At 44.5% G+C, this 144,179-nt stretch overlaps 1 protein-coding gene across 2 annotated transcripts; it reads left to right on the forward strand.

Annotated features, from left to right (window-relative positions):
• The first annotated feature begins 22,908 nt into the window (after positions 1 to 22,908).
• Positions 22,909 to 91,607, forward strand: ACLY (ATP citrate lyase). 2 transcript variants are annotated; one of them, XM_088442473.1, is made up of 29 exons: positions 22,909 to 23,070; positions 34,900 to 35,086; positions 45,511 to 45,633; positions 48,013 to 48,075; positions 50,081 to 50,271; positions 53,294 to 53,373; positions 53,482 to 53,612; positions 58,259 to 58,377; positions 62,605 to 62,741; positions 63,580 to 63,641; positions 63,720 to 63,837; positions 64,582 to 64,736; positions 65,678 to 65,768; positions 67,502 to 67,531; positions 70,072 to 70,213; positions 73,960 to 74,128; positions 74,218 to 74,322; positions 75,857 to 76,053; positions 77,327 to 77,408; positions 77,919 to 78,029; positions 78,824 to 78,951; positions 86,823 to 86,916; positions 87,124 to 87,278; positions 87,367 to 87,517; positions 87,632 to 87,775; positions 88,131 to 88,244; positions 89,174 to 89,256; positions 90,757 to 90,833; positions 91,184 to 91,607. In XM_088442473.1, exons 2-29 carry the CDS (start codon positions 34,928 to 34,930, stop codon positions 91,276 to 91,278), a joined length of 3,306 nt encoding a protein of 1,101 aa, XP_088298599.1. In that variant the 5' UTR covers positions 22,909 to 23,070; positions 34,900 to 34,927; the 3' UTR covers positions 91,279 to 91,607. The 2 variants fall into 2 exon arrangements, with proteins under 2 accessions (XP_088298599.1, XP_088298600.1); XM_088442474.1 differs by lacking the exon at positions 67,502 to 67,531.
• The last annotated feature ends 52,572 nt before the right edge of the window (positions 91,608 to 144,179 follow it).

Here is a 144,179-nt window from a genome sequence, read left to right on the forward strand (position 1 = left end):
AAGATTAAGACACCTAACACTTCAGTCATTTGTCCCGAAGAAAGTAAAGGGGACAAAGACACAAAAATCTTCAATTTGAGCAAACATTCCTTAACGAAAGATGAGGATTCAGTACTGAAAAAGGGACTGAAGTTTGCCCCGAGTAATAGGCTCAATAAGTTTGAAACCTATTTAGATCTACAAAAATTTGTTAGAAAAGTATCTTTAAAAAAATACTTTCTGAGTAACAAATGGAAGGGGCTAGCAATAGAGAAGTATTTAAACCTAAATCCCTGTTCAAACCTACATACAATCGTGGATGTTTTATTGAGAGTTTCTTAAAAGCAGTAAATGCAGATTTAGAACAAGTGGACACAAAAAAAAACCTCTTATAAAAACAACCTGTCATTCAAAGAGAATATAGCACTTAGGGAACTAGGAGAAAATTCCGAGATCGTAATTAAGCCAGCGGACAAAGGAGGGGGGATAGTCATAATGGATAGTATAAATTATGACAAAGAAATATTAAGGCAGCTGAATGATGTAGATACTTATAAAATTTTAAAGGCGAATCCTAGTGAACGGATTGAAAAGGATCTAATCAATCTCTTAACCAATTATAAAGTCCTAGGTGTCATATCAGAAAATGAAATGAAATATATGCTGAATCCGTCACCTGTAACTCCTGTCTTCTATGTCCTTCCCAAGATCCATAAAGATATAAATAATCCCCCCGGAAAACCGATTGTGGCAGGAACAGATTCTATCATGGCCAATCTCTCCCATTTTTTAGATTGTTACCTACAACCGGAGGTCCTAAAACTAAAATCCTATATTAAAGATACTACAGACATTTTGAAAAACACTAATGGTTTAATTTGGGATGACAATTATATTTTAGTTACAGCAGACGTTAAAAGCCTTTACACCATTATCGACCATAATAAAGGGATAGAGGCAGCACAATATTTTTTAAGGGAAGGAGAGATACAGGAAGAAAAAATAAATTTCCTAACGGAAGGTGTTACATTTATTCAGAATAATAATTTCTTCTGGTACTTCGGCAAATATTATAAACAGATTAGAGGAACAGCCATGGGAACCCGATTTGCACCGTCATACGCCAACCTGTTTATGGGTTATTGGGAAATGACCACTATTTGGAATAACAATCCATATAGCCAGAATATCGCGTATTGGTATCGATATATAGACGACATCTGGTTTATTTGGAAAGGTGCTGAATCTCTTTTAGACGATTTTAAAGCATTTTTACAGGTTAATGATTTTAATATAGAATTAACGTATAATTCGAGCAAGGTAGAAGTGAATTTTTAGATGTTACTTTTTATGTTGATGAAAATCTTTTAAAGACAAAGAATTTTAGTAAACAGACGGATTGTAATGCGTATATAGACACAAATAGTAACCACCATTTGAACTGGCTTAAGAACATTCCAAAAGGGCAAGTCAGACGTGTTCGCAGAAATTGCTCCGATGTTAAAGTATTCGAAGAACAAGTTAAGATTTACAAGGAGAGATTTATCTCAAAGGGATATAAAGAGAATACAATCAATGAACATATACAGGAAATGATTGCTGTTAATAGAGAGGACCTGTTGAAATCCTCCGCCCACAAAGATGAGGACAAAAAAGAATTTTCATTTCCGTTTATCACTTCATTTAATACACAACACAAAGAGGTTGAAAAAATTGTTAGGAAGCATTGGAACTTACTTACTAGAGATCCTATTTTAAAACCTTTCATTCCCATGAAATCTAAATTTATATATAGGAGAGCACCTAACATCAAGAACAAGATTGTAAAGAGCGCGGTCCCACCAAAAAGAACAGGTAGAATTACAACTAAGGGTTTCCACTGCTGCGGCACCTGTATAGTATGTAGGACTTTTAGTAAACAAGCTTCAAAAATAGAAGATTTTAAATCAACAAAAACAGGACATACTAATAAGATAACTGATTTTATATCCTGTAATAGTAAAAATTGTATTTACCTAATAGAATGCATATGCCATCTCCAATATATTGGACGAACAACTAGGTCTCTAAAAGATAGATGGACGGAACATCTCAGAAACATCAAAAGAGGTTTTGAGAATCATTCTTTATCTTTCCATTTTAAAGAATACCACAATAAATCCATTAATGGTATTAAGTACATAATAGGTATAAAATCAGAAAGGGGGCATTGGAGAAAGAATAAAGATTATGAGAATTGTCTGGCAAAAACTGAGATGAAATGCATCTATCGATCTCAAGACCCTTCAACCGAATGGTTTAAATTCGGACTTTGAACTAAAATGGTTTTTATAAAAACAAGGGATATGTTTTTTAGTCTTCTTTGTGTTTTCTATTATAGTTTATGCCTTCTTTTAATTATTTATTGAGAATTAGTAGGGTCAATGGTTGAGAAGGAAGGAATAGGCCTTTTTATTGAAGAATGGTATTTATTTATTTATTTATTTATTGCAGATTTCGATAGAAGTTTGCTACTGTCCGGCATGTATACTGTCACCGGAAGTGACGATTCAGAAGAATTTCTGTGGGTCAAACCTTTTTTGTGCGTTCCACATATTTGGGAACAGTCTTTTGTGAGTAGCCGGCTGTGGGGACTTTGATCGGCACAGACCGGAAGTGACAACGGCGGTCACGTGCAGAGTCCGCTTCCGGCCAAAGGAGCGCAGCTTGTACATGCGGGCAGCTTATAGCTGACCTGGAAGTGATTCAGTTGCGTTCCACAACCGAGGACCTTTCTCAGGGGCGGGGAAGGTATGGTTCTGCATGATGGAACGAAGGTGATGCCGGAAGTTATGCATGCGGGTCACCTCCGGACCGGAAGTACGGCCGAATGCATTCCACAGCAAAAGTGGATTATTTTTAGGGATTAACTCTGCCATATGGTTTTTGTAAATATTTCTTATAATGGCTAGTGCTATTAAGATCACTTTTATTGTTATGCATATTAGAATAAGTTTGTCAAATGTTTTTATGAAGATTTGTAGTTGACCAATTGAGTACAGGGGGAGGGTACTTAAAGGACTTCAGAACATTAAGAAAATCACACCTTGAAAAAGACTCAATTCTTAGAGTTGAAACGCGTTGGTGATATTTCATAAGGCGGCACGAGCAGCGGGTGACTGAGGACAACTGTATGCAGATTCTGGAGGATTGCAGATTCCTGTGCCCAGGAGGTGTTTATTTCCATTACGTGCATTTAGGTGTTACGACAGTACACCAACTCCATCCGGTACGCCTTGATTTTTATTATCCATCCAGGATTTTTATTGCATTAAGATTGTGAACATGTTGCTTTGAATTTTAAAAACTGTAATACACTATGGTGGGTTTTTTCTCTTGTCTCTTTTTATATACATGAATTTATGCCGTAAGAGACTTTGAAAATCCACCGGATCACAGTGTGTTTGGAGTTCCATAGAAGATTCTTCAGTTTCAATTCTCCTCCCCTATTACAAAGGAATTGGAACTATTGAACATTTGACTTATTTTTCCACAACTGTCTCATTTTTCCTTTAATATATGGGTCAGAATTTTTGTCTTATATAACTGTTTAGGACAATTTATAATAGCATTTGCGCGTGGGTGTTTCCCTATTGTATTGTCTTACACAGCCCAGTGGCTGCATCTTCTACCAGCCCTCAAAGCTGCTACTCAGCCCAGTGGCTGCATCTTCTACCAGCTCTCAAGGCTGATACACAGCCCAGTGGCTGCATCTTCCACCAGCCCTCAAGGCTGCTACACAGCCCAGTGGCCGCATCTTTCACCAGCCCTCAAGGCTGCTACACAGCCCAGGGGCTGCATCTGCTACCAGTCCTCAAGACTGCTACACAGCCCATAGGCTGCATCAGTTATCTTGATGCAAGTGGTACCCCAACCATCATCTTTGATAATCCTTGGCTCTATACTACTCAGTGTTGATTCCGCTTAGGACCAGTGACACCTCCCCCGCATACTGGTACTTGGAAAATCACAAGTACCAGCAAGCGGGGCAATTAGGGCCCACAGGTACCTGTAGTACACCTGTAAAAGAAATATTAAAATGAACAGACCACCGATTTTTTAAATATAATTTATTTTGTCTGCACCTTCACCTGGGGGGCAGCTGCCTTTAAGCTCTTTTTCATGGCCACCGCCACCCCAGGACTTCGTCATCTTTGCCTGGCAGGCACCAACCTGCCAGGGCTTTGGCATCTTCGCTTGGCAGGCGCCAACCTACTAGGGCTTTGGCATCTTCAAGTGGCAGGCGCTAACCTGCCAGGGCTTCGGCGTCTTCACACAGTGGGCGTCAGCCTGTGTTAGCTCTTTTTCATGCCCGCCGCCCACTAGGACTTCCAGCGTCTTCCCCTGGTGGGCGCCAACCCACCAGGGATTTGGTGTCTTCGCCTGGCGGGTGTCAACCTGCCAGGGCTTCTGGCGTTTTTGCCTGGGGGGTGGCAGCCAATTAGCTCTTTTGCACGACTGCCACCTCCCCAAGGCTTCTGTTGTCCTCTTCACCTAGTGGGCGGCAGCCTATGTCAGCTCTTTTACATGGCCACCGCCCACTAGGACTTCCAGCATCTTCCTTCTTCAGGAGCTCTTCTTTGCTCCCTCCCGGCCATTGGACTCCCATGCCGCCTCCTCGCGCTGACTGATATAAGTCAGCCGAGGGGGCAGGGCGATGATGTTGCAAGCCGTGATTGGCTTGCGGCGACCATCTTTGAATTTAAAAAATGGTGCTGAGGAGCCATTTTTTAAATGGGCTCCGCTGCTGAACTCTGCAGAATGGCAGGCAAGGGCTGGATCCTCTCGGATCCAAGCCCGCCACCAATGTCCCCACCACCACTGGGTCCCGCTGACATCCGCACCGCCACCGCTGACACCAGTGCTGCTGCTGACACCCACACCGCCTCCGCCACTGACACCCGCACCGCCACCATTGATGGCCTACTCACCGCCGCCGCTGATGGCCACACTGCCGCCATCAGGCAGAGGCATTCAAGGGCTTGTGTGCGATTGAGCAGGATCCATTCGCAGAATGGGTCCTGCGCACATGCAGATTCCTGATAATGTGCACTACTGAATCAAGTCCCCAATTCCTAATTAGGCATCAGTTGTGTGTTATTTTGGATACTGGACACCATTAGAACTCCTGGATTATTGACTCCTGTACTCCCATATTGGCTAACTGAGAATGAAAAAAAATGTAAATTGGAGGTGTAAATTCATAAGTGCCACTTTTTGCGTAGTTGTGGCGGCGTTAATATGCAAATGCTAGTTTTAGCCTTACCCTTGTACACTGGTGTGCACCTGAATGGGCAGGCCCTTAAACGGCCACTTTCAGCATATCTGTACACGCTGTAACACTGCCAGTGATTCTTGACATGCCAACCATCGGTGCACCATCACCTGTACCATAGACACTTGCACCAGCCCTATAGCAGGTGCAATGTCTTTGTCTGTGGAAACAGCTTTGTGTCTGAGAATGCAACAGATTTCACTGACACGTCAGCGACATTCCCATAACACTACCATGCATTCACAAAACACAACCCAGGAAGGGCCATCACTTTGCCACCCCATTTCTGATACAGTCTCTCCTAAGTGCAATAGACTCGTTCTGCATACACTTCGTGTAACCCATAGGGGCTTTCAGGACTTTTTGCGCATGCGCAGTAGCAAATAATACTCAACTATGTGAACATCTGCCATGGATTCTGTGTGGGACTGGAGGGATCCACCCACACAGGGAACAAAAAGGAGGTGTGACCACACATAAAGGCTGCCTTGTGTACAGAACCCAAGTGAGGCTAATGAGGCAGACTAATCAGGCTGCACGTCCAGTTAGTCTAAGGAGGACTGAGGCAGCCATGGAGCCTAGTTGCCAAGCCTGGCCAGTGGAAGGCCAAGAGGCCACATCTAGACCTGCGAGGCAGGAAGGACCACAAATCTGACTGTTTATGTGAAGTTGTGACAGCCAAGCCAGGCCAGTGAGCGTTGAAGCTACAGGCCATAATGCTGGTGTCCATACTTGCAAGGAGGACCACAAGAGAGACTTTATGTGACTATACTTGTGACAGACAAGATTGAGACTGTGTTAGGTTTGCAGACTAGCTGCCCATTATAGTCAGAGTTCAAGAACTGAGGTTGTGCCCTGCATGAGGGGCTAGGTTGTTTATTATTTTGTTCCTGAAATGCTGACAGTAAAGCTCCATTTATTTAATTTTAACCTGCAAAGCTGTGTGTGGACCTTTATTATACACCTAGACTCTACACCACTGACCCCTCTACCGAGCTAATTACCCCAGATATATCACAGTACTTTTTTGTCTTTATTTACTATTTTTGTTTTAATAAAGTGATGAATTTTACCAATCTTTTCTGTGGTTTTAATCAGCCATATTTGTTCATAGTAGTTTATTCAATACTGTTTTATGAGATATGTGGTTCTTGGTAAATGAAAAAAATCAGTCTAGATGCAACAGTATATTAGGAGAAAAAAATTAATTTGAGTTAATGAAAAAAGTAGCTGTAACTTTTTTTTTAATTAACATTTTAAATCCTGTCTGAAAAATCGCAGCAAATCAGACCCACAATATGGTGGTCTTTAGGTTATGCAAAGTGCTAGATAAAGATAGACCCATGAAAATAAAGGTGAGGCTGCATGGATCCAATCATGTTACTTAGCACTTACCTAATTAACTTTTTTTGTGACTCAGATTGTTCTTACAGTATGCTGGAAAACAGTTGGCCTACATGTCATTTTGCAAGTGTCGTGATAAAAGCTGTGAATATAAAGTTGTATTACATGCAAGCTTAGCCTGCAAATAAGATGTTAATGGCCTGGTGTATTGTATTAAACACACAAGAATTGCCCTGAGGCACAACATAACATTATGAAAGGATTGTTACATTTTGAACAAGTCTTGTTGACAATCTTGGTGCCAGAAGCAAAAGTCAAAGGACAGGATAAGGAACCAGTGCTGATAAAGCTTCAGCAGAAAACAGGAATTGCAAGAAAATGTAGGGTGGGGGGTAAAAGAACCATGAAATGTAGGAAGTTACAGAAAATGTCATGTAGTTTGATAGTCAATGCAGAGAAGAAGAAAGGCAAGTAATCTGTCAGAGTAAGCATTTGGTATAGAAGATGGGAATAGAAAAAAAAGATCAAGGTAAGATTATTGTTTTTACACTATAGCGATATATCTGCAGATTGAGTGATCCATTCTGCAGATATATCTGCAGATGATGGTCGTTCTTACACACTGAACGACTATCATCTGTATGCTGCAGCAGGTCGAGCCGGGCTGGGGGCGGGTGGGGACGTGGCCTAACCACGGAAGGTGTGGCCACGCCCCCTTCGGAAATAAAACACAAAAAAACATGTGCGACACGGCGCTGCGTGCCCCTCAGCCCTGCGCACAGCCAATGGAGGGCACGATCAGCGTGATCGCTTCCCCCCTATGGCATAGGAGACTGCTCAGGCTGCTGCTTTAGCAGCCTCGGAGAGTCTTTCAGTGCAGCCCAGCACACAGTAGCGTGTGCTGGGCTGCTGTGGATGGGGAGCTGTGCTGGACTCGGGTAAGTAGTACCTGCTCACGGCTCCCCCCCCCTCTCGGCCCCCCTGTGTACGGGCGATTGACTGACCGCCCGTTCACACTAGCCGATGGCCAGATATGCCTGCAGACATATCTGTTCATTGGCTGTGCTGCACAGCCAATGCGATATGTCTGTGAACGACGTTGTTCACAGACATATCGTCTGTACACACTGGTCGACGGGGGCACGATATACTGTATTGGCCGATCAACTGATCGGCCAATATATCGGCCAGTGTGTACCCAGCATTAGACTCTAAAAAATGGGATACTGGGATGGAAGGGATAGAAACATTAGTCTAGATAGAAGATGGAGGGAATGGAGTGGAGATAGGGTATAGGGAAAGGTCAGATGAGGTATATAATCCATTGAAGGTGAGAAAAGAGATTCAAGTAAGCAAAATGTAAAACTTAATAAGAAAAATGCCTTGGTAAGGGTCAGAAGGAATGGAGGAGGAGCAGGAAGAACAGTCTATTTGACTTTAGTAGTGTGCATTCTACAGTAAAGGAGAATATACTAAGAAGATAAAAAGGCAATAAAAATAGAAAATAATGTATTTCAGCCCTTAGAAATCTTCAAATGACAGTAACAAAGGAAGTTTTCACAGATCTGGGTACAGAGATACATGCAAAGAAATGCATCAAGTACTGATCAAAAGGGGAGTTCAAACAATGGACTTGTTTGGAGAGGGTAGTACTTTGTGGTTGGAATAGGAGTGTATTTTTTAGGTGGATTCTTGAAAGAACAAAGATTTTGGTGTTGTTTGATGGTTAGTTTTATTAGAATACTGTACTAGTTAATTTTTTTCTTTTTATCTTTGTTTTAATGTTTTTATAACTAATAACAAACCTTTAAAATACAGACACCAGAGCATGAAGCTCTCTCCTCCCCTATTGCACATAATTATCTTCCTTTTTTAGATTTGTGTACTTATTTAGTCCCATTTTCTGCAGGTACTATCTTTGGCATCCTGTCAAACTTGTTCTTTAACAAAGATACTATTCCAGTTTTTCCTGTATTTCATGCTTACTGTGAAGCAGGTACACTGTTACGTATATTGACTATTCATCAATTAAAATACAAAATAACCAGCTGCATCCCTACCTCTTTTTACATGCACCGGCTAAAAAGGGGATGTGGCCTCCTGGGTGGGGCATGACCTCGTGAGTGGCCACTCGAACCCCTGCTTTTTTCACTCCGGGGGGCCTGGAGATGCTTACTACCCCCGTGGACTAGTATGTTTGTAGTGCCGGCTCCCTCACTGTGTCAGGAGCCGAGTGCTGCACGTAATGCTACAGTGCAGCACCCAGCTCCTGTCACCTAGGAGGAGTCGGCACTTTGGTGTCACCTCTCGGCGGTGACGCCGGCTCCCTCACTGTGTCAGGAGCTGAGTGCTGCACGTAATTGTAAGAGGGGTGCGGTGCAGTGCCTGCTGCCGTGCAGGTGTACTTCCATTCCTTACCTTGCGTCGCACCATCTCACCTTCAGGCCGTGTGTTGAACAAATGGTCCTGGAACTCCCAAATAGAACACGGACACACAATGACCTAGGAGGAAGGAGACGTCCTTCCTCACGTCGACCGACACGCCCTACGGAACCGAGGGATAAAGTCAGGTTTTAAGTGAAGATCATCACTGGCAATTTTGCCCTCAAATCCCGAGTTTTCACCTATCGGTACTCACGCACCAGGTGAAGACCCGTCTTTGCACCGGAATGCAAGGTTCACTGTGCGCCCAGAAGGAAGGAAGTATAGGTAGTGACAAACAAACAGGGAGAGACAATACACACAGATATTTCTCACCGTGTCCACTCTTGCTCTTCGTCCACTCACTCGCCTACAGGTCCCTGTAAGGAGATACACACCACAGCCGTGCAGGGCCTAAACCTATGTCACGCACTTACACATACTAAGACAACATAGCCCTCAACCTACAGTGTGTGTGTGCGACATGTATAACAACAACTAAACTTTTACCCTGCACGGAACACCAGTCACAGACTATAAGTACACAAGAGCAAAACATGGTGCTGTCCCTTTAAATGCCTGCTACCTACCTATGCAGAGCTCCTCTTCTTAGTGACTGGGGAAACACTACCTTATTGGTGGGAGCCTGACAGCTCTCCACAACTGTTCACACCTCTAATCATTTACACAGAGGCTGCCTTTCTATATCAGTTGTACACTCTTAATGGGCTCAGGGCCTTGGGCCTAATGCCCAAGGTCTTACCAGCGGCTCAGGTGTTTAAGCCTGCCTAATACAGGGCATAGGATGGACTTGGGCCTACTGCCCAGAGTCCCCTTTCTATATTGTGGCACAGGCCTCTTCTTGTAGCGATGCTGGGATCAGCCACTTGATCCCAGCACGGCTCTCCACATAATGCTACAGTGCAGCACCCAGCTCCTGTCACCTAGGAGGAGTAGGCCCCTTTCTGTCACCCCCCCTTGTGACGCCACTGCAAATAACGTCTTTGTGAGATTCTGGTTTTGTTGTGAGCCCGGGGTGGTAAAAGGAGCAGACACTGAAGCAGATTTAAAAATAAACGTGGAGTTTTTAATAAGTGGCTTAACAGACATGAATGTGGAAAAATAAAAAGTCCGGGTATAGCACTAAAGTGCACTTGGGAATCTGTAGTGAAAAAGTCCATCTAGTGATAACAGAAGGTAGTCCAGTATTCCAGGGTTTGTGAGGCTGAAAAGAATTGCAGGCTGAAATGAGTTGCAGACTGAAGTGAATGGCAGGCTGAAGTGAATGGCAGACTGAAGTGAATGGCAGGCTGAAGTGAATGGCAGGCTGAAGTGAAATGCAGGCTGAAATGAATTGCAGGCTGAGAAATAAAGTCCAGGGAAACTGCAAGTGGGGGCAAGGTGCAGGGTAACAGCTGACACAGGTACTCAGGCAAGGGAGAGGCAAAGGAGGAGGCAGGAGCCAGTGGGGCTGGAACAGGCAGGGTGAAGCAGGCTAGGTAATGATCCCAACAGACAGGTGAATGAACACAGGAACTCTCTCTCAGCTCTCGCTGAGAAACACGTTGCACTGGTAATGAGAAGAAGCTCAGCACTCCCTTAAATACCCAGTGCTACACTGTGACAGGCCAGAGAGAGCATGTGACACACCAGGATAGGGCGACTAGGTCACATGACCAGAGGCAAGATGGCGGCGCACATGCCAGAGCGGAACGGAAGCACCACCAGGCCTAACCAGACCAGAGTGCCAGTATGCCTGCACAGGACTACGGTCAGCCAATGCACCCCGCCAGATACCAGCGCCACTGCCAGACACCCCTCACCATAGCGTCCTCACAGGTAATACCTGCCGGCCGGCATGCCAAGAAACCCTGGTCATGACAGTAGCCCCCCCTTATGGGTAGCCTCAGGACACTCACCAGGTTTTTCAGGATGGACAGCATGGAATTTCCTGACAAATGCGGGAGCATGGATATCCCGGGCATCTGTCCAACAGCGTTCTTCCGGGCCGTAACCCTTCCAATCCAGAAGGTACTGTAATCGACCCCTGCAGACACGAGAATACAGAACCTGGGAGACCTCGAACTCCACACCTCGAACTCCACACCTCTAGCAGTCTGGATACGAGGGGGAACAGGGAGAGCTTTGAGGAACTTGTTTAGGATTAATGGCTTAAGGAAATATGGAAGGAGTTTTGAATTCTTAAGTAAGAGGGAAGCTGAAGGCGATAAGCCACAGGATTGATGATTTCTGTGATGGAGAAGGGTCCAATGTAACGTGGGGCAAACTTCATGGAAGGACTCTGAGGTGTAGGTTCCAGGTGGACAACCAAAACTGGTCTCCAACTTTCATGCAAGGTACATTCCTTCGCCTCCTGTCTGCTTGCAGTTTGTAGCGAGAGGATGTCTTCTCCAAATCAGTGTGCACTCGAGCCCATATGGATGCAAATCTCTGTACAGTATCCTCTACGGTTGGAACATCAAAAGCCGGCAGGCTCTGGAATTCAGGTACTCGAGGATGAAGACCGTAAACCACCTGGAATGGAGTTTGATTCGTAGAGGAATGATATGAGGCATTGTGCGCGAATTCGGCCCAGGGCAGTAACTCAGACCAATTAGAAAAGTCTCAAGGTCCTGGTTGACTCTTTCTGTGGATCCATTACTCTGTGGGTGGTAGGCTGTGGAAAAATTGAGTTTTACTTGCAGAATGGAACATACGGCTCTCCAAAACTTTGCCACAAATTGAACGCCACAATCTGAGACTATTTACGCAGGGAGTCCATGTAGGTGGAATATGTGCTTGACAAACAAGTGAGCCAAATCAGAAGCTGTGGGTAATTTCTTTAGAGGGACGTAATGGACCATCTTCGAAAATCGATCCACCATGGTGGTGTATCCCTCTGAACTTGGTAAGTCCGTTACAAAGTCCATGGAGAGGTGCGTCCATGTACGTGATGGAATGAGTAGAGGCAACAACTCACCCGCTGGGGTTTGATGGGAGGATTTGTGCTGGGCACATGGGGTACATGAAGAGACAAACTCCAATATGTCAGTCTTCATCGAGGACCACCAGGAGGACCTTTTCAAAAATTACAAGATCTTCAGAGTACCAGAATGACCTGCGAAGCATGAGGAGTGAGCCCATGTGAGCAGCTGCTTCCTTCACTCCGGGGCCACAAAGGTTTTCCCAGTAGGAGGCTGTAGCTGTGTGGCAGCAAGCACCCTTGATTCCAGCACGGGGGTACTGCACGAGGTTTCAGTATTGTTGTCACAGGGAAATGATCTAGACAGAGCATCTGCTTTCTGATTGAGAGCTCCAGAGCAAAAGGTCAGAGTAAAATGGAATCGAGCAAAGAATATTGCCCATCGGGCCAGATGCGGACTTACACACTGGATATTTTTGAGGAAGAGAAGGTTCATATGGTCGGTGAAGACAGTAAAAGGGAATTTAGCTCCTTCCAACAGGTATCGCCACTCTTTAAGTGCCAGCTTAACTGCCAAAAGTTCTTGTTCACCAGTAGCGTAATTGTTTTCAGCAGGAGAAAACTTCTTGGAGAAGAAGCCACAAGGGTGAACTCGGTTATCCTCATACCATTGAGATAGTACTGCTCCCACTGCCTCCGAAGATGCATCTACCTCCAACAGAAAAGGTCTATCCACGTCTGGTTGTCTTAACACTGGAGCAGTGATAAAAGCTTGTTTCAAAAGCTGGAAGGCTGTCTCAGCTTCAGGAGTCCATAGAGTAGGATTAGCGCCTTTACGAGTCAACGCTGTGATGGGAGCTAACAGGGAAGAAAATCCTTTAATAAAGCGTCTATAGTAATTGGCGAATCCGAGCAGTCTCTGGATGGCTTTCAATGTCTGGGGTCGGGACCAATCTAGAACTGCCTGAACCTTTTTGGGGTCCATTTCAAGACTGTAACCGGAGATGACATAACCAAGGAATGGCACACTGGGTACACTGAAGACACATTTCTCTAGTTTACAATAGAGATGTTTTTTTCTTAAATGAGAGAGCACTTCCTTCACATGTTTATGGTGCTCCTCTAGAGAGAAGGAAAAAAATCAGTATATCGTCCAGATAAACGACTACGGAGACATACAACAAATCCCAGAAAATCTCATTGACGAAGCCTTGAAAGACAGCAGGAGCATTGCATAAGCCGAAGGGCATCACGAGATATTCAAAGTGTCCATCTCTGGTATTAAAGGCAGTTTTCAACTCATCTCCCGCACGGATACGAATAAGGTTATAGGCCACTCGTAGGTCTAATTTAGAAAAAACGATGGATCCCTTGACTTTGTCGAATAGCTCTGTAATCAACAGAAGAGGGTATCGATTCTTGACTGTTATGTCATTAAGGCCTCAATAATCTATACATGGTCTTAACCCACCATCTTTCTTCCCAACAAAAAAGAATCCAGCACCAGCAGGAGACGTAGAGGGATGAATGAACCCTTTCTCTAAATTCTCCCGGAGACTCTCCCATGCAAAGCGGCCGGAGGAGCTGTTACCGGCGGGACCAGGAGCGGGGGTTTCAGGTTGTGGGCGGAAGAGAGGATCACATGAACTCTGGAGGGTACCGGGCGGAAGTGACCCCTTTGTTACACGCACAGACAATACTTGTAGCAGATGATAACCGGCAGTGGAACCTTATAGAAAAATGGAAGTGACGCTTGTGAACTGGCATCGTCCGCAAACCGGAAGTGACACTCCGCCGCCGGGCGGACGTGACGTATACTGAAGGACCCGGGCGGAAGTGACGTCACCGGAAGCTACCGCACGGCAAACCGGCGGAACTGAGGGGGAGGACCCACAGTCAGTGGGTACTTAAGGAGGAACAGAGGGACGTTCTCACCATCCTGACGAAGCCCGAGGTGCGGGCGAATGCGTAGATCAAGTGAGGTAAGGGACATCTAGAGATGTGGTTCACACGTTCTCCACCCTTACAAGTTTGCCGGCAAACGACCTCTACCTCTACAGACACCCCTGACATACAAGGCATTGGGCTGTTTAGCCCCTGATTAAGGTACCGCTATTATTGACTTTCTTTTACAATAAGACATTGAAGCAATACACCCCGGAGGGTGTTACACACTATCTGAGAGACCAAGAACTTAGCGCTATAGGTGCACTTCCTCATTACCGACCCACTGAGGGCTGCAACTCATAATTTTTGTTTTATGTGGTTTGTCTTTATATGTTGTCTACTAGTAGTAGCTGTTTTATATATTTACTTATAATTTTGAATGCCCTTTTATCTAATTGTGTAATAAATTTCATATACATTTTTATTTACGGTTACTGATTCTTTTTTTACGATCCTCATACTGAAGCGCCAGGGATAATTCTATTTTCCAACTGAAGTGAGTGCAGGCTGAAGTGAGTTGCAGGCTGAAGTGAATGGTAGGCTGAAGTAAATTGCAGGCTGAAATGAATTGCAGGCTGAAATGAATTGCAGGCTGAGAAATAATGTCCAGGGAAACTGCAAGTGGAGGCAAGGTGCAGGGTAACAGCTGACACAGGTACTCAGGCAAGGGAGAGGCAAAGGAGGAGGCAGGAGCCAGCAGGGCTGGAACAGGCAGGGTGAAGCAGGCTAGGTAATGATCCCAACAGACAGGTGAATGAGCACAGGAACTCTCTCAGCTCTCGCTGAGAAACACGTTGCACTGGCAATGAGAGGAAGCTCAGCACTCCCTTAAATACCCAGTGCTACACTGTGACAGGCCACAGAGAGAGCATGTGACACACCAGGATGGGGCGACTAGGTCACATGACTGGAGGCAAGATAGCGGCGCTCATGCCAGAGCGGAACGGAAGCACCACCAGGCCTAACCAGACCAGAGTGACAGTATGCCCGCACAGGACTACGCGCAGATACCAGCGCCACTGCCAGATGCCCCATAGCGTCCTCACGGGTAATACCTGCCGGCTGGCATGCCGAGAATCCCTGGTAGTGACAGTCTTCCTTTTTTGGGTTCTCAATGAATTAATATGAATTTTTAATGTACGCACAATACTTAAACACTTTTGGCATCTAATTGAAACCTAAAATTAGTACTCCACAAGTGCCCTACTGGTGTTTGTATTATCTGTATTTTCTCCATCAGGTTCATCTTGGCAGGGACTTGTCCAAGAAGAGCAACTCGGAACAATTCACAAAAGACTCTATTAACTTATTGAACTTTTATATTTATAAGCACAGGTTGAGGGTGCAGATTTGATATATACATACGTAAAAGCTGTATGCAGTCTGGCTATGTCTTATTACATATATTTACAACTTTTTATTCAATCCACTAACATGTGGGGAGATTGATTTTGTATCAAACTGGCCAGCCTGTGCCACCATAACTCACTACCCTTTGCCCCATTCAACTTCAGCCTCTATCCCTATCACATTCCAGCCTGTCACTCACTTGCCTGTAGTCCCATCACCCACCAGCCTGTACACAAATGACATATCAGCATGTATAATGCATATATAAAAGGCAGTAACCCGATAACAAAAATAGCATATCATTTTTGTCCTTACTAATTCATCTAACCTGACCACTTTCATTATTTACCCTATTTGCAGTATACTCTATTTTATTTATTTATTTATTTATTAACAGTTTCTTAAATAGCGCAGCATATTACATTGCGCTTTACAATTGGAAACATTAATAGAACAAAACTGGGTAATAACAGACAGATATATAGGTAGGAAGGCCCTGCTTGCAAGCTTACAATCTATAAGGAAATAGGCAATGATACACAAGGATAGGTGCTATATATTGCAATTTGGTTCAGCCAGAATGCAGAGTTTCTAGGTGGGCTGCATGATCCAGTCACACAGGAATGTCGGCCAAGTGTCAGGAGGATGTAAAGGAAAGACAATGTGTGAGGTTATGTGTGGATTGTGAAAGGGGATGTAATTAGACATGGGAGCAATGAAGGTTATGTGGGCGGTTCTGGAATCTGATAAGCTTGCCTGAAAATGTGAGTTTTCAGGGAACACTTGAAGGATTGGAGACTAGAGGAAAGTCTTATTGCGCATGGTAAGGCATTCCATAGAGTGGGTACAGCCTGAAGAAAGTCCTGTAACCATGAATGGGAGCAAGTAATGCGTGGGGATGAGAGACGCAGATCTTGTGCTGAGCGGAGAGGTCAGGTTGGGAGATATTTTGAGGTGAGTGAAGAGATGTATGTTGGTGTGGTTTGGTTAATGGCCTTATGTGTAAGTAAAAGTATTTTGTATTGAATATGGTAGAAAACCGGCAACCAATGGAGGGACTGACAGAGCGGGGCAGCAGACAATGAACGCTTGGCAAGGAAGATAAGCCTTGCAGCTGCATTCATAATGGATTGTAATGGTGATAGCCTGTTTTTGGGAAGACCAGTAAGAAGACTATTACAATAGTCAATGCGGGAAATAATGAGTGCATGGATTACAGTTTTTGCAATGTCTTGTGTGAGATATGGTCGAATTTTGCATATGTTTTTTAGATGTATGTAACATGATTTTGAGACAGATTTAAAGTGGGGAACAAAGGACAGTTCAGAGACAAGGATGACACCAAGGCATAGAGCTTGTGGGGCAGGGTGGTTTGTCGAGTTATCAACAGTGATAGAGAGATCAGGTTGGTAACTATTATTGGCCAGTGGAAATATATTTAATTCTGTTTTAGAAATATTAAGTTTTAGGTGGCGAGATGACATCCAAGATGAAATGGCAGAAAGACATTCAGTGACACGGACCAATACAGATGGTGATAAATCTGGGGAGGATAAGTAGATTTGAGTATCATCAACATACAGATGGTACTGAAATCCAAAAGAGCGGATTAGTTTGCCAAGAGAGGTGGTATAGATTGAGAATAGCAAAGGACCTAAGACAGAGCCTTGCGGTACTCCAACTGATAAAGGTATCGAAGAGGAGGCAGAGTCAGAAAAACGAACAGTAAAAGAGCGATCAGATAGGTAGGAAGAGAACCAAGAAAGAGCAGTGTCCTTAAGACCTAGCGATTGTAGTGTTTGTATGAGAAGAGAGTGGTCAACAGTGTCAAAAGCAGCAGAGAGATCTAGAAGAATTAGGAGTGAGTAATGGCCTTTAGCCTTGGCAGTGACCAGATCATTTACTACCTTAGTGCTGTCTGTGTGGAGTGTTGGGAACGAAAACCAGACTGAAGTGGGTCCAATAAATTGTGTGAGTTAAGAAAGTGTGTGAGGCGGGTGTAGACAAGTCTCTCAAGTAGCTTGGAGGGGCATGAGAGCTGGCAGATAGGATGGTAATTTGAGAGAGTTAGGGTCAGACCTTCAAGGACAAATGTGGAGCAGGGGGAGAGTGGGCAGATGAGCTGTTTTTGCCCCAAGTGACCAGAAGCATAGATTTACCCCTGGCCCCCACCATCATAGCTGACATTGGGTCCCTAAAAGTAGACAGGTTCCAGGTACAGATAGTACACATTATTTAACTCTATCTTTATGGTGAGTAAAGGGAGACTTTTGGCTCTGGTGTGAATACACTATGGGGCAGATTCAATTAGCCGCGGACTTGTAACAGTGTAAACATAAATCCAGGGTAAATGTGGCTTTCTGACCTTACCACGGCTACCACGAGAGCGTTAACCCATAGGTCCAGGAACTTAACCTGGAATCTATGGGTTAACGCACATTAGGGGGGGTGTATTTACTAAAGTGAAAGTTTTTAGAAATGGAGATGTTGCCAATAGCAACCAATCAGATTCTACTTAACATTTAACTAGCACCTTCTAGAAGATTATAGCTTGAATCTGATTGGTTGTGAGCTTACCGTGCTAGGAAATGGGCTTATAATTGAATAGCTCCAGGGGTTAAAGCTTGAGGCTATAAGCACGCGGTAAGCATCGCTGCTAATTGAATCTCTTCCTATGTATGTTTTGATGCTGCATCCAAATCAGCATTCAACCATTAGGTGGCCAGGTTTCTTGTATACAAATCATTCATGTGTCATGTTATTCTTGAATCAATCTTGTACCGTTATTGCTGATTCTGCTTTGGGCATGTTGCCATTCTTGGGCTCTCAGTTGTGTTTGTATTTGTTCACAAGCTTGCATTTCAAAAATTGAAATGTGAGTTTGCTGTCTGGTTGAGCATCAAGTAGGATCACAAATGTTTCATAACTGTCTAGGAGAATACTAAGTAGCAGTGCAGCAACATGGACATTTTTATTTCTTCATTATCATGTAGGTGCTCAACCATTTCTAATGTATTCTTTATGTAGTCTTGATATGCTGGCACTTAATTATCTTAGAGTTCAGAGTTGTACACTATTGCACTGTAGCTGAGTCTTTGGACGCAGCTACTGTACAACAATATGCTAATGTCGCAGGAGGCATCTTGTGTAAATAGACAACTCCTGCTGGCTTCTGCGATCCGCAACTGCGTCTGAGGATGCAGCCATCAAATGACTTGCGTGACCATCGGTCATCTGAGAAATCTTTAGGTTACTAGGACACAGTCACTAGCTTCAGCACACCCATAATACGGGGCCAACACGCCCCCATTTTCTGGAACGCTGCCTGAAGTAGCCCCTGCTCCACCCCCAACTGGCTGCAACCTGTCAATCAGGTTGTGGAGTCTGGTCACTATGAGAGAGCTTGCAGAAGAATACGCAGTACAATACCTGAGCATGCACAGATATTCTAACATTGGAGTTGTATGCAAGCCATCAGGTTTGCTTACAACTGTGAATCAGGTCCTTAGTTTGATAGTATTAACTTTTCCACTTTCATTAACTTTTTGTATCTCATGCCACAATTTAGCAGGTTCACAATTACAGATGTGTACAGTGGATTAATTTGATCATAATCTATGCTAAGGAAAATTGTGGTTTATATTTTTCTTCCCACTCACAAGCTTTATCTAAGATGTTTTTTTGGCAAGGGCTGTTAGATGTATTGGTGTTCTCAGAGATGACAGCTCCACGGTGCAGCCCTTGGCACTAAAGTGCATGATGTACTGGGGGTATCCGGTCAGGTAATTGACATTCAGAGGTTCGACATTCAGAATGTCGATACCAGAATGTCTACAGTTTCTATATGTCGACAGTCAGAATATCGACATGGACATTAGGCCGACAACCAATATGTCGACATACACTTAGGTCGACTCAGTTAAATTGTTTACACTTTGAGAATGTCAACATTTAACATGTCGCCACCAGAATCAAGGCCGTCTTATCAGCATTGTAGGCCTTGGGCAAAGTAATGCACTGTGCCCTAGCCATCCATTCATGGGAATAAAAATGTAAACAGTCAATAAAATGAAATCTTTAGTTATATTGGTACTTTCAACAAAATCTTTGTTTAAACATAAAAAAAAATACTATAAAGTTACGTATTAATCAGAACCTTTTGAACATTCTAAGCCTTGAAAAATACAAACATTTCACAGGAGTATCTCATTGTAAGATACTGAGTGAGGGCTGAGATCTGTGAGGGCTGCCAGTTCCTGGGTTACTGCTGCTGCTGGCGTTATATCCAGCGATGTATAACATGAGGCATCAGTCAGGGATCCAGCTCCCCACAGCTCTGACACTTCGGTAGCCAACCTATATACTACAGTATATACAGTATACTAAGTATCATTAAATTATACTCGTATATGGTACATAAACTGGTGGGGAGAGTTTATATAATGTAAGATTTAATCTTACAATAAATAAATTCTCCCCACAGGTTCATGTACCATATAGGTATCATTTAATGACACAAAGCATGCTGTATATACTGTATTATACAGTGGTGCTGCCGATTCTCCCTATTAACTGTTTACCTAATAAAATTGCTGCAGGCTACAGCGCCAGCTGCATTTTACTCGCTTACCTGCAGTGCTGCCGGCATGTGGTGACTCCTCCATCCTTCTCTACGCTGGCATTCTCCATCCTTCTCTACGCTGGCACTGACATCATGTCAGCATGAGTGCAGAGAACCACAGAGGAGCCACCTGTCAGCCTGTCACATCAACAGTGCTGTTGGAGTCTGTCCCCGCAACGCTGCTATAGAGATCAGATGGGTGGGGGGCTTTGCCGGTTTAGCACCAGGTACAAGTCGGTACAGATTGTTAAAAAACTGTAAAACTGTCCCCTAGAATCATGGGACCCTGTGCAGCTGTCCAGTGTGCCCATATATTTAGACGGATCTGACCAGAATATCGACACATGTTTTTTTGTTGTTAATTTTTCTGGTTAGGGTTAGCATACATCCCAACATGACCCATTGCAGGAGGGACAAAATGCTCTGCTCCTGAGCTTCCCACTTGATGTATGATCAGTGGTCGAAGTGAGAATTTTGAAGTGGGGATATGGAAAATTGAAGGCTTGTACCTATGTACGCTCCGAAGGTGTGTGCGCGGCGGAAAAACGGACGATTTTAAGCCACGCCCCCTTTTCATCAATGTAGTGTACCACACTGAAGTACCCCTTTATTATGCCACACAATTTATAATGCCCCTTATAACACATTATGCCATGCAGTAGCAGTGCCTCTTACACATTATGCCAGAATATTATATTATAGTGTTAGGGCATAGGCATAGAAAGAACATTTTTAAAAATATTTATTATATGAAAAGGGAAGCAGTGAGCGGATGCCACAGGGTTCTACAAATATCACTGGTAAGTAGATCAGAGCTTGCCACAGAGCACTGATTAGGACTTACCAGTATCAGCACAGTATCAGGCCGAATGAAGGTTCGGTCACCGAGGCACTGCTGCTTATTGACGTCCAGCTCCGGAATGAGGAGGGATGTGTGCAGCACATTACTGCTAGCAATAGATTGCAAGAGCAAACTGGTTGCGCACAGTACAGCGCACAGCGCCTCTGTCAGCGCACAGTGCACAGACCCGTAGCCAATCATGAGTGGCCGCTTCTCATTGGCTGCTGATCCGCGAGCTCCAATTGGCTCGCGGACAGCCCCAGATTTGAAATTACAGCGGGGAACCAGCTTGTTCTTGCAATCTTTTGCAAGAACAAACATCTTCGGCAGGCGGCGGAAGGCACAGCAGGGCTCAGTGCTTGGAAGAAGTGCAGGTATATCATACTGTTGTATACCGGCACACTTCGAGCACTGTGTATGATTGCCGGCACCTGTGTTAAAACACCTTTCTCATCAGTTAACTAGTTCAACACAGATGATGGCAGTCAATAATTAAGAGGGAGCATTTTGTGACTCCTGGAATGGGTCATGCTGGGAAGTATGGGTTAAGTTTAGGGTTAGGCTTAGTTTTTAGGCTAAAATAAGCAAAAAAACCTCCATATGCATACCTCCCAACTGTCCCGCATTCAACGGGACAGTCCCGTTTTTCTGGGACTGTTCCACTGTCCCACCCGCGGGCCGCAGTGTCTCGCGGTGGGGGGGAAGTTGGGGGAAGCATACACCACTGCTCTTCATAGTAGAGCAGCGGGTATACAGAGCGAGAATGCGCACAGCATCTATTCACAGTATGGAGGGGAAGCCCAGCATCTCGGAGATGCTGGGCACGCCCCATTAGTGATGTAAACGGGGCGTGTCATCAGACCACACCCCTTCACGACCAGGTCACTCCCCCTTTTCGGACACGCACGCCTTCGGTGCGCGGAGTTCCCGACCATGGGACTCCGACTGTTGGGAGGTATGCATATGTTGACATTCTGGTGTCGATGTGTTAAATGTTGACTTTCTGAACATGTAGACATTTTAACCATGTCAACCTAAGTGTATGTCGACACATTGGTTGTCAACCTAAAACTTCCATATCAACATTCAGAACCTGCCACCTAGTAATACTACACCCCAACCTGGGTAGGTGACTTTTTCACTTTACCTGGGAGTGCTGCTTTAAAATTCTGATTTCCACTGCTGTCCTGGTCCTATGAGTTTTAGCTGCTGATAATTCAGGAAATATTGGGATAAATTAATATGAAGCATCCCACCTACTTAATAAAAGTACACAACACATACATTTTCACAATGATTATAACTCCCCCTTTTTTGTAATTTAATATATATTTCAATAAGTGTTGTCAATAATTTCTAAACCAATATCAAAAACATTACTGCACAGATATGCAAAGCCAGTACAATGATGCAAAGTCACAGTTTTCACAGGCAGAAAAACACACGCACGTTACAGATGACATAAGTCAGTCTATTCTGAATGAGAGTTATTTGCCCTGTATGTTAAAGTGACATAGGGGTCTATTTACAAAGCCTTGGATGCACTATGGGAGACAATGGAGGCACCTGCCGCCGGGCTCCAGCTCTGAAGGGGCACCTCCTCCATTGTCCACACCATATTCACCTCACTTAGGGCTGTAACTATATACCTGGAGTGTAACGTCACGGCACCCAAAACATGGCACCCCATCCCGGCACCTGAGCAGCCACCATACACTAGTTGAGAGCTCATGTCAGACCATCAGCTGCTGCCTTCTTCTATCTATCCTGTCTGCATGCGAATTGCTACATTACAGTGTCAGCGGCTGTGACGTGGGGGGGGGCATCAAATTATAACTTGCCTCCAGGCGTTCTGGGGTGAACTTACCCCACTGCTTGGATGGAGATAAAATGGAGAGATAAAGTCCCAGCCAATCAGCTCCTAACTGCCATGTCACAGGCTGTGTTTGAAAAATGACAGTTAGGAGCTGATTGGCTGGTACTTTATCTCCATCTACTTTAGCTCCATCCAAGGGTAGTAAATAGACCTCATAAGAACTACACCTCCCACACGCCCTTACGGGGAGTTGGGTGACGTATGGGAGGAGGGCTTGGCTGGGAGAGGTGATTGCTCCTGATTGGCTACAGGTTGGCAGACATGACACGTGGCGTGAGCGGAGCCAATGGGAGGCACGGGAGCTGATGCACCCATGTCATCAGATGGTGAGGAGAGGCAGCAGCACTAGGAAGAGGAGACTTTCACACTCACAGGCAGCAACAAAAGGAGCCGGAGTCGCAGCCGCTACCAGTTACTGCTGGGGAGACTGAGACGTGACAGTCGGAGCCGGGCGGTGAGTAGCACTACCTGAGTTACACAGCAGCGGCTGGGAAACGCCTACATTAAGTCACTGTTCATATACTCTGTGTGACAACTGTCCCCTTTATATATGGTGTTTATATATATATCCTACACTACAGGTCCGTGTCCCTCACCCAGGAGCAGCTCCTGTGGTGCTTTCTGTGGCTGCTTTCTCCCCTCCTTCTCCTCCGTGTTGCCCTGAGCCAGGTGGTTCAAAGCCACTGTGCATCAGTCCTCCAGTCTGCCCCCCTCCCTCTCCCGGGCTGTGCCGCTTAAACTGTGCCATGCAGGGTGCAGCATGGTGTGGAGCTGATTCATTGCTGTGGATTGCTTTATTAGAAAGCCCAGTTCTAATCCGGTCGTCTGTCTGTCTGTCTTCGTATATCATCTGTGATAGTTTTTGTAGTTTTAGATAATACACACAGACCCCAACTTCACTTTCCATCTCTATACGTTACTTTTAAGCTCTGTAACCAATGTCCTGCCCACCAATTAGACTAATGGACCATGGATTGACTTATAATTTGTTTGTATATTGCCACTACATTATGCAGCGCTGTACTGTACAGAGAACATTGAATTGTTTTACAGCCATCCCTGCTCCATTGTAGTGCACAGACTAAGGGGGGTATTTACCAAGTCGTGGAGAGAGATAAAATGGATAAGTTGCCCATAGCGACCAATTTGCTTCTAACTCATGTCTCTAGCACAGCCTGTATTGTGACAGTTAGAAGCTGATTGGTTGGTATTGACAACATCTCCACTTTATATCTCAGTATGTATAAATCTCCCACTTAAGTCTTTACCATGTAAACACATCCACTAGGGTCCATTTTTAATGTATGTATTTTTGTCAGCAGCCAATTAACCTGGCTGTAGTTTGTTTTTGGGTTGAGAGAGGATACGCACAGAAACATGGCGAGAACATACACACTCTACTGATCCATTGATACATACGGAGACTGGTAGAAGACAGTACATACTGGGGATGATTCAGAGCTGCATTCAAGTCCACTTTGTGGACAGGTCTCAGGATTTTTAGCAGCTGTGCATGTATCTGAACCTGGCACACCCATCTACGAGTGAGTCCTTCGCATCTGTCTTGTGGCTGAATGGGTATAAAGTGGGCAGCAGTGTTTAGAGATTTGCATATGTAATGATCCAAGTAATTTTCAGATGTATCTCTTACACCAATGTTAGGAATGGTGAAAATGCGCAGTGATAGTGATGAATGCAGGTGAATATCCTCATTTGTTTTAGAGAATGCAATACGTCCGACATGCATGCAGCTCTGAATAACACCAAAAATCCAGGTCCAACCTGGGTTTTTGGACACTGAACCCAAGTTTAGCCCTGCTAAACTTGTGAGGTCATATAAAGTGGGAGGTGACTGCTCCACAACGACCAGTCATCTCATTTTTACACTGCACCATTACCAAGGTCCATCCAGGGTCAGACCCTGGTAGCTACCTGGGTTGGTTTGCCGGGTCACTAGACCCAGTTAACTTTTCAGGGACCCTTTTACACTGAGCTGCGACCCGGGTAGACCCAGCAAAAACCCAGGTTTGTGCTCTGGTGTAAAAGGGGTATTAGCCTCTCTGTTTTTTAATGAATATTGTTGCTGTATAAACTAGTAACTTTATACCCCTTTAATACCAATGTTTTGGAACACTATTCCAACACTGGTCATACCTGGGACTGATCCCTTTCAGGCAGCGGCTCGAAACTGGGTTATACCCAGGTTGGCGGCATTTACTCTGCGCACAGATGCAGTGGTTCTCTCCTGCCGCTGCTTGGAGATGACATCTCCAAGCGCTGGGGATCCGAGTCTTCCTATGCTATGAATGGGACCCGAGACACCCGTTAACACTGAAGAGTTACACTGGTGGTCCCTGTGTTCAACCCTACTAGCTACCTGGGTTGCATTTCTGGGTCACTTGACCCAGGATTCCAACCCTGGCCCATTTTTCTCTGAGCCACCACTCTTGTCGACACAGCGGTAACCCACATTTTTTGGACAGTGTAAAATGGGTATTAATTTGTAGCATTTTTATAAATATTAGTATAGAGTTTACATTGTTTGATAGAAAGTGAAAGGTATATTATTTATAAGTAGTTACCTATATTGATATTTAAACAGTATGAACAATGAATTCAATGCAGGAGGAGTGCTCACTGATCAGTCTGTCCACATGAAGATGAACTGGTCCCAACTTGAGTTCCACCACTGCACGCGGAGCTAGTCTGTCAATGGCCGTGAACTTGATATGGCCTTGCCTCACAGGCATCTTTTCCTTTTGCTATATTGAGACAGGCTGGCTGGATTTGCCTCGGCAGGAAGAGGCAAACCCAGCCCTTCTGGTCTAGATACTAGCAGGAAAACTGCAGAATCCAATCGAAGCTGACTACGGAAGCCAGTGGTCACTTGCACCTTGTTCGGTGCTCAGCTGGAGTTCAGTGCGGGAACAGCGGAGGGTTTCACCTGGAGGTCTTCTTCAAAGGCTCATTAGAACACTAGTTTGCAAAGAGCTTGATTAAAAAAAGGCTACATGCAATGTCTAGGTTTTTGTAATGTGGCAAGCTGTTTGTAGATGGATAATTGCTTTGAGATTAGAGGCTGTTTTCTTATCTCCTGTTTTATGGAGCATACACACGGTCAGATTTGTCAGATGAACGATTTTTGACTGCATTAAAATGAATGGAATCGTCCAAGTCTGACTGCAAACACATCAGATGTCAGATATCGTTATCTGACAAATGGGAACGCGCATCGTTCATCGTCCATCGTTGAGGCATGTCAGATTTTCCTTCAGATATGAACGACTGAACGATTTTTAAATCGTTATCGTTAAGATCTGAAGGAAAAATCTGACCGTGTGTATGCACCATTATTCAAATAGTGGTTTTTTTTTTTTTTTTTTTTTTTTTCTTTCCCTTTTTAATTATTTTTATTTAAGCAATTAATGGTACATATGATAATAGCAAAAATATAGATACAATTTCTGTATTGAAGATTGGGAATTAATCAAAATATCTTTGTATGTCAATACATCTTTTGTTTACAAATAGTTTTAAACAATTATGTTTGTCACATTAGAATATTAAATTAAAATCCGTATTTATGGAGTTTTCCTGTGGACATTCCTTTAAAAAAAAAAAATGCTTCTCCATGTAGCCTGTTTTAAAACCCTGTTACCAATGTAGGGTGCAAATAGTGCCATAATCATTAAAGGGGATTTACTGATTTCCTTCCATGGTCACCTGAAGCCAGCATGTTGCAGGAGAAGGCTTCCATACAGCTTTGTAGCGAGCTTCAAACAGACTTAAGGCGGGTATCCACTACCCGACAGTGAAAGGACTGAACGATAACAATATCGCTGTCGTTTAGTTGTTCACTACACTGCAGGGTGCCCACACTGAATGATATGTTGTTCAGTGCAGGCACAATCAATAATCTGCAAACATGTTGAACCTGACGATATCGCACGATGATAGATGTCTAAAGGTGCATACACAAGTAAAGATTTTCTGTCCAACCATCCAACTAGTTGATTGGTTGGAATGAAAATCTGGTAAGGTATGAAAGCAAATGACAATCAGCAATTTGCTCCCAAATGCCGGAAAATGTACAAAAACTGTTGTTTAAACAAATTGTTTAATCAAACATTTAACAAACTTGTCTGACGACCATTTTCATCTGTTTTCTGGCATTTAGGAGCAAATTGCTGATCATCAGTTACTCCCATACGTTACCAGATTTCCATTCCAACCAATCAACTAGTTGGATGGTTGGACAGAAAATCTTTACGTGTGTACCCAGCCTAACAGACCAAATTTTCAAACTATATCGATATCATTATCGTTCAGTTGCTCATTTTAATCGTCTAGTGGATAGGCACCTTTTAAGGGCTGATGCAGAACTGAACATCAAGGGCATCGAGAGGAGGGGCAAGTGGCTACTAACTATCCGGACCCAGGATTGTTTAAGTGACCCGGCAGGAGCCCAGGCCAGCAGCGCCACAGTGCATAGCAGTTGAATTTAAAAAAAAGAATAATTTTTTAATATATATTTTTATTTTTTTTCAGGAGGGGGTGACCGCACCTTGAGAATTTAGCCTCCCCCATTACCCGGGACCATCATTGCTGTCTATGGCCCTGCTAAATGCACGCTTGTTTATGGTTTGCAGTGTTCTCCCCAGAAAAATTTTCCAGCCGGGTGGCATCAACAAGTAGCCGGGTGGGGGCCTTCGCAGTAATAAAATGTTTTAAACCCTGACATTATAATTATTTAAACTTGAAATAACATTTTATATATTCATTCTCTTCTTATTAGAGGCCCAGTCATCTGATTATGAAAAAGCTGTAAAGTCTGTAGGATCTGTTCATTTTTATACAGCTCCCAGATACTGTCCCCACTTGCAGGCTCCCAAAGTGCCGGGTGGTGCACCCGCATAAAACAGCCTGGGGAGAACACTGGCTTGTACCCTGAATGTTTTCGCACTGTGTATTATAGGTGCATTTTGACTAAAGAGGTGGAACTGGCTTCTAATGGGGTGTTACTGTATCACATTGGCAGAGTTGCAAAGTTTACTCAACTGCGGGCTATGCAGAGTTGAACCAAAGGGTAAGTATATGGCGTATCTTTAACACCAAGTATAGGATAGGATCTGACAACTAGTAGAAAAGCAAGGGTACACATTGGGGGCAGGCGCATAAAGTTCTGGAGCAATAAACACACAATTTAGTTCCAACTCTGCACCATTTTTTGTCTGTTTTCCATTGTTTGGGAACAAATGGTCGACTGTAATTTGCTACCATACATTACCAGATTTTTGTTTCAACCATCCAGATTGAACACATAATCTTATAGTGTGTACCTAGCTTTAGGGCGATTCAATTGTTTTAGCGCGCCAGATCTCTCATCTAAAGTGACAGGTGATCGCAGGGTGCTATTCAATAGATGCCGATCTTTGCATCGATCGCGCCCAAAGAGGTCTGGGTTAGCTGCCCAACTGGTCTCTTTTCGTGTATTTCCGCTCGCCACCCCCGTCAGGAGCAACAATCGAATAGCTCTGTCGGGCGCGAAGGGGGCCGAAAACAGCTGACTTGCGCCCTTAGATTTAATTGGGAGACTGATCTTGGGGCCTGATTCAGAGCCGCTCGTAAGCGGCCGCTCGTTCGTTCTGACCGATGTTCGCTCATCTGCGCATGCGTACGGATTGTAATACGCATGCGCGAACCAGTCAGTGCGGCCGAAAATCGTTTGTTCGCTATATAGCGAATGCCTGCTACTTTGAGTGACAGGATGAGGCGTATGTGGGTGGTAACAGGGGAAGGGGCTTGAAAACGGGGAGTGGAGATCAGAACGCAGGCGTGCTTAAAGGTCAAAACGGGTGTTTTAAGGGTGTGCATAATTAAAACAGCAGCGTCATTGCCCACGTCACCTGATTGTTTTATAGTCAGAACTGCTCGCAATATAGTGGTAGGAAAAACCGACCACAAGAATAGCGAGCAGTTCATACGCTGGTCGATGTACTCGATTAATCTAATAGCGGACATGACGTATGGTGCGAGCGGCCAGGGGGCGTATTTTTCAAAATTACAACCGCAAGTTTTGCTCGCTCGTTCAGACTTAGAGGCGTGAACAGACCGCAATGAGCGAACAGTTAATTTGAATAGCCACCCCTTGTTTTGGAACGAACGACCGCAAATAGCGAGCGGTTCTGAATCAGGCCCTTGGTCCGTTGGATGATGAGGAATGGGTTTTGATATTAGAAGTCCTCTTAACAGCCAATTTTGCTACGAGATGTTTATAGATTCGGTGTTATATACTTCGTAGAGTTTAATTCCTCAGTTGTTGATCAGATTGTTCTACCTTTTGGCATCTCCTTTTGGGATTGTCCTGTTATTGGTTTTCACAGGGTGTGTACAGTAACTAGAATTGGTGGTAGGATTCCCCTATTGACTCCCAAAAGTTGTAATTTTGGGTTACATCTGATATAAATATACAACATATGATGAACCCAACGACCGGCCAGGACATTCTTAATGCCATGTCCTTGATTAGGGTTTGTATTGCTTAAACCTGGATGGCTTCTAGGGGTCCTACTTTTCAAGAGTGGTGTTGACTAATGAATGAAGTGGTGGGCCATGAGTGATTTATGCACACTATATTTTAGTATACAATTACATTTAAACTTATCTGGGACCTTGAAACAATTTGCCTCTATGGTTTTGGAGATGAAGATGGTGCTTCTGGTGTCTGGTGAGACAGTTGCGTTTAAAATGTTATGGGTTTTTTATTTGTTTATATAATTCAGGCCTATTTTTTTGCATAATCTGCTCAGGTCCAGATGTACTCCTGTATAATTTTTTTATTCTTCTGTATCTGGTTTACCTGTTGTCCATTTTATGTTTTGTCTTCCTATGGCAAATGCTTCATATTGCTGAATCTATGATTGAAAGAGTTGGGTTAAGAAGGGTGGAGGTTAGGAAATGTTTGTTTTATTTTTTGTAGTGTATTGTTAAAAACACTAAAAATAAACTTGATTTTAAAAATATATATATATATCTCTCTGACGCTTAGTAAATATACTCCAGTCTTCAAAACAGAACATATTACAGTACAGTGAGGTCTTTCCAGTGATTCTTTGGGGTCAATCCAATTACCCGTGAAGGATGTGAGTTGACGTTACCACGGCGAGCAAACTCCAGCAACGGCACCGCATCTCTCACGCCTCGTGGCCCGCCTTCAGCCTGAATACACTCCAGTTTTGAACAAGATCAGGCTGCCGCAAAGCGCGACTATTGCCGCGCTAACTTGCACCCGTGATGCATTTGCGGATAATTGAATTGACCCCTTTAATTGTTAGAGCTCATGTATGTACCCACTATTTTCTTGGAGTCATTTTATATGTCATAGACTCGATAATGTACAGTGCTGTGCCTATTTTCTATTAGGCAAACTGCTCTACTGTTTGTTACCTTAGGGAAAAGAAACAAAATAAATGTAGATACAATTTAATGCACCAAATTCACATTTGTGTTGCTTTAACAGTTAAATAGTAATATTGAAGGGAAAACTGAAATCTTAACACTTGTAGTATATAGTGCTTGAGCCCAGTTTGTACTAATACTGGGTGACTTCTAGGACTGTTTCCGGGTATAATTGCTAGCCTCTACCTACTAATTGACTCCACTATAGTGACACTCCTGATTGTCTATTAGTTATCAGCAGATTGTTGCACTTAGTAGACTGTAAAAGACATTTCAGATGTTTTTGCTGTATGTGTGTATGAGACCTTGAACATTTATTTTGCAAGATGTGTGACCTCATCTGAGACCTCTGTGTTCCTGTCAGACTTGTCTTCATCAGGGAGCCAGACATCTGTACCAAGGCCTCCTGCTGTCATTGTGGCTGTATGTCATTGTCCTGCATCCCCACACCCTTTGAGCACCTGTAGCCTTGACTTGCTCTTTACCTGTCAGAGATAAGGTGACTATTTATGCAGATTTGGACACTGCTCTTACAATTCATTTTTTAAAATGGAATGTACCGAGGCTCTTACTTAAAAATGCTTTTTATACAGGTCATGCTAATCCAGGAAGAATAAAAAAGTAAAGTCTCAATATAGGGGAACACTTAAGGAAATGTATTTGCCATTTTTAAGCTGCCCATCCGCTAGCGGATCTCAAAACGACTGCACAATTACGACACTGTAATCGTGCAGTCGTTTGTTAGTCTGTGATGTGCCTACACTGGACAAGCAGCCGTTCAGTGTAGGTACATCAATCATCTGCAAACATGCTCAACCTGACTTTATTGTCAGGTTGTCCAGCATGTTTGCCCGATGATAGATGTCTAAACAACCAGTGGGAGCGTGCATTGCTGGTCCTTATTAGACATTGTTTAAAAAAAATATCTGCGAACGATATCGTTATCGTTCAATTCAATCGCTTAGTAGATGGGCACCTTAAGTATGTTGGTTTGAGCCAGGAACAAAGATCCTTTTTGTAGGTCAGAGATTGGAGAGGTCGTATAAGTTAAGTGTATTTACTTTATTTCAGTTATGTAGAGAGGAAAGTCATTAAACAAGAAATTGCTGATGGCATATGCAAACCAAATAGGTTGCCGGACTGAGCAAACATGCTCATTTGTATAGTTAATATTAACCCAAGAAAATGTTTTATCATGTCCCTCTAGTAATACCACAGTCTATTATCACATCGGCAAACTACTAACATAGTGTTTTTGTGTGTGTATGTATTTTAAAGTGTAAATGTAGAAATTTATTTCTATCTTTCCAGACAAGGGTTGGCTCTCCAGGACTTGTACAGCAATAATTAAACAGATGCTAATGCAATGTTTCAATTTATTGACAAACCGTCAATAAACTGAAACGTTGCATTAGTACCTGTTTGATTATTACTGTGCAAGTCCTGGAGAGCCAACCCTTGTCTGGATATATCTGCACCTTTACCTTGGCTGTGCACCCGGGCCCGTGTCTTGCTGGTATGGTGAGTGCTGTATCTGCATATGTATGTGTAATTAAAAAAAAATATATATATATATATATATATATATCTATCTCTATCATACCATACAGATCTTGTACATAATGTTCCACCTGGAGTGTATGCTACACATTGGCTTAGATTATGCAGATCATATGATAATGGATAGATGTCCTGTGAAATAAGGAATTCTTTATTTGGTTGTGAGGCCTCCATAAATTTGATTCAACCAAGCGGCAGGTAAAGGTTTCAAATATGACCTTCGAGGTGCCCAACCCTGGGGCTCCAAATATGAGTATTGGGCAGTAGTCGTTTACATTTCTTATTTTCCTCCCTCCAGTGCTCGTAGATGTATGTCGGATCATCTGTTTACAGGCACACCGATTGCTGGCTTGGGATCAGTTTGATTACAGAGAAGAGGATAACTTTGTTGTGGTTGGTTAAACATTACACAACCATTACAAACCTACCATCAAGTGGCAGGTAGTAAGTGTTGCTGGGGCAGTATTGCTAACAGTCCACACTCTCACCAATGAAAGGGCCATTGATCCACAGTGTTTCAATCCCATTCAAGCCACAATCGATTGCAGGTGTAATATAAAGGAGTCTGAAATGTATTCCAGCTGTTTGTCATTATGTGCCCTTTTTGTTTAAAGCAAATTAAAAATACTCATAATTGAATGTGAAAGGGGAAGTAGCTGCATGTACGCCATCCGAATGTAGTGGTATACAAGTAAGCACAGGGCACTCTAGGATTATATGTTGAGATATTGTTGATGTTGTGTATATCTACTAGTTGATGTGACATTTTTGGGTGTTTCTGTGTGTGATACACGGGACATTTTACATACTTTCAAGTACATGAACTGTGTTTCTACACCACTAGTGTGTGTGTGTGGTTTTTTTTTTTTTTTCTGGTGTCCAAGTCTCAAATATTTTGTTGGTAGAAAATATACACCATAAAAAATGTCACTACAGTAAACTGTTCCTTCTGGAATTTTTAAAAACTCTGTGGGATGCGACGGACTCATTGAATTATGCATTACAAAATTAAGATGTCTGAATACTCAGTGATTTCATAACAATCTTTGTGTGTTAAATCTGCCACTGAAGGTGCTGTTTCTTTAGCGTCCATGGATAATGTTTTATATTAATATGGATCTGTCAGCCACACACAGTGCAGGCCTCCATTTTGGGGGCTCAGCCAGTATGCATCTTATTATTTTGTTAGGACCCATTTACAGTGCATTGGGAAAGTATTCACAGCACTTCACCTTTTATGTTACAGCCTCATTCCAAAATGGAATAAATTCATTTTTGTCCTCAAAATTCTACAAACAATACCCCATAATGACAATTTGTAAAGTTTTTTTTTTTTTTTGTTGTGTTTTTTTGAGATTTATGCAAATTTTAATAAAAAAATAAATAAATAATAAAAGAAAAAACCTAAGACATCACATGTGCATAAGTATTCACAGCCTTTGCCTTGTAGCTCAAAATTGAGCTCAGGTGCATCCTGTTTCCACTGATCATCCTTGAGATGTCCATACATCAGCAATTGATTGCAGCAATCGTGCAATTTGCAATCGATTGTGTACATAAATCTTTGCAACAATCGATTGAAAAAGGGAATCAATTGCTGATGTATGGGGCCTTTACTTGGAGTCTACCTGTGGTAAATTTAGTTGTTTGGACATGATTTTGAAAGGCATACACCTGTTTATATAAGGTCCCACGCTTGACAGTGCATGTCAGAGCACAAACCAAGCATGAAGTCCAAGGAATTGACTGTAGACCCTGAGACAGGATTGTCTCGAGGCACAATTCTGGGGAAGGGTACAGAAAAATATCTGCTGCTCTCAAGGTCCCAAATGAGCACAGTGGCCTCCATCATCCATAAATGGAAAAAGTTCGGAACCACCAGGACTCTTCCTAGAGTTGGCCGGCCGTCTACACTGAGCGATTGTGGTAGAAGGGCCCTAGACATGGAGGTGACCAAGAACCCGATGGTCACTCTGTCAGAGCTACAGCATTCCTCTGTGGAGAAGGACAACCATCTCTGCAGCAATCCACCAATCAGGCCTGTATGGTAGTGGCCAGACGGAAGCCACTCCTTAGTAAAAAGCACATGGCAGCCCACTTGGAGTTTGCCAAAATGCACCTGAAGGACTCTCAGACCATGAGAAACAAAATTCTCTGATCTTATGAGACAAAGATTGAACTCTTTGGCGTAAATGCCAGGCGTTCTGTTTGGAGGAAACCCGGCACCGCTCAACTCCAGGCCAATACCATCCCTACAGTGAAGCATGGTGGTGGCAGCATCATGCTGTGGGGATGTTTTTCAGCGGCAGGAACTGGGAGACTAGTCAGGATAGAGGGAAAGATGAATGCAGCAATGTACAGAGACATCCTGGATGAAAAGTTGCTCCAGAGCGCTCTTGACCTCAGACTGGGGCAACGGTTCATCTTTCAGCAGGACAACGACCCTAAGCACACAGCCAAGATATCAAAGGAGTAGCTTCAGGACAACTCTGTAAATGTCCTTGAGTGGCCCAGATTTGAGTCCGATTGAACATCTCTGCACCGACGCTTCCCATCCAATCTGATGGAGCTTGAGAGGTGCTGCAAAGAGGGATCGGTGAAACTGCCCAAATATAGGTGTGCCAAGCTTATGGCATCATATTCAAAAAGACTTGAGGTTGTAATTGCTGCCAAAGGTGCATCAACAAAGTATTGAGCAAAGGCTGTGAATACTTATGTACATGTGATTTCTTAGGGGTTTTTTTGTTAATTTTTTTTATTAAATTAGCAAAAATCTCAAAACTTTTTACATGTTGTCATTTATGGGGTATTGTGTGTAGAATTTTGAGGACAAAATAAATTTTTCCACATTTTGTTATGTTACAGCCTTTATTCCAAAATGGAATAAAGTGAAGTGCTGTGAATACTTTCCGGATGCACTGTTTGTGACTGAAGCATTGCCTGACTAATGGTGCTGAATTGATGGGCTGCATTCTGGTAACTATTCATTAAGGCCATAAAATGATTTGTGTAGGTAAGAGATCAACCTTCACTTGGAGGAGGGAGCGGTTTATTTCACAGCAGTAGGCAAAATAACATAGAATTTAGGAGAAAACGGGTGAAATGTTGGCAACAAGACATGCATTCATTGACTTCCAAATGTTGGGTGTCTTTCACCCTAAAACAAATATGAAGTGACGTAAGGCTCCCTGGATAGGATAACATAAGCCTGTAAGCTAAAGATAAACTCTCCTTATACCTCTCCATTTATATGATCTCTGTACAGGTAGTGTCTACCACCATCTGCGAGCACCATGTCAGCAAAAGCGATTTCCGAGCAGACTGGAAAGGAGTTCTTATATAAATACATTTGCACTACAGCCGCAGTGCAGAACCGCTTTAAGTATGCTCAAGTAACCTACAACACTGACTGGGACAGGCTCATACAAGAGCACCCTTGGCTTCTCACTGAGGTAAGAATATAATGAGATGGTATAAATTGTGTATGTCTTCACTACATGTCAGTGACTTCCTTTAGGCACAATATACTCCCCTAGTGCCACTGAATGCGATAGGCTGCTTTTAGACTGTATTTCACTTGCCATTAAAATGTCTCTGTCTCCATTTCTCTTTCTCTTGGTCTCAACTGTTTAGTTTAATTGAATGATGAATAGTGTAAGACTTAATGTTAACCTTGAAAAAATGTTATGTTGTTTAACCCTTTTGCATCAGATAGTAGACATCTGCTTCTAAAAAAAAAACTGCTTCGCTATAAATCTCTAATTTGATTGCCGAGGTCCTTGGAACATCCACTTAATGTTGATGAATGATAGAATAGCACAGACATAAAATCTGCAGTGTACTTTTGCAGTCTGGCTTGAGCCCAAATCAATGAGCAATATTTAATCCTCTAAGTGTTAAACTAGTTAATGCATTGCTGCAGTGGATGCTGGGAGTCTGCACATTGGAGACTGTGTCATTTCTGCATGAATAAAAAAGGTCAGTGTCATTCATGACGTCCCCACCCTTCTCTGCAATGCGTTCTGTAGGGTTTGCCTCACAGTAATGAGCAATAGGCTAATTTAGTCAGAGTACAGACCGGTCTGAGAAACTGGTTGGTTCATACATAATATTTGTGCAATATAAATATTTAATGAAAAGCTGAACCGAAATGATGCTCTAGTGTCAGGATGAAATATCAGTAATGATATTGTGGCCGGAGACCTGGCTAATGTCTCTAAGATGGTTGCCATGGTACTGAAGGAGTTAACCCTCGTCCCGCAGCATAATTTTTAAACCATCTAATCAGTTCTAGGTACCATTATTAAACCAAATGCTAGGCGCTGGGCAATGTACTTGTGTACGCCGCAGTCCAGGATCACCTCCGGCGGTGGCGGGGTGATGTTTAAAGTCCCGCACTCAGGAATGTCAGTGAGGCACTGGGAAATTTACAAATGTAATTTAATGAATGTGCCGCCAGCCCCTGGCTAATTCCTGCGGCTGTGGAGATACAGAGCCACAGCAGCTAGGACATAGGACCTCATTCACAGGCGTTCGTTAGGTGCAAGTGGTCGCACTGAATCAGGACGGCCGCTTGCATCCTGAACGACCGCCTCCTTGTCGATCGCTAAGCTGTGGGTTAACACCCACAGCTCTAGCGACCGACATGGGTGATGGTCGCGATGGTCAAGACCATCGGGGCTTACGACCAGACCCTAAGGTTGGGTCTGGGCACTCGTAAGCCCCAGGGTGCTTCCTGCTCTGATCGAGTAGGAAGCTCCCCACTGACATCAGCAATGATGTCAGTGGGGCCGCCACCAAACGGCAAGCGTTCTGGCGGGAACGGCTCCGTTTGGGCAGGCACGCCCCCTGCCCGCATCCCAAACGGGGCGAGCTGTCACTCGCCATCGACAGCTCGCCCCGTCTGCTGCGAGACCCCCTAACGACGGAGCGTCTGTCGCTAGGCGGGTCTCGCGAATGTGCACGACTGAGCCGGTTTCGTCGTGCGCACGCCCAGTGGGGCAACATCGAGTCGGTTGCGAGCACTCAGCATTTGCAACCGACTCTGAATGACACCCATAGTCCCGCGCTGCAGGGAACCATTCTAAACACCTCACACATTTTACAGTTGGTTCGGCATAATCTGTAACAGTGACTAGTACTCCTGAACAGACTCTTGATATGTCAGGGGGTGGGTGTCTGCTGTCAAAGTATAATTGCAAAATGTTTGAAGTCAAAATGTCCCCTTAGGTGAACTTCTAAATTAAACCCTGTGAGTTTTTTTTGTTTTTTGTTTTTATGGTCCCTGATACACAGGTAAACACTGCCTAGAGAAGGCTCCCATGCATTGTTAAATCATGCAGTATTTATGAAACTAGGCCCTCATTCAGAGCCACTCGCTATTTGCGGTCGTTCGTTCTAAAACAAGGGGTGGCTATTCAAATGAACCGTTCGCTGTTTGCGGTCTGTTCACGCCTCTATGTCTGAACGAGCGAACAAAACTTGCGTTCGTTTTTTGAAAAAATACGCCCCCTGGCCGCTCGCATCCTACGTCATGTCCGCTATTTATTAGATTAATCGAGTACATCGACCAGGGTATGAACTGCTCGCTATTCTTGGGGCTGGTGTTTGCTACCACAATTTTGCGAGCAGTTCTGACTATAAAATAACCCAGTGACGTGGTCAATGACGCTGCTGTTTTAATTATACACACCCATAAAACGCCCGTTTTGACCTTTAAGCACACCTGCGATCGGATCTCCACTCCCCGTTTTCAAGCACCTTCCCCTGTTACCACCCACATACGCCTCTTTCTGTCACTCAAATTATCAGGCATTCGCTATTTTGCGAGCACATGAATTTCGGCTGCACTGAGTGGTTCGCGCATGCGTATTACGATCCGTACGCATGCGCAGTTGGGCAAACATCGCTCGGAGCGAACGAGCAGCGACTTGCGTCCGGCTCTGAATCAGGGCCCTAGTTGGCTATTGAATGAAAAATAAAAAAAAAATATATATTTATAAAATAGATCTATAATATTTACATTTGCATATACTTGGTGAACAATTTATTACTTCTGTTCACATGCTCATTAATGCACATATCTAATCGGCCAATCATTTAACGGCTACAAAAATGAGTAAAGATATGCAGAAATGTTGAAGAGCACAAGTTCTTTAGACCAAACACCATAATGACTAAAGCTGCATACACACAACGATTTTGTTACCAACTATTTTCTGTCAGATTTTTTAAAGTGTAATGAACGATTTTTTTGAACTATAAACGATTTTTGCATATTCCCTTAATGAAAATCGTTGAGTTGACAAGTCTGACTAAACTACAAACGGGAAACGCGCATGAACGATAATCGTTCATCGTTTGACTCAGAAAGTGAACGATTTTTTCAAACTATATCGTTTAACAATAATCGTTCAAAAAGCGATGTGTGTGTATGGAGCTTAAGAAATGTGATGTAAGTAACTTTGCCACTGAAGTGATTGTAGGTGCCACAGAGGATGGTTTGAGTATCTTAAAAACTTCTAATTTCCTGGGATTTTTACCCATCAGTCTGTAGAGTTTACAGAGAATGGTGCACAAAACAAAAAGCATCCAGTGAGTGGCCCTTCTATGGCTGAAAACGCCTTGTTGATGGGGTCCTATCCAGCACTAGAAAGTTGTTCCTAGTATGCACTCAATGGAGCACTTTATTAGGTACATATTTATACTACAGGGTAGGACCTCTCTCTTCTCTCAAAACAGCCTGAATTCTTTTGCGATATAGATTCACCAAGGTGCTAGAAAGCAGCACTATGTTTCTAGCTTCCGTCTGTGCTTTTATGGCGTACAGTGTTGTCTATACTGTAGCTCCGTGAGGGATCGCAGCTTTGCTCTGCTATCTGTGTTGACTAAACATGGCAGAAAATGCAGTTTATTTAATAAAATTGCAGGAGAAATTTGTTCAAGCCAATTAACCCCTTCAACGCTAATGTCCTAAGCACTGTAGAGGTTTAAATGGGGGAGGGGAAGAAACTTGCCTAAAAGTTCCCCACTCCCTACTGTTCCGACCCCATAACTTCATCAAGTGTGACTTGCAATGGCTTCATTAAATCCTGACCCTGCCAGGATGAACATATTAACGCTTTATAAGCTAAGAAATAGAGAAATTTTAATGCTCTCCCATCCTGGCACTCACTTGGTCAGGGGTACCATTGTTTCAAAGAGGAGTGTCCCTTTTTTTTTTTTTCTCATTTTGTAATAGGGTATGCCTTTTTGAAATACCTTTTTATTATTCCTATGCATTTTGTGAGATTCTGTCATTGAAATTGAAAGGTACCTTGAATCGGAGCCGTAACTAGACTTTTTGGTGCCCTGTGCCAGAAAGAGCATTGGCGCCCCCCTCATTTTTCAAAGGGACATAATGCACTCAAAAAAGGGCCATGGCTTCATGGGGAAGGGCCAGGGAAGAGATATGAGAGGCCAAGAGATGCTGGGGATGAAATAAGAGGAAGCTACAAGCAAGAATGATAATAAACAGAAATTTGACAGGTCCAAACATCGCCCCCTGCCCTGTGGTGCCCTGTGCGATGGCACCGGCTGCACTACCCTAGCTACGGCCCTGCCTTGAATCCAATGGATATTACATTTATCCAAAATACACCTGTTCAAATTTCTTGTACAATGTTCATAAAGAAGGTTTCTACTTCAGGGTCCATAGGGGGTCCACAGGGTTGACCTTGGGGTATAGGTTGGGAACCAAATCCGGGCACCACGCAGTTAAAGCTTTTAGCTCCCAGGATGCACTTGGGTCCACTCTCCCTATAACCCCGCCCCCCAGCCAGAGGCACCTCAGTTTAAGTTGGTGCCCGGCCGGAGTCGGGTCACCGTTACTGCAGGGGGGCTGCTTAGCAGCCTCTAAGCTTAAAAGAGTTTTGTTTTATTATTTTTTTACTACTCTTCAGAGCGGCAGCATCAGACTGTCCAATGGACGTCTGAGCTGCCGCTCCTACACCCCGCCGGCGCTGCGACGCCAGTACAGATCTGGGGATCGCAGCGGGACCCCAGAGTCTGTACTAGCCGGGCTCTGGAGGAATCCCTGGGCTGCTGCCGGATCGACGGGGACAGGTAAGTCGCGTGGTCACCGCTTGCGGTGACCCGCGTGTACATGCAGCCTTATGCCTCCGGTCTCTGGGGACAGACCGGAGGCGCTAGCGGTGGCGGCGGGCTCCCCCTCCATGGAGGCATACCCCGCGTGTCCACAGCCCACCAGGGATTATAGCGGCAGCGGGAGCCGGCATCCCGGGGGGTTAATTGCTAGCCAGGGGAGGAAGCCTTCCCTGTCTAGCGGCTCCTCCCCTCAGCTCAGCGCGCCTTTCAATAATACAGTCTGGCGTCGCTGAGCTGCTTCCTCCGCGGGCCACGCTTCTTCTGAGGTCTCCAGCGGCCATTTTCTCTCTGTGGTGCTGCAGAACTCTTAGGATGTCAGTGAGCCCAGTCCCCCTGCGTACCTGGCCATTTTGGGTGAGTGTACACAGCGCTATAGCCTTCCCAGACACTGAATCTGGGCAGTTGAATGTAGCGACATTGTGCAGTATATTATATGTCATGCTTATGTATGTATATATATTTTTCTGCATTGTATGTGACTTATGCTAGTGCTGACTGTCTGCTTTTTCTCTCACCTGTCAGTGTATATCTATCCCTTTTCTTTATCTGCCCTAATACAGGTGTACCTGGGGTGGTTCTGAGACCTCACATATATATATTTGTTAATATCTGTGAGGTTTGTCACATACTGTTGCGTGCTGCACGTTGCCATATTTTAGATGGAACTGTGAGTTGCGTACGCTGATAATGGGTTCCTGCAGCTAATCTTAGCGTCAGTCAGGACCGGTATGGCGCTGCTTAATATTTCCGTCAAGATAGTCAGATATATCTGACCAGGAGATTACACACGATACTGCACCCATTATTGCTATCCTGCAAGTCATAGCCTGCAGGAATTAGTGCGGAGGATTTTAACTCAGAAAGGTTTACGTATGCGGCACCATCTGGTGCCGGGCCCCTTGCACGACCCCCTTAAAGGGCGTTGTTTCTCAGGATCCTCTCCTTTGAGGATCGCCGGGCGGGCCCCATTGTCGTCACTCGCTTGGAGTTACTTCACCATACTGCCCTTTTGAACTCGGGGTATCTCGCAATTTCTTGCAATTTACCCCTGTGTCACAGACAATCGCTCCCTGCCGGGGTTTTTCACAGTACATGAATTACCTCCGATACCACATCGGTCTGTCATTCCCCTTGCAGGGATTACCACAACGGCCACCCTGGTGGATGTCGTTTTATACGAAATACTAATTGGCGTGATATACGCCCTGTGGTTACTGACCAGTGGCTCTGCCGTGAACTGGATGGTATATTCGGCTCTTTCCCTCTCACATGGGGGGGAGCCGATCTCAAGTATTATTATCCCTGCTTTGGGGCTGGTAGCCAGGCTCATTCTGGATATAGAGAATGTCGATCCTGCACCTGTATCATACATCTCCCGTTTTCTGCCCAGCGGGTGGATCTCATAGCGGGAGTCTGGCTGTCCCCAGATACGAGGAGTCACAAAGGCCTCCTGTTTCCCATTCCCTGAGGGTCCTCACAAGTAATGGAAATCCCCTTCTGGGATGGATTTGTATGTTAATCATCGGGTTACAGGCATTAATACGCCTCCCATCCCGGCCTGGACGGATTTTACGGATCCGTAGGTGGTAACTTTGCCTGAAATCAATGTACTCGTTTTCAGGGCCTGTTGCCCGTCCTACCATGGCCATCGCATGGTGATGCTTTTGTGACGTTTTTCCCCTCCAACACGTCTGAGGTTCAAATATCTTTTTGCCGCTCACAAAATATGCAGTGGTCATATGTGGGATTACCTCATGGGATGCCGGTCTTCTAACTTTCAGGGTTTCGGCGGCATCTGTATCCGCCGCAGTACCCTATGGCTGCGTTATGGGAAAGCAGAGGTGCACACTCCTTCCAGGGGGAAGTTCTTGTTTGGTCCTGACCTTGACAAGATCGTTGCATCATTGGCAGTATCACTAATGGGGAGATACCGTCTTTAGCTACTCCCACTACATTCGGACTAACTCTGTTAAGTCTTTTTGTCCTCAGGGTCAGCCTAAAGGCCTGTTTTTTCCTAGGCTGTCGGCCTCCACGGGGGCCACCATATCCAGTACCGAGCAGTCCTGGACTTCCGGACGACCCTGTTTCTACACCTGAGGATATACCCTCAGCCTGACGGGACAGGTCTACATCTGGGGAATTTCCAGAGTGAGGTACTGATTCTCAACGGCCTCTCATTGCTCATGCAGCCTCCTCACAGGCATTGGTACACGGGCCCTTCTTCAGAACTGATCAGGGCCTTACAATCCCAGAAAGCTATACAGTCTTTGTGGTAAGCAGAGCTATTTCGGCCAACCTCACTATCTCAGTGAGGGACTGGTTGTTCTACTTTCTTTTTGGGGCGGTGACCGACTGGTCCTCCTTTGCCTATACTCTGTCTCAAATCCCTGAATCAGATTCCAACGGTGCCTTGACTCAGGTGGAATCGTCCATGCTCCATCATCCGATGTTTGGAACCTGGGGATTTTATGGTATATCCGAGTATTCAGGATACGTACCTACGGGTACATACAGAGCCCTCTCATCAGCATGGGTTCAGGTTTGCTGTGCCACAGCAACACTTGTAAGTTTCGGGCTCTGCCTTTTGGGGCTGTCCTCAACTCCACCGGGGTTTACCAGCTTTATGGATTTTCTGACAGTTCACCTGTTCAGTGTATCCGAATGCTCCTTTCTCTGGACGGTCTCCTACTTTTAGCAGGATCACCAAGGTACTTTACCGCCAGGTCAGGATAACCGGGGCTTCTTCTCGTCACAGAAAAGTCCTCCCTGCATCCCTCACAGGGTTTTCTTCATCTGGGAGCACTGCTGGATTCTCAGAATCTGAGAATTTTTCTGGCGTAAGACAAGATCTCCACTCTTCAACTTCGAGGGTGCGGATATCTACGCAGTCGACATATGTCATTACTCTTTGTGATGCGCGGTCTACCAGAGTGTCTACCTTTTGGTAGGGTGGAATGTGCTCAGTTCCATTCCAGGCCTTGCCATAATTGACTCCCCTCCAGATGGATCGAGTTTTTTCCATCGGATCACTGTTCGAACGATGATACTTTCTACGGAGGCGAGTTGGTCTCTGTCCGGGTGGTTATGGCCATCTCGTCCAGGGTGTTCTTTGCTAAAGACAGTGTCTGGTCCGCATTCATTTCGGGGCAGTTGGACGTCTGTCGCTTCTGCCCTGCCACTTACCTTGTTGATACTTTAAGCTGTCTTGGACTTTCACTCTGGCCTAACCCATTTGTCACGGTTAACCTGAATAGGTTCAGTCCGACAGTGTCACAACAGTGGCTTCCATCTAGGCAACACTGGTAGTTGGGTGGCAATGTTAGGAATGTCACCCATTCTGACATAGTCCAAGGGTCTTCTCCTGGCCAACTCTGCGGTGTTTATTCCCGGAGCTCTCCATTGGGAAGCGGGCTTCCTCAGCCGTCACGGCGTGCATCCCGGGGACTAGTCTCTTCTCCAAGAGAGGTTTCAACTCCTGGTGAGCAGAGGGGGCCTCCCTGAGGGGATTGATCCCCATGGCCTTCTGACTCGATCACACATTACCGGTGTTACAGTCCAGCTCTAGGAGTACTGAAGCTACCTTCAGTGACTCTTTGTCAGTGAAGTGGTCCTTCCACTTTGTGTACCTGTGTCCTCCGGTCTCCCTTCTTCCTCGAGGTCTTCGGAAGTTTAATTCGAGACGGAGGGGCTTTCCTTCTGGGGGCTCCAGGTCGTCCCAGACATCACTGGTACTAAGATTTTCGGAGTCTCCTCCTCGATGCTCCGTTCCTACTGCTTCACTATCTGGACCTGTTGTCTCAGGGTCCTTGTTTTTCCCTGGATCTGGATCGCTTGTCTTTAACTGCGCCCCTACTGTGGTCCTCGGGCTTCCCTGGCTCTGTCTTCATTGAGATGTTTAGAGCAGATAGGCCAGACTTTGCTGGGATCTGCCACGGACTGTGGCATACATAATTCTTATGGTATCGTACCTGTCGATACGATCCTCCGGTGTCCAGGATTTCCAGATATTCTGGCATTCCTTCCAGCTGGCTTGGGTTTCACCCTTGGCCTGGCCTTCCTGACAGTGCGGATCTCTACACTGTCGGTATGGTTAAGATATGGAATTGCTCCGCTCTGGTATCCAGTTCATCCTTTGGAGTGTTTTCTGGATTATGTCTCCACTTATCCTCCCTAGGGACTCCTGGGGAGTTAGTAGTGGTTCTTTGTTCCCTCCGGGGACAGTCCATGGAACCGCTGGTTGTGATAGCCATTACATGGTCTATTGTTTAAGCTCTCTCTCTCTCTCTCTCTCTCTCTCTCAGGGTGTTTAAATCAACCAGGAGAGTGTCTGAATGGGGAGCGTTCTCATGTGGCTCCCTCTTCTGGAGGGCATCATGTCAGGGTGTGAGTTGCTCTCGCCCTGTGTTTCTTCTTAAAGTGGTTTTTAGGTTCCATATTATTCTGGAACTTATGGTATGGCCATTCAGTTCCCAGTCCTCTCGGCTGTTGTGGCCTCATGGACTGTGGTCCGGCCTCTTTGGCTTTATGTGATCCGTTCAAGTTCCTTATGGTAAGCGGACTCCTTATTGGTGGTCTGCGGTTTCTGGTTTTAACAGGAAACGATGGCCGGCCTATAATGAAATGTTGACTGGATGGCCTCGTATGTCTTCCTCAGGGGCCTACCCATGGGTGGGCATTTCTGTCGTTGAGGCTTGTTTTTTTCTCGGGCCGTGTAACCCTCGTGGGCGGCTCGTCGTGGCGCCTCGGCTGTTTTGCCTTACTAGGTGTCCACGTGGTCTTCTGTCCATACCTTTTTAAGGTTCTAGGCATTGGTTTCCTTTGCCTCTCAGGATGCTTCCTTTTTGGCGACGGATTCTCCTCTCAGCACAGGAGCGTCCCCACCCTTGGTTGAACTGCTTTGGGACATCCCCAAGGTCAACCCTGTGGACCCCCTATGGACCCTGAAGTAGAAAACAAGAGATATGGTAAGAACTTACCTTTGTTATCTCTGTTTCTACGAAGTCCATAGGGTCCACAGGGCGCCCGCCCTGACGCAACTGGCTTCATATGGGCTGTGTTACTGGTCACCGGCTTCCCGTCTCCTTTTCTGTGAGTATGGTTCTAGAGTGTTCCAGTTTTCTCTCTCTTTTTCTCTCCTCCTCCGGCCTTTGGCTACTTACAATCTGAGGTGCCTCTGGCTGGGGGGCGGGGTTATAGGGAGAGTGGACCCAAGTGCATCCTGGGAGCTAAAAGCTTTAACTGCGTGGTGCCCGGATTTGGTTCCCAACCTATACCCCAAGGTCAACCCTGTGGACCCTATGGACTTCGTAGAAACAGAGATAACAAAGGTAAGTTCTTACCATATCTCTTGTTTTACCATATTACATATTATTCTGGTGTGCCATTAATTCAGATGCATTGTCACTCAAAGCTGACAAGTGCCTGTGCTCATGTGAAATGGCAGTTCCACATTTGGGTACAACAGAAACACCTATTTATGTTTTTCAAGTTCTCTTGTAAGTCAGGGTTGCACAAATTCCACTGAATGTTTCCAAGTTTACTGTGTATACTAAACATTTTAAGTTAATGCCAGAACTCTCTGGTTACATTATTTTGGCACATACTAATCTTGTTTCCTTGTACTGTAAAGCATATGCAGGTATTTTTCCTGTGGCTTTGCTCGACTGTATATCCAGAATGAGTCTGACCTTTCGGCCATCCTCCAACATTATGCTGAGTCTCTTTCTTTCAGCCATTGGTGGTGAAGCCAGACCAACTTATCAAACGTCGCGGGAAGCTGGGGCTGGTAGGCGTCAACTTAAACTTGGATCAAGTGAAAAGCTGGTTAAAGTCACGACTGGGACATGAAACCACAGTAAGTAGTATCCATAATAGACTCAAAGGTGAATGCCCAACTGCAGACTCCCTTCAGCATCACTTTGTATCCTGCTGAGAGTGTCAGTTGAGAGTTCCAGCTTATGATAAACATTTAAGAACATTCTTAGAAAATCAGAAAACAAGTCTATTGCCATAAGATTTTGTTGGCAGTCCCATTTGTATTTGGGTGCATTTTGAATGTGTTTTTTGTTTCTTTAATTAGCAAGTGAAGTATCAGTTTACACATACATCTAGTCATTTTTTTTTTTTCTTAATACAAAAAAATTAAGATAGTTATCTCCTTTCAAATTCTGTCTGAATCTAAAAACAGATATATGGCTGTCTGACATAAATCCATTAGCTACATGGACACAGGCTCACACAGCTTTAAGCATGTCATTTAATGGCACTGGAGTAGAAGAAGGGAAACTGTCACAGTGCAGATTGGCTTTGGAACCTCAATCCAAGACATTTCTGCTCACTACATCATGCATCATGTGACTGTGGTTGTCATGGTAATTCAAGACTCTATAGAATTATAAATCATTAATAATAGCCTTTGGAAAAAAAAATCGAAAATATCAAGATTTATCTTATAGCTTGTCAATGATTTATGTTTCTAAAAACAAACCATACATCATATTTGTTTTTAATGGGATTGCTGTTTTTAAATTCTGTATTCTCCTGAACTGGCTGGCTGTATTACACTTCAGAATTAATCAATTTATCATGTCTGTAGTGTCTGGATCTACTTGTTCTGAGCTGTCAAAGTGGCCAATTAATCAGATGTAGTTCGGGATTGTGATTTTGGAAAGGGAGGAGGGAGTTGAGCTGATGTTGCTTGATAAGCTACCTGCTGTCAGAACGCAGCAGTACACTTGGCTAGGGGAAGAAAAATAAAATAAAATCCTGCTCAGAATTGTAAATGACAGCTTTTGTATACATAGTACAAATAGAATGTAAGTATGCTTGCTTAAAGGGATACAAATGTCCCTTACAGAGTTTTAATGTTGATAATACTCTTCCAGCCTTTGGGCGTCATCTAGAGTTGGATGTATCTGCTGACCAATTATATGCAGAAAAACACATAAGCAAAAAAAAAAAAGCATGCTTACATGTGTATGTTGAGTTGGAAGTCTCTGAAGGTGTGTGCAACTTAAACGGTAGTATATGTGCCAGGCAAATAGGTGTATGTACCTGTGCCTAACATTACTGGCTTGACAGCGTTGTTAGAGTAATATGACTTTAGTATTTAATATCTATACACAATGTGATAACGTAATGAAGTATATACAAGAAAATAGTGTCTAGAACAAGGGTTTCCAGACTTTTTTGAATCACAGCGCCCTAGAGTATCAGCATTGGCACCCCTAAGCCAAAAGCTCTGTTGATGAGAAATTCAGAAAAAAATAAAAATGATTAAGTAAATTGTGCTTACCTGTCATCCTTAGGCTCAGTTATGTGGTGATGGACAGGTTTGCACTTCTGTTTGTCCACCTATTAACATTACATTGACTATAAATAATTTAATTTGGTGCTAGGCTAGCAACCGGAGGCACCCCTGCAAGTGTCCCGAGGCACCCCAGGGTGCCATGGCACACAGTTTGGGAACCACTGGTCTAGAACATTATTAATATGTGCACATTTTGCACTTGGAAGGAGACTAAATACAGACACCTTTCATGCAGTACAAATGTAAAGGACAAATTGGTCATGAGAATAGTGGGGCAAAACTTGATATAAAAAAACAGCGGTTCTAGTGAATTAAATATCATCTGGGAGTGTTCAATCAAAAGCAGCGCGATAGTGCTGCTAATATTACCTCCAGTATCTCTGCACCGGCCCTCCAGTACCTGCAGGAGATATGTCTCCACAGCTCATTATGCTGCACTCATGTGAACATGTCTTTACTGTACACAGCTTAAACTTGCCCACCTCTGTCTGTCTCTCCAAATGTACAGGGTGCAAGTCAATTATACTCAATAATCATCATACTAATGCAATTTTGGTGTGCATGCACAGTATTGAATGTCTTAAGCATACATGTAAATTGTCAAGGAAGTGTACAAGGTGGTATTCAAATATTTCAGTGTCCATCTCATGTTAAGTGTAATGTAGACAAAATATTTTATCCTTCCCAATTAATTTCCCCCTTTTTTAATTTTTTTATTTTATTTATTTTTATAAACAATATCAGTAATTTTATCCATTTTTTATTATTTTTTTTTCTATGGACATCTTTGAAATATTTACAACATTGTTTATAAACATGATGGATGAAAACAGACTGATTAAGGAAATGTAATGTTCCCCATTGCCACACTTGATATTTGTTAGACCATTTATATTTGTCACTGTTCTTTATTTTCATTCGTAGATTGCTAAAGCGAGAGGGACCCTGAAGAATTTCCTGATTGAGCCATTTGTTCCCCATAAGCAGGTGAGCACAGAAGCTGTGGAAGTACAGGCTGATGTCCTACATCAGTGTTGGCTAACCTTGACACTCCAGCTGTTATGGAACTACATAACCCAGCATGCACTGCTACAGTTTTGCTATTAGGGCATGCTAAAACTGTGGCAGGGCATGCTGGGATATATAGTTCCACAACAGCTGGAGTGTCAAGGTTAGCCAACACTGTCCTACATGGACTCCTACAGAAGGAGTAGACTTAACAAGTCACTTTGTTTTTTATTTAAAAATCACTGTATTGGTACCAAATGGAAGTGGTTTACATAAGTTGTGCCAGAAACAAGGAGACATATTTTATGTTTTCCATGAATCTAATTGATTATTTTTTCAAATGGGTGAAATCTTAATGAGCAATAAGCGTCACATATTGTGTAACCTAATAGATTGAGTGAGTATAACCTGGAACTACAACTAGCAAGTCAGAATTGTAATGTTTCTTTTTCCTTTAGTGTAGCAAGTACAGATGTAAAATTGAATAGTGAGTGTAGCGAGATCAGATAACTAGGAGCAGACTTAAATGGGTCCTGGTCCTCTTGCTGGACTCCTAGGCTGTCCCTGAAATAGCTGCCTCTGTCTTTTTAAGCTACAGGAATAAATATCACTCTGGTAGAAGCAGATATGAGTGCATATAAGCCTTATTGAATAAATTGATAAGTGACCCTTACACAGCGAGTTTAAGGGGATGTAGTTATGATCCTGGCACTCAGAATGCCGGTGGTGGAATCCCAACACCAATCAGAATCCCGGCGCCAGCATCCCGAAGGTAAGTAATGGGGTTGGGGGGAGAGTTTATTTGATCGGCCAATATATTGGTTTAGGCTGTGGGCAGGAAGGATTAGGGTACTTGCCAGTAGCTGTCGGCATTCTAATCCAGTCTGGATTCTTAGCGCTGGGATCCTGAGCGCCCGAATCCAGTACCCAACCCAGAAGACCTTCTGCAAGACAGGCAGATGGCGCCATATCCTATTAAACTCGCAGTTTACACCTAGAACAATAGCCCGCTAGCGAACTAAAGAGAAGCAGACATGTTACAAATGTCAAGTAGTGTTCATTCTAGCACCAGTCACAACCTGTGCAGTTCCTCTTTCCTGCCTGGGGTGTCGCTCTCCGCACTGGTGCTTCTAGAACAGTCTGGTCTGTATCTCAGCAGTTTGTTGCATTAGATGAGTCTGCTAAAAGCACCAGAGCAGAGAGCTAAAACCCCAGGCAGGAAAGAAGAACTGCACGGGTTGTGACTGTATTCATTCTAGCACCATGCACCTATCAAGGGGTTATTCAGCTAGAAATACATAGTGTTTTTTTTTTTTTTAATCATTTTGTGCAAGTAGCACTTGTGCTATTACTTACACCAACCAAGTATTAAATTCACTTTGACCTACCTAGTAAAGCAGCCACTATCTGGTTGGCTGTTTGGATTTTGGGGTGGACCTTAGTGTGGTGTTTTGCCACTTGCTGTTTTCCCTCTGGTGACCAGTTATATTCTGTATATTGGTGAACACTGTGCTATTTATCCCATGTTGTTTGTTTTGGAGCAAATCTAATCTAAAACTGTGACTGCACACATTAGGATTTATATTCTAAAATGGTGACGATGATGTACTGTAAGTTAGAATAAGATGGCTGGTATGGACTACTAGATATCACATTCTGTTTTATTATGATGTAACTGCAGCCTTCTCACAGTGAATACAGCCATTTTGTGGGCTGGGCCAATGTTTACGAGAATGCAGACTATTCATTCACCTGGAATGGTCACTGAGGCACGTGTCGGCGACCATACTTGTGGCCACTGAAATTTGTCAAGTCTGTTTGTGTTTTAATTATTTTTCTAATATTTGAGCTTTTTGCAAATGACTGTTTTGCATCCTTTATTAAGTAAGTAAATGGACGGACTGAAGTCAAATATTTCTGTATATGTTTATGGATTACTGCTGCTGTATGGAGCTTTACTAAAGCCTTCTTGTTTGCCTTGCAGGAAGATGAGTTCTATGTGTGTATCTATGCAGCCCGGGAGGGCGACTATGTACTTTTCCACCATGAAGGTGGTATGGATGTCGGAGATGTGGATTTGAAGGCCCAGAAATTTCTGGTTGGTGTGGGGGATCGCTTGACAGAGCAAGATGTGAAGACAAACCTGCTAATCCATGTAGCCCCAGCTAAGCAAGAGTGAGTGAAGTATGGCAGCTGAGTGCCATTGTCTCATTTGTTTTAAACTCATTCCCACACTTGTCCCTACCTTGTATTAAGTCTTCACATACCTCCTTAGAGCATGTTAATTCTGGTAAAGATGGCCTACAAAAAGATAAGGTAGCCATTTTGTGGGCTGAACAAAAATACATTTAAGTGCAGCCTATGCCTTACTGATGTCCATTTCTAGTGAATTCATAGATTGAATAAGCAGAGTAGAGTGTTTGGTCCCTGCTGTGTGTAAATGCCCTTATACTGATAAATCATTATCTGACTGGTTGCCATAGGCAACTCATTGCTATAACTTGCACCATGTGATGGCCATGAAGAGCGGCTTAAGCATTGCTCCTGCTTTGTTGATGTGATAGAACAATAGTTGTGCTTGTGCTCTGCAGCTAAGAAATCCATACACTGTTTGCTCTATATTCTTACCCACTTTCCTCTGTGGGTCTATACATGCTATAATCTAAAAAAAAAAAAAAAAAAAAAAAACCCCCAGCTCTTTTATTCCCCTTTTACTAATGGATTTTCTCTCTAGGCTAAACATTCGCGTTGTGTACTTAGCAATGTATTATTTCTCCTCTGTTGCTAGTGTATACTACTTGGTCCCCATCTTTTATATTCTGTAGAAATGTATCTGTCACTAGAAATATTCAAAAACACAGACCTGCATAATGATAATTAGAACTGATGCTTCACTACACTACTGTCCATGAATTCTGAATGTGAGCTGACTCTCTGCTTAACGTTAAGATGTAACCACAGATGTAAGTTAGTGATCCCTAATAATACATATAAAAATTGTACATAGCAAGCCAATACATATGACAAGGCATAATGGATCAAGAACTAGATGTATCAGACCGTAGAGAGATAAAGTACCAACCAATCTGCTCCTAACTGTCATTTTACAGGCTGTGTTGAAAAATGTCAGGAGCTGATTGGTTGGTACTTTGTTTCTCTCCAAGGCTTGATACATCTCCCCCCTAGTATCGAAGGAGCTTGCTTGTCAGAATGGAAAGAATCTGGTACAAGCCAATGTTAGTGCTGGCATTAGTGGAGGGTAGTTAAACAAGACAAACTCTGTGCACAGATGATAAAACTTACTATACACAAGTAATAGTAGTAGAAAGATGAGATAACTGGTACATACTGTACCACGATTATCTGACGAGGGAAACCGGGTGCTACTCTGTGTAAATAGCCAAGTGCTTCCTATGACTAGCCACTGATTACAAATTCTAGGGTAATTAGAAACCATAGGGAGTAGTTTCTCAAGTACAGCTCAGAGGATAATTGTTTCACTGGCAGATAGACAAGCAATGCAATGGACCAATGCAGTCCAGTTTTGGAGACCCCTCACACCAAGGTGGTGAACATGTGAGCATTGTTGTATCAAAGCAACTGACTATGATTCCATGTTGGCCTGATATTGGGGGAAAAAAACTTTATATAGAACTGACAATTCTGAACGTATGCGGCCTATAGGTTCACATGCTCACATCATTGGGCTTGATTCAGAGGTGGACGCAATATCGATGTCGGACGTAGTGGAGCGATTTTAATTTTTTTTGCTACTGCGCTTGCACCAAAGCTGCCCTGTACACACAGCGATGGATTAGGGATGGCGGACGCAGTGAGGATTTATTCGCAAAGTGAGTGACAGGTAGTCAGCGTTTTAATGAGGTAACTGAGGGCTACAAGAAAGACAGTTTTCTGGCCGTGCCCTAGTGAGCCTCAGCGTAATCGTATGCAGTTAGAGAGCCCCAACCTCCTAGGTGAGACGGACATTCAGAGATAGTGTGGGGTTGCTCAGATGTTTTCTGTATGTAAGCAGCGGATGTGAGACACTGGAGGTGGGCGTCTCTGTGCTCGTGTGTATTTATCAGATTGTTTACACCTCTTTCATTGAATGAGCAATTAATTGAATTGAATATAGTCCATGTACTAACAAAGTACAAATACACCAATGCTGCACTTGAATGCAAAATTTACACTGGACAACCACAACAAATTAGCAATTGACTTTTGTTTAATGCAAATAATAGATAGTAAGGCTTTGCTACAAAGTATAAATGGTCTCTTGAGGTGTCGCTCACCTACTCTTGTTTTATTTCATCCTTATTTACAGGTGTGTGCATAGAGGTGTCAGGGAGTGCAAAGTTGGATGAATAGTTCGGCGGCGAAATATCAAAACTTCTAAAGAGTGGAGAAGTTGCCCATAGCAACCAATGGGCTTATAGAATGCACTTGATGATTGCTAGGGGCAGATTCTCCATTCTTTTGAAGGTTTGATACATTTCCCCCCATTTTTTTTTTTTTTTTTTAAATGTTGAGTAAACGTGGGTGAGAAAAAAAGGTGTGTGTGTGTAATATAAATATATATATATATATATATATATATATATATATATATATATATATATATTCCTGCAAAATGACTTGTGTTTTTTTTATGGCCATTATGTTGATAATCCAAACTTGTCCCTAGTCTTTTAATGGGATGCATTTTGCACTTTCCTCTTGCACATTTTTGGGAATTGTGCATTACTAAGTGTACTTAAACCAATAACCTTTAAATACACAAAGTACAACATGTAATGAGAGTAGTGCTAATACCCTCTCACTCCCCATACATCTAAGCGGTATTTTAGAAAAATATCAAAAGTTTAAATTATTGAAGGAGTGGTCCTGAAGTGATAGGAGATGGATTTTGTAATGTTTTACTGTCTGTAGTATGTGCTTTTTATAGAATATCCAGCAACATGCAAATATAGGAGCAGATTTTACGTTTTTGTTTCCTAGAAGTGAAAGTGCATCTAAAGCAAATGATTAGCTCAGTGCAAATTTTATGTCTAAAAGCAATATTGTAAATAGTCCTAAAGCATCAGACCTTTGCATTAATTGTCTGACTTGCACCAGATTGGCATTTAGCAAACAGCTTTGATCAATGACTATCAATATATCTTCCATATTAACAAATGCTTAATATTGTCTGTAGGGTCCTTGCCAGCTTCATAACTGGCTTATTCAACCTCTATGATGACCTGTTCTTTACCTACTTGGAGATCAACCCCTTGGGTAAGTAATATGATGTGTATCTAATCTCCAGAGATTGGTTTGAAGTTTGTCTATTTTAGTGATTTTATTTTATTTCACCTTACATGTTCTCTGCCACTCTCCTTCAAGTTGTGACCAAGGATGGCGTGTATGTTCTGGATATGGCAGCGAAGATTGATGTCACTGCTGACTACCTCTGCAAAGCTAAATGGGGCGATGTAGATTTTCCACCTCCTTTTGGAAGAGAAGCTTATCCAGAGGTAAGTGGCTCAGTCGCAAAAAAAGAAGAAAAACTTGAATTGTATATGGCTGTTTTTTTATGCATCTGGGAAAATCTCCAATCTGTTTTACATTTTATGTATGTGATTGTGTAGTAGGAAAATTAGACTTATGTACTGTATTAATGTTTTACTTCTATTTTGTAAAATCTATTCTGAGGGGGACAGCCTGCAGCTAGCGCAGTTACATTTAGCCTACAGTGGATCTATTGGTGCTGATGTGTGTTTGGCATTGACTTGGGAACTTTGCTATGCCCCCACGTAGATTTAAAAATAATCTTTTTATTGAATTTTCAATATAGATTACAAAATAAGTATATGGCATACACTTCAACTCAAAGAAGTCATAGTAAGTCATGAACACATAAAATAACAAATGTGTAACAATAAAAACAAATAAGAAAAATGGAACACACAACATAAGAAAATTTCGTAAACATAACTAAGTGAGGGAATTTCCTATAGGTACAATTTGCAGCCATGAAGGAAACAAACCTGTACATAAACGAAAAGAAAATGGTGGATATCAGAAAGAGAGAAAGAAAGGTGAGGGTGAGGGGGGGGCGCCGCAAGAGAGAAAGGAACTGTGGGTGCATACGGTCAATTAGGTAAGGGTCTTATTCAGCAGAGCACATGCAGGACTGGTCCTACGTGACTGGACGCAGCGCGGCAGCAGTCTGTCAGTGATTTGAAGGAAACCCTACTTATTAAGAGACTAATCTATGAGGACAGGTCAGGTGAAATCCCTAAGAGTCTTAATGGACTTAATGGGTGGGAGAGAGAGAACAGGAAAAAGTATTAGTTGCATGAACTCAAACGACTTTAGGGTACATTAGGGAAATTTCTGTTGCAAGTCAGGGAGTGAGAGCCATCGTGTCGTCTTGGCAAGGCATTTAAGATCCAGTAGAAGAAGTGTAAAGAAAGTCAATTCTGGAGGAAAGTGAGATTATCCCAAATAGTAATCCAGGGAGAGCCCTGAGTTGTGAGAATCACCTTGAGCGAGTAGCTAGCAAGTATCTTTAAGTGCACCCACAAACATGAGAGCAATGTAAAGGTGGGTGGTCTGTCTTTTGTGTAGGAGCTAGAAGTAGGACTTAAGGGGCCTGTCCATTACCCGACTTTGTGAACAGTCCGACCAAAATCGGGAGGTTTTGGTCGCATTGTTCATAAAGTCAGGTAATAGATAGCCGGCAAGGACCAGCGATGCGCATGCACGCTGAGTCCTTGCCGTGCCCGTCAACCTGACTTGGCTCGTCAGGTTCAGCATGTTCAGGGATAGGTCGGGCTCCTTCACTGAATGACATTCAGTGAACACCGTTCAGTGCGGTGCCCGTACCTCTGCGAACTGAAGGTCTGAACACTAAACGTTCGGACTTTCAGGTCTCCTAATGGATAGGCACCTATAGATTGTGTCTATATATGAAATTAGCCCCCACGTCAAGCCCACGTTTTCCCCCACCCCTGGGGTGGGGAAAAAGCAGCCACTATTTGTATATAAAGTAGGTGATCTTAGAAGCTGATTAAAGGTAGATACACACGGTATGATGTGCTCAACGATGCGATATCGTGAGCAATCAATCTTGAACTCTCCCCGACACTCCAGGACACGATTTGCAGCAAAAGCTGCACCATGTGTCACAACGGGATGTAGTCAGGATGCCGGCGGAATCCCCACACTGAAAACCCAGCATGTGACTAAAGATAGGCGTTTAAATACCGATGCCTATCATTAGCCCCACGCCGAAGACCCGGCATACCGAATGTAGGTTAGCCGGGTGTTGGGACTTGTTAGCTGCGGGAGGAGGCTTAGGTTTAGGCACCCCTGTGGGTATTTTATGTTGGGTATCCCCCCAGGAGGGTCAGCTTTGGGTGCAGGGAGGGGGGGGCGTTAGTCATCACGGGGGGGACTTAAGGTTAGCCACGACTCCCGGAGTCTTAGGGTTAAGCACCCCCAAGAGAGGTTTAAGGGGGGGAAGAGAGGGGAGGGTTAAATATATTTACCAGCCAGCGTCGGGATTATGATCTGTCGGGCTTTCAAGCCGTTGGTATTTCACACCCAACCCGTCACAAGATCTATCGTGCATGATCGCGTCACAAGATTCCCCCCCCCCCCTCAACCAGCCCCCAGGCTTTGGAGAACCAGTACTGGTTGTGCTGAATACAGGGGAGAAACGACGTAGGGGGTTTATTTTTATCCTCCCTTTTTTTTTTTTTTTTTTAATGAGATGCATGGACGGATCTTACTGTCTTTTAACACAGTTGCTTGGTGCATGGATCTCACTGACTCATAATTTGAATGTCGACAAAACTGTGTGTCCTGGCGATGCAGCAGTGTCTTCTTGGCCCGGCGGTCATCTGATCCAGTGGCAGAGAGAGTACCCTGCTCCCTAACCTTTCACCTAGTGTCTAAACCTCCCCTCCCACAGCCTTTGTGAATTTGTCAACATGGTGCATCCCATCATACACAGGCTGGGTAACGTGATTCACGATTTGGTTCAGATCAGCAGAAGATCATTCACAAATAGGAAGATCTTTTAGTCCATGGATATAAGGGGATAGTCTGATGTAATTATCTTTTTTAAATGTGCAACCTGGGGGAATGAAGGGGTAGAGAACTGTAAAAGGCAGTTCAATGGGCTGTGACCTGATTTTGAAGGTAGCATATAGGTGGTGTATCAGCCAATTACCAGATGTGGAAGAAACAACCAAGTTCTCTAAACCTTATCTTGATTCGTGGGATATGTGGTCTTTGGGCCTGATTCAGACCCACTCGCGAGCGGCTGTCCGCTCGCAAGTGGGTCGATGGTGTGAACTGAGCATGCGCACGACGGAGGGAGCTCCGTCGTGCGCATGCGCGAGACGCGACGAGCGAAGGACTTTCCTTCGCTCGTTGTGTCTGATCAAAGGGGGCGTGCTGTCGATGTTGTTTGACAGCACGCCCCCTTTGGTGGGCATGCCAGGGGCGTGCCTCCCAGACGGGGGCGTTCCCAAGGGAACGCCTACCGTCAGAAGCCGGCCCACTGACATCACTAGTGATGTCAGTGGCAGTGATTTTGGCTCTGATAGAGCCAAAATCACTCCAGGGCTTGTGGTCGAAAAACCCGACCACAGGCTTCTGGTCGCACTGGCGATGGTCAAGACCATCGCGACCATCATCCTGCACGCTCGTATGTGCTGTGGGTGGTGACCCACAGCTATACGAGCATCCAGGAGGACGCTCCATTTTTATGGAGGATGGCCCTCATTCAGAGCGAGCGCTCTGCTCAGAGCGTCCGGCTCTGAATGAGGGCCTTTGTTTGCTACAGATATATACAAATAGCAGGGAAAAAAATTCACAGGCTGGAAAAAAAATTGTTCTCTTTGTACATTCAGAAAATGTGCCTAGAACCCTGCAGTCATTCTTCTTATGGAGGTTTTGTATGGATGCCAGGAGCTTGTGCAATTCAAATGCCAATGTCGCTGATTTAATTCAATTTCCTTATTTTAATAAATTGCTGTAAAAGGATTGTCCCCAGAGATCTGTTTTATGAAGGTTGCCGCAAGGTGATTAGACTCTAAAAGAAACTCCTGTATGCTGCTACTGAACTGCAAAACAAGTGATGTTTCTTGTCTGTAATAAATAAAGGATTCCTGACTGCAAATCCATATTTTGTATTTCTCTTGCAGCAAGGCTGGGGAACACTGGACCATGGGATTGTAGGTTGGGGCTGGAGCTGACACTTAAATGAAACTGTAGCTTTTAAAACCTATGCTCCTTCCCCCTACAATCCCACACTTCCAGTGTTCTTTAAGTGCCTGAGGAGTAGGGCACGTTGTTAGGGGGCTGCTACGCAGCTCTTTGCTGTAGTTTTAGTTTTGTATTTCTTTGTACATTTTTTTTAAGATCGGTTTTTTTGCCTCTGGCAGCACCCACTATGGGCTTATCTGCGGTCAGGCAGTCTGACCGTTCCCTCCCCTAAGGGCGGCTTTTGAACGTCCCATGATCCAGTGTTCCCCAGCCTTGCTGCAAGAGAAAATAGAATTTTTAGTCAACTTATCGTTGAATCCTTTTCTCTTAAGCAGGCTGGAGAACACTGCGATCCCTCCCTCATGCTCAGTCGTGCAAGGTGTTTGAGTCTTGACCTGTCTCTTCCCTACTGGTTTGTTTGGTTGTTCGAAACAGTTTCACAGGGTTCCGGCTACTCCTCTCCAGACTTTTAAAGAAGTGCTGCAATTGTGGGATTGCAGGGGGAGGAGCATAGGTTTTAAAGCTACAGTTTAATTTAAGTGCCAGCTCAAGCCCCAACGTATAATCCCATGGTCCAGTGTTCCCCAGCCTGATAAAGAGAAAAGTATTTAACGGTAAATTGACCAAAAATCCTATTTTCTTAGATGTTTAACATAGTCTTATACGAACACTACAATTTGCCACTTCTTACCGCTGCTCTTCAGTTTTCTTATGCCAACACAAGATATTAGGATGAGTACTGTATAATTATAATATCAAGTAAGACCTAGCGTTATTCAGGTATGGGAAGTACAAATATACAGCTTGTAGAGCTGAGAGCTCTTTATTTTGATTTCTCTTGATATATATGCAGATTTTTAGCTGACATACTTACTTACCATGTTCTTCCATCCTGTTGCAGGAGGCCTATATTGCTGACTTGGATGCCAAGAGTGGTGCCAGTCTGAAACTTACCATCTTAAACCCACGTGGACGGATCTGGACCATGGTTGCTGGTGGAGGAGCTTCTGTAGTTTACAGGTGGATGGATACTGTGTGAAAGCAATTAATATTTCCTGATTTAAAGGAACATGATACCAATCTGTCATTTTAGCAATTTGTTACAGACAGACCAACTTTATTTGAGCATTATTCTCTTGTTTGCCAGAAGCAAAGAAGGGAATTGTCAGATTCAACAGCTATTTTACAAACAGGTCACCTGTTGTCGTATCAATGGGTGCAATAATTGGATTGTAATCCTAAAAGTTTATTGATATTATTAATAATAATAATTAAAATAATATTACTACTACCTTAATTGTTACTTGTGTGTTCTCCTGTTGCTTCTGATGCAGTGACAGTGCCTTCAGTTGTTTTTTTTTTTTTTTTTTACGCAATGTAATTGGAATCATTTGTGATGTACGGTTTACTACATCAGTGCAATAAGATGTCATCCAGTACTATATTCTAATAAGTGCAAATCCTAGTTTTGACTCAAATGTTTACATTACAGTAGGAATACAATAATTATTTCCCCACTTTGTGTATACTAGATTATTTAAATCCATATCTCTCCACTGTTCCATTTTGGACTGGTGAGTGAAGTTTAAGTAGAAGCTCATTCAGAGAATGCTGTTCCCTATAGAAATGCATTGGTGCAGTGCACACTGCTGCTTGAAAGTGATGACGAAATAGGGAAGGGGAAGATGAATCAGTAGAACATGTTCTGCTTTTCCCATTATGTCTCTTTCATTAACCTTATTAATATGTTACTATGTATCATAGAGCTCTCTGATCTGTGTGATCTCCCTCCTCCAGATATGAAACGCAGAAATGAAGAGGAGAGATGGATGCTACATCTTGCTTTAGCTAATAACTTGTCTAAAGCTGGGTACACACTACTAGATATATCGCTCGATCGAACGACAATTAATATATCTGTAGCGGACCGGCGTTATGTACACCAGATATATCTGTGAAAGAAGTCATTCAGACATATCAGGTTGGCACTGCAACACTGCCGAGCTATCGCTGCATGTATGTGTGGGCGACCCGCCGACCGCCCGTACATTGGCTACAGGGATAGCTAATACTGACATCACACCTGGGCAGACAAATTTAAATGCCCCCAGTTGTGATGTCTGAGCAGGCATATTGAGCAGCTGATTGGTAAGTGTGTATACTGTTGGGTAAGTGTGTACCCAGCTTAAGATGTTGTGCATAAAGTCTGTACAAATTGCAGTGACCTTTTGTTTGATCTGGACAAGCAAATGGGTTGTCTATTTTTTGGGAAATCCCCATGCTTTAAATGGATGCTCCTCTCCTTTCCCTTCCTTTTTACTTGATACCCCTCTAATGCTCCAATGCACATTGTGATGGCCATTATTATATCCCTTTTTAAGATATAAAATCCCTGCTTCAACCCAGCTCCGACCCGGGACACTGAACACAGGGTGAAGCTGAGCTGCCCCTTTCACACAAGGGTGTTGACACAGGTTATTCCTCGGTCCAGACCCTTCACACCAGACCCAGGTCTTCCAGCAGGCGCTTGGAGATGATGTTCTCTCCAAGCGCTACTGTCCTCGGGCCAATCAATTTCTTTTAGACGTGACCTGGATTATCAAAACTCGGGGCACATCTTTCAGACTTGAGTCAGGTTGTTGACCCTGATGATCCTGGGTCCACGACCCTGGTCACTATCAACCTGGGTCGGACCTTTCACACACATGACAGACCCAGGTCGATGCGCCTTCACATTCAAGCACCCAGGTTTTTAGCTTGTGTGAAATGGGTATTTTACAGATATGCCGTTTGGCCAGATATTGCGATGTTAACAGCTTCAGGAAAATGCAGGCTACTGATTGAACTGAAGTATAGATGACCTATATTATGTAAATCAACTATTTTGAATCAAAATAATGTAAAAGTGAAGGTCATGCTGCTCTCTAGAGTTAACAGTAAAGGCCCCCATACATCAGAGATTGATTGCAGCAATTTGCAATCGATTGTGTATAAAAATCTTGCCCTTTTTCAATCGATTGCAAATTGCACGATTGCTGCAATCAATTGCTGATGTATGGGGGCCTTAAGTTTTTATACGAAAAAAAACAGAAAGGACTAAGGTGGGGCACTCATTTATGATTCTAATAAAATATAAATTTTTTTTTAACGTATTATAAGATCTAAGGGCCTGCTTCAGAGCTGGACGCTGTTTGCGCTCGCTCGTCCAGAAAAAGGGGCTGGCTATTTAAATTGACCGTTCGCTCTTTGCGGTCTGTTGACGCCTCTATGTCTGAACGAGCGTACAAAACATGCAATCGTTTTTATGTAAAAAATGCCCCCTGGCCCACTCACATCATACGTCATCTCTGCTATTTATTAGATTAATCGAGTACATCGAAAGGCGAATTAACTGCTCGCTATTCTTGTGGTTGCATTTTCCTACCGCAATCACGCGAGCAGTTCTGGCTAAAAGACAACCAAGTGACGTGGCCGATGACGCTGCTTTGTTAATTATGCACACCCTTAAAACGCCCGTTTTGGCACGCCTGCGTTCGGATCTCCACTCCCCGTTTTCAAGCACCATCCCCTGTTACCACCCACAAACGCCTCATCCTGTCACTCAAATTATCAGGCATTCGCTATTTTGCGAGCATACGAATTTCGACCGCACTGACTGGTTCGCGCATGCGTACTAAAACCCATACGCATGCGCAGATGTGCGAACATCGCTCGGAGCGAACGATCGGCCGCTTACGAGCGGCTCTGAATCGGGCCCTAAAAATGTATCACTGTCTCAAGTCTATTTGAGTAAAAACAGATTTGCCCACAATTTTTGCTTCCAAACTGGCGTGTTTAGCTCAGTATTAGCAATTAGTGTAATTTATTACGACAACCTGCAAATACCAAAATAAATTCCTGTTTTGTGCTTTGCAAATTATTTATTTCCAGCTGTTGGTCCTTTTCCTGTGTATTTGTAATTTGGTTTGATGGTGACTCATGCTGTTCAATTTGATCTTTTGTACCTGTTGTAGATAATTCTGTTTAGACATAAATAGATTTCCTCTCATTAACTTGTAATACAGAAACGGATGTGGGGATCTGCTAGATGGCAGAGCTGATAAAGGGGCCTATCCATTAGCAGATAAAATGAACGCAATATCGTTCAGTTTATATGCGGTAAACGACGAAAGATATTAGCAGCAACTACAGAGCACTGCAGAGAAAAAAATACTCCCTGAATGATGTCATGTGATGTCGTTTGCCAAAATCTGTCATGTACATGACAGATATCGTTCAGCACAGCCACCGGAATTTTCAAGGGATATCTTTTGTCTTTCATCGCTCAGAAATACATCTGCTAATGGATAGGCCCCTTAAGAGAACCTTTCTTTCACCTTTTTATTAATAACTTTACAGTACCTTTTTTTTTTTTTTTTTTTATATGTATGCGATCCTTAAAGCAGAGTGAAAATACAAAGTAATAGCAGTTTATTCAAAAATAGAAAGTGACTAAATACAAACACAATCCTGTAAAGTGCTAGAACAATGACTATCTTTTCCAATGCAAGTATAATTTTAACAATGTCTATTCCAAATCAAGATTATACTTCTGCCGTTATGGCATCAAGGCCATTATCTGCATCGTTCAGCAGGTTTTCCTCCCAAAACAAATGTTTTTATTTTGATATTGTCTTATGTTTTGTAATATCAAGGGATGATAAAAAAACATAAAGTAAGGAGTTCAACCTTGCTACTTTTTTCTGTTGGTAAACATTGTGTTTTTTTACATTGTCTTGACCACACCAATATGAATTTATGCAGGGCGCAAAATTTTTTCAGTATAAATAAGTATTTTGATACATGTTCCATTATGTTAATTCATATGTAAATAAATGGGTACAAATGCTATCCCTTATAATATTACTACTAGCTGAAGTACCTGGGTTTAAATCTTCAAGTTAGGCATCCCAGACCAATTGCCACACCTCTGTGATGTTTTCCTCCAAATCCATCCAGTGGAAGGCCCAGAACTGCCTCCCCGGGTCAAAGTTCTGCCCAACGTTCACCAACGGAAGGTCCGACCGGGACCCTACCTCCCTAAAACCTGGCCAGGATCCAACTGGACCATCTCACGTTGGCTTCATCCCAATCGGTGCAGGGGTGTCCAAATGCATAACCGGACAGACAAATAGACCAAGTTAATTTTGATGTGTATATGTATTTAGTGACTAGAAGTTTGACATCTTTGTCTCCACTTCCCTCCAGTGACACCATCTGTGACCTGGGTGGGGTGGAGGAGCTGGCCAATTATGGAGAGTATTCTGGCGCACCCAGCGAGCAGCAGACTTATGACTATGCCAAGACCATCCTGTCTCTTATGACAAGAGAAAAGCATGTTGATGGTGAGCGATTCTGTTATGTGTATGTTTCTAGAATCTGTTTGCACAAACAGACAGTGCTGTAACAGGGTGGAGTTGTACCCTGTGCTGGCTTCATCCCCTGAATGCATGATGTCATGATGCTTCTCTGAGAGAGCGGGGCCATTTGCTCCAGGAAGTAAAGCACTGGCCAGAGAGGGTTGAGTATGGGACACCAGCACTCAGGATCCCGGCGGTCAGAATCCCTACCCCTGCATCACAACAGTGCTAGGACACCAACACCTGTTGGTCGGTAGCCTAACTCCCCCTAGTGCCTAAACTTAACCCTCCTCCCTTTAGTGCCTATGCTTAACCCTCTCCCTAGTGCCTAACCCTGCTACTTACTTTCGGGATGCTGCCGGTCAGGATGCCGGTGCTGGGATTCCGGCATCAGCATTCTGAGCCCCGGAATCCCTGCGGTCGGTATTATGACCGCATCCCGCCGGAGCATCCTCTGAGCGGCCTTATGTACTGCAGAGTGCATGCCTGGAGCGCCTCTGCAGAGCCCCAATGGTTTTTAACAATAGAGAGGAAACCATTAATGTGGGCAGGCACAGTCACCACCCAACATCTGATATCCGTGTCAGAGCGTTGTTGGAAACCCCTAACACACATATTACAATCTGATCCTGTACATACTGTCAAACTGCTGTCTTTTGTGGACATTCTGTGCCATAAAATAATTAGTATATCAGAATTGTACTAGAATGTTGAATTTCAAAGACATGGAAATTCATTTTTCTGCAATAACTTCCCATTGATCCCATAGGTCTTTTTATAAGAAACCTTTTTTGTAATTTTGTATTTATTTATTTCTCTCCAGGTAAAATCCTAATCATAGGGGGGAGTATTGCAAATTTTACCAATGTTGCTGCAACCTTCAAGGTAAGATGTCAGAAGGTGAAGTTGTAGCAGCTGAACAAATGTTGTTTAACCTTAACATCTCTCTCTTCTGTACTTAAGGGTATTGTTCGGGCCATTAAGGACTTCCAAGGGCCTTTAAAGGAACATGAGGTTATGATATTTGTGAGAAGGGGAGGGCCAAATTACCAGGAGGGGCTTCGTGTGATGGGTGAAGTAGGTGAGTAGATCAAGCTGGTTTTTTTTTTTTTTTTTTCCCCATCTCCCATGTGAAAACAAGGTGATCCAGCATTTCATTAATGCTGTGCAGCCTGTCTATTTGATTCCCTTTTGTGCAAATACCGGTAGCATTGTATGACATGCAGTTATTACAGAAGTCAGTAGGAGTGACCTACTGATTTCCTTAGTGACTAATGAACATTTATTAAATTTTCTCTTGCTCTTTGTAACACTTTGACAAATTATTATTTGTTATCAGTTTCTCTTAAAAAACATCAAAGAACAGGTTTTTCACATTATTTGACTACCATGGTAACCACTGTCTCATAACGATTTCGTGAGCAGAGAGCCTTTGGCATGCCTTTCAGCTCTATTTTCACTGTGACCCTCCACCTCTGCCTTCACATTCCTTTGCTGACACTCTTAAGAGCCTATGTCTGTGCCTGTGCCTCCCTCATATCTAAAATCACCTCCGATTCTTTTATTTTTTTTAATGACCTCATCCGTTTTTGTCATTTTCATTTGATTTTACAAGTACAGTATTTTGTGTCAATAAGAGGTTAGAACACCCGTGAATAATGCTGGAATCATGGTAACATTGCAATACATCTGCTGCATTCTGATGAAGCTGAAACTCATACCCTGTTGTGGTTTAGTTCTGTTTGCTGAAGCTGTCATTAAACATGGGTCTGGTTAACTAATAATCCTTTCTGGTCTTCCTCCTCCTTTCCTTTTTTCTTCAAAGGCAAAACTACTGGAATTCCCATTCATGTGTTTGGCACTGAAACTCACATGACTGCCATTGTGGGTATGGCACTGGGCCACCGACCAATACCAAACCAGCCTCCCACAGCGGCTCACACTGCCAATTTCTTGCTGAATGCCAGTGGCAGTTCCTCAGTAAGTTAGACGATCGAGTCACATCTAATAAAAATGCACAATTGATTTTTATTTTTTATCCAATTGGGTTAACACTGAAAACCTGAGGGTATAGAGGCTCAGCCCAGATAGTGGGCATTTTAAATTTCTGTATGATATCTGAATCTCCTTCCTCTACATAACAACAGCCTACAATAAGATGCCATAAGGTTACTACATACATAACAATAATGAAGACCTAAAAAAGATCAGGCAAAGATTCCACAAGTGTATAAATGGCAATGTTACCAGTGACTCCGTGGCATTTCCATGTATTGTTTGACCAAACTTAAAGAGCGCTATTACATTTTAGTATTTTGTTTTATAAATTAATTACAGCAATGGTTATTTATCACAAAATAATATGGGACTTTCATAATGCTCTCCCTCTCAACCCACCAAAAACACATTTTCGTTTACTCTAATTCTGAAATGCCTGAACCAAACAAATATAGAGGAACATGGGAAATGTTTCAATCCATACCTTTTTGTAACTGGTCATGTATAGATGGTCACTATAATGTACAGCCCTACTGTATTTATGTGACACTGTGGGAGATGTATTAAGCTCTGGAAAGTGATAAAGTACCAACCATTCAGCTCCTAACTCATGATACAGACTGTGTTTGAAAAATGACAGGAACTGATTGGCTGGTAGTTTATCACTTTCCAGAGCTTAATACATCTGCCCCAGTGTTCTGTGCACCTCTGTTACAGAAAGGGGCACAGAACATTGTTTCTGCAACATTCTTATTTACCCACTCCTAGTTCCCCCAAACTTGCTGCAACACATTTCTAATGAGGATCACTAGGAGTTTTTAAATAAAAGGTTCTAGGCAAACAGCTGTTCTGTAGTGAAAATATATTTCTTATTCATTATTTATTTTTTATTTTTTTTTCTTCTATAATGTATCCTTCTTTAGACTCCAGCACCCAGCAGAACTGCATCTTTCTCAGAATCCAGGCAAGAGGACATGACTCCAGCCAAAAAACCCAAGCCGACTGTACCCAGTGGTAAGTAATTGACCCATTTACTTTTGTTTTTGTAATGTCTTACATATGGTACACAGTTCCATTTTATGGCTTTAAAATTCAAAAGGTCAAGGTCACATCTGTTCAGCTCTCAAAGACTAAGATCACATTTTCCAGTTTTTCTAGGAAAAGCAGTTCCTCAAACTTTTTTCATACTCTCAAGAAGCCTCTCAATTGATTTTTGTTATCCTATATGTTATAAGGGGATCAATAGTAATAAAGTAACTCCAATAAGATGATGATTTTTTTTTTTTTTTGTAACATAACTATCTTCTGTAGGGTGAAGTTTTTTTCTTTTGGAGGTGTGAGTTATAATTCACTTTTGCTGCATAAGTTGACTACCATATATTTCAGTATCTCCTTTTAATAGTAATTTAGACACCATTACACTCAGTGTTCACTCAAGTAAATAATAACTCAGCAGGAAGCCTCATCAATTAAGTATGTAGGCTACCAGTAAATTGGAGATTAAGTAATCCCCTTTGCCATGTAATGTTGATTAAAATATACTTGCATAGTTTTTAAAGTGAAACTGTAGCCAATTTCTGTGTGACTACATAGACTTCTACATTTAATCCATTGCTATACATTTGCTTAGAATAGAATATTAATAATTACCCTTGCTCATTTAAACATTGAAAGTTTTTTCTTTAATAAAAGGGTTAAATTATTGTTTAACGGATATACTAAAAGGCAAATTCAACCTAATAGCAAGGTTTGCTTTTTAAAAAACTTTATCCCCAAACTTTTACAGGGTGGGGGGTGGAGTGGTAACTTTTCTGACACCTCTTGCTTAAAACTCAAAAAGTCAGAAGGATCACAAGGCCCTGTAATCATACTGCCCGCTCCACGTTGTTCTGACCTTGTGTTAACACTAAAAAGCAGTTTCCACCTAATATTAAGGTACCCCACACTTGTACTTTGGAAGAGGGTGAGAAAGTGGTGGTGGGGAAGCTGAGATCAGCAGGTTCCTGGTACTTACTGTCAATGGGTATCCCGCTGGTCACCTCCTGAAAAATCTATGAACACCAGAGGATGTACAGAGACAACATTAGACAAAACGGCTTCTGATTGGTCACTACACACTTTTTCAATCAGGAGTCAATTGTCATTGGTCACCAGTGGGTCTGATCTCTCCCTGTTTAAACACCTGTTTATTTTTTTTTTTAATGGCTAACTAGTAGTCATCCTGATAGTAAATACCAGTACCTTGCTGAATTTAGAGCATGGGGTCTCAGAAGATGAATAAATGCTAAAGTATCAGCGTTAAAAAAAAAAATAAAGAATGAGTTTGAGTAAAAACATAATGAAAGTGAAAAGCCCTTTTTTAAAGCCCTCCACTAACGAAGGACACAAGAAGAATTGTGAATCCACCAAATGGGGAGCTTTCAAGCATCTAGTATTGTTCAAAGAATTTGCCATAGTGAGGACACTCAGATGCCAATTATCATATATCTTGTATAGTGTATAAAATGATAGCTAGAATTTGATTGGTTGTCCTTTTTTAGAAAGTTTTGACAAATCACCTTCTAAATCATAAGTTTAGTATAACTACGCAGCTTCAAACATTCTGTTATTAGATAAGCATAATAAAAATTAATGAAGGTAGTTCTTGTAAAAGTATAGATTATATGGGTGGCACGGCCTTCGTTCAACCTCACGTTCTTGCGAAGCAGCCTTTATGGGTATACACCCTAACTGTCTCATTTTAACAGATACAGCGGCCGTACATGGACCAGCTAAAGGTAGGCCAGCAGATGAGAGCTGGGTGTTGGCTGTACTCTGTCTCCGTCTGCAGTGGTGTCTTACAGTGTGTGTATTCTGCTGCCCTTCCCTTTCCATTTACCCTAGCAAAACATGGCTCAAAAGTTATACCATTATGCTCTGGAAAAAGATGATGCATTTCATTGACCCCCACCAACAGAACAGGACAATACCTATTTTAGGGAATTTATGTAGTTTTGTTAAAATGGTATAAACATCCCCTGATTTGCTTAAAATGTATACATGAACTCTCTTTTGTCTTTTACATTTTAATTATTTGTTTTAGCTTTTTCATGCACTTATGCAACATACAGTATATCTTCCTTTGTACTTTTCAGTACGCATGTTCTCATCAGGCAGATATGTGTGTTTTTTTTTTTTTCTTTCATTTTTGTTCTCCCGACACAGGATACAAAACTGCTCTCTGGATACAGCTGCGAAACATACAGCAGAAAACACTGCCTGCTTGATAATGCATGGCATAAACACAGTAAAAGTTGTATTTGCTGTTAAACACTGAAAACTCATACCTAAATATTTAGTACTTTAAGCGACAAAAGATTGAGGGAGTGATTAAATTCTTTTGGCGGCCTTTTTTTTTTTTTTCAAGATTCAGTTGTTGCTCCGTCAGGGCGAGATAGCCGCCGTCGCCGGCATTTTGCTCTCACTCTCAGGAGGGTGCGAGCAGAAATGTGTGAGAAACCCCCTGGTTAGGGCGGTCTTACTGCAGTTAGCACGCCCTAACCAGAACTTTAGACCGGTTTAGCCGTTTTACATGGCTAAACCCGGTCTCATAGGGGGTGATTAATTAATGAGCGCCCAGAACAATTGAATTGCAACACTGGGCGCTCATTAATTATCACGTTGTAAAAAACAATTGCATCGCCCCTGAGAATCTTGGATGAAGGAGAAGGGAATAAAACACCTACTGTGTGTAAATATTTTTTATAAAGTTTTATATCATGAGAGAGCGTCGATTGAAGCTGTCCTAATAATTGATGCACGAGTGAGGATTGCAATAGGGTTTTGATTTTTATTAGTGTCTTCATAATGAAACCATTTGTAACGTTTCTTTAAGACTTGGCATTGAAAAGTTTTGTGTTACATGTCAGACAATTTTTTAAGGGTTCACAAAGTAGAATCTCAAGTACCAATTCACCATACATATACTGTTCACTGTCAGCCATGTTGTCTACTGGTGTCATTGCTGGTTTCACTTTGGGGTATGCAGTCGGGAAGTCGGCGGACGTAATCCTGACAGCCAGCTTACCGATTGCTTTATCCCGGCGAGGGTTAAATGATAGGCGTCTAAATCTAGAGGTTAGGGTTAGGCTAGGGGGAAGGGAGGGTTAGGGTTAGGCACCCCCAGGGGGGGACTTGGGGTTCGGCACCCCTGGGGGGGACTTGGGTTCAGGCGGCGGGGAAAGTGGGGGTTAGGTTTAGGCACTGGGGGGAAGGTTAGGGTTAGGCACCACTAAGGAGGGTTAAGGGGGGGAGGCACCCCTAAGGAGGGTTAGGGGGGAAGGTTAGTAAATACTTACCTTGGGACGATCGTGATTTTCAGCCATGTCGGCCAGCCGCTGTCGGGATTTGAACCGCCGGACGCAAGTACTTCATACCAATTCCCACTTTGGGGTTGAAAAAACACTACAATGCTGTTAGATAATGGTCTTCGAGCTGTACAGATTCGTGTCTGCCATGTAATCTTGTGAAGCCATGACCACCTTCAGGCAATGGCTATTTTTTGTTACAAAATGGCTTCTAGTTTATGGCACTTCACATAAGTCTCCATATCCAGTGATTTGTCAAGAGTCTCCATCTGACTTGCATTTTTTTTTTAAAGATCTATAACTATTTTTTTAAATGATCTGGATGATGAGGAAAAAAACAATTTTATAGCGAAAAAAAAGAAATACGTACACAATTTATTACTTGCTTATTTCCAGTTTTATTAACATTTCTAATTGATATGATTTGCAGATCATATTGTAGTTTGTAGTTATTGTTGGATTATTTTCCTGGTGTACCTAATTGTAGCAGTACATTACATAATAATTCAGTGCTGGTCAGATGTAGAATCCAGATAAGGCTGAATAAAGTGCGGTCTTGAATTCCACAGACCCCCCCCTCAGCCTTCCCTAACTTGGATTTATAATATATAATCTACTCCAATATAATATAATATTACAGACCTTAATGACCATAGTTGTGCAAAGTATCAATTAATGATTAAAAACATTGTCCTTTTGAATATCAAATAGCCACCCAAAAACAAGATTTGCAAATTATATTATGGTATTATATTGTGATACATAAAATAAAATGGAGGAAACAAATGAGTAAAATTGATTATGCATCTAAGGTTCTGTAGCGGAATAAAAATCATACCCTTTATGTGCCAATGATGCATTTGCCATGTGCTACTTGTCCCATGCCTGCTTGAGTTCATTGCTGTGTCCTTTGTTGCCAGCATTTCACTTTCCCAGCTATGATTCGTTCATCTACATTTTGTTCTTTTCAGCAAAGGCTACTACTCTGTTCAGTCATCACACCAAAGGTATTGTGTGGGGTATGCAGACCCGGGCCGTGCAAGGCATGCTGGATTTTGACTACATCTGTTCGCGTTCTGAACCTTCAGTGGCTGCTATGGTTTACCCATTCACGTAAGTTCAACATTTGGCTCCCTGAGCGTTCTTGAGCTGATGCATTACAAAAAAAAGTAAATACTAGAGATGAATGAATACAGCTAATCCTAAAACATGTGTGACTGAGGCATCACCGTTCTCTGGGGTGCAATAGGCTTGGGTCTTTTTATTTATTTATTTTATTTTATTTTTTCTCCTTCAACCACTAGGGGACACTGGAGCTCAAGACACTGGGATATAGATTGTGTTTGAGTGGAGCCTTTCACTTTAAATAATCTAAAAGTGTGACTGGCCCATCTGTACCCCATCAGCCCCAGTTTTAGAAATGTGCCCGAGAGAGTTGGAGCACATTGGGGCTATCTCCAACCCTTTTGTCCTTCGCCTTTCCTCGTCTCCTCCTTTTTCCTTCAAAAGAAGGTGCAGGTTTCCGCCTTTATCTGTATTTTTTTTTTTTCTTCCAGAGGTTCAAACTTTTTTTTTTTTTTTTTCTTTGGTGCATCTGATGCATCCCTGCGGGGTTGGCCTGCATCGAAATAGACTTTGGTCAAGTAGATCTGTCTGGCTATTTGGCAGGCTTATTTTGCCAATGCTTCGCCCCCACCTATATCCATTTTGGCGCAATCTATGTTCTACTTGGGTACTTCTTGGGCTGCGTTCAGAGTGGCTTCTGCGTCTCAGCTCTGTCGTGCTGCTACGTGCACTTCTCTGCACACCCTTGTTCGTTTTTACAGGTTTGATACCTTTGTGGCTCCTGAGTCTAGTTTTTGCCGTAGGGTGTTGCAGGTTTCTCAGCGTTCTTCCCCCAACCCTCCTCCCTCAGGTGGGAAGCTTTGGGACATCCCCCAGTGTCAGCTCAAGTGTCCCCTAGTGGATGAAGAAGAAAACAGGATTTTGGTACATACCAGTAAATCAATTTCTCTGATTCCACAGTGGACATTGGAAGCCTGCCCAGCCAGGGCCAGATGAAGGCTATGGGGGGCCTGCGGCACTTCAGACAGGGGGGCCCCTATTAAAGAGAGATGCTGGGTACAGACTGGCCAACATATCGGCCGTTCAATTGAACGGCTGATATATCGTGTGTACAGACGATATATCTGTGAACAACGTCGTTCAGACATATCACGTCTGCTGTGCTGTGTGTACGAGTGGTCAACCGACAACCTGTACACTTGCTGCAGGGGTCGCGATGTAACCCCTGGCCAGCGGGATCACAGTGATGGTGGTTCAGTGTGTATGAACAACCATTATTTGCAGATCAGTTGATCTGCAGATATATCTTTCTGGTGTATACCCACCTTTAGGCAGATTAATTAGATCACTAAATAATAAATATATTTATACACACATCATTTAATGTTATGCTTTATCTTCTCCCAGATGGTATTACTATATCCCTCATCCCACATAGTGAGCCTGATCCAGAGGTGGCCGCAGCTAGTCAAACATTGGGCGCACTGCTCATGCTTCCTGATGGTTACCTCTGGGGGACGCATATAGGAATTGCACTGAGATCTATGCAATTTCAATTAGTGTCTTTAATGGTGATGGTCATGTCTGTGTCAGACTGCGTCAAAAGACGCAATTTCACCGGCAACCATGATTCGACAGACATTCTGAGCAAACATAGGGTAGCTTTAATGTCTGATTGTGCAGCCGATGATCGGCGGGTTTGCATCGCAGCCAGTGGGTGTCTCAATAGGATGCCTAACGACCACGACGTTGGCATAAAGATGCAGTAGTCGCTGGAACTTTGTTGCAGCTGCTACTGCAGATCCATCCACCCCTGAATCATGCCCAGTATTACTACACTCCCACCCCACAACCCAGATAGCAGTAATATACCCCCTATAATATTACTACACCCCACCTCACCACCCAGATCGCATTAATATACCCCCATAATATTACAACACCACCATCCACCACCCAAATAGCAGTAATCTACCCCCCCCAGTTAATATTATTACAACCCCACCACCCAGATAGCAGTGATATACCTCCCATAATATTAATACACCCCACTGCAGACTTCATTAATATGCCCCCTCAGGGCAGGATTAAGGCTTGTGGGGGCCCTGGGGCAACTAAGTTGTGGGGGCCCCCACCAAGCCACATGGAGCTTACCCCTTCCCCCGCCACACGTTAAACACGGACACACACATATAATACATATGTAGCAAACATGTTTTCTATAACATACATACTAACACACACATGTACAGTATACACAAACACATACACACTAACACATATACCTACACAGTATACACACACTAGCACATACTGTATATACACACTAACACATACTGTATATACAATAACACATACACATATACACACTAACATATACAGTATACAATAACATATATACACTTAAACACATACATATATAGACTATAGTAAACTTACATTCTATGCAGGCTGCTGCTCACTTCAATAGGCCCCGCCCCCTCGCGCTGTACTGCCGCGAATCTCTGGTCATATGGGGGCAGGGCTTGCCATGTTGGCTCCGCCTCCATTTTGGGAAAAGCAGAAGGGGGAATTGGTCGTCAGGGGGGTGGTTTCTAGCTGACCTGCAGCAGCAGGGTGCAGGGAGCTGGCTGGCTGTGCACTCCTCCCTCCTCAGCGGGACACTGACACACCCCTCGATCATGCACTGAGATGAGCAGGCTGTGGTTCAGCCTGTGCTATGATCAGAGCCTGTGTAATGCGCTGCCCGCGCATTACACAGGCTCCGATCACAGCACAGGCTCAGCGCATGATCTGGACTGTGCTAGGGGGGGCGATCGCTCCAATAGCCCCCCCCCCCCCTCTGGATCCGCCACTGGTGTGGGGGCCCTCTGTGTGTGGGAACCCAGAGACGACCGCCCCTGTCACACCCCCCCCCCCCTTAATCCGGCCCTGTGCCCCCTACACCTCCCCATATATACTTACCTCATCAGGAAGTAGCGCCTGGTCTTGGCAGACTGCGTGAGGAGAGAAAAAGGTGGAGATTAGGAGGAGAAGAACAGACCTATGGTAGAAGAGTGAAATTGGCGGGGCTTCACGGAGGAGAAGGGGCGGAGTCTCAGCCGGGAGTACAATTCTGCGCCTAGCACTGCTTACCTGCCTCAAGTTTTTTTCAATTGGGACTTTTCTGCTCCAGTTCTATTGCAGTTTTGTATGTTGTTTGTTAGGTGTGACTGCCTGCGTTACCTGCAGAGCGTTGTTCTCCTTTTTTCCTGCCTGTTCTCAGTTTCCTCTCTGGCTCAATTTCTTAACTGGGGCTGATGGGGCATAGATGGGGAGGAGCCAGTCACTTTTTTAGATTTTTATTTAAATTGCCATGCTCTACTCAACCACTGTCTATACACCAGTGTCTTGAGCTCCCTATGGAATCAGAGAAATGGAATTATCGGTAAGTACCAAAATCCTCTGGTCTGGTTAGGTTAGGTGAGCAATTTACTTGACCGCGATGGTGAGATTGTGATAAGTCTACATCGGGAGATAGTTCAACAATCTTTCACAAACCTGTATTTTGTCTAATTGTGTAACTAAACATTCCCCAGAACTGTCCATCTGTTTACATTACCTATTATGATGCGGGAGAAAGATCATGGACGTCAGGGGGATGGGGGCATGGTATTTAGTATCTTCTGAGCAGCATGGTCCTGAACATTGGACTCCTTTTTTACATTTGGCAATATAATTTAAGCAGAGACTAATGTTTGCAAGAATGTTATAGACCTGCTGAACTATAATGCACTTTCCTTCCTTTTTGCCAGTGGTGATCATAAGCAAAAGTTTTACTGGGGTCACAAAGAAATCTTAATACCAGTCTTCAAGAACATGGCGGATGCCATGAGAAAGCATCCAGAAGTGGACGTTCTCATCAATTTTGCCTCTTTGAGGTCGGCATATGACAGTACCGTGGAGACCATGAATTATCCTCAGGTTATTGTCATTCAAGCATGTTCTTATGTATTTTAAGTTGCATCTGGGTTAAACTGAATACTTAGGCTTTTATTTGGTCATGCCTGTAGATCCGCACAATTGCAATCATTGCAGAAGGAATTCCAGAAGCTTTAACCAGGAGGCTCATCAAGACTGCAGATGAGAAAGGGGTCACTATTATTGGGCCTGCAACGGTAAGGATTATATAGGCTGTTTATATTTATTTATTTTATTTTTTTCGGTTAGATCTAGAGCTTGCAACGGCTTGACTCGATTAATACAGTGGTATGGTCCCAAACAATTCCTTATACCCCTTTCACATTGCAAACCCAGGTCGCATCCGGGATTTTCTACACTAGTTCATCCCGGGTGAGAACCCTTTCAGACTGGCGGCCCGACCCGGCTTGTTGCTGGGTCGATCACGTCCCTGCCATCACATGCCAAGCCAGCACTTGGAGATGAGATCATCGCATTGACCTGGGCTTCCTGTTCACACTGCTTGACCTTGCTTGTTACCAGGGTTGAAATGCGGGTTGTTATTTCAATTGGGTCCTATCGGAATGCACAAAAACCCTGGTTGCTGCACGTTCTCTTGCAATAACCCGAATTATTGCTGGCAGTGTGAGGGGTATATGTTTAACTAATTAAAGCCTCTTGGGGCATATTCCATTGAGTGTGAGGTTTAGCGAGTTAAAAATCTTTCTCCCAATTTTGGATTACCGCGGGTATGCGCACTCCCGATACCGGCAGTATCCAATTTAAAAAAAAAAAAAAAGTGGTTGCGGTGTTTTCAGAGCTGAAAACCATGCGCCGTGTAAAAAATTAAAATAAATTTCTAGTGTTACCTGCCCGGGGGTCTCCAGTGGTTTCTGCGGCTCCCGGTGGCCTCCCCTCCATCTTCTCACTGGAGAGGGGGCTGCTGGGAGTCCCAAGAGCTGCTGGGAGGCTCCAGGGGCTGGTGGGAGATGTAGTTTTCCCAGCGCCCATTACGGGGGGGCACACACACCGGGGGTCACACACTCACTCATACACACTTACAAACACTCTCACACTGACAGACTCGCCCTGCTGCAGAAGATCCGGCTTCCGACGCTGGATGCAGAAGACAGCGCTGCAGAAGGTAAGTAAATTTAAGCTAATTGGAAACTTCCAATTCTTAATGAGTCCTCTGGCTGCTGCCGGGGTCCCAGAGCAAGTCCCACTGATTTTTCATAAAATTAACGATTTTATGAAAAATCAGACTTGCTCTGGGGGTGCGAGAATAAAAATCTCCCGGTGCTCAAAATAGAAAAAAATCTTTACCTAATTGAATAGCAAAAATTCCCTTTTCCTGCAGGTGCGGGATTTTTGCTATTCCCGCCCCCAGTTGAATATACCCCAATGTATTGAGTTATATAAAGCGGGTGACACACATGTCCTGCCACTGTACCCAAACATCAGAATCTTTATTTAATTTAGCACACATGGCTGGCCATCTTGTTTGATTCAGAAGTGCATTATGGCCTTGGTTTGGTGAGGTCATGATAAAGCATTAGACTGAAAGTGGTTATCTTCTGACCTGTATGATTGATTCTTTTGACTTCCACAGGGACGTTATTGATCAGTGTTTTGAGACTATGGGTGTTGCAATATGACCTATTGCCAGTGATTTTTAGTAAATGTGGCTAATATTCCTATAAAACAAAGAACACACAATTATAACATTGCTTAACATTAACTTTTCTATAGGTGGGAGGCATCAAGCCAGGTTGTTTCAAGATAGGGAACACTGGAGGAATGCTGGATAACATATTGGCCTCTAAACTTTATCGTCCTGGAAGTGTCGCCTATGTATCTCGCTCTGGGGGTATGTCGAATGAGCTCAACAACATCATCTCCAGAACCACAGATGGAGTTTATGAAGGTGTAGCCATTGGTGGAGACAGGTAGGAGAGTCTTTAGGAAAGCAAAGCTAATATTATATGGAGCTGAAATGGAAAAATGTTTTACCCTTGTTTGTCTTTACCACGTCACCCGTCTCTTGTGTGTGAATGAAGGTCAAAATACTGAAATAAAACAAATAGGATGTCTGTTTAGCTTGTTGTAACATCACTGGAATTAAACCTATATATGAACCTATCAAAATGAAGTCTCTGCAGACCGTGTTTGCACTTTGTATAACTCAATCATTACAAATTGCTGCTGCTGAACTGCCCTGTTGTGATGCAAGATAAAGAAGCACCACTCTCCTAAGCTTTGTTTGATTCCCCCCCCCCACCCGCCCCAGTAGAAATTGCTCGCCCATTGGCAATAGATCCCCACCATTATCACCCCACACCCCCTACTGGTAATAGATACCAGTGGTAGAGTCCACCCCCATTGCCAGTGGGCTCTCAGTGTATTAGTGCCCCCCCCTACCTATGAGTCACTGTATATGTGATGATATAATTCTCCCCTCCCAGCCAAAAAATCTTTTTGTGGGGCACATAACCATACCTACCTCCCCCCAATGCCATAAGATGAACCCCTCCTCCCCTCCCCCCTTCTCCAAATTACCTCCTCACCTTGTTGCAGACTGTGGGACAGCAGGGACTCATCAGTCCCCCCCCAGCTGCAGCTGATCTCTGCACACACAATTCGCATATTTGTGCTTGGAAGGAGAAAACTGTTCTTTTTCTGGAACTTTTGGTTTAGACTCATTCGCCCCATATTGCCGTTCACATGGCATTCTGGGGCGCAATTTCGGGAGTGATCTTGGTGGTCATAGATCACAAAGGGACGTAGCAGGAGGAGGACATCTGTTCTGCACATGTACAAAATGGATTCCTCCATTACAGACAGGGGACGCAGCGGGATGGAACAGACGCATGGGATGCCACTGTGCCAGCATCCCATGCATTTTTTTTCTGTATTTTACACTTTAAATAGAATAATATACTGTAGTATAGTAGTTCCATGGAACAGGGAACACCATTTTCCTCTTGTTTATCTGGAACATATTTTCTTACAGTATTGCTTGTAACTTGTAATCGATAATTACATCTAGGGGAATATTGAGCATGGGCTACAAATGATGTATTTTTCAGTGCTGCCCATAGAAACTAAGATATTGCATACTTTATATAAACACATCCTAATATGTAATCTTTTTTTTATTTGCGTTGTGAAGAAATTACAACTGTTGCTTTAACTGCCCTTTATGATCTCTCTTACTCTTAGATATCCTGGCTCTACCTTTATGGACCACGTTCTGCGTTACCAAGACACTGAAGGCGTTAAAATGATTGTGGTCCTTGGAGAGGTGAGAAATTTAATTTAATACTTTCATGGTGCATTTATTTATTTACTCGTTTGTTTTATACTCTAATTTCTTCTAAAATGCACTTGGCATTCTTTAGTAAATGTTTGGTGAGGGTTCCTCCTTTACAGACTGTTTTTGCCTCTTACTCTGCTGTAGGAACTATCAGAAAACAAGTTTCCATAATGGAGGCCTGACCTGTAATGTATGTTGTGTCATTATGCTAACATTTGATTAGTGAATGTTTGGTGGGAATACTTCGCCTGCAAAATCCCCTAAAGAGAAGTATGGGTCATTTTTTTTTTTTTTTCTTTTTAAATAAAATAAGCCTGCAACCTATCCACCTGTAGAACAGATAGCCTTTTCTATTGCTGCTTGCTTTTGGAGCAGAGTATTGCCTCTAAATACTTCTTTACAGGTTCGATTGCCATCTCTCTTTTTATACAGTTAGCATAACATTTGTCATATTGCTTTAAGGTCTAAATTCAGGTTGTTCATTTTTTATTCCCTCAGATTGGTGGAACAGAGGAATATAAGATAAGTCACGGTATTAAAGAGGGCAGACTGACCAAACCCATCGTATGCTGGTGTATAGGGACCTGTGCTACTATGTTTTCATCAGAGGTATTACTAGAAAATCTATAAAGTGTACTGCTTCACTTTTTTTTGTCATCGATATGAATATTGCACCAAACAAAGGATTGCAAACCATTCCGCTCTCTGCCCTTCACATTAGATAACTAACACCATGTATTTCAATGTAATAATGCTCCTTAAGTGGTATATACAATATAGATAATTCTCCATTTCTGCTTGACTACATCTCTATGTAGATAGCAAACATGTAAGGGAAGAAAATCCTTTTGGCATGGTTTATCACACAGCATGTATTACAGTATTTTAGTATGTGGTTACATAACAAATCCAGCGGAATATAGAGGTCATGTTGATAACATTAATTAAAGTAAGGATGCAAATATGCAATAAAATGATAGCTTTTCTTTAATTTAATAATTTATACCAGATTAATTAAATTTGTGTCTTTAAAACTTGTCCCAAATGGCATTTATACTACGGAATCTGAGACTGCATAACATCCAGTCAACACCGTGTAAAAATGCTGAAAATGTTGTTACTCTGTTTAGAAAGTGTCACCAAATGCCACAGTGCTCTACTCTGTTGTAATGTTTTGATTGTTCTCAGCAAATTTCATTTGGCAATGAAGTTATAACAATCATTTTCATTTTCTGTCAATTTTGGTTTTGCAAACACCACTATCAGTATTTGCAGTGTTTGTACTTTTCACAAGGCTGGACTTTTGTATTGTACTTTAATTGCATCATAAATGTCTAGCCATCAAGAGATTATTTAACTTTGTTAATAAGTGTACTGTTGCCAATTCCATAACTGTATTACAGGTGCAGTTTGGACACGCGGGAGCTTGTGCAAATCAGGCATCCGAGACAGCAGTTGCCAAAAATCAGGCCTTGAAAGAAGCTGGTGTATTTGTGCCACGTAGCTTTGATGAACTTGGTGATGTAATCCAGTAAGTGGGCTATTCATAGATCACAGGTCACCAATGTACAATTTAATAGCAGACTATGATTACAATTTTAATGTATAATAATTAAGCCTACCAACTATATTTATTTTGAATTGCACATAAAGGAGGGGAATTCTGTTATACACGATAAAGCGAAAACTTAATGTCTGAAGTTTTCGAACAATTCGCTTTTTTTGGTGCGATATTTTTGCGTCTTTTGTCTATGCGCGCTCCTGGCTTTCGAACTATCCAATTACAAAGGACGCGAAAGCGCATTAGCATGAAAACTTTTCGCAAAGTAACCTGCGAAAAGTATAGGTGAATTTGGGGAAATCTGTACTCCTTTAAAATAGGTAATGGACATAGGTAATCAATTTAGAAGTGTATTAGTGGTCCAAATAAAAGAATGTGGGGCTCTTAAATTGTGTCAAATAGCTGTTTTATGTTTGAGTCCAAAAAGTACACTTTTAAAAATCTAAAAACATGGGCCACCTGCAATGTTTAAAACACATGTCCCTTACATAGAGCCCCCCAAAATACCTGACCCATTACTTTAAACCCTTTTTTCACCACAAAATTGACTTGTCAATTTTACTCAAATGAAGCTAATTAAATAAATATTTTTGTCTAATTTGTCAATGGGGGGGGTTTCCAAAGGGTTCTGAACCAAGACCCCACATTTTTAAATAAAAATAGGGATTTTGCACAAGTTTTCACCTGTTCTGAGATGGTAAAAACAGTTAGCTGGTTTCTGTCTCTAGAGAATTTGCGCGTACAAAAACTTCGGGAATAGGATTGCACAATATTCATTTTTGTGCATAACATTTGCACTTTTTCGTCAAACCGCAGTTTTTCGTGGCTAATTGAATCTGAAACATAGTGTTTCTACTTCAGGGTCCATAGGGGGTCCACAGGGTTGACCTTGGGGTATAGCTGGATCTGGATCCACGGGCACCACGCAGTTAAAGCTTTGCTGCTCCCAGGATGCACTTGGGTCCGTCCTCCTCTATACCCCGCCCCGGCCACAGGCACCTCAGTTTTAGTTGGTGCCCGGCCGGAGTCGGGTCACCCTGTCGCAGTGGGGCTGCAGGAGCAGCCCCTAAGCTTTATTTTAAAAGAGAAATTTTTTATTTTTTTCTACTTTTTTTACACTGTTAGAGCGGCAGCATCAGACTGTCCTTTAGGACGTCCACGCTGCCGCTCCTTCTCCCCGCTGGCGCCGCGACGCCAGTACAGCTCTGGGGATCGCGGCGGGACCCCAGAGCCTGTACTAGCCGGGCTCTGGGGACTCCCTTGACTGCTGCTGGACGCGACGGGGATCAGGTAAGCCGCGGGTCGCCGCGTGCGGCGGGCCGCGGATACTTCAATGCAGTCAGGAGCCTCCGGTCTCTGGGGACAGACCGGAGGCGCTAGCGGCGGCGGCGGGCTCCCCCTCAATTGAGGAATACCCCGCGTGTCCGCTAGACCACCAGGGTATCAGGCTGGTAGCGGGACCGGCAACCCGGGGGTTAATTGCTAGCCAGGGGAGGCAGCCTTCCCTGTCTAGCGGCTCCTCCCCTCAGCTCAGCGCGCCTTTCAACAAGCAGTCTGGCGTCGCTGAGCTGCTCTTATCTCTCGGCCACTCCTCCTCTGAGGTCTCCGGCGGCCATCTTTACTGGCACATCGCAGACTCCCAGGCGGTATCAAGTGGACCGGTCCCCCTGTGTACCTCTCCCCTGCAAAAGGACAGTGTACACAGCGCTATAGCCCTCCCAGACACTGAATCTGGGCGGTTGATTGTAGCGGAAGGTGCAGTGAGTACTAACTTTTCTGCATTGTATGTGACTATTGCTAGTGCTGCCTGTCTGTGACTTATTCTCCTTACTGTCAGCTTATAACTATCCCTTTCCTTCTCCTACGGCCCGGCAGGTGTGTGGGGGAAGGGCGTTTTTCTGAGACCCTCACTTATATAAAACACGTATTTGTGGGGTCAGTCACATACTGTTGTGTGCTACACAGTACCATATCTGGGCTGTTGTGTCGCATACTGGTGAGTGCGCGGGTGTTAAAACCGTAATTCCTCTGGTGATACCTATTTCTTGTGATTTACGGTATCATGTCTGATGAGGAGACTGAGCGCTCTGTGGCTCCTGTGCTATTTTCCTGCAGACGTTGTGCTGCTGGAGTTGATGGGGAGGACTTATCTCAGGATGGTCTGTGCGGGCGGTGCCAGCTGGTACCGGGCCCCTCCAACCCCCCTGTATCACAGGACCCTCCTTGGGCGATGTTTTCACAGGTGCTGGCGTCTATTGCGGACCGGTTATCGGTCCCATCAGCGGTCCCTTCTAGGGCGTTACCGCAGCCCACCATCCCCCATTCCCCGAGGGTTCCACAAATGTTGCGGTCTTCCCCCGGGGCCCAGACTGTGGGTCCTTACTCGGGACTGCCTGTGTATGTGCAGTCTTCCCCAGGGACGCGTCAGTCTGTAGTGCCTTTGCAGAGTTTTGCTCAGACGGCTCCTCCGCCTTGGGTGGATGTTCTATCCAGCTCCGTACAGAGTCTGGCGGCTTCATCCTCGGCGTTTCAGTCCATGTTGCAAGGTGATGTGCCACCAAGGGTGTCTAAACGTCCGGTTGTGAGTTCACTAGCTGCGCAGTTGTCGGACTCGGAAGTGTCCTCAGATGATGGAGAAATCCATGAGGACTCTGACTCTGATGTCATGGGGCAGGAGGTGGAAGCTAAGTCCTCCATTAATGTTCCAGCCTTAGGGCGGTGCGGGCTATCCTACATGTTGAGGATGATGCGCCGGCTCCTAGGTCGAAGTTTCCTAATTTTAAAAAGGCCAAGGTGACCTCAACTGTGTTCCCCCTGTCTGATCAATTATCGGATCATATGGCGGCGGCCTGGCAATTACCTAGTAAGAGGTTCCATCCACAGAAGAGGTTGGCGGCGAACTATCCTTTTCCTGAAGCTCATTGCAGGAAATGGGAAACTCCGCCGGCGGTGGATTCCCACGTTACCCGCTTGATCAAAAGCGCGACGCTGCCATTGCCGTCTATCTCCTCTTTGAAGGATCCCACGGACAGGAAGGTGGAGACTTGTTTAAAGTCCATTTATTCTCTTTCCGGGGCGGTGGCTCGCCCGTCCATGGCTATCTCCTGGGTGGCTAAAGCCATTGAGGCATGGGCCAATGCCTTGGAGGATACCTTTCCTGATGAGGCTCCGGATATCCAGAGAGCGTTAGTGGGACAGATGCGGGATGCAGCTTCCTATATTGGGGAAGCGTCTTTGGATGCCAGCCTGCTCACTTCTAGGGTGTCGGCTGCAGCGGTGTCTGCTCGGCGCTCCCTGTGGCTGAGGTCCTGGAGGGCTGATGCAGATTCAAAAAAGGGTCTGGAGGCCTTGCCTTTTAATGGTGATTTACTATTTGGTCCGGATTTGGACAGAATAGTGGATACTTTGGCTAAGTCCAAGTCGGCTTTTCTCCCTTCGGCCTCTGCGCCGGCTAAAGTGAGGAGCTCTGCCTTTCGGTCCTTTCGGGTTCAGGGTAAGGCCAAGGGCCAGTCCTTCCCGAGACATTCGGCGACCAAGGCCGCACCCAAGCCCAAGAAGCAGGCATGGAGTGCTCGGCGCCCTTCTTCCAAGCAGGAGGATAAGCCTGCTGCCTGATGGGACGGGCCTCTCTCTGGGGGACCCCAGAGTGGGAGGCCGACTTCTCCAATTCGCCCAGTGTTGGCACAATACCACCACGGATGCCTGGGTTCGAGAAGTAGTCTCTCAGGGGTACGCCCTGTCTTTTCGGTTCAGGCTGCCCCACCAGTTTTTCTGTACGAGTCCTTCTCTGGACAAGACCAAAGCTGGTCAGATTCAGGTAGCTATAGAATCCTTGCTACAAGCAGGGGTCATTGTTCCCGTTCCGCAGTCTCAGCGCGGGACGGGGTACTATTCTACTCTGTTTCTGGTACAGAAACCCAATGGTTCTCATCGCCCTATCCTGAATTTGAAGTCTCTGAACAGATACCTCAGAGTTCCCAGGTTCAGGATGGAAACGTTACGTTCCATCATTCTGGCGATGGAACCCGGGGATTATATGGTCTCCCTCGATATCCAGGACGCCTATCTCCATGTGCCCATAGCACCGGCACATCAGCGGTATCTGAGGTTTGCTATCCTGAACCATCACTACCAATTTCGGGCGTTGCCTTTTGGCCTTTCCACGGCTCCGAGGGTGTTCACCAAGGTGATGGCGGTTATGGCTGCCCACCTTCGGGGTCAGGGTCTACGTCTGTTGCCGTACCTGGACGATCTTCTGCTGCTGGCGAGCTCCCCGGAGGTGCTTCTTCGACATCTCCACCTGACCATTGCTTGTCTTCAAGCACACGGGTGGTTGATAAACTGGAAGAAGTCCTCCCTGATTCCATCACAGCGGATGGCTCATTTGGGAGCCCTGCTGGATTCTCGTCAGCAGCGGATTTTCCTGACTCCAGAGAAGGTCTCCTCCCTGCAGCTGCGGATACACAGTTGCCTGAGCAGTTGCCGCCTGTCGGTCCATTCAGCTATGAGAGTTCTGGGGTCCATGGTGTCGACATTCGACATGGTGGAATTTGCCCAGTTCCATTCCCTGCCCCTGCAGGGGCTGATTCTATCGGAATGGAACGGGTTACCTCACCGGATCCGCTCTCAGATGCTGGTGTTGTCCGCGGAGGTTCGGCAGTCTTTGGCTTGGTGGCTTCAGACGGCGCATCTGGTCGAGGGGCGCCACTTTTGGATCCCGGACTGGGTCCTGCTCACGACGGATGCCAGTCTTCGGGGTTGGGGGGCAGTGACCGGCTCATTATCGCTTCAGGGTCGTTGGTCCGCGGAAGAAGCACTTCTCCCCATCAACATCCAGGAACTGCGGGCTGTGTACAGGGCCCTGCAGTCGTCCGGCCCCGCTCTTCACGGAAGGGCGGTTCAGGTGCAGTCCGACAACGCCACCACGGTGGCGTACATCAACCACCAAGGGGGAACTCGCAGTCGGGCAGCAATGTCGGAGGTGTCTCGCATTCTTGCTTGGGCGGATGTCACGTTCCAGCGATCTCGGCAGTCTTCATTCCCGGAGTCCTCAATTGGGAGGCGGACTTCCTCAGCCGTCACGATGTGCATCCCGGGGAATGGTCGCTTCACCCAGAGGTGTTTCAGCTACTCGTGGACAGGTGGGGGCTGCCGGAGCTGGACTTTATGGCCTCCCGTCACAATCACAAGTTGCCCGTTTACGGGTCAAGGACAAGAGACGCAGGCGCCTGTCTGGTAGACGCTCTGTCGGTGAAATGGACGTTTCACCTGGCGTATCTGTTTCCTCCGATATCCTTACTTCCTCGGGTTCTGCGGAAATTCAAGCAGGACGGCGGCACGCTCGTGCTGGTGGCTCCGGCGTGGCCCAGACGTCCTTGGTACTCCGATCTGAGGTGCCTCTCCATCGACGCTCCGTACCTTCTTCCTCAGCGTCGGGACCTGTTGTCTCAGGGGCCCTGCCTTTACCCGGATCTGGGTCGGCTGTCTTTGACGGCGTGGCTCTTGAGACAGCCGTCTTGAGGTCTAGGGGTTTCTCCAGTTCAGTGATTGGTACCATGCTTAGGGCACGCAAGCCTGCTTCCGCGCGGATTTACCACAGGGTGTGGCGCACTTATTTTCAGTGGTGTGAATCCAGAAACTATGATCCGCAGGTGTTCCGGGTTTCCAGAATCTTGGAATTTCTTCAATCGGGTTTGGACCTCGGCTTACGCCTGGCCTCTCTGAAGGTTCATGTGTCTGCTTTGTCCGTGTGGTTTCAGCGACGGATTGCTACACTGCCAGATGTTTACACCTTTTTCCAAGGTGTTCTCAGGATCCAGCCTCCCTTCGTGCCTCCGGTGGCTCCGTGGGACTTGACGGTGGTACTGAGGGTCTTGCAGGGTCCTCCTTTTGAGCCGCTTGAGTCGGTGGAGCTCAAGTGGCTGACGTTTAAGACCATTTTTCTCCTGGCAATTGCTTCGGCCAGGAGGGTTTCAGAATTGGGGGCGCTTTCCTGTCGCCCTCCTTTTCTGATTTTTCACCAGGACAGGGCAGTGCTCCGCACGCGTCCTGAGTTTTTGCCCAAAGTGGTTTCAAAGTTCCACATTAATCAGGAACTTGTTGTGCCAGCTTTTCAGTCACCTGATCTTTCTGCTGGTGAGGCTTCCTTGGATGTGGTCCGGGCACTTAGAATCTATGTGGACTGGACTGCTTCGGTTAGGAAGTCGGATTCTTTGTTTGTCCTCTTCGGTTTTCACAAGAGGGGTTGGCCTGCCAACAAGCAAACGTTAGCCCGTTGGCTTCGTTCAGTTATTTGTGAGGCTTATGCGCAGGAGGGTTTACCTGTGCCAGCCTCTGTTAAGGCTCATTCCACTCGTTCTGTGGGTCCCTCTTGGGCTGCTAGACGTGGCGCCTCCGCTGTTCAGCTGTGTAAGGCGGCTACTTGGTCTTCAATTCAGACGTTTTTGAGGTTTTATGCGTTTGACACCTTCGCCTCTCAGGATGCATCCTTTGGGCGCCGGGTACTCCTTTCAGCACAGGAGCGTCCCCATCCTTAGTTGAACTGCTTTGGGACATCCCCAAGGTCAACCCTGTGGACCCCCTATGGACCCTGAAGTAGAAAACAAGAGATATGGTAAGAACTTACCTTTGTTATCTCTGTTTCTACGAAGTCCATAGGGTCCACAGGGCGCCCGCCCTGACGCACCTGGCTTCAAATGGGCTGTGTGGCTGGTCACCGGTTTTCCGGCTCCCATTTCTGTGAGTATGGTTTCTTGTGTGTTCCAGTCTTCCTTCTCTCTGTTTAGTCTCCTCCTCCGGCCTTAGCTGCTTACCAACTGAGGTGCCTGTGGCCGGGGCGGGGTATAGAGGAGGACGGACCCAAGTGCATCCTGGGAGCAGCAAAGCTTTAACTGCGTGGTGCCCGTGGATCCAGATCCAGCTATACCCCAAGGTCAACCCTGTGGACCCTATGGACTTCGTAGAAACAGAGATAACAAAGGTAAGTTCTTACCATATCTCTTGTTTTTTCACAATTGTAGTGCAGCATTTTGGGTAGGTTGGCATGTCGCTATCATTTTTAATGCTGGGAGACCAAGAGGATATGTCATTAGTTGTAGTTGCGGTTAGAATGTCATTTAGAGACTTCTGGGGACAGGTATAAAACTAGTGATTATTACACCTTGGTACAAGTCCTATATGGCAACACATACTACAGTATCCTGAAATGTATAGAGCTAAAATTATTTTATACTTTCATTAAACATAATAACTAATAACAGCAGTGTCTGGTATTCCCCATACATATCTGACCTTCCTTAAGTCTTTTCTAAATGGTGCAACAGGAGTACTCTTATATTCACACTGTTTCACATCTAATGCAGAGCTCGGCACTGGATGCAAATATCTTTCAGAATCCAATTACTCTCTTGCATACAAAGCTCTCAATGCCACTACCTATACACACATCTCTAACATCATATCTCCCTCTCTAAGATTTGCTACTGACTTGTACCCTCCGGGGTACTTGCTACGCACTCCTGCCTGCAAAACCTTTCCCCTGTGTGGTTACCCACCAAGCCATTTAGCCATTTGGACTGTGACCCAGCTGTTAAATCTTTTAACACTATAAAATCCATCTCATGATTAGGAGCCGCCCTACAATTTTTCCCCTCTCCTCCATATGCTGCCATTGTGGATGTAGATTCATCACAAGATGTATATGGCTTTGCATATATGTACTATCTTTCCATTTCTTTTTTTTTTTTTCTTTTTTTTTTTTACATAATTTACATCCATTATGCTAACTCTGCATCAGGCCCTGACACAACAGTAATGAATGGATCCTTCTATTCTCTTCTAAGGTCTGTGTATGAGGATTTGGTTGCCAAAGGAGAGATTGTTCCAGCAGAGGAAGTGCCACCTCCTACTGTACCAATGGACTACTCTTGGGCAAGAGTAAGTATTCTCAGTGCAAGATATTGGGAGAGGGACATTTCCTCATCTACTAGAAGAAAGCTCTTGTTTTCAAGTGAAATCTATCATAAATCTCTATTTACTTGGGCAACCTATTTAGAGTTGTACAAATTGCTTATTTCTCTGGGACTTGGACACCACTCACAAAACCTCCCTCTCACATCCTGGCTATCATGTCTCCCTCTTCAGGAGCTGGGGTTAATACGGAAGCCTGCATCCTTTATGACCAGTATATGCGATGAGAGAGGCCAGGAGCTGATTTATGCAGGGATGCCAATAACAGATGTCTTTAAAGAGGACATTGGAATCGGTGGCGTGTTGGGACTTCTTTGGTTCCAGAGACGGTGAGACCAGATGATCTGCGGTAAAACTGTCCTTGATTACTATAGGCCATAGAATAGGAATATTCATAACCACTACTTCTTCCATTAGGGTCCCCAAATATGCCTCCCACTTCATTGAAATGTGTCTGATGGTAACAGCAGACCATGGACCTGCTGTCTCTGGTGCCCATAACACCATTGTTTGTGCAAGAGCTGGCAAAGACCTAATCTCCAGTCTTACCTCTGGTCTTCTCACTATAGTAAGTTCAGCATTCAGTAGAGGTAATTATAAAAGGGATAGATTTTCCTTTTCGCAGTAGTATATTCTTCTAGTACACTGCACTCCTTTTTTAACCTTTTAAATATATTTACAGGGAGATCGTTTTGGAGGAGCCCTTGATGCAGCTGCAAAGATGTTCAGCAAAGCTTTTGACAGTGGCCTTATCCCCATGGAGTTTGTAAACAAGATGAAGAAGGAGGGCAAACTGATAATGGGCATTGGTCACAGAGTGAAATCTGTAAGCGTCCCATAACGTGTGTTTTTGTTTTGTTTTTTCCATTTAACCCACTTATGATATTGTCCCTGTTTCCCTGTGATCACATTGGTCTTCCCCTTGTCTGTGTAAGAGACACAATTACAAGCATTTGTAAGCTATTCCTTTGCACAGCAGTTGTCTTGTTGAACTCCATAGAGGCCTAACTTTTCTGTGGTAATGGGTAACTGCAGAATGATCATTCATATACGGTAAAATCATCCCTCTTTTTGTATTACATGTTTGCAAAATATTGAAAAAAAGTCCACTTTTTTTTTTTTTTTTTTTTTTTATTTAAAGTTTTCCAGCTGATTTATTATTTTTTTTTCTTCTTCTTCAGATCAACAACCCAGACATGAGAGTACAGATCCTAAAAGACTATGTGAAACAGCACTTCCCAGCTACTCCTTTGCTAGACTATGCCCTTGAAGTGGAGAAAATCACTACTTCAAAGGTAGGACAAGAATGTATGAATATTTCATACTGTACTGCATAACCTTAAAAATATCAGATATGAGAACATTTGGTGGCGTTCCACAGCCATTGAGAGCACATGACTAGGGTCCAAAGCATCTTATTGTATTCAGACTTCATCTCCTACTCTTCGAAATTATTGGCAAATCCAATCATTTGAATGCTCACACCAATGCATATTATTATTTCAGGAGATGAGTGTGCTGATCTTCTGTGATTAGGTTAGTGGGGTGGTGATGGGGATGGTTTAGACAATCTCTGTTTTAGCCATTTAGTTTGAGGAACAGTGTAATGTCAGAAAGTCATATTGAAAGGGTTGGGTACGGGATGCCAGCAGTCAGAATACAGACAGCGGCATCTCGACAGTCAGAATACTGACACCCAAAGGTAAGCTGCCTAACCCGAACTCCTAACCCTCCCCCCCCCCCCCCAACCCACCTTTCCCGCTGTCTAAACCTAACACTCCCCACTCTAATACTTACCATTGAGAGATGCCGGTGGTCGGGATTCTAGCGCCGGGATTCAGACTGATGTCAGGATTCCGGCGCCGGTATTCTGAGCGCCATCATCCCGACTGCCGGGATGTCAACTACGTCCCATATGAAGACAAAAGGCAGGAAGGAGGTGGGTTGGTCAGGGGAGGGGGAAACATTTGTGTGTCAAAGGAGCAGGTGAGATCACCAAGGAAGTGAGGTGTAGAAGGGAGGAGAAGGGTCCGAGAACATGATGTGAAAATAGGTATGGAAAGAAGTGAGAACTCACTAACAGGTATTTAGTGTTGTGGAAGAAGCAGGATTTCCAACAGAGTAATGAGGTGCGTGTCCTGTAAAATTGATACAGGAAAATTGTGGTGGGAAACATATTTATATGAAATGGCATTCATGCATCCAATGTGCTTCTTTCCTGCAGAAACCTAATCTCATCCTCAATGTTGATGGTCTGATTGGTGTTGCGTTTGTGGATTTACTAAGGAACTGTGGTTCTTTTACTAGGTATGTATCATGAATACCGAAGGGAGGAACAGCCTGGAGTTATCAACATGAGTAATAATATTTGGCCATATTAATGCTACAGCTTTAGCACCTATTAGACATTATGTGTGTGCTTGTTTAAAATGTAAAAATAATTAGGCTGCTGTATGATTATTCATGGAAATTGAACTCCCTACAATAGCTACTTACCTACAGTGGAAGTAGCCGTTTTGTGGGTTGCACCAACATTCTATATTTTAATTTGTTTACATTGAATTATTTTTAACTGTTCAGTGCATAAAATGACTGCAGCAGTAGCGCACACAGGGGGGGGTTTCTGAGTACACAGAGCCTCCCCCTGACAGAGTGGAGAGCGAGCACCACCATGTTATGAAGCCTTGCCCCCTCAGGGCAAAATGCAGCGATTTGCGGGTCAGTGGGGAGGGGGCGGAGCCAATATGATGCAATAGAATTAGAATTGCATAATTTGGCTCCGCCCTCTCTAAATTGACCCGTGAATCGTGCCATTTTGCCATGAGGGGGGGGGGGGGGGGAGACTTGTTGACATGGTGCCTGGTCTCGTCTCCATCTCCAACCTGCTGCATGGAGTGTGTGTATATGTGTATAAATAGTATATGTTAGAAAGCCCCCCTTAAAAATCCTGCATTTGCCCCTGTGCAGCAACTAGTAAATTTCTCTGCTGCATTAACATGGAAAAATACTACACTCTGCGAAATGTTTGCTTCCATTGTTTGCATATTAAGTGTGTTCAATTAAAATGAATTTCTGGATCACTAAAGTTTGCTTAGAATCATCATCTTAGAAGCAGTTTGTATATGATAAATGTTATGGTAGCGTTTATTTTTTTTTTTTATGTGCAGATTTGGCAGATCGAGTAAAACAGGATGAAATTAGTAATAAATAGCCCCCTCCAAAGTACATGAGGTTGTGTCTCTGAGAGACAGGTTGTTGATGAAAGTATAATAAACTGTAGCTACTTATGAAATCTGAGAAATCATCAAAGCAATGGTGTCCAAGGGACCTATGTATCAAGCTGAGTTTTACATTAAATTATGCAGAAACTGCAGTTTCTGCATAAATGTATTGTGTCTATGTACTAAGAGCACAACTGGCACTTAAGATCACAGTCGCTATTATTGTCAATGGGGACTACGATCTGACCCATATGTACTAAACTCCAAAAAGCAAAGCTTCTCGGAGTTCAGCCAAGGTAGTTTACACCATCTTCAGATGGCGTAAACTACTGTTAGCCTATGGGGGCTCCCAGAGCAAGAGAGATCTTTTCGATCTCTTTCCCCCCGGCCGGCCCTGTAAGCTGACGCAGTGCGCATGTGCAGCGTCCGCTTCCCCTGGGGAAGTCTTTCACTTAGTACATAGACCCCTTAATGTCTAATTTCTAAGAGGCATGGTTTACAGTAAAATGTATTATGTCCCTGAATTGCACCTTGAGTTTTGTGTAGACCATAATAAGTAAATTATGCTTTTATTTGTGTTTATTAGGGAAGAAGCTGATGAATACATTGATATTGGAGCACTGAATGGCATCTTTGTATTGGGACGAAGCATGGGTTTTATTGGTATGCCAGATTCTACTTTATTGACTCTTAAATGCTTTTTTGTGTTATATTTTTTTTTTATGTTTCTTATATCAAAATAGCTGCTAAAAACACTAATTTCACTAAACACAATTTTTTTTCCCTTTTTTAAGAAATTTTGATAATTTGCAACTGTAATTGGTGGTTGCACCTCTCAGATTCACTGTTTGTATGACACAGATGCAGCATGTTGTAGTCAGCCCTATATAAGCCAGTGGATACTGAAGGATGGAGTAGTGGTTATATGCAATGTATCATAGGGCTCTCTTTCCTGTTTAATGTATGTTTTATACATCCGACACAATAATTTAATGTATTTGTTTCTTTTGCAGGGCATTATTTGGACCAAAAGAGGCTGAAGCAAGGATTGTATCGGCATCCTTGGGATGATATCTCCTATGTTCTACCTGAGCATATGACCATGTAGAAATATGAATGACACTCCATTTAGAAAACTTGATCAACACGCAAGAAGGATGTCCCATGCGTGCAGGCTTCCTGCAGTACCTCCTGCATTCTCAAGCAATGCAAACCCAAACTGCAGTATATGTTGCTTTTTACTGTCTTAATGTCATGTTGGTGTGTTGTTTTTATTTATTTTTTTCCGTCTTGGTTTTTCTTTTTTTTTTTTGTTTCCCTCACCGCTATACCAAGTTAATGTTCCATTTTATTATTTTGATACATGTAGAAATTCACATCAAATGAAATAGCTGTATTTATTAAATGGAAACAGCATTACCTTGAGTGTTGGCCCTACCTTTTTAATGTGGTGGTTTTTTTATTTTATTTTTTTATTAATTTGTGTGTGTATATGTATGTATGTATGTATGTGTGTATACATATATAGAGATATATATATATGTGTGTGTGTATGTATATATATGTGTATGTATATATATGTGTATGTATATATATGTGTATATATATATATATATATATATATATATATATATATATAATCACACACACGAAACGTATGGCAATAGGCACACTGAAATGTGCAGCATTATATCTACAGTGTTGCTTAGCTACTCATGCAACATTATACTGTGTGAGCAAAAGAAAAACCGCTTAATTGTTAAGACTTTTTTTCTTTCACTCATGTGGGAGACATTGGAAAACTGGATCTTTGACTCTATTGAATCTTCAATGCATCAGTGCAAGTTATGCGCTCCCCATCATTGTATATGTGTGAGATGCAAAGGCTGCTAGGTAGCAAGCGGGTATTATCTTAACTTTCTACTTCAGGGTCCATAGGGGTCCACAGGGTGACCTTGGGGTATAGCTGGATCCTGGATCCTCGGGCACCACGGAGTTAAAGCTTTCAGTTGCTCCCAGGATGCACTTGGGTCCAACCTCCCCTATACCCCGCCCCCGAGCCACAGGCACCTCAGTTTGAGATGGTGCCCGGCCGGAGTCGGGTCACCCTGCGGGGGGGGGCTGCAGGAGCAGCCCCCCAAAGCTTTTTTTATTTAACTAGTTTAAATTTATTTTTACATTAGTTTTGTTCTCCAGAGCGGCAGCGCTGGGCTGTCTGTACAGACGCCCACGCTGCCGCTCCTTCTCCCTGCTGGCGCCGCGACTGGGGATCGCGGCGGGGGAAGCCAGAGTCTGTACTAGCCGGACTCTGGTTTCCCTCGGGACTGCTGCCGGAAGACGCCGGGGAGCTTAAGGTAAGCCGCGCACCGCTGATTAGCGCCGGTGCGCGGGTAATGCCTTTTTATATGCAGTCCCATGCCCCCGGTCTAGGGGACAGACCGGGGGCGCTAGCGGTGGCGGCGGGCCCCCCCTCCATCGGAGGCATACCCCGCCAGACCACTAGACCACCAGGGTAAATTAAGCGGCAAGCGGGATGCCGCAACCTTGGGGGTTAAATATGCTAGCCAGGGGAGGAGGCCTTCCCTGTCAGCGGCTCCTCCCCTCAGCTCAGCGCGCCTTTCAGCTCGGAGTCTGGCGTCGCTGAGCTGCAGCTACTCGGCCACTCCTCCTCTGAGGTCTCCAGCGGCCATTTTCTTACTGGCAGCGCAGATCTTCAGGGAGCACGCAGACTGGTCCCCCTGTGTACCTCTCCCCCGACAAGGACAGTGTACACAGCACTATAGCCCTCCCAGACACTGAATCTGGGAGGTTGATTGTAGTTGAAAGGTGTAGTGAGTATATCTTCCTGCATGGTATGTGACTCTTGCTAGTGCTGCCTGTCTGTACTTATTTCTACTTACTGTCAGCCTATACCTATCCCTTTCCTTCTCCTACAAGCCCTACAGGTGTGCGGGGGAAGGGCGTTTCTACTGACCTCTCTTATATAGATCACGTATTTGTGAGGTCCGTCACATAGTTGTGTGCTACACGGTGCCATATTGTGGGCTGTTGTTCAGCACACTGGTGAGTGCGCACGTTTTCTTCCTAAGTCATGTCTGAGGAGGAGATTGAGCACTCCGGGGCTCCGGCATTGTTCTCCTGCAGGCGCTGTTCTGCAGGAGTGGATAGGGAGGATTTGTCACAGGACGGCCTGTGCGGACGGTGCCAGGCGGTCCCTGGTACGTCTAAACCTCCCATGTCGCAGGAGCCACCATGGGCGATGTTTTCCCAGGTGCTGGTGTCCATCGCGGACCGTCTGTCGGTCCTGACTGCCGCCCCTACTAGGGCGTTGCCCCAGCCTGCCATCCCCCATTCCCCGGGTGTCCCACAATTATTGCAGACTCCCCCGGGGTCTCAGCCTGTTGGTCCCTATGCGGGGTTGCCAATGTATATGCAGTCCACCCCTGTGGCACAGCCGGCTGTGGTGCCGTTTCAGGCTCCTGTGACAGCTCCTCCACCCTGGGTGGATGCGCTTTCCCACACTGTCCAAGATTTGGCGGCAGCATCTTCGGCTTTTCAGTCGATGTTGCGCAGTGACGTGCCCTCCAGGGCGTCTAAACGCTCAGTCATGGCACAGGCTGCGCATCTTTCGGATTCTGAGGGGTCCTCGGATGATGGTGAGGTGCAGGATGACTCAGCCTCAGATGCCTCAGTCCAGGAGGTAGACACTAAGTCTTCCATCAATGTGCGGGCTCTGGTTAAGGCAGTGCGGGCCATTCTTCTGATTGAGGATGAGGCACCCGCTCACAAGTCAAGGTATCCTAGTTTTAAAAAAGCTAAGGTTACTTCTACAGCGTTCCCCTTGTCTGATCAGTTGACTGATCACATGGCGGTGGCCTGGCAGACTCCCAGTAAGCGCTTCCTGCCACAGAAACGCTTGGCGTCCAATTATCCATTCCCGGAAGAACATTGTAAGAAATGGGAAACTCCGCCTGCAGTCGATTCCCATGTAACACGCCTCATCAGGAGTGCTACTTTGCCATTGCCGTCTATATCCTCGCTGAAGGATCCTACGGACAGGAAGGTGGAGACTTGTCTAAAGTCTATTTATTCTCTCTCAGGGGCGGTAGCCCGGCCGTCCATGGCCATCTCCTGGGTGGCCAAGGCCATTGAGGGGTGGGCCAACGCCTTGGAGGACATGTTTACGGATGAATCTCCGGACGTCCAGAGGGCGTTGTTAGGACAGATGAGAGATGCCGCCTCCTACATTGGAGAGGCATCTTTGGATGCTAGCCTGTTGACCTCTAGGGTTTCGGCGGCAGCAGTGTCTGCTCGTAGATCCTTGTGGTTGCGGTCTTGGAGAGCAGACGCGGATTCAAAGAAAGGCTTGGAGGCCTTACCTTTTAATGGAGAGTTACTATTTGGTCCGGACCTGGACAAAATAGTAGATACCCTGGCAAAATCCAAGTGAGCCTTCCTCCCTTCAGCTACTACACCTGCTAAGGTCCGGAGATCGGCGTTTCGTTCCTTTCGGGTTCAGGGCAAGGCAAAGGGTCAGTCCTTCCCGAGGCAGTCCGCACCCAAGACTGCCTCAAAGCCAAAGAAGCAAGCCTGGAGTGCTAGGCGCCCTTCTTCCAAGCCAGAAGATAAGCCTTCTGCGTGATGGGACGGGCCTCCCTCTGGGGGACCCCAGATTGGGAGGCCGACTTCTTCAATTCGCCCAGTGCTGGCACAATACCACCACGGATGCCTGGGTGCGAGAAGTGGTCTCCCAGGGGTACGCCCTGTCTTTTCGGCACAGGCCGCCTTGCCAGTTTTTTTGCACAAGTCCTTCTCAGGACAAAACCAAGGCCTTGCAGGTTCAGGAAACCATAGAGGCCTTGCTGACGGCGGGGGTCATTATACCCGTACCACAGTCTCAACGTGGGATGAGGTATTACTCTATGCTGTTTCTGGTGCAGAAACCCAATGGCTCTCATCGCCCCATCCTCAATTTGAAGTCCCTGAACAGGTTTCTCAGGGTTCCCAAATTCAGGATGGAAACTTTGCGTTCCATCATACTGGCGATGGAACCGGGGGATTATATGGTCTCCTTGCATATCCAGGACGCCTACCTCCATGTGCCTATAGCAACATCGCACCAACGGTTTCTGCGGTTTGCTATTCTCCACAACCACTACCAATTCAGGGCTCTACCCTTTGGTCTCCACGGCACCAAGGGTATTTACCAAGGTGATGGCGGTCATGGCGGCTCACCTTCGGAGCCAGGGGATACGGTTGCTACCGTATCTAGACGACCTCCTCTTGCTGGCAAGCTCCCCGGAGGTACTGATCCAGCATCTCCACCTGATGGTCGCTTGTCTACAGGCGCACGGCTGGTTGATCAACTGGAAGAAATCCTCCCTCATCCCATCACAACGGATGGTTCATTTGGGGGCCCTGCTGGACTCTCGTCAGCAACGGATTTTTCTGACTCCAGAGAAGGTCTCCTCCTTATAGCTGCGGATTCACAGTTGCAGAGTGTCGGTGCACTCAGCGATGAGAGTTTTGGGGTCCATGGTGTCGGCATTCGACATGGTGGAGTTTGCCCAGTTCCATTCCAGGCCCCTGCAGGGGCTGATTCTTTTGGAATGGAACGGATTGCCACACAGGATCCGCTCTCAGATACTGGTGTTGTCCTCGGAGGTGCTTCTGTCCCTAGCCTGGTGGCTGCAGACAGCTCATCTCCTAGAGGGGCGCCCCTTTTGGATCCCGGAATGGGTTCTGCTCACGACAGATGCCAGTCTCCGGGGTTGGGGGGCGGTGACAGGCTCCTTGTCACTTCAGGGTCGTTGGTTGGCGGAGGAAGCGATTCTTCCCATCAACATCCTGGAACTGCGGGCAGTATACAGAGCCCTGCAGTCGTCCGGCACCGCTCTTCACGGAAGGGCCGTTCAGGTGCAGTCAGACAACGCCACCACGGTGGCGTACATCAATCACCAGGGAGGGACTCGCAGTCGAGCTGCGATGTCGGAGGTGTCCCGCGTCCTGGCTTGGGCGGAGCGCTATCTTCCAGCTCTCTCGGCAGTTTTCATCCCAGGAGTCCTCAATTGGGAGGCAGACTTCCTCAGCCGTTACGACGTGCATCCCGGGGAATGGTCGCTTCATCCAGAGGTATTCCAACTACTCGTGGACAAGTGGGGGCTGCCAGAGCTGGACCTGATGGCGTCCCGTCACAATCACAAGCTGCCTGTGTACGGGTCAAGGACAAGGGACGCAGGCGCAAGTCTGATAGACGCGCTGTCGGTGAAATGGCTGTTTCAATTGGCTTACTTGTTCCCTCCGATATCTCTGCTGCCTCGGGTCCTGCGCAAGTTCAAACAGGACGGAGGCACACTGATCCTGGTGGCCCCAGCGTGGCCCAGAAGGCCGTGGTACTCCGATCTGCGGAGCCTGTCCATCGACGCTCCGTACCTCCTACCTCAACGGCGGGACCTGTTGTCTCAGGGGCCCTGTCTTCACCCGGATCTGGGTCGACTATCTTTGACGGCGTGGCTCTTGAGACAGCCGTCCTGAGGTCTCAGGGCTTTTCTAGCTCCGTTATTACCACCATGCTGAGGGCGCGCAAGCCTGCTTCCGCGAGGATCTACCACAGAGTGTGGCACACTTACTTTCAGTGGTGCGAGGCCAGAAACTATGATCCCCAGGTGTTCCGGGTTTCGCGTATTCTGGCTTTCCTTCAGTCGGGTTTGGATTTAGGATTACGTCTTTCTTCACTGAAGGTACACGTGTCTGCTCTGTCGGTGTGGTTCCAGCGCAGGATCGCTGCTATGCCGGACGTACACACCTTTTTCCAGGGTGTTTTGAGAATCCAGCCTCCCTTTGTGCCACCTGTGGACCCGTGGGATTTGGCGGTGGTTCTTCGGGCCTTACACGGTCCTCCTTTTGAGCCCTTGGAGTCAGTGGAGCTCAAGTGGCTAACTTTTAAGACTGTTTTCCTCTTGGCAATTGCTTCTGCCAGGAGGGTTTCAGATTTGGGGGCGCTTTCTTGTCGTCCCCCTTGTCTGATTTTTCATCAGGACAGAGCGGTGCTTTGCACTCGTCCTGATTTCCTGCCTAAGGTGGTTTCCAGGTTCCACATTAATCAGGAACTTGTTGTACCAGCCTTTCAGTCACCTGATCTTTCGGTTGGGGAGACTTCCTTAGACGTTGTCCGGGCACTCCAGGTTTATGTGGACCGGACTAGTTCTGTGAGGAAGTCGGATTCTTTGTTTATCCTCTTTGGTTTTCACAAGAGGGGTTGGCCTGCCAACAAACAGACTCTAGCCCGTTGGCTTCGTTCTGTTATTATTGAGGCTTATATGCAGGAGGGTTTACCTGTTCCAGCCTCTGTTAAGGCTCATTCCACTCGGTCCGTGGGCCCTTCTTGGGCTGCTAGCCGTGGCGCCTCTGCTGTTCAGCTCTGTAAGGCGGCCACCTGGTCTTCCATTCAGACCTTTTTGAGGTTCTATGCGTTTGACACCTTTGCCTCTCAGGATGCATCCTTTGGGCGCCGGGTTCTCCTATCAGCACAGGAGCGTCCCCGCCCTTAGTTGGACTGCTTTGGGACATCCCCAAGGTCGCCCTGTGGACCCCTATGGACCCTGAAGTAGAAAACAAGAGATATGGTAAGAACTTTTGTTATCTCTGTTTCTACGAAGTCCATAGGGTCCACAGGGCACCCGCCCTGACGCACCTGGCTTCATATGGGCTCTGTGACTGGTCACCGGTTTTCCGTCTCCCATTTCTGTGAGTATGGTTCTTGTGTGTTCCAGTCTTCCTTCTCTCTGTTTCGTCTTTTTCCGGCCTGGGCTGCTTCCCAACTGAGGTGCCTGTGGCTAGGGGGCGGGGTATAGGGGAGGTTGGACCCAAGTGCATCCTGGGAGCAGCTGAAAGCTTTAACTCCGTGGTGCCCGAGGATCCAGGATCCAGCTATACCCCAAGGTCACCCTGTGGACCCTATGGATTTCGTAGAAACAGAGATAACAAAGGTAAGTTCTTACCATATCTCTTGTTATTTTTGCAAAGGAGCAGAAGCACAAATATATAGTCTTACTGGTGCACTCTTAATTGGATTGGAAAAAGACAAAAATATATATATATATATATATATATATATATATAATTATTTTAAAAAAGGAGTGTATTTACAGATACACTTCTTAATACCTGGGTTCACAGGCAAAAAACTGGTGGTCATATAGATTCACATGAAAAAAATATATACATAATTAATCAAACTGGCGAAAATATATCTCCCAATTCCCTAATCTATTCATAGACAAACAATATTTAATTGACACCAAAAGAGGAAACTGGGTGAATTCCATCATACACACAAGCCTAAAAGAGAAATCCAGATACTGCCTGGCACATATTAAAGAAAAACCCTTATACCACTTTCAGACAGACAATGGCAACAAATCCGGCATTTGCATGCTAGGTTTTTTTGCCATTCTCTGATACCCCTTTCAGCCCAAAAATGAAATGACCGGATAATTCACTTTTACCCGTTAATTTGCGAAGCAACCTGAGATTTTTCCTTGTATGAAAGGGTCATCCCAGGACTAAGTAAAAAACCAGGGTTGGAGACTCGGGAATTTAATCGCGGGATGACCCTTTCACACAGGGAAGAATCCTGGGTTGTTAAGCAAATTACTGGGTAAATGTGAATCACCCGGTAATTTCATTTTCGGTGTGAAAGGGGTATTATTGATGCATTCCAGAAACTAAAAGATTACTATCTGGAAAATAATAATACTAAGCAAGCAGAGGTCTTCTCAAACGCACTGCGCAAGAAGTTATACTGTAGCACTGACAAATCTGAAGGAAAACGAGATTACTGCAAGACCAGCTGACAAGGGAGGAGGTATCGTGAGCCTGATGCTGCCCATCCACTAGGCGATTAAACCTAGCGATTGAGCGATAATGACCGTCATACTCGCCCGCAAATCGGCCAGTTTAATGTAAAAAATGACCAGCAATGTGCGTGTCCGTTGATTATTTTTGACATCTATCATCGCCCGAACATGTTGGTCAACCTGACGATAACATCAGTCCTAGCATGTACTTGACTGACTTTTGAAAAGCGTAATCTCTCCAATAGAAAATACCATTGTATCTTAATTTTTTTTTAATCCAATTCACAGATCCATAAGGATAAAAAAAAAAATCCCTCAGGAAGACTGATTTGTTTTTGGGGGTAGGTTTTTCTGACTGCATATTTGTCTGAATATAGAAATACTTTCTGCAACCTATAGTATCTATTTCAAAGACACTGTGAGTAGTCAACCAGCATGAAGTTTGACATGGCAGGAGAACTACTCTAGCTACAGTAAATGTCAAATCATTATACACCTGTATAGATCTCAAAGGTTTTTCATCAAAGATATAGTGGAGAAATCTTCTCACCCCCTGTCCAACAGGAGGCACATTTTTAATAGTTTCAACTTTATTCTCACTCATAACCACTTCTAATGAGCAATATTACAAGCACACCTGGAGGCACAGCGATGGCATGCATTTCACTCCTGGTTATGGAAATGTATTAAATGCCCAGGGGGAGAACATCTCTGCGGAACATCAACCCACACCTGAAAGATTTAGTTATGTCTGCATAGCTTAGAAAGGAACCGAGCAGTGGGCACTGATGTTTGGTTGGCATACGTTACCAACAGATAATTTTTTTTTTTTTTTTTTTTTTTTTTGTGATATACACCACTGATTTATTATGAGGCTTAAGGCAGATTCTGCATGATGTGAGCTGCTCGAGGTCTCTTTCTGGCATCTCCTTGTAATGTCGGGAGGTGTTGCACTTATGGACTCAGGTCTGGGAATGTGTCTGCCCTGCCCTCTCTTGACCCTAGAATATGCCTTTTTGTTTTTTCTATAGCAGGGAATCGAGGAACACCTAAAGAAATCCTTGAGTAAATCTGGAGTTCACTGCCAAATACAGCACACAATTAGTGAACTTCCTCAATTTCTTGATCTACAATAGGGAAAGAAAAGCTGACTGGTGAATAATATAAATGCCTCCAGTGTTATGGTCTCCTGACCTTGATTATCACCAGGACTTGGGGTCCCATGCCGATATCCAGCATCTGCCAGTTCCAATTACTATGTCAACAGAAAATAGACTGCCTATTTGGGTCTCTGTGGTGCTTATGGCATGTACACACACCTTTAATTCAATATCCTCGTTAACCTCTTTCGCACTGTCCGTTGTCTCCCGCCCCCCTTTCTTCTTCCATCTTCATCTTAATTTCACCCTCTCTGATCAGCCGATTGATGCTGCCTCTTCTCTTCATTGATTACCTCCTGCCACCTCCAAGACTTCTCCTGCATTGCCCTTACCTTATGGCAGCGTTGGTGAACCTCAGGCCTGATAGCGGTATAAGGCCCCTGGAATAATTTGGTCTGACCCTGGAACCTTTTTTCTGCTAGCCTCATCTGGCTAGCAGGGTGCCTAGAATGACACCCTGCAGCCAGATTCTATGCAGCAGTGCCGCCTGGAGCGTCCTTAGGATGCTACAGACTGTCACACATCCTTAGGATGCTCCGGGCATTGCTGTAATTACCGGTGATTGTGATCCCGCCCACTTGTGACATCACACAGGGGGCGTGACCTGCACACGGCCCGCAAATTTTATAGATATATATATATATCTACATCAAAATGGCCCTCGGCAGAAAAAAGGTTCCCCACCCCTATCCTATGGAATGCTCTCCCTCGGTCTGTCAGACTCTCCCTGAACATTCAATGCTTCTAACTCTCCCTCAAAACACACTACTTCATCCTAGCCTTCCATATCTCTGCCTAATCTAGTACTCTTTTTTCATCCCTTAGCCTTTTTCTCCCCCATACACTCGACTTATCTTCGTTATTAGAATATTAGCAGTCACTAGCAACACTCTCCCTTCTCTTGTATTATCCCCCCCATGCTCACTAACTCAGCCAATAGGTATACCCTACAACTATGCCTACACTTGTAAATATAATGTTACCATTGACTTCACTCCCGTTTGGTAGTCCCGACCACAGTGCCGATACACACCAATACAAACTTAATTGCGATCTCCGATCCATGTCTGCCCAAAATATAATTTTCTTCTTCAGGGTCCATAGGGCTCCACGGGGAGACATTCGGGTGTAGATAGGACCAGATACCAACAGCAAAGCTTTTCAATCCCAGGATGCTCCAGTCCTGCCCACAGCCAGAAGGCACTTCAGTTTCGTTGGTGTCTGGCAAGGAGTTGGACCACCATTGTAACGGGTCTGCCTTATGCAGCCCAAGCTTTTATTTTAATTTATTTAATTTTTATTTCTACCAGAAGGGTAAGCAGCACCCAACTGTGCTCCGGATGTCTCTGCTGCCACCCCATCACCCCGCTGCGGTGCCGAGACTCCAAGCCTGTGCTAGGTACTCCTGGCAGGGCTCTAGATAGCAAGCTCCCTGGACCCCCTAGACTGTAGCCCGGAAACCAGGGGACAGGTAAGGTGGAACCCCGTTTGCGGGGACCAGCATAATAGTGCAGTCTTGCCTCCGGTCTCCGGAGACAGACCAGAGGTGCTGATGTGGACACTGGGGAGGCAACCCACCACTCCACTAGTCCACCGGGGCATTAACATACTGGCGCAGAGGCATAATTAAGGCCAGGGGATCCGGTGGTTAATGTCAGCCAGGGTAAAAGGGCTCTCTCCCTGCAGCCCCTCCCCAGCTCAGGGTGTCATTCCACTGCGGTCCTGGTGTTCCCTGGGCTCAGCTGGTTTGGCCCCAGGGCATTTTATTCAGGATGGGCTTTGCACTAATTGCTACACAGCCCCTTGTCCCTTAGCCCCACTGTTTCTCCCTCAGAGCCCTCCCTGGGCTGCCTTTTCACAAATGCTGGCAAATTTTGGAACAGAGAGTGGTCCCTGTATTTTCTCCCCCAGTGGGATGGCCACAGCAGGTACTCCCTGCAAATCCTTTGCCTCCCCCATGGGTAGACATGCTGTCTATCTCAGTACAGAGTTTGGTTATTACTTCTACAGCCTTGAAGCAACTGCTACACAAGGAAAAAGCATTTACCTACCAAACCCTCTAAAGGGGCTCTGTTTTCCTCCCAGTCCACTCAGTTATCTGATTCTGACAGATCATCTGGGGAGGCGGAAGATGCAGACCTCTCTCACTCTGACTCAGTCTCCGGAGAAGAGGAGCCACCCTCTAACCTGCTATACTTGCTCAATTTGTAAAATGGATTTTTACAGCTCTAAGAGGATGAACCCGCTGCTAGGGCTATGGCCTGGGTGGCGAAAGCCATTGAGAGTTGGGCAGAAGCCCTAGAAGAAACACTTCCCTCTGATGCTTCACAGGAACAACTCTCCTATGTATTTCACATTAGGGATGCAGCCTTCTACTTAGGTGAGGCAGCTATGGATACGGCTCTCCTGGCCTCCAGGGTATCTGCCACTTCGGTACTGGCCCGTCATATCGTTTGACTGTTCCTGGAAAGCAGATTCGATTCAAAACGGGCTCTGGAGTCTCTTCCCTATTCGTGGGGCATCCTATTTGGTCCAGAGCGAGATAAAATTGTGAATACCTTGGTGGTATACCCTGCCCTTTGCATATAATACAAAGCCTCAGACGTCATCCTTTCACCCTCAAGGAAAAGCCAAAGGTCAGTCTTTTCCACAGCACCAGATGTCAGCCAAGGACTCCAAGCCTAGGGCCAAATAGACCTGAGCTACTAGACATCCACCAGCAAATTTTATAGACAAGCCTGCAGCCTGGTGGGTGGGCCTCTTCCTGGGGGCTCCCAGGTTAGGAGGCCAACTTCTTCAATTCGCCCAGGTTTGGCATCAGACCACGTCAGATGCCTGGGTAAGAGAAGTGGTCTCCCACAGAAACGCCCTCTCCTTCCTGAGATGACCACCCCAACAGTTCTTTTGCACAGGGCCTCGATCGGACTCAACCAAGGTCCTGCTGCTCCACAAAGTCATTCAGTCCTTACTGAATTCAGGAGTCATAATTTGGGTCCCCTCCTCACAATGGGGCAAGGACTATTTTTCTACCCTTTTCTTAGTTCAGAAGCCCAATGGGCCCAATGGACCTATCCTCAATCTCAGATCTCTGAACAAGTTTATCAGAGTGCCCAAGCTTCGTATGGAAACTCTGTTCTTTTATCCTAGCTATGGTGCCTGGAGATTTTATGGTTTCTATGGACATTCAGTATGCTTACCTACATGTGCCTATAGCGCCTTCTCATCAATCTCTCTCACTCTGGCCCAGAATATTCTGAAAAACAGGCTAGTTACAAGTACAGTCCAACAACACCATGGCTGTGGCCTACCACAATCATCAAGGGGGCATGCGAAGTCAATCAGCAATGAGAGAGGTGTCCCGCATTCTCACATGGGCCGAATGCAATCTACCAGCCATCTCCGCAGTGTTCATCCAGAGGATTCTCAATTGGGAAGCCGATTTCCTCAGCCATCACAACGTGCATGCAGGAGAATGGTCTCTACACCCAGAAGTCTTTTAGCTTCTAGTGGACAAATGGGGTCTTCCAGGAGTGGATCTCATGGCCTCAAGACACAACAACAAGCTTCCAGTTTATGGAGCAAGAACAAAGGACCCCGACGCGGCCTTCATAGACGCCTTGTCAGTGACGTGGACTTTCAAGACGTAAGCGGGTCACAGGGAATAGCCGAGGTCAGAACCAGATATCAAACGCAGTACCAGGGGTCAGACTAAATCGGAGTCAGGAACAGATAACAGGATATGCACAGGATCTTTGGAGTAAAGTAATAGGGCCTATACTCTGGCACAGGAGTGCTCCCATAAACTTTCTTAAATACACAGGGCTTGAATTTGGTGTGTCCTGTGACCTCACCTAATTGATGGACATAGCCCTATAAATCCTATTGCAGGTCAGTGCGCGCGCTCCTAGCAGAGCTGCGGCCGCTTGCACTTCCAGCAGCCGCACAGCTTTGTTAACTCTCTTTCTTCAAAGTCCATAGGGTCAACAGGGCACCCGCCCTGATGCACCTAGCTTCTATGGGTTTCCTTCTCTATGTGAGAGTGATTCTTCAGTGTACCAGTATTCCTTCTCTCCTGTCCTGCTCCTGCCTTGGGCTTGTTAACAAAACTGAGTTGCCCTCAGGCTGTGAGCGGGGTATAGGGGGAAGGACTGGAGCATACTGGGATTGAAAAGCTTTGCTGTTTGTATCTGGTCCTCCAGGTCCCACCTACACCCCAATGTCTCCCTGTGGACCCTATGGACTTCGAAGAAAGAGAGTTAACAAAGGTAAGTTCTACCATAACTCTCATTTTGTCTGCCATCAAAACAGACCATTGTCAGGTGAATTACTATGGTCGTTTTGTTAGTCTTAACAGGTGAGCCTGAAATGGTTATAGCAGTCTATTAGATATGTCAGTGCTCTTTATAACTGTTGAATGTTTTCAATACTGGGATTTGTCTTCCTTGAAAGATTGAAGAAATATTCTTCTTTGTTCTTCTTTTGTCATTACTGTGAAACTACTGTACAAGTCTTTATGATGTAATAATACGTCTTGCTTCACTAAAAACAGTAAAAAAAAAAAAAAAAAAAAAAAAAAGAGATGTCAGTGCTTCCATGGGGCCACAACTAAACAGCTGTAACAGGCAGCCACCTCACCCTGAACTACCAAGCCCTCAGCCACTCCTCTCACCCCTACCTCTCCCACCTCATTTCTACCTACACTCCCTTCTGCCACTTTAACCTGCCAATGATTGCTGCCTCACTACCACGCTGATTACCTGTTCGCACTCCCACTTTAATATTTTGCATCTGTTGCTCCTGACCTGTGGAACACATTCAGGGGCTGGCTGGCAACTTTTAGCCTGGGGGGCAAATGCATGCAGGCGGCCCTGGCAGAGGAGTAGTGTGTAGCCAGAGTGCTCGAAGAACGTGCGTACTACGCCCCCCCCACCCCCTCAAGTGTTCCAGGGAGGAGGCTGGCCATATGGGATTAAAGTAAAAATAAAGATTAGGGACAGCCCCGTCGTGGTGCCCATATGCAGTGCCCCCCTATGCCACAGGAGAGGACCCCCTTATGCAGGCCTCAAGTAGTGATCCTCCCTATGCAGTGCCCCTTATACAGCGCCCCCAGTAGTGGTCCCCAGTAGTAAGCCCCTTATATAGTGCCCCCAGTAGCAGTCCACACCCCATGCAGTGCCCCCAATAGTGGTAACCCTTATGCAGTCCCCCTTAAATAGTGGCCCCAGTTGTAATCTCCCCCCTATGCAGTACCCCCAGTATTGCCCTTTTTATAGAGCCCCCAGCAGTGATCCTTCGATGCAGTGCCCCCAGTGGTAGTCCCCTCCCCCCTATGTAGTGCCCCTAGTAGTTGTCCCCTCCCCTTGTAGTGCCCATAGTAGTAGTCACCCCCTTGTAGTAGTAGTCCTCCCCCTTGTAGTGCCCCCAGTAGTAGTCCCCCCAGTTGTAGTCCCCCTCTTGAAGTACCCCCAGTTATAATCCCCAGTAGTGGTCCCCCCTTGTAGTGCCCCCAGTAGTGGTCTCCCTCTTGTAGTGCCCCCAGTAGTAGTCCCTCCCTCTTGTAGTGCCCCCAGTAGTGGTTCCCCCTTTTGTAGTGCCCCCAGTAGTAGTGCCTCCCTCTTGTAGTGCCCCCAGTAGTGGTTCCCACTTTGTGTAGTCCCCCCCTTGTATTGCCCCCATTAGTAGTAGTCCCCCCCCCCCTTGCAGTGCCTCCAGTAGTGGTTCCCCCCCTTGTGGTGCCCCCAGTAGTGGTCTCCCCCCTTGTAGTGCCAGCTTCCCCCCCCCCAGTAGACACGCATAGTAAAAAAAAAAACACTTACCTGAATCCCCGCTCCCACCGTCGCCATCCGCTCCTCCGTCTGTCCTTCCCGGGCCGCTCTGCATAATGGGAGAGATGTCATATGACATTATGACGCCTCTCCCATTGCCCACTGCGGGAGCCAGAAGATGTAGCGGCTACTGTAGTGGGCGCAGCAGCAGCTAATGAAAGTCTGTCAGACTCTCATTGGCTGCTGATCAAAACAAACACAGCTGCCGGAGCCGGTGGCTGTGTGTTTGTCACTTGTGTAGTGCTGACCGAACTCCGTCCGGTCAGCGCTACACATGCGGTGCAGTCTGTGTCACAGTGACACAGACTGCCCGCATGACGCTGCGGCCCGGGGGGCACATGGCACCCTGCCCCCCGGCCCAGCCCGCCACTGAACACATTAGTATCCAAGACTTAAGCATGACCTCAAAACTCACCTCATCATTCTCTAGCCTATCAGCTACATTACAGTTCTGATTATTGTGAACACTAAAGGATCTTGTAACAAGGTTGAAAAACAGCCTGGAACTGAAAGTGATGGACCTGTAGGACAACTTCAAAATAACTATAATCTCTCCCCTCGCCGTAGACTTTAGAGAGTGAGATAATTTGCAGAAATCAATCTCTCATTTACATGAGGATTAGGCCAGATATTGAACTCGTCACCATTAGTTCGGGTATGATTATATGTAAATTGGCATCTCTTGATGGAATTAGAAGACCTCTTTGACAACACCTATCTTACCCTGAAGATTCTCCGTACCCGTAGCTATTGAGAAATGATGAGACTGATATGGACAAAACTCACAGTTCTCATTAGAATCAAAGGTAACTGTTTGAGGCTGAGTACACACGTAAAGATTTTCTGTCCAACCAGCCAACTAGTTGATTGGATGGAATGAAAATCTGGTAACGTATGGGGAGTAACTGATGATCAGCAATTTGCTCCTAAATGCCAGAAAACAGATGAAAATGGTCGTCAGACAAGTTTGTTAAATGTTTGATCTAAACAATTTGTTCAAGCAACAGTTTTTGTCCATTTTCCGGCATTTGGGAGCAAATTGCTGATTGTCATTTGCTGTCATACCTTACCAGATTTTCATTCCAACTAGTTGGATGGTTGGACAGAAAATCTTTACGTGTGTATGCACCTTAACTCTTCTGACAGACAGGAAGAGTAGCAGCAGCTGTGGGAAGAATATGTTGTTGGCCTTTCTGGTACAGGACAAAATGCTTCTTAAGCCAAGGATGTGTTTTTACTAGATTTAAAGTAGAGCATCTTCAAATATATTTAGAAGGGATTTGGATTTCCTGGATTCCCTCATTATTGCCTCTAACAATAATGTATTTTAGTTGGGTTGGGTCTTGACAGTGGGGCCTCTGGGAATCTCAAAGAAAGTCCCTTGTTGAAATCTTAAAATGTATGTGTTGGGATTGAAATAAAGAATTTCATTCTGGCTGTTGTAGAGTACTAAGGCCCTCTAGTGGCTGAGAAGAGTGAAATAAGAATTACAAGCTTTATGGGAAGCTAGAAATAGATAATGTAGCAATAGTCAGCCAGGTAGCTTGCTTAATCTGTATCTGTTTTAGTACATGTATGTTTGCATTATCGTAGAGTTCTTTTGGTTTTTATATATATATATATATATATATATATATATATATATATATATATATATAAGATGGCAATAAAGCCAATACCTGACCCTTGGGAATCTCTATTCAGGTTTTAGCTAAGAAATCGGATTTAGGGATTACAAATATTATACTTGGTACATGTGAATGTATGTCCGTTTGTGGAGCGTAATTTACACTGTGCATGCTTAGAAAAGTGGGGGCAGTGTCATGCACATTGCAATTTTATCTACACTAATGGCCAAAGAGGAAGAGCTAGTTTGTGTTGGGGCATTCTCACGTAGGCAAAGTTCAGTGAAGACCTGTACCTATAAGAAAATATTCCTGCTTGAAGTCGTTTGTTATACACCTAGTAGAGGGCTGGTGCAATCTTTTTTCTGTGGCACTAGACAATCCAAACTTTTTGGAGTTATGAGACCCATCCAAGATGTCTTCCACACATGGGGTTTTATTCTCTCATTTCTACAACTTTGGGACAAATTTTCTCTACCTCCCTCTCGCTTATACATGTTTCTACAAGTGCTCACCAAAAACAATACCATCTGTCCATCTTCAGATGAGCAGATAGTCTAACACATGTTATCAGAACCAATAACTATAGGACCACATATTTGTATTCAGATTTGCTTTCTCAGGATACACCAACACTGTGACAAATACTATTGCAGTTTTGAGGAAGTTAGTCCCCTCTTTAGACCATCCTAATATTTTAACTAAGTACTATAGCAAATCCTTGCAATATCTACATTCAGCTAACATGCAAGAGATCCTTGTTAATACATTAAGGACCTGATTCTGAGTCGCACCCAATACACATGCAATGCAGATGTTAATGTAGTTGAGTGATTTTCATCTAAGGATGCATCAATCGGTATTACAGTGTGCACAGGCACTAATAGTGGGCGTCTCAGACCTTGCACATTCAGCCGCACAAATGCACATAAGGGGTGGATATCGCTGAGATTCACAAGTTTTGAGTTGAAATTCGGTTGGACTGTGGCGGACAGAATATCTGGCACTTTATATACAGTTAAAGACAAAAAAATTCTAGATGAAATAACTCATCATACTGGGTCATTTTATCTCACAATAGCTAAAAAGACAAAAAAAAAAGTTTGTTAAACATGTTAACTACATTACTAATAATTAATTAGCAAATATTGAATGTTATGGGGCAGATTCTGAGTGGCATGTAAAGCAGTCACATCTTCCAGTGATCAGACATCCATGCGAACATCCATCATTATTCTGAGCTGGCTGCCTCTATGTGACTGCACCACGCCCAGCCTTGATGAGAGCAGCCATCATAACTATTATCCACAATGCACCAGGATGTCCAACTGAAATCGGATGGATATCTGTACACACCCAACTCTGAATATACCACAACCCTGTCTACACGCCAACGACACACCCACTGTACACTTCTTCTTGGGGCGAGTGCCTCATTGCATCCAGTAACATTCAGTCATAAAAGAGAAGCGACCAAGATGAGCACAACTCAGAAATGCTAGATGTATAACAAGAAGCACATCTACTTGTCCTATGTATATACCTGCATGTACATCCATGTATGTTACTGTCAGTCTTCCCTCATTTTCTTTTTTCTTTTTAATAGATTTTTTAATACTATAATTTTATTTTATTTATATTTATCTCTATTTTTATTTTTATGTGATCTATTGCTATCGTGTCCCTTGGAGCTTTTCTCTGTGATTTTCTGATTTATTTATTTTATGGACGATTATGTCTTCATGCGGTTACATTTATTGGACACTGTAGATAGTATTACCATTAAGAATTTGTACCCCATTGTAGTTGCTGTAGCACACCAAATTTGTAATATTTGTTATAAAATAAAATATATATTGGATACTAGTTGTATCTATTTTAGGGTATGCATGCTTACTTTTATTTTTATATTTACGTTTATATTTGTATATTTCTACTTGTATGTCTATTTTATTGATCTATTACTGATTGTGTATCTTTATATATTATGTGTTGGAATTCTGATTGCCAAATAACAAAACTATAAAATGTTCACTCATTACTATCACTAATTGATACATGACAGGTGTCGCTCCACAAGTGTCTAACTAATGAGAAAGGGTATTTATAGCCACTCATGTCAAGACTATCTATTCTGCCTTTCTGGAAAAGCTGCTGAATGCAGTGAAACACGTTAAGGACTTAGAGATACATGCTTCACCACTTTGTTACACGGCTGATATATCCATTGGATTTCCTTGCTACATCTTCGACCAGTATCTGCACCAGGTCTGCAATCCATTTTACGGCACCTTCCAGCTGCGACTCAGCTCTGCATGCTCAGGTTGAAGCTGCATCACTTGCCTGGAGAGGGAAATACTGTTGCCGGGAGGCAGACAACCAGGAGCTGAGACCCCGCCACGCTGCTGGCACGAACCAGCTGACAGTTTAATATCATAGATACAGTTGATGATATACTTTCTAAACATTGCACCATTTGCCCCATATTTTAGCCTCTACCCATGGGTTTCCTCACCACCAGGTACAAACCAGCGGTTGCCATGTAACTGTGACTTGTGATTTGACGTTATATTTTGGACATCACTCATCACCATATTTCCTGGAGTGAGACATTTTCTCATTTGAGCAGAAGTTGCTACTTCTCCATCATCTCTCTCCATCTGAACCATACGTGGATGTGCAACATATAATACCCACGCTATAGATTACAGCTTTCATAGAGTGTTTATCATTTGTATCCATTTTATATCATTGCACTTTTGCTCACTTACACTGCTTCATATTTACATACATTTTCAATAAATGTTTTAAACTTTTTGTATTATCTTATGGTGAATATGTGTGGTATAGCGCATATATATCTATATACTGTTTTTGTGATCACCGGCACTCCTTGTGCCGTTTGGGAGTGGTGACAATACTCCCAGGTACCAGGCAGCTGTCCACACATTTGATTACACATATTGTATCGAGATATAAATAGAGGGGTATTCAATTAGGTGCGAATGAGTGTCGAATGTGTTATTTTCGAAATTTTCGCCAGCGAATACTGTTTCACCAAATTCAATTTAACTTGCGAATATTGTGAAAATCTACAGTTCGCCTAAAATACTAATATATCCACTTTTGAATTGTGAAAGTCGAACGTTGCTATTCAATTACAAATATGCGTATATCATTCGCCAAAATAAAAGCTAATTTTGCCGTGAATTCGCAAAAAACTGTCCGCACCTCTTGGGTGTGAGAGTTTTAAATCAAATGGTTTAAAATTACATATTTTTCAGGTAAAATAAGTGTGTAACAGCAAATATGCTTTCCCAAGCATTATTTGTTTTAAATGGTGTTGATTATATATTTTTAAAATGATCTATTGGCTTGTTACAATAATGGTTCAGTCCATTACAGTTGGTTCATTCCAAAGTTAGAAATAGACCAGGTATTTTTTAATCACTCTTTCCAGCAGCAGCAGCAGCAGCATCAGGTGGAGGAGCTGGAGAGAGAATATTATTACCTGTCAAGGAACTACGCACCTGAATCTGGAGAAGAAGGAAGACACCTGACACAGATAATAGTATCCTTATAATTTGATTGATTATTATCATATAGAAATGTACTTTTTTTTAAAATGGAGCGCTTTCTGGCTCAAGTGTGGGAATTCATGTTTGCAGCATGTGTTCAAGCGTGTAGGCTGCAGTTTAGGGCGCAGATGAGTATTGCAGCCACTCCTGATGAATCAGCTGTGAATGTGGGTATTTCTGCAGGTGCACCTGAAAGTACTCCATCTTCCTCGGGTGTTGCGAGAATCCCAAGGCCACGTCTATATAGACAAAGACGGTTGTTGGATGGGATTCGAGAGGATGAGGTGATAAAATGTTATCGCCTCTCCTCTGCTGCCATTTACCAGCTGTATGATCTGGTGGAGAAGGATCTTGAACCGCGTGTTCCTACGAACAGAGCAGTTCCAGGCTTGGCAAAACTGCTAGCCACACCATTTTTTGGCATCGGGAACATTCCAACCGACTCTGGCGATAATTGCTGGCTTTTCACAAGCCACTTTTTCTCGCTGTTTGTCACAGGTCCTTCTGGCAATGCGGAAACATGTTTCTGAGTTTGTACATTTACCTCAGACCGAACATGAATGGAATGCTGTGAAGGCGGGTTTTTTTGCCGTGGGACGAATCCCCAATGTTTTGGGTGCAATAGATTGCACCCATATTGCTCTCATGGCCCCCAGCCAAATGGAAGAGATTTTTCGGAATCGAAAATCTTTCCATTCTCTAAATGTACAAATGATTTGTGATTCAAAAATGCGTTTCATGCAGGTGTTTGCTGGCATGCCAGGGGCTTCTCATGATTCCTTTATTTTGCAGCAATCTAGCCTATTTGAGATGTTTCACCAACAACAGATGCCTCATGGATGGCTGATTGGTAAGTAAATAATTTATTAAACTTTTAATATTTTTTATTATTCTTTCCAAAGTTAAAAATATATATATTTTTTATTTTAGGCGATCAAGGATATGGAAGTTTTCCCTGGCTGCTAACTCCACTGGCTAATCCTGACACCCCTGCAGAACACAGGTTTCAGGCAGCGCACATTAGGACTAGGGGAGTGATAGAACGCTCCTTTGGTCTGCTTAAAACCCGCTTTCGCTGTCTTGACAGGTCAGGGGGTGTGTTGCTGTATTCGCCAACAAAGGTTTGCAATATATTTTATTGCTTGTACAATTTTACATAATATTTGTATTGCAAACCGTTTGGAGGCCGAGATTGATCCATTGATCAGTCTCGATTCTGACCTGTCTCCTGCAGTGGTTGATGATGCTGGCCTTGGGCAAAGCACTCGCCGTGATCTGATAGCATCATTTTTTCAATGTAAGTTTTTAGAACAATTAATCGATGTTAAACCCATTTCCCAGATTTGTTTTTCATGTTTTTTTTATTTTCCTTTCAATAGAACATCAACCTTGAATCACCAATAGTTGAAGTTTTGGCCTCTACTGGAACAGTTAAGTATTCCTAAAGTTTAAACACCATTTTAGATAAGTGTTACATGTGTTACAAGTGTTTTGGTCAAGTTGGATCAGTTTTTCATTGTTATATGTTTGTTTTTTATAGTATTAGTTGTCTAGTTTTTATTTTTCAGTGTAAACATTAGTAATTGTTCCTGCATAAGCAAATCCCTTAACCTCCGGGATCTCCAATGGATAGCTGAGCAGCGGGGCGATGTGCTAGCCATCCCCAGAAAAGCATTTAAGAATATTTTAAAAAATAAATTTTGAAATGTTTTAAAATAAAACCAATGTCAGAACATTTTCATTTTTTATTTTTTTCAACAATCTGATTTAAACAGAAATCTTTTAATACCGGTAATGTTTTGTTACCAATAATTTCTTGCATATTTATATAATCATTTTTTTTGGTTTCATTTTTTATTTTTAAACATGTAAAACCTTTTACGTTGTGTTTTCTTGCATTCAAAAAAAAACAACTTTCCCATCTTCTTTTTAACTGGAACATTTGAAACCTATAAGACAATGGAAAAATTTATAATTTTAAAACAATTCATTTTGCCAACCTCACAAACACTAATTTTACTCCTATTAACATTATTTCACTGTTGAAGTAGTAAATGATTAGAATTAACTTGCATAAATGTTAAGAAAATATCATGTATACATGTTTGGCAAGCAGCTGAACGAAAGTGGCGGAGTGGGGTCCTTAGCAATTATGCGTGAGCCAATAGCAAATCCAGCCTCATAGGTCTCAGGCTGATACCCCACTAGGCTGTCATGTAAAAAAACTCCATTAGGCTGTGCCCCCTGGCTGAATTACTGTCCCTATGTAGTGGCCCCAGGCTGTCCCCTTATGCAGTGCCCCCAGGCTTTAATAGTGCTCATTAGACAGTGCCCCCAGCCCAACACTTACCTTTACTTGCTCGACACTCGCGATCCTACTGCCACTGCCTTGCTCTGACTGGATCTAACTAGGTCCAGCAAGCGTGCGTGGCAGGCTCCTGATGTCACGGTGACTTCCCTCGTGCAGTGCCTCACTGGGAACGCTTGCCTCTGCAATGATCAGAGGCCAAGCTTCTACAGCGGTGGTCGGCGGGGGAAAGTGGCAGGTGGTAGGCTGTTTCTGCCGGGCGAGGCATCCGCAGAAAACAACCCGAGGAGAACACTGCCTCGCCAGGATTAGACGGTTGGGAAGGCGGCGTTTGGGATTCCCTCTGTCGGCTACCCTACTGCATCCCCATATGTTCTATGTCCCATATGTCCAATAATTAAGATAATCTGTTATTTAAATAAATATAAATGAAAACAGTAATTTATTTTCTAAACATGGCTTTTAACTGTATAATTAACGCTAATAAATTGTTTTTTTAATATATACCTTACATCCAAATTAGGCAAAAGGCATCGTAGCAGGTATTACTTCGGATTCAACAATCGATTCATTTTCCGGAAGAAGACGTCTCAGTGTTATGGAAGTTGACTCATCCAGCCCAGGAGTTTTCAACAATGAACCTGTTTGGATTTGATTTGGAAGATTGGTTAGGATTTGACCTGGGTTGAGAATATTCGGTGGACCAACAACGTGGTCAAATCTGTTGGATGGAAATAATTCAGATTGAGTTTGCGAAAAATAATCCTGCCTCATGACTGGTGTTCTCAATAATGAGCTTGAAAAATCCGGAACATAACTACTTATTGGTGTGTTTCGACGGACAATCTGCTCCTCCATTAAGAATTTAATTCCAGATGACATAACTAATAAAGCAGAAGACAGAACCTCTTGTTGTTCTGAAATTTTCTCAAAGGTCTTTGACATTTTTGAAAGTTCACTATTAATTGCACTTGCTACTTGTAGGGATTCTCTATGATGCTGATCTATTTGTGTACGTGAAGTATGGATTTCTTCATAATGTACTCGACTAATGCTTTTCAAAGCGTCTTTAACCTGGATTAATGCTTCAGTTATAACTTGTAAATCACCCTCAACTCGGAGACGATGATCTTCTTGTTGATCATTCATAGACTTGGCAAAATCTGTGATTGCATCAAATGGAGTCTCAACCTGTGTTTTTTCACCCGATGCTTGTGGTCTATCTGCAGGGGTAGACCTTACCATTAGATTTCTAAAAGCTTTTGCCAGAATTTTAAAAGCAAGAATAGACCCTAGAAAAAGTAAATTATATTGAATGAAAAATTATCTAAATTTTCAAAATTTGCCTAACAAAAAAAAATAACTAACTACCTGGAGTAACAGAAGCTGGTGAAAATGTCAAGGATCCCACTTCAATATCCGAATCTTTATAGAAATATAAATAAAAAATTTTATTGTAAAAACACATTTATTAGCATAGTGCATTTTTCAACATTCAACCTTCACATACCAGGTGAAATATCTCCAACATCTCCAACGTCAGGAATAATTGGAGTTATAGGTCTTTGTTCATCCCTTTGCATAATCATATTTTTTGAACCTGTTGAAATTAAAAAGTTTTTACATTAACAACATTTCAATGAACTCAAATTTTACCCAAAAACAAATTAGCAGAAAAAATACATACTTTCTTGTGCTCTATTATTGGCTTCGCATATCTCAAATTCAGTATTCTCCAGATATATAATGTTTAAATTTTATTATGACAAATCTTATAATAGTATCAAATATATATTTAAAAAAAAATAAATTAATACACTTACATGGTGAAGAAATTGTAAAACGGTCAAAAAGATTTTCAGGGGAGTCAACTTCAATTTGCAATTCCTGACCTATGAAAATTGATATATTTGGTTCAAAATAACGTATACCTGACCTAAGCAAACCCATAAAAATTTTATACATACGTTGTCTTTTTGAATTATTTGATTCAGTGGAGGAATTTATATTTTCTCCAGATTGTATGACTTCAGGCGTTGAAATGGGTAAAGATTCATTTGTTAATGGCACTACAGGATTATCGTTTAAAACCCTTTTCAATCCTTTGTCAGATGAAATTTTTCCAGCTGGAGTTCTTTCTTTTCGGGAGGCTTGAGAATTTGGTTTTTTACCTTTTTACAAATGAAAATAAAAAATTTAATCTGTTTTTTGACAATACACATTTTAATTATACTGTCCAAAATACATACCTGCTATCACTCTTTTAGGACCTCCAGAAAAAATCTCTGTAGATGTGGTGACTGGTTGTGCATCATCTTGCATCTGGATCTGTGTTTGTTTACGTAATGTTTGGACAACTGGCCCACCAAAAAATAAATAAAAATAACATTTACATACATATCTTTAAAAAATAAAGTGATATAAATATATATACACAAGCTTCAATACCTTCCAATGGAATGGATGATTGGTTTGTCGTATCAATACTTCCAAGTACTCCCTCAACCAGGACCGGAGAAAGATGTTTCCTTAATTTCTCTTCCCAAACATTAAAGATTAAATTTAATGGTGGCCCAACACCAGTTCCACGTTTGTGATTTGAAAGTTTGGCCATTTTTTTCTTTGCACTACGTTTGCAGTCATGAAATCGCTTTTTACAATGCTTTATCGTGCGTGGTTGCACAGCAATAGAACTAATTTGGTCTGCTATATTTTGCCATATTGCAGTTTTACGTCTTCCTGGGGTACTTTGTGCTCTTTTACCAAAGAGACTGTGGTATGATTCTAGTACCATCGTAACAAGTAAATCACTCTCTTTAAAACTGAACTGGATATTCCTAGGAAGAGACCCATCTTCTCCATCCGAACAATTGCCATCATCATCTTTGTCTTCTTGTATTTTGGTTTTCTTTTGTCTGGAACCTTTAAAAATAAATTTGAAATTAATACATTTGTATTTATTTAAGTATATATGAATATACATGTATATATATCTATCTATTTCGATATATATATATATATATATATATATATATATATATCTATATAAATATATATCTCTATCTATCTATATATATCCAATGATCAACACACACATCTGATACTTTGCTGCCACATCATTGGGGTGCACACCAGCTGTGTCTCCTGGGTCCAGGGTTCAAAAGCGAAGATACGTGTTTAGAAAAGATGGCACTCACCAGTAGAATTGCAGGTTATTTTATTCCATTAGACAGACAGTAGGCCAACGTACAGGCATTGACGTTTTGGTCCCCTAACGGACCTTTTTCGAGCAGTCAAGCCTTAAGTTTCAAAGTGATAACCATAAACAGTTCCCCATGGAATGAACTGTATCTGGTTCTCACTCTGAAACTTAAGGCTTGCCTGCTTGAAAAAGGTCCATTAGGGGACCAAAACATCAATGCCTGTATGTTAGCCTACTGTCTGTGTAATGGAATAAAATAACCTGCAATTCTACTGGTGAGTGCCATCTTTTTTATACACGTATAGATATATATATTAATATATTCCTCTTACAAAGTGCTATATTCAATGATGCCGCAGGGCGACGTTTCGAGGTGTAACCCACTTTTTCAAGCTACCAGCATAGCCACAAAGACAGATCTGTCTTTGTGGCAATGCTGGTGGCTTGAAAAAGAGGGTTATATTGTACATAGCACAGTAGTGTGACTGAATTTAACTTATATGGCCGATGGGGGAAACTCCCCCAATCGTGTGTGTATATATATATATATATATATATATATATATATATATATATATATATATATATACACACACACACACACACACACACAAAACAAACATATGTATGTAGTGTATATATTAAGTACAACACACACAAATGATGATTTTTTATATATATATATATATATATATATATATATATATTCCTCAACACAGCTTCTACTCTGGCTGCTTATGTGTGTGTCTGTAAACTCCAGGATTGAAAATGGTTGCAAGAAAATATTTACATTTTTTCAGATTAGTCTGACACTACTTCATTTGATGACTTCTCGTTCAATTATATTGATGACAATCATGGGCATATAAATATATATCCATATAAAAAAAAAATATATATATATATTTTCAAAGAAAAAATGTCACATTTCAAAAACAGAAAACACTATTTTTGGAATATTAGTTTAAACAAAAAATCCATTGACAAAATCATTCATGTACCTACGGTTTTTGTTAACATACAATGGAAATAATATATATTTACCCAGCCCCAAAGGCACCTCGACCTCGTGCTAAATTTGAACCGTAAAAAATTCCCACACAAACTTATAAATCATTCTAGACAGTTCAATATTGCGTGAGGAAACTTCCTTTCAAAATCCTTTAGCATTCTTTAAGCTGTTTATATCGTTGCCCCATATGCAGTGCCCACAATAGTAGTCTGCATATGCATTGCCCCCAGTAGTAGTCCCCAGTAGTAGTCCCCAGTAGTGGTCCCCACTATGCAGTGCCCACAGTAGGAGTCCCTCCTATGCATTGCCTCCTGCAGTAGTTCCCACAGTAGTGCACCCGTTTAGGTCTGGAGGCACTGCATAAGGCACTGCATAAGGGGCAAGACTTATAATGGGGCCAGTCTAGGGACACTGCATAATCGGGCCAGTGTGGGCGGACTGCATAGGGTCAAAACAAAACTACAGGAGGCAATGCAAAAAAGGGAAAACTACTGGGAGCACTGCATATGGGCATAACTACAGGGGACACTGCATAATCATGCCAGGTTTTAAAACTTTTTAATTTTGAAGGCCCCACCTGGCTACTTCTTCATACCACACGGCTGCCAAAATTGGTAATGAAGCACTAGGATCAACCGTCTGACCATATGTGGCCTTTCCGACGAGGCTGTTTCTGCCTGCTGCCACGCCCTGCCCTATTTTGAAAGGGCAGAAAGCACATTCCCATAGTGTGGCACCCCACTCCTTCATCCACAATGTCATACACACCATACAGCACGAGGATCAGCCATTTGACTTTATAAACAGTGCTACATTAGAATACAATAATAGGAAAAAACATTTCCTGTGCAGCATAATACAGGACTAGGATCAGCCCTATTACACCACTGGTATATCTATCTAGCTGACTAACACACATCACACATGTGGCTCCCAGCAAAACAGACAGACAAGATAACCTAAAACAAAACAAAAATACACTTTTGGATTCCCATTGCAAAAATAAACAAATAAAATAAAGCAGGATGAACACAACCTTAAACATGTTAGACACACAAGTAAGTCATATATTGCATTACACCAGCAATTAAAATCAGTAACAATCCACTCACCTGTACCTAGAAACTGCTGTTTCTTCCTCTTCTCTTGGTCAGGAGGAGGAGGATGGTAATCCTCATCTTCATCGGATGCCGGAGAGCTGGATTGCTGCTGAGTTGCCATCTCCTACTGCAGAGACTGACGCACCTCGAATTAGCTTAAATACTGGCGAAGAGAGCGCCAAATTCTCCCTGTGGAGAGAAATGATACAATTCCCGCCCTCGCCAAACGTTGTTGATTTCGCATTCGACATAGGCGAATTTATGGGAAATTGAATTAGGCGAATTAAAAAAATAAATTTCGCATTTTTAGGAGGTGAACATGGCGAGTACAATAATTTGTCAAAGCGTACTTGCAATTCGCACCTAATTGAATACCCTTCATACTCTTTCTTGGCACTTGGTGCTTTTTTCCATTTCATTCTATATTTTAAATGCATGAATATACAGTGCATCCGGAAAGTATTCAATTTCTACAGCCAATTCCTTGGACTTCATGCTTGATTTGTGCTCTGACATGCAAGTGTGGGACCTTATATAGACAGGTGTATGCCTTTCAAAATCATGTCCAATCAACTGATTTTACCACAGGTGGACTCCAATTAAGTTGTAGGAACATCTCAAGGTTGGAAACAGGATGCACCTGAGCTCAATTTTGAGCTTCATGGCAAAGGCTGTGAATACTTATGTACATGTGATTTCTTAGGTTTTTTTTTTAAATTAAATTTGCAAATATTGAAAAAAAAACAACTTCTTACTCCTTGTCATTATGGGCTATTGTGTATAGAATTTTGAGGATAAAAATGAATTTATTCCATTATGGAGTAAGACTGTAACATAACAAAATGTGGAAAAAGTGAAGTATTGTGAATACTTTCCGGAAGCACTGTAGCTACTGTATATTCAAGATTATATTTACTGTGGCAGGTTACTGGGGCTGTCTGCTTCTGTTTCATCAAGGAAGACCAGCAACATTTGTCCAGGGTTCACAAGAGAGCACCCGGATAGGCCATGCTACTGGGTTATCCTCTGGCATGCTGATTACCCCCTCATTAGAACATAGCTCTTCCGAGCTATAAATGGGATTTAATAAGAGCAAGCACATTATGTAGGCAAAGATCAGTGAGGCAACCAACTGAAAATCCAGCTGACGCTAATGGAATTTGCACTTCGTAACAATATGTAAAGCTAGACAGACTTTAGCAGGTGTGGTACAAAAGATCGACAATGTAAAGGTCGACAGTCAATTGGTCTACATGCAATAGGTCAACTGGTACAAAAGGTCAATATGTTCAAATGGACGTGACAAAAATGGTTGACTTTTTTGTAGTTTATCCCTAATCCTAACCATCACCCTTGTGCCTAACCCTAACCCTCTCCTTGGTTCCTAACCCTACCCTTCCCAAAAGTGCCTAAAACTAACCCTAGCCTAACCGTCCCCTACGGCAGCCTAAACCAAACCTCCCTTCCCTTATGTGCCTAACTTTAACCTTAAAAATCTTGAAAATCCATAAACAAAAATGTCGACCATTTTGAACTTGTCGAGCTTTTAACCCTGTCAACAGAGCCGGGCATAGGCAAATGCCCAGGGGCATCCCAAGCCTAGGGCCGGCGGTGTTTCGGGCACTTGGTGGACGGGTGCGGCGGCTTTGGCTGCCACGATCAGAGCTCAGCTCCAATTGGGCAGCTCAACATGCAGCAGGCGAGCAGCCGGAAGCAGTAGTGGGGAGCCGAGAGTGGGCAGCGGGCAGAAAGTTTACTAGAGGGCTGCTGCGCATGGCCAGCCACAGCAGCTCCTCCTCCCATTGGGCCTTTGCAGAGTCCAGGCCAAGCAGGCTGCACTGACTGAGGTTTGTAAAAAATTTAGTTTTGACTAAGTAAGCTCAGCATGTATATGTGTGGGTTAGTATGTTTGCTGGCCGGGTGATGGGTGATGCTGGCTCAGCTGCTGCTGTGATCTGTGCTGCTGAGTGAGGGGTGCTGTGCTGGGAGAGGAGTGCTGGGTGAAGGATGCTGACATGCTGTGATGGGTGCTGTGCTGGGTGAGGGATGCTGAAATGTTGTGCTAGGAAATTGGTACTGTGCTGGGAGAGGGGTGCTGGGTGAGAGGTGCTGACATGCTGTGCTGGGAGAAGAATGCTGGGTGAGGTCTGCTGACATGCTGTGCTGGAATATGGGTGCTGGGTGGGGGATTCTGTTGTGCTAGGAGTGGGGTGCTGGTATGCTGTGCTGGGAGATGGGTGCCGGATGAGGAATGCTGACATGCTGTGCTAGCAGATAGGTGCTGTGCTGGGAGAGAGGTGCTGGGTGAGGGATGCTGTGCTGAGATGGGGGTGCTGACATACTGTGCTAGGAGTGGGGAGCTGGGTGAGGGGTGCTGACATGCTGTGCTGGGAGTGGGGTGCCTCATCTCTCGTCTCCCTGCAGTCCCAGGGAGCGCCACAAACCTGGTGGGTGTTAACTATAAAAATGATTACACTAAACAAGTTATATCTTCTTTGTATTATTCTAATAATTTTTATATCAAATCTCAGGAGTATGACAGGGGAGTCTCTGCCTCCCCTGACTGCACATCCCTCGCTGGAAGAGAGTTTCTGGGTGAGGGGTGCTGACATGCTGTGCTGGGAGAAGGGTGCTGGGTGAGGGGTGCTGTGCTGGTAGAGAGATGCTGGGTGAGGGGTGTTGACATGCTGTGCTGGGTGAGGGGTGCTGTGCTGGGAGCAGGGTGCTGAGCTGTGAGGGGTGCTGTGCAATGAGGAGAGAGTCTGGGATGCTGTGCAGTAAGGGGAGAATGTGCCCTATAGGAGTGGGACATGGGTGACCGAAGCTTTCCACTCACTCTGGCTGTGCAAACTGGCTGCTGTCAGTGCTATAGAGGAACGGCGATCGGGACCCATGCAGAGAAAAAGTGACCCTGGAGTGGAGGTGATTCATGTTCAGCTTACTTCTTTCCAACGAGTCCCTTCCACTTCCATCCTGCCCGTTTATTCCCACCACCACTCTCACTCCACACTACTACTCCCTGCTCCACATTATGTGTTACTGCAGCATCTGAATCCACCTGTCTGCTGTTTAGGCCCCTGCCTAGACCATCTCAGCTGCTTGTGTCAACTGGGCGACACAGGCTGCATTACAGAGTGTCTGTGAGTTCCCTCAGCCTGGCTGCAGAGTCAGGTTGTTCCTGTTCTCCTATTCACTGAACCACCAATCTCCAAACTGCTTCCTAGCCGTGTCCAGCAGCTCCCGTGCTGCCAACGTTCACCATATGGCTTCCTAGCCACTCCAAGTAGCTTCCGTGCTACCACCAATTTCCAAACTGCTTCCTAACCGCTCCAAGTAGCTTCCATGCTACCACCAATATCCAAACGGCTTCCTAGCCGCGTCCAGCAGCTCCTGTTCTGCCAATGTTCACCATATGGCTTCCTAACCTTCCTGACTTCCCTGCTCCACACTACTACTCCCATCCTGCCCCTGCTTTTCACTATTACTCCCATCCTTCCCCCTGCTCCGAACTACTATTACTACTCCCAGCCTGCCCCCTGCTCTGCACTACTATTACTCCCACCCTTCCCCCTGTTGTTTACTGTTACTCCCATCCTGCCCTCTGCTCCGAACTATTACTACTATTACTCCCACCCTTCCCCCTGTTGTTTACTGTTACTCCCATCCTGCCCTCTGCTCCGAACTATTACTACTACTACTACCAGCCTGCCCCCTGCTCCGCACTACTACTACTCCAAGCCTTCTCCTCATTACTAATACTACCACCCTATCCCCTGCTCCACACTACTTCTCCCATCCTGCCCCTGCTATTCACTGTTGCGCCCATCCTGCCACCTGCTCCAAACAACTACTACTACTCCCAGCCTGCCCCCTGTTCCGCACTACTACTTCTCCAAGCCTGCCCCTCATACTCCCACCCTGCCCCCTATTCCACATTACTACTCCCATCCTGCCCCTGCTTTCACTATTACTCCAATCCTGCCCCCTGCTCTGAACTATTACTACTACCCCCAGCCTGCCCCTTGCACCACACTACTACTACTTCAAGCCTGCCCCTCATTACTACTACTCCCACCCTGCCCCCTGTTCCACACTACTACTGCCATCCTGCCCCTGCTTTTCACTATTACTCCCATCCTGCCATCATTATGGCTGAAATGATAAATTTCATGGGCTGATTTTCCAACCGAATCAGCCCCTGCTTATCGGAGACGTCCTGGCATGCGACAGTAGGTATCCAGGTCCTTTGATGGTATGCAGGGCGGCCAGTGATGACCCGTGCAGGTTGCTCACAAAAAACTTATAACGACTGGCTGAAAAGTGCAAATCTACGGCAGGATGCAAGCAGAGCAATCGTGCACCATTGCAGCCCAAAGGAGCAGGTAATAAAGGCGGTTCTACTACTACTACTCCCAGCCTGCCCCCTGCTCTCCACTACTACTCCCATCCTGACTCTGATTTCCACTACTACTCCCAGCCTGCCCCCTGCTCTGTGTTACTACTGCTCAAAGCCTACCCCGCATTACTACTACTCCGATCCTGCTCCCACTTCCTAATACTACTCCCATCCTGCACCTGATCTGCACTACTACTACTCCTCCTCCCATCCAACCCCCTGCTTTCCACTACTTCTACTCCTACCCAGACCCTGATCTGCACTGCTACTATGCTCATCCTGTCCCCTGTATCCCACTACTGCTACTCCCATCCTGACCCTAGCGGTGGCAGAGTGTATGGAGCTCATGCTCCAGGCACTGGCTTTGCTGGGGGCGATTGACTAATCAGGCTACCCCCTGGCCTTACAATACAGTACCCATCCTAACTACCATCCCTGCCTCTGGAACATACCCATAATCCGCCCTACCCCCCGGGTCTCCGAATCATACCCTACTCCGTATGGTGGATAGTGTATGTATGAGCCCAGGGATATAGACCACCCACCATACCCCTTGGCCCAGGGACATACACTGCTGACCCTATTTTTTTTTTATTGTGGGGGCCAATGTGTTTTTTTTCTCCAGTGCGGACCAATGTGTTTTTTTTTTTTTTTCTTTGCGGGCCAATGTGTTTGATTTACGATGGTGCGGCAATGGTGCCGATGGTGCAGCAATAGCTGTAGATAAACAGTCTATGGATTAATAATGGCTTTGAGAACCGATGTTGCAGGGATGGTGCCGATGTTGGGGCAATTGCCATAGATAAATAGTCTATGGTTTGATAATGGCTTTGAGAGCCGATGGTGCGGCAAGTGTGCCAATGTTGCGGTGATGGTGCCGATATTGCGGCAAGGGAGCGGCTAAGAAGCCAAATGAGGAATGGCGGTAGCACGGGAGTTATTAGGTGCAGCTAGGAAGCCATCTGGTGAACGTTGGCAGCACAGGAGCTGCTGGACGTGGCTAGGAAGCAGTTTGGAAATTGGTGGTAGCACGGAAGCTACTTGGAGTGGTTAGGAAGCCATATGGTGAACATTGGTAGAACAGGAGCTACTGGACGCGGCTAGGAAGCCGTTTGGATATTGGTGGTAGCATGGAAGCTACTTGGAGCGGTTAGGAAGCCATATGGTGAACGTTGGCAGCACGGGAGCTGCTGGACACGGCTAGGAAGCAGTTTGGAGATTGGTGGTTCAGTGAATAGGAGAACAGGAACAACCTGACTCTGCAGCCAGGCTGAGGGAACTCACAGACACTCTGTAATGCAGCCTGTGTCGCCCGGTTGACACAAGCAGCTGAGATGGTCTAGGCAGGGGCCTAAACAGCAGACAGGTGGATTCAGATGCTGCAGTAACACATAATGGAGGCAGTGAGGTGGAAACACTGCAGGTAACAAGATAAATGCAGACAGACAGGACTGTGGTATATTACTGCAGGGCTGAATGGAGACAGGATCCAGATTCAATAACCAAAGTACTCAGTAGACCAGCAAGCACTAGGAACTGAACACAGCAAACATACACTGGTAGTGACACAGTATAACCGGCCATGAGATCAGGGCTGGGTGTATACTTATGAGATGCAGGATCCAATCAGAGACCATTCCTGGAGAGTGATTCCTAATTAAAAGGTATGTGTGTACCTGCTCTGAAGGAGAGAGATAGTTAATTAGTGAACACATGAAACAACACAAACACAGATAGACCTGAATGACAGGCAATGAATTGACACAGACAAGACAGGATTTCCTGCTTCCTTCAAAAAGCCACAACAAGGATAGGACATGATGCAGTATCCCAGAAACAACTAAAGCTGGGCATCCATTATACAATTATCTGTCAGATATCTGTTTAATCTGGCTGGTTGGAATGAAAACCTGGTAATGTATGGGAGCAAATGACAATCGTCCATTTGCTCACAAACACTGGAAATAGCCTAAAATGGTTGTTCAGACAAATTGGTTAAAAGTTAAAACACACAAATTTAACCAATTTGAACAAGTTTTTTGTCCTTTCATCAGTGTTTAAAACCATATGATCGAGTGTCATTTGCTCCCATACATTACCAAGTTTTCATTCCAACCAGCCAGATTGGACAGATATCTGACAGAAAATTGCATAATGGATGTCCAGCTTTAGACTGGGAATTGCCACCAAGATGATTTGCTAACTGCAAATCCTAACATCCAATGAGACTGTATTTTTTTTCCTGCAGAGGCCAATGTGTTTAATGTAGGGGCCTGTGTGTTTGTTTTTTTCCTGTGGGGGGCAATGTGTTTTCTTTTTTCTTGTGGGGGCTAATGTCTTTTTTTACTGTCGGGGGTCAGGGTATTTGGGTTTTTTCCTGTGGGGGTCATTGTGTTTTTTTTTTCTTGTGGAGTCCAACGTGTTTTTTTTTTTTCTGTGGAGGGCCAATGTGTTTTATTTTTTCTTGTGCATTGTTTTTCATCTGCGCATGTGTGTGCTTTGCACCGCTTATGCGTCCCGATGGTATTGGTACAAAGTTGCAGTACAGATTCAGCTGCATGCACCAAGAAGTATATTAGAAATGTGTTGAGTGTTCCTAGGCAGTTATAAGGGCTTGGCTAATCAGACGCATATGTAACGTAGTATGGGTGGGTTGCTGAAAGTGTTTTCTAATAGAGATGCTTGAATTGCTCATATTGGAAGCCATACACAGACTGATGATCTGCACCTAGCATTGGGCTGGTCAAAGTTTAAATGTTACAATCGATGGTGGCTCCTGAAGATGCACAAAGCATGATTGCAGCAACTGTTGACACTGACAGTGGGAGTTTCAGTCCTGCATATTCAGAAGAACGGATTTATACCAGGGAAGGGCATTGTAGCATTATTAGCCTAAAGTTGCAGACTCAACATCAGCAAGAGACGCAATGAAGGCCGCAACTGTGTCCAACTCAGAAACAGTCCCTATGAGGAGGGATCCCACCCCCCTCGACAGACCCCACTCCCTCAACAAACCACGTCCCCATTATTATAAATTTCATGGGCTGATTTTCTATCCCAATCAGCCCCGTCCGGACAAGCGGCAGTAGGTATCCATGTCCTTTGATGGTATGCAGGGTGGCCAGTGATGACCCATGCAGGTTGCTCACAAACAACTTATAACGATTGGCTGGAAAGTGGAAATCTACGGCGGGATACAAACAGAGCAATCGTGTACCATTGCAGCTCAAAGGAGCAGGTAATGAAAGGTTCCTAATGTGTAAAAAAGAAATACTGAAATACAAATATACTCAGAATTTGAACAATGAAGAGAGGAGGGCCCTGAAAGCAATGTCAAATTGAAATGATCATTCCATTGTGATCAAACCTACAGACAAGGGAGAGGGATAGTCCTACAAAATACTGAATATCATGTTAAAGAAGCATAAAAACATCTTAGAGAGACTCCAGTGGGGATCTCGGTAGGCTGTGTGCATTTAGTCTTTATTCTTTACTGTGTACCTGTTATGAATCCCAAGAAGAATCTCTTCAGCAGGAGGCAATTATTCTGAGGATTATTTTAGCGATGGGATCAACCAAAGGATAGTGCAGTTGTAACCCAAGACCGTAGATGCTAGACAAAGGTGGAGATCTGGCGGTCACGTAGCTGCTTTGTGTGCTGGAGGTGCTTGACAAAGGTGGAGACCTAGTGGTCATGTAGCAGCCTTGAGGGCTGGAGGTGCTTGACAACGGTGGAGACCTAGTGGTCACATAGCAGCCTTGAGCGCTAGAGATGCTTGGCAAAGATGGTGACCTGATGGTCACATAGCAGCCTTGAGGACTGGAGATACTTGGCAAAGGTTGTCACCTTTGAAGAATTATTGAAGGCAAATTCTGCAACAAGAAGAAGGGAAACCCAATCATTCTGGTATTTGGAGATAAAGCACCGGAGATACTGCTCCAAGGACTGGTTTACTCGCTCTGTCTGTCCATTCGACTGGGGATGGTATCTGGAGGACAGACTGAGGTTGACGCCCAAGGTAGAACAAAAATTTTTCCAGAAGTGTGCCACAAATTGGGTCCCACAGTCCGAAACAATTTTAACAGTCAAACCATGGAGTCTGAAAATATGTTGCATAAAAAAAAGATGATAACTCTTTAGCAGAAGGTTAACACCTGTCAAGATAACTGAACAATGAGAGGAAGATGGAAGATCCACAATAAAATCCATGGTGATGTGAATCCAGGGCTTCAAAGGAGTAGGAAGAGGAAGTAGAAGACCAGGAGGAGCAGTACGAGGAGCTTTGTTCTGGGCACAAATGTTGCAAGCCAACACGAATTCATGAACATCTTGGATCATGGACTGCCACCAAACTGAACGAGAAAGTAACTCAGTAGTTTAGGAGATACCTGGATGACCAGTCGCTTTTAATGAATGGAAATCCAACAGGACGGCCTTACAAAACCTTTCAGGAACAAACAACACTCTCGGAAGTTTCTCAGATGGAGCTTCAGACTGACAGCCATTGAGAGAATCCGCTAAACTCCTGATCAAGGCAAAATGGATTTAGGAAGCGGGAACAATAGCTCCCTCCAAAATAGTGGAAGGCTGAGAGGGATGGAAACTACGTGACAGTGCATCCGCTATGAGGTTCTTGGAGCTGGGTTGAAACAAAATAACATAGTTGAAGCGAGTGAAAAACAACTCACACCGTGCCTGTCTGGCATTTAACCTCTTAGTGGTGTCAATGTAAGACAAGTTCTGATGATCTGTTAGCACAGTGATAACATGATTCGCTCCTGCCAGTCAGTGCCTCCAGTCCTCGAATGCCCACTTGCCAAAAGTTCTGAATTCCCAACGTCGTAGTTTCTCTCAGCTGAAGTGAATTTCCGGGGGAGAAGAAGGCGCAGGGGTGCAACTTAATATATCGGAAATCTTTCTGAGACAAAACAGCACCCATGCCAACCTCGGAATCACCTCAATGAATGGGAGATCTGGATTCCCGGAGGACAGGAGCAGAAATTAAAGCAGACTTCAGTGAGTTGAATGCTTGAAGAGTCTTGACTGGCCAGTTGACAACATCAGCCCCTTTTTTAGTAAGCTCCACGATAGGAGCGACAATAGACAAGAAAGACTTGATAAATCTGTAATAATTGGCAAAGCCAAGGAAACGTTTCACAGCTTTCAAGGTAGTAGGCTGAACCCAGTCCAGGATAGCCTTGACTTTGCCTGGATCCATAGAGAACCATTGGGAATAAATCAAGATGTCATCAAGGTAGACAACCACAAATACACCCAGGTAATCCCTCAACTTGTCATTAATAAGGTCCTGGAAGACGGCTGGGGCGTTGGACAGACCGAAAGGCATCACGATGTACTCATAGTGCCCAGATGTTGGTGTTAAAGGCCGTCTTCCACTCGTCAGCCTCCTTGATCCGGACTAAATTATAAGCTCCCATAAAATCAATCTTGGAGAAGATGGACACTCCATGAAGCTGATCAAACAAGACAGAAATTAGAGGCAGTGGGTAGGAGTCCTTAACGGTGATGTTGTTCAAATCCCAAAAAAGTCAATACACGGTCAGAGGGATTCATCTTTTTTCTGCACAAGAAAGCCTACACCAATCAGAGACTTTGATAGATGAATGAAACCCTTCTTCAAAGCATCCTGAATGTATTCCTGCATCGCCTTACTTTCCGGTATAGGTAATGCGTACAGCCTGCCTTTGGGTAGTCTCGTTCCAGGAAGCAGGTCAATGGCACAGTCATATAAACGATGAAGAGGAAGAATTTCTGCCTTTTTTTTGGAAGGGTGATAAGGGTGCAGAAATCTAAGAAGACACTTCAGATGGAATAGTGGCAGCCAGGCGAACAGGAAGTGTGGTACATTGAGAAGAGCAGGAAGTTACCAATTTAAGAACCTCTCCAGTTTGCCAGTGAATGACTGGGTTATGTCTTCTGAGCCACGGTAGCCCCAAAACCAGCAGCACCAGCAGACACTGAAGCAGCAGGAAGGTTATATCTTTGGAATGTAATGCTCCCACTGACAACTGGGTGAAAGGCGCCTGGGTGTTAACAGCAACTTTGGACAGTTCCTTGCCATCCAGGCCTATAATTGAGATAGGGGGTGAAAATTACTCAGACACTAATTCTAGGGTATTGAAAAAAGAAATGTCCATAAAGTTATCGGCTGCTCCGCTGTCCAGGAAGGCAGAAATGGGAACTTGCTGATTATTCATGGATTACTGTGGGGATAAGGACTGAGTTACTTGGAGAGACAGATGCAAAGCCTAGATGTAACTATCCCTGTACACCTAGACCTTGCCTTTTTCCTACTTGATTGAACAAAGGCAGTATGTCCTTTCCTCCACAGTATAGGCAAAGACCTTGGGAGTGTCTTTGTTTTTGCCAGTGAATAAGTCTGGCAAATTTAATTTGGGTTCGCAAATTGCTGCTTGGGCAGAAATAGCACGTGATTCCTCAACCCGAAGAGAAAGTTCTTGAACCTTCTGAGTCAGAGTCTGAATCTGAGCTGCAAGGATCTGGGCCGGGTTTTGCATAGATTCCATGACGATAGTCCTCAGACACTATTGGAAATTTTCAAAAATATTTTATGGCCGGTGATAATGTTATGAATCCCAAGAAGAATCTCTTCAGCAGGAGGCAATAGTTCTGAGGATTATTTTAGTGATGGGATCAACCGAAGGATAGTGCAGTTGTAACCCAAGACCATAGATGCTAGATAAAGGTGGAGATCTGGTGGTCACATAGCAGCTTTGAGGGCTGGAAGTGCTTGACAAAGGTGGAGACCTAATGGTCACGAAGCAGCCTTGAGGGCTGGAGATACTTGGCAAAGGTGGTGACCTGATGGTCACGGAGCAGCCTGAATGGCTGGATACGTTCTGAGATGCAGAGCAGTGGAGATAACCTTGGTGTACAATAAAGTCCAGACACTGCACTGCGGTTAATGCTGCCGGAAGTGATGCGGCAACTAGGTGATGATGTGTACACACACTGCAGTGGTAGCTGCGGTGTAAGGCTGGAGACCCTTGGATGCAGTAATGTGCACTGTGTCAGTGGAATATGACACAGCACTTAGAACGCTGGAGGCACCTTGCAGTGGAGATAGCCGCAATGTTATGCTGGAACCTCAGATGCTGCAGTGTGGTTAATGCCGCTGGGATGTTATACAACAGGAGACACGACAGACTCAGGACTGGAGATGCTGACAATCACAATGAGAGGTACCAACTCTATGGAACCGGAAACTCATGTAAGATGCTATCACTGGCATCTGAGCAATGCACCAGGTGGACATAAAAAAGGAGTAAGAACCAATCCAATCCCAGCAGGGATGATGGGCCTGATTCAGACCCGGTCGCAAGCGCTGAGCGCTCGCAACTGGGTCGATGGTGGCCCAGAGCGCATGCACACGATGGAGCCATCTCCGTCGGGCGCATGCGCGAGACCCAGATAGCGACGGGCAATCCGTCGCTCCGGGTCTCGCACCAAAGGTGGCATGCTGTTGATGTTGAGTGACAGCACGCCCCTTTTGGTGGGCAGGCCGGGGGGGTGGCTGCCCAGACGGAGGCGTTCCCATGAGAATGCCTACCATCTGGGGGCGGCCCCACTGACATCACAAGTGATGTCAGTGGGAGAGCTTTCGGATCTGTTTGAGCCGAAAGCTCTCTGGGGCTTGCGGCAACGAGACCCTACCACAAGGGTCTCGTCGCAAGCCAGATGGTCTTCCAGAGGCCGCTCCATTAAAAAGAAAAAAGACGCCCTGATTCTGCACAAACGATATCGTGCATAAAGTGTTAATTTTGACAAAAGATCTACTAACAACCTATCGTGCATTCTTAACAATCTCCAGTGCATCGTTAAAGAGATTGCCAGATCTTATCTGCAGTAGGTAAGATCTGAAGATACTATTAACGACCCGCGGAACTGCGCATGGGATCATTATCGCTCAGTGGAAACTGCGTGATTTGCACGAATGTAAATGATTTATCGTTACGATGCATCAAAATCATGCAAATCGTGCAGATAATCGTCTAGAGTGTGGGTACCTTAAGTCTAGAAAAATTAAGCAGCAGATAAAACAAGGAAGCTTCACCTTACTTCCAGAATAGAACTCTTAAACTAGAAATGTACGTGGACTACCATGTTTTGGTTTTGGCAAAACCACCCTTAACTGTTTTGGCTCTTTTCGGTTTTGGTTTTGGATTTTTAAAAAATTGATAAAATAGCTAAAATCATGTAATTTTGACTTGTTTTTGTTCCTATAATATTATTAACCTCAATAACATTAATTTCCAGTCATGTCCGACCACCACACAATATTGTTTTCACCAATATTGGCCAAAGGCTGCCGCAAACTGTCTGGCTAAACTAAGCAATAGAGCAGAAGCACAAACACATGTCAGTTTTAAAAAAGAATATAGCACATCTAGGAAACAGTGGCACTGCAGTGGCAGACAGGATGGCAGTTTAATATAAACTATACAATGCTATAGAATTTCACTAATCAAGAAATAGCTAATTGGCCCAAGGCCAGCACAGGAGGTAGAGTATTTAGTGGAAGCCAGGTAAAGCTTTGATTTATTGATTGATTGAGTAATTGGTTGATTGATGACAGTGTTAATATAACTAAATAAAAAATCAAAGAGATGGAAAACACTATTTAAAAACAAGCATCCAAAATCCCAATGAGATTAACTGATTGATTAATTGATTACAATACTAAAATAACTATAAAGAAAAACAGATGTCAGACATGGAACAAATTATTAATAAACAAGCATCCAAAAATCCCAAAGAGAATGTTTAAAATGGAAACTGAATCCAAACAGCAACACAAGCCTTAGGATTCAAGGTAGAGTAACAGCCTAGTCGAAGTTAATAATTAATTATTTTATTAATTATATGATTTGATTATACTGCTGAGAAGCTGCAGGAAATGGGGCCTATACACCAGAATGAGAAGCTGGTGATGAGTGGCATTGCAAGATACAAGAGAACATAAATGACCCTGTAAAATAACAGTAATATAGACTGCCTGTCAAACATGCACAATCTTGGCAAAGAGCATAATGAAAAGTGGTGCATGATGGAATTGTCTTTGGGCCCTCCCACCCACCATTATCTGGTATATTAAAAATGACATGCACAGTCTAAAATACCAAGCACTTCAGTGACAGGGAGCGCCACTTTTGTGGCTGAAGTGCTTGGTTTGTTTGGGCTCCCCAAAACAAGGTACCAATGGGCTTAAAGAAGCTAACAGTGTTGTGTCACGACCTGGCCCTTGAGATCTTCAGTCAGAGGACTGAGAACCGGAGCTACCGGGTAAGGAAGGAGCAGCAAACGAGGAGAATAAATGTAGGCCTTCCTCCTCGGCTAATTCCGGGTGTTGGCGATACCTGACCAGAGGTACAGGGTCTAACTCGCTGGTGGTTTTCAACAGTGACCTCTCCAATTGGAATATGGTCTTCGCAGTGCCCAAAGAGCAGGTTGTGGCCCCCTGGTCAGGTACCCAGGAACTAGCAAAGCAGCTGATAACTGAGTGGCTAGAATGAGACCCAATATCACAGTATCACACAAGATAATTGATGTAGATGTTACTGGTGAGATAGCAGTGGCAAGTGATATAGGGACCAATATTGGTTATTACTGGAGAATATTGGATGAGACTGATGTTGGTTATCACTGGAGAATATCGGTTGAGACCGATGTTGGTTATCAATGGAGAATATTGGTTGAGACCGATGTTGGTAATCACTGGAGAATATCAGATGAGACTTGGTGAGAGTACACTGAAGGATCTGGGATAAGAGAGAAAAGCACACTGGAGACATACAGCAATGACTAGTGAAAGAACACTGGAGTGTAGAGCCTGTGACAGTGCTTCGGTGCAAGCAGCTACTGGAAGTAGAGAAGTTGTTTAGGCAACTTCCTGTTCCTGGAGTCCTGCTTTATACCATTAGGTGACTTGTCATTGGATGAGAGAGTCAGCTGAGAAACAGCAAGGCTACCATTGGAGGAATGTCTGGTCAGGTGAGAAAGACAACATGGCTGTGCCCATGACTGCAGCTGCAGGAACTCTGCAATGGAGAATCTCATGGAAGTCTTCACCAGGCCCTTGGGAGAATACTCAGCATGTCACCCGCCGCTGCACCTGGCGTCTGACCGCACAGCTGATCAGGAGAAGTTGATGCCGCAGTGAGTGACGGCCTATCCTAGGCCGAATCCTGACAGTACCCTCTCCTTTTAGGGTGGACTCCCGACACATTGAAGGTTTAACAGGAAATTTCTTGTGAAAAGCATGATTGAAGCTGCAGAGCATGGACATCAGAGGCCTAAAACACGTTCTTCCAGGCCGTAGCCCTTCCAGTCAATCAAATACTCAAACGATGCCTATAATTAAGAATCCGTTTCCACCTTAAACCTCAATTCTATGTTAAGTCCTGGGAGGAGTATGCTGGGACCGATTGAGAACCAAAAGTCAAAGCAAAGAAATATGAAATGCATAGGCATTCTCATTTGGGAAGGCAATTCCATTATGTATGTCACCGGGTCAACTACTCCTAGGATACAACAATGAAACGGGATTGAGTTTCATACTCGGAACTCTCAGTCTCATGTTCTTAGTGGAAAGCCTATCTCTAGGTTTCAAAAGAGGAACACACACTCAAACTGGATTCTTTCCAGCTTTCATATCCAGAGAAGAGACCTTTTTCTTTAGAACAAGTGGACCATTCACCAACTCTGTAAATTGAGTTTTCTTCATTTAGAAAGTCCATTTTGTCAACAACATAAAGATAATATTCTGGAACTGAGGTGCAAAGAGGTTTGGAATGTGAAACTGTAGATCTACGAATTTTCATATAGACCTTTCTCATGGAAACCTGTAGATCTTATCGACGATTCTTGGGAAAATACATGACTAGGCAAAATAGGGTCAGGAAACGAGATCATCAGGAAAGGGAGTATTATCATGATCAAGATCATAGTCAGAATCAGAGTCCATAGCCAAAGAAAGTATTGTATTCTTTCTCCCGGAAACAGCAGAGGCTAAATTAGATGATGGAGGAGATGTACTAAGCTCTGAAAAGTGATAAAGTGGAGAGTGAAAAACCACCAGCCAATCAGCTCCCAATTGTCATTTTTCAAACACAGTGTCAGGAACACCGACATCAGGTCTCAATGGAGAGCCCAGCCAGCAGCATTACTTAACTGTGCTCTCTGCTTCGTGGGCCTGGGCAGCCGCTGGATTTCTTCGTGGCAACGCTCCACCTGCAGGGCGCAGATCTCTCCTCCACGCTGACTGGCGTCCCTAGAGCTGTATGATGTCTTCCTCCAAAAATGCCTACAGAGTCTCCAGTTCATGGGCGTGGCCATCTTGTTGTGGTAAGAGTCTACCAGTGTTTCCTGTCAGCTGGGACTCAATCACCAATCAACAACAGGCACTGCATGTAAAAATACTTCCTGGATGATCATGCAGTGCTTGTACAATGTCTTCTCAAATCCTAGTATTTGGCTCCTGATATCATTTGATTTTGGACTTTCTGTTATCCTCGTGTCCTGCTCCGTGTCGTAAGACGCCACTTTGGATACAAAGCCTGCAACACCTAAAGACGCCACTTTGGATACAAAGCCTGCAGCACCTAAAGACGCCACTTTGGATACAAAGCCCACAGCACCTAACAACGCCACTTTCGGTACAAAATCTACAGCACCCATTGATGCACATCTGTGTACTTTGTCCATATCACTGTGACACATCTCAGTGTACTATATCTGGAGTTCGACGCAAAATTGTGTACACAAGACTTACTCTCATCGCAAGCCTATGACATCACAGTCTAGCTGGATTTACCTCGACACCTTTGACCCAGGATTCCCGTCTTGTCTTACTGGGTGAACCCCAGTGACTCGGACTCAGGATTCCTGCCTCCATCTATTGAGGATAACTCAGCATCATTTGACTAGTGTCCTGCTTGTGGAGTTCATGCACTAATACCAGTTGTCCCACTCCTACTACGCTGCTGCATTCTTGTCACAGGTTCATGTTCTTATCATTCTGGACTTTTGTTCTGATTCTACCCATCATTCCCAATTCTCTGCTGTTTGTTCAAAAAAACCTTGTGTTGTTTCAAAAGCTACTAAGATTCTTCAAGTCTTAATTGTCCTATGAAGAAACCTCCTCAGTTCTTGCTCCAACGGTCTCAGCCTGCAGAGTGTGATTCATCTCAGGAGGCCAGCTTTCCTAGAGTTGTGACACACAGCCTGTAACATGACAGTTGGGAGCTGAGTGGCTGGTCATTTATCACTCTCCACTTTATCACTTTTTAGAGCTTAGTACATCTGGCCTGAAGTGTCCATATGACTTGAATACCCAAAGGAATCAGAAGATGAGCAGAGCAAAAGATAGCCAACTCTGAGATCAACAGGCTGTTGTTTTTGAACTGTTTTTAGAGTATTCCTATTCCAGATGTATTGATCTAAAAAAGCTTGATCTTGCTTGGAACTGCAGCAGGAAGGAGACAAAAAAGTGTACCGGAGTCTCATGTCCATGGGTGCAGATTCTGAAGTGCTGCTTTTTTTGGAGGTTTGAAAGTCCTTAATACGCTGGCCCTTTAAAGCTCAGACTGCAAAGGAATGGAGGACCGAGCAATAGTTGGATTCTTTGTAGGACCAGTAGAATGTTTGGGTGATAATTTAGAGCTAGAAACTCCATCAGAGAAGGAGTTTTTAATAGTATTTGGTTCCACCGTTTTAAGACTAAATTTTTTAATTACAGCTTCATTGAAGGTTACTAAATTCTGAAGCATTGGATCTTTGGACTCAATGAGTGGAGTAGCCCATTCTAAAGCCTCTGTGAAAGTGTAAGCCAGTTGTAAGCTGGTTACAGCCGAGGAAACCCTTGACCTGGCTGGTGGAGTCGGATTAAGTCTGGGAACAGTTGAACCTGTTGGAACTGTAGGGGGCAGACTCTGGCTGGTACCAGAATGGGTAGAGTCCAAAGACAGAGTCGAAAAAATGTTACATAGATTTTCATCCACTGGGATGATATTCTCAGGAGATGATTGACAGGAATCGATATCTGACTATCAGAAAGTGGCTGATAGGAGTCCATGACTGCCTCCATAGCACTATGAATCTCACCTGGAATCTTGGTACTAAGGGCTCGATTCAGACTAGCTCGCTAGATACGTTCGCACGCTAGATGCGTATGCAAATTTCTGCAAGGCAAGCGATCGCACATCAAGGCATTAGCACGCACACTATGGACCTCATTCAGAGTCAGTCGCAAGCGCTGAGCGCTCACAACTGGGTCGATGTTTTGGTCCTGCGCACGCGCAGCGGCCGCACTGCGCGTGCACAAGCCCCGGAGCGAGAGAGAAACTTTCTTGCTCCGGAGCTCACTACAAAAGGGCCGGCTATTGATCGACATCTCGGCCCGTTTTGTAGGCGGGGCGGGGGGGTGGCTACACAAACAGAGGCGTTCCTGATGGAAAGCTTGCCATTTTGTGAGCGGCCGCACTGAGATCAGCAGTGATGTCAGTGGGGAGTTTCCTGCTCGATCAGAGCAGGAAAACTCCCTGGGGCTTGCGGTTGCCGAGACCCAACCTTAGGGTCTCATCGCAAGCCCCGATGGTCGCAATGGACTTGACCATCACGACCATCACCCTGGTCGGTCGCTAAGCTGTGGGTGGTAACCCACAGCTTAGCTAGCGACCAGGAGGCCGCACTTAAAAAAAAGAAGTGGCCGCCCTCATTTAGAACGAGCGGTTGTTTCTTGCGACCACCTCTGAATGAGGGCCTATGTCTCAGCGTGCGATTGCATTGTGTATGCAGATGCTCACCAGCCTGTGCTAAGACGCCCACTAGTGCACGTCATCTCCGGGAAGTGTATGCAACCATCGGTAGATCGAGTACCATCGGCAGCGAACGCATCGCTAGTGGCTGACTATACCCTACCGCAAGCACTGCGAGTGCTTCAGTGTGAAATACAACCAGGTGACGTGTAATATGATGCTGCCTCTTAATTATGAACGCCTCTGAAATGGCGTTAAGATGCTCAGGCACGCCTGCGTTCGCACCTCCACTCCCCCGTTTATAGTGGCCAGCCCATGTCACCACCCACAAATGGCATCTCCTGTCACTCAATCTGCCAGGCAGTCTATGCCCGGTGAGCGAATGCTTTCTGATCGCTCGCACTGGTTCGCACATGCGCAGATTGCAAAAATCGTCTGGCTGCGTGCGAACTCAGCCTAGCAAGCGGGTCTGAATCGGGCCCTAAGTACCCCTGCTGGGGCTGAGAAGTCAGATACCCCTCCTGTGGTTGGCAGATCAGATTTTCCTCCTGGAACTAAAGGCTCGGATGCTTCCTCTAGAACATCTGATAGACACCTGGAGTTAGAACATCAGATTCTTCTTGTGAGGCTAACAAAACAGATGCCCCTCCTGGGGTTGCGGAGTCAAATGCCCCATCTGGGGTGACAGACTGAAGTTCTTTACTGGAATGGACAGAATCAGGGCTGGAACCGGAACAGGCAGAATCTGGACTAGAACCCGAATGGGCAGAATCCAGGCTGGGACCAGAATAGGTAGAATCCGAGCTGAAACCGGAACAAGCAGAATCCGAGCTGAAACCGGAACAAGCAGAATCCGGGCTGGGACCGGAACAGGCAGAATCCAGGCTGGGACTGGAACAGGCAGAAGCTGGGCTGAAACCGGAACAAGCAGAATCCGGGCTGGAACCGGAATAGACGGAATCCGGGCTTGAAACGGAATAGGCAGAATCAGGGCTGAAACCGGAACAAGCAGAATCCAGGCTGGAACCAGCATAGACACTGGAAACCCCTTCTGGGGTAGGCAAATCAGATGCTTCTCCAGATTCTGGCAAATCAAATTTCTCTCTGACTAAAAGAGGTTTGGATATTCTCTCCTGGTTCCCAAATCTAGAATAGGAGCATCTTGTTATGGGCTCCAATCATGAACTTGAACTTTAATTTGCATGGCTGAGGAAACTGAAACTGCAGATGGCTGATGGGAAGAACTGAAGGCACGGACATTGCTTGATTTGCGAAGGCAACAGTCTTTAATGAAGTGGTCTGAATTCCCACAGTAGAGACAGAGATGTAAGTATTTGCGCTGCTGGAGTTCAGCCTCAGAGATCTTGGGGCGTGGATAACTCCGTGTCTCACTTTACGTGTGTAGAAGAAGTTAGGTAAGTCAGGGGTATCACCAAAAAACTAGGGAATAATCTGAAAAATGTTGGTGAGAAGGCCTTGTTACAGTAGTCGATGAAAAGTAGTTAGGTATTCATGTTTAAAGGTAATAGGGAGCTGAGGAGTACAAGAACAATTGAGAGGGTGACTTGGGTACTCAGAAAAAATTCCTTTGGCAGGAATAGATAGTTCAATTTCAAACTGATTAGGAGTAGGTAAGTGAAGACGAGACTTCGGAGGAGATGGCACAAGATGAGGATTCACTGGTAAGACTGCTGAAGGAGCTGGAACCACGGAGGCTGAATGGTAAGTAGCTGAGTAGAAAATTCCTGGAGATAATGTGCCACCTGTTGCTGAGCTGCTTCTTGCTTCTCCATGCGAGAGGCAAGACTCTGCATTGCCCCTGCAGCCTGGAAACCCTTGGCATTTGGCCTGAACAAACTGTCTTGACCTGGCCCTTGAGATCTTCAGTCGGAGGACTGAAAGCCGGAGCTACCAGTTAAGGAGGGAGCAGCAAACGAGGAGGAAGAAGGTAGGTTTTCCTCCTCGGCTGATTCCGGGTGTTGGCGAAACCTAACCATAGTTGTGGGGTCTAACTCACTGGTTGTTTTCACCAGTGACCCCTCCAATTGGGATATAGGGCCTGATTCAGTCCTGGTCGCTGCCGCTGGCCGCTCGCAGGTAGTGTGGGCGTTTTTATTTTGGTTCTCCAGCCGCTCGCAAAGCTGTGGGAGACCATCCACAGCTTGTGCGAGTGGCCAGGAGACCATCACGATAATCGCGACCACTGGCCTTGCGGCAAGACCCTACGGTAGGGTCTAGGCTATCGCAAAGATAATAGAGCAGGAAGTCCACTACTGACATCAGTAGTGATGTCGGTTAGACCTTCCAACAAACACCAGGCACCGAACGCGTCCAGCGTTCATGCACGCCGGACGCGGTGCATGCGCAGAGCAAAAACATCGGCCCGCTTGCGAGCGGCTCTGAATGAGCTCCATAGTCTTTGCAGCGCCCAACGAGCAGGTCGCAGCCCCCTGGTGAGGTAATCGGGAACTAGCAAAGCAGATGGTAACTGAGGGCTTGATTCAGAGCCGAACGCTCTGACCAGAGCGCTCGCTCTGAATCAGTGCCCTCCTCCATGAAAATGACCACCCACAGCACATGCGAGCGTCCATGATGATGGTCGCGATGGTCTTGACCATCGCGACCATCGGGCTTGCGACGGAGACCCTGCGGTAGGGTCGTGCTGCCGCAAGCCCTGGAGTGATTTTGGCTCTATCAGAGCCAAAATCACTCCCACTGACATCACTAGTGGGAACGCCTCCGTCTGGCAGGCACGCCCCCGGCATGCCCACCAAAGGGGGCGTGCTGTCAATTAACACCGACAGCATGCCCCCTTTGGTGCAAGACCCGGAGCGACGGAGAGCCCGTCGCTATCCGGGTCTCGCGCATGCGCACGACGGAGCTCCCTCCGTCGTGCGCATGTGCAGTGGGGGAACATCGACCCGCTTGCGAGCGTCCTGCACTCGTGAGCGGGTCTGAATGACCCCCTGAGTTTCTAGAATGAAACCCAATATAGTATCACACAAGATAATCGATGGGAACCGATGTAAGATGTTACTGGTGAGATAGCGGTAGCAAGTGATATAGGGTTTCACTGGAGAATAGCAGTAAGGGCTAAAGTGAAGTATCACAGGACAATATAGGTAGGGGCCAATGTTGATTATCACTGGAGAATATCGGTTGAGACCGATGTTGGTTATCACTGAAGAATATCGGTTGAGACCAATGTTAGTTATCACTGGAGAGTATCGGTTGAGACCGATGTTAGTTATCACTGGAGAATATTGGTTGAGACCAATGTTTGTTATCTCTGGAGAATATCGGTTGAGACCAATGTTGGTTATCACTGGAGAATATCGGTTGAGACCGATGTTATTTATCACTGGAGAATATCGGTTAAGACCAATGATGGTTATCACTAGAGAATATTGGTTGAGACCGATGGTGGTTATCACTGGAGAATATCAGCTGAGACTTGGTGAGAGTACACTGAAGAATCTGGGCTGAGAGATAAGCACACTGGAGATATACAGCAACAACTAGTGAAAGAATACTGGAGATAAACACAGCGTGGAGCCTGGACCAGCACTTCGGTGCAAGCGGCTACTGGAAGTAGAGAAGTTGTTCAGGTAACTACCTATTCCTGGAGTCCTGCTTTTAACCTTAGGTAGCTGGTCATTGGATGAGACAGTCAGCCAAGATTGGAGGAAAGTCTAGTCAGGTGAGAAAGACAACATGGCTATGCCCATGAGTGCAGCCATGGGAACTCTGCAATTGAGAATCGCATGAAAGTCTTCCCCGGGCCCTGGGGAGAATACTGCACCTGACGTTTGACCGCATGGCTGATCAGGGGAATCCGGCGCCATGGTGAGTAACGGCTGATCCCAGGCCGAATCCTGACATGTTGTTAATTATCTCTACAGTTGGACGATGTCACTCTCATCAGTGTTAATATTATCATCACTGCACAGTATTAGATCATCCCCAAGTCTATGTACATTGTTGTATTTGGTGACAAGGTCTTCCTCCTAGAATTTGTGAACATTAGTTTTTCCACATTTTTAGGAAGTAGGCTCCTATGCCGATCATTCACAAGTTTCCCAGCTGCACTAAACACATTTTCCAAGTACACACTGCATGGCAGGCTGCTACTGTAAAGCAAACCTAGTTTTTACAAGTGGCTCCAAATTGTCTTTTTTTCTCCTTATATTCAAAGGGACTGTGGGCGTGATTCAGACCCGGTCACAAGCGCTGTGTGCTCGCAACTGGGTCGATGGTGGGCCAGTGCGCATGCGCGCGACGGATCCGGCTTCGTCGTGCGCATGCGCGAGACCCTGATAGCGATGGGCACTCCGTCGCTCCGGGTCTCGCACCAAAGGGGGCGAGCTGTCGATGTTGAGTGACAGCTCGCCCCCTTTGGTGGGCGGGCCGGGGGGGTGGATGCCCAAACGGAGGCGTTCCCATGAGACTGCCTGTCATTTGGGGACAGCCCCACTGACATCACATCACAAGTGATGTCAGTGGAGAGCTTCCGGCTCTGTTAGAGCCGAAAGCTCTCCGGGGCTTGCGGCCATGAGACCCTACCACAAGGGTCTTGTCGCAAGCCCGATGGTTGCGATAGTCTTGACCATCATCATGGCCGCTCGCTATAGCTGTGGGTGGTTACCCACAGCTATGCGAGTGGCCAGGAGGCCGTTCTAGAAAAAAAAACCACCCTGATTCAGAGCGAGCGCTCTGTCAGAGCGTCCGGCTCTGAATCAGGGCCTGTGTGACATGATTATTTGTACATTGTCATTAAAATAATCCTTCACCAATCAATTGATGCTTACTTTATTAGATGGAGTAATTTTAGGCAATACTTTTAAGCCTGACAAGATGTCATAATGGTGTTTCATTCTGGTGCACTGAGTTGACTCATCTTCATCAGTGGGTTTCTTGGAAAACGTCAGTTTTTTATTGAGAGCAGCCTTTGAGGAGAAACTAAAGCAGGAGATGTTGTCACTTCATGTGCCACTTGAGCTAACAACTTGCTCGCAAGGAGCTCTTTGCATTTCTTAAGATCTTTGTCAGGTGGACTTAAACCTAGGTTTAGGCATGGTTGCCAAAATGTAGTGATCCAATTTCAGCAGGTTGTAAAGCCTTTGATCCTGGTGAAGCGAATAAAGAACTTGATCTAGAAGTCCAACATACATAACGGAATCACTTTGTTTCTTCTCCTCCTTCAGTTTTTCTAGCTTAATTTCCAGTAGTCTAATTAAGGGAATCACCTGACCCAGGCTTACAGTGTCTGAACTCACTTCATTGGTTACTATTTCAAATGGTTTCAGTAGTTTGCATACATTGGAGACTAAGGTAAATGCCTCCTCCTCTCCCTATGTCATCGCTTGTTGTGTACTCTAGAATAGCTTGTTGCTGTTCCTCCAGTCGCTGAAGCATATAAAGGGTTACATTCCCCCTGGTTACTACCTCTTGCTTCAGTTGGTGGCATGGCCAATAGAACTGTTTTTTTGCAGCTGCTGCAATCTTCTACATGCGATTGCTGAATGCCGGAAATGTCCACAAATTTTTTGGGCCATAGACAGCATCTCATGCACACACCTATAATTTTTTTTAAATAATCCTGAATCACCAACTTTATTGTGTGCACAAAACATGGTACATGTTCAAATTCACAGAGTTGAAATGCTTGTACAATGTTACTTGCATTATCATAATTGACAAAACCTGAGGAAAGTCTCATGGGGTAAGCCATTTTGCTATCACATCCCTGAGTTTTTCTAACAGGTTGACACCGGCATGTCTCCGAGTACAGGCAAGTAAATGTTGTTCTGGTAAAATGGAATAAAGATGGAATTTGGTAGCGGGGACATAGGACCTCATCTGTCTAAAATCAGATGCATTGATTGAGGATATTGGACATAGATCTGATGCTAGCATAGCCGTCATGGCTTCAGTGATGCACTGTGCAACAGAATGGCAGCTTTCATATTTGCTTCCTCTTGCAAAAGATTGTTTCAAAGTCAACTGTTTTTAAACTACAAGTCTTCTTGGTCCCCTTTTGTGATGAAGATTCACCCCCCAGCAGCAGCAGCCCTAGCATGCAAGGATTCTCCTGGGGAATCCTGGATAAGGGAGGAGTCAGTTAGCCTTCACAAATTGAATGTAGGAGGACTACCTCCGATCATTAATGAGGAAATTGATGATGAAGGTGTTGGCAGTGGAGATAGGACTATAACTAGCTATAGGCGATTGGTACCACCGCACAGAGCTCTGTGGGAGGCACCACCACTCTTAAATGGTCCCTGTATCTGGAGTAACACTCTTTAGCCAGAATCGCAGCTCCTCCTCTGGATGCTCCAAATGGGAGACTGCAGCCATAACAGCCCCCCGGAGCAGTGGTTGTTCCGGTTGCTGGTGACCCCACCCCTTGATATGATGTCATGATGTCATGCACTGAGGGGGCTTGGCCATTACCGGGCACCGTAACCCAAAGTTAAGGCACTGGGTGGACATTACATGTGCTGGTAACTGATGCTGAACTACTTTTACAGGATTTTTTAGATTTTGTTAAATAACTTGTATGAACTCACTGCAAATGGTGTAACAGGGAGGAGATGCCTAGATGATTAACGTCTCTAGCTCTGCTTACTTTGGCCTCACAAATGGTACAGATGGCTTGACAAATGTTTTCAGGATTTGGGTCTTAAGCCCAGGCATGATAATGGCCTTCTTATCACTGGCAAGAACTGCTGCCACTGGTGGCTGACTTACTTTGATACAAACAACATCCTCCTCCTGAATTTTATCAACGTCTTCTTGTCCAACACATCATCAACATCCTCATTAGCGTCAAATGCACAAATATCACCCACATCCTGTTGCACTTCCAGAGTAGCTTCCTCAATTTCTATTTCACCATCATTATTAAGCCTTTCCTTGCCACTGCGTGTGGTGTATGGCAATTTTAAGGGGTTTTTTTGGTAGTAAATATTCCCTTTATTGTTAGAGGTGATTTTTTTTTTAATATTGTGAAAACAAGCTTACTGGTACTTACCAGTTAAATCTCTTTCTATGAGTTCATCGTGGGGACCTCTAAGGACGGTACTTCCCGAAAGACTGCTCAGCTGTGGAATTTTACTAGTGTAATTTCCATAGTGTAATCCGCAGAT

This window comes from Taudactylus pleione, unplaced genomic scaffold, assembly GCF_031769625.1.
Source record: "Taudactylus pleione unplaced genomic scaffold, aTauple2 ptg000018l, whole genome shotgun sequence".
Classification (NCBI taxonomy): Eukaryota; Metazoa; Chordata; class Amphibia; order Anura; family Myobatrachidae; genus Taudactylus; species Taudactylus pleione.

Bases quoted from the DNA above. Each gene is read 5' to 3' on its own strand.
- ACLY (XM_088442473.1), top strand. From the start codon at position 34,928: ATGTCAGCAAAAGCGATTTCCGAGCAGACTGGAAAGGAGTTCTTATAT. The intron at 78,952-86,822 runs GTAAGTGGGCTA...TTCTCTTCTAAG, and splicing joins GAACTTGGTGATGTAATCCA to GTCTGTGTATGAGGATTTGG. The intron at 86,917-87,123 runs GTAAGTATTCTC...CTCCCTCTTCAG, and splicing joins TGGACTACTCTTGGGCAAGA to GAGCTGGGGTTAATACGGAA.